This window comes from Podarcis vaucheri, assembly GCF_965113315.1.
Source record: "Podarcis vaucheri genome assembly, chromosome: 12".
Classification (NCBI taxonomy): Eukaryota; Metazoa; Chordata; class Lepidosauria; order Squamata; family Lacertidae; genus Podarcis; species Podarcis vaucheri.
The window spans coordinates 32,015,465-32,140,110 of NC_138750.1; the positions used below are offsets into that span (position 1 = coordinate 32,015,465).

Genomic DNA, 124,646 nt, shown 5'->3' on the forward strand with positions numbered 1-124,646 from the left:
CATGTACTTCTCAATCATCACCACAAGCCTCAAAGTCGATTCTGTGGACAGCCTGTTTCCCTTAAATGCTATGTTAGGCTTGATTTCATGTGTCTTTCATAGCTCGTGCCATTTGTGCAGTGGAGCCAACTGCTTGACAGCAGCTCTTCTGAAGAAATTAATATGATAATATGCCTGGGGGTAATGATGCAAGAGGCATGACTTTTCTGGTTCCATATAATGGTTCATTTTCTAGATGTTTACCTACCCTGAAGTCAAAGGAAGCACAACGCTCATGTGCCTAATGATCTCTTCAATTCTTGACATTGCTCTCATAACTACTCCAACTAGTGCTTTGAAAAAGTGTTCTGGGAAGATTTTGGTTCATAACAAGGGCTGCATCATACATTACTGACCCTGCTAGAAGTGTTTCTATGTGCCTAGTGTTCCTTGGGTGACCAGACTATGGTTCTGGCAATGGCAGGGAACATCTTTATGCCAGCACTAGTTACTGCTACCAGGGATCTGCAGGCCTGTTACAGAGAAGCCATGTAACTTGGGCTGCCTCACATACTAAGCCCAGCACAGATGTTTTGTCCTGCCGTGTGAAGTGCTGTCATTCAGAAAAAACTACTTGGCTGATTCCATATGAGTGCCGCCATAACATACAAATTGTCACCAAGGGCGTTTCCCCAACATCTGCTCCGTTGACTAGATTCCAAATTCCATGTCTTCAGAATACCAGCTAGAAGTTGCTGAAAACAGATTCTCACTGGATTAGCACTTACACTGGTATGATTTAGTTGTCTTCAGTGCAATTCCTGGGTATCCGTAAGAGGTAAATATGCACTCTATAGCATTTTGTTACACACAAACCCAATATATATATTGCATGTATATATTTCAGAATCAGGTATCGTATTTAGCTTTTCTTGGGTGCTACAGTCAAGGTTGTGTTGCCAGTGTGAATCCACACAAACACAAATTTATGGACAAAGTCCATGCAAGATGACAACTTCTGACACATTAGAAACAACTCATTTTTGTTTATCTTTTTGCCTGAGAGTGATCAAAATGAACTCTATATTGTTTCGTTGCCAATAAACATGAAAGAGCGAAATAATATACAGGAAGGACATCTTGAGAAGCAGGACCTTTTCCAAAATAGAGATATTTTCATTGGTGGTGGCATTCCAAACCATCAGGGCAGTTAGTGTTCCAGGGAGGAGGTTGAGGTGGCAGCTGAGGATACGAATTTGCATTTAAATATGCATATGCAAATTTATTTGCATAGCTGCAACTTTATAAGTAATTAATATAATTTAAACAGAAGTGCGGCATTTCTCACACTAGTGGGAAAAACTGTAACATTTTGGTCTGTTGGCTCAGTCTGTTGTCGTCATGTGCTAAGTCAACTTTGGATGGGCAACATCAAAGCTTGCTTTTCCTTCTTAAGGTTCTGCATCTTTAAACTGGACAGCCCTGCATACAGAGGACTCCTTCAGATGGAGAACTGGCTTCTGTAAAGTTGGACACATGGCCCCCAACTGAGGTATTTTTAAGTAATTCCTGACTTTCCAAGAGAGTGGTGCAAGGATACCCTATATATTTTTTTTTAATTCCGTAAACAGAAAGTGGGATGGTGTCCTGAAACTGGGAAGAAGCATAAGAACTAATTATTTTCTTGGGGTGAAACACTAGCAATCACATTTTGTTATGCCTGGAAAAGGCAGACAGATAGTGTCCATGTCTTATGAGGTGTCTCTGCAGTCTTACGAAAGGTCACTTTCCCAGCATCCCTGTTTCTCACTGGCTGAGAAATGTTTTCTCTATTTAAAAATACAGTCCTTCATCTGCTCAGTTGTTTATTTCTGCTTCCTTGCAACCAATAATTAATAGATTATTAGGAAAGAAGTAGTTTCCACTCTCAGTCTCTTTAGTTCAGTTTGAAATATTCTGGCATGCTAAGTGAATCCTAGTGATCTGGCAATGGGTCTGGGTTCTCCTTACTTCCTCTAATAAGATTGGTGAGCCAGGAAAATATGATGCATTTTCTTTCCTCCTGCTGGTCTTCAGAGATTTCTCTCTCTTCCACTACAGTCATTCAAATATTGCATTTGTGTGCATTTTTAAGAATGATCTGTACTTCTTAACTTCCTGCCTGACTAAAGGGTCCATCACCTCCTCCCCACTTTATGTGGCCAGAAGGTCATGAAGAGGTTGTTGACTAACACACTTTATTCCATTAATCCTTTTTATTTCCATTTGAAACCATCTAAGTCCATACTGGATTTCTTTTATTTTCAGTTGACTAGCTTTATTTTGGACATATCTGTTTCCATTTCCTTCTCTGCTTTTTTTTTTTTTTTGAATATGCAAAAACAGATGCCCCAATATTTTTATTGAAACTAGATCAGTAGCATGAAGACATTACACAAAAGGCAACTTTTTACAAAATAGTAAAACAGGGTGTGTATGTTTAATTAAAGGGGGAAAGGCAATTTCCCAAAGTTACATAGTATACCTAAAAAAAACCAAGGCCAATATGGCGTAGTGGTAAGAATGTTGGCAAGACCATCTCTACCATTAGGCAGCTGATTTTGGGTGTCACCAAAGTTAAGCAAACGGTCAGTTATTTAATTCATTACCATTGCATTTTTACTGCCAAGGATAGGCGGAGGAGCTGGAGAGACTTGCTATTGTGCCTCAGGCAGCAAAATATCTTGGGTTAGCCCTGAATGTTGGATCAGAGAAACATGGGTTGAAATTCCCACTCAACCATGAATCTTATATAGTGTTCCAAGCCCAGTTACAACCTTTCAGCAAATACCACATAACAGAGAGAGAGAGACTGGGAAAGAATAAAATTGGATAACCACGTGAATGCTATGGTGAGCTCCTTGTATGGAGGGTGGAATAATAATATGATTATCCTTGAAAATACACTGCAATATGTTACAGTGTCCCATTAAACAAATGCTTCTGTTCAATGCTCCAGCCAGCCTGAAACAGGAATCCTGTATTCAAACCTCTCAGGGTGGAGGAGACAAGAAGAAGGTAAGAAAGAAGATTTCCTCCATCCCTCCCTCCCCCGGTACCTTCCTCTAATGCAATAGAGGCCTTGGGCATGAGTTTGGCTGCCAGGCTGCCAAAATCTTAGCAGTTTATTACTATGGAAGGTTGGTGGTGGTGGTTCTACATAAATGGAAAGGGGAAAGGGGTGATTTTTCCTTTCCTTCCTCCTGAATGGTGCAGGAAAAGGAGTTTGTTAACCTCACAACATGAATTCATCCTCCCACCCCTAATGAGCCCCCTCCAGGATGCTTATTATGGGCTGCTAGTGACTTTAGTAAGCCAATTTGCTCTCTTGGCCTGCCTTTCATTTTTGCCCCCTTTCTCTTTCTCAGCTGGTACCCTAATACATACCCTCCAACATTCCTGGGACCAAAGTCAGGATGCTCCTATTTTGGTCCTGAGCTCTTGCACTTGTGTAAGAGCACAAGACCCAAAGACCAAAAACTCTTGCAAGACCAAAAACTGAGCAGCTTTTGTTCTGGTGTGACCCAGATGACTTATGCCAGAGTGAGCATCTTTTGGGCCGGCGTCTCCTGCCAGAACACAGAACCATTCTGGGATCCAATCAGAAGCCAGGATTGCCATCTCTGATTCCAGGATGCCCTGCTTAAAACAGAACAGTTGAGGAGTATGCTAACATTCTCTGTTTCAACTGCTGTCAACCATAGACTTATATGCTGGTCTCACAGAATCAGCCCAATTTCTGGTTCCCTTAGATTGGTCCCCCCCCTTCCAGGACAGAAATTAAAACCATCCATGTGAAATAATATCAGAATCTGGGGTTTTAAAACAGCTGTGATTGGGCAGCAGCAGTCCCATCAACAAAGCAAGAAGCAAGAACAGGAGTTGTTTTTTTCAGTGGTCAGAGTGAACCAGGACATTCTATCTCCAGACAATGGTGTGAGTTACTCTAACATTTCCTGAACATGTTATAGACTCAACAGCCATGAACGTTCTGTAAAAACCTGAAGCTCATAGATCCTTAAAAAAATAATCTATAGTTTTATTATAGATACATGTAAAGATGAACATTTAATGCTATGGAGGGGAGGGGAATTGGACCAAATGCACAATGAAATCAAACAAAACAACAAACCAAGATACCCCATCATCCCTGATCATTGGTCATGTGTGGACTGATGGGAGTTGTAGTCCTACAATATCTGGAAAGTGCCTCATTGACTACTCCTGACCAAGGGTGTAGGGGTATAGTTGAAAAGGGGGTGGGGGTCGGTAGTGGGAAACTCTCAAATCAGCAAGATATAATGTACCAGCATTTCAATAAAGCATGAATCGCTCAACAACACCTTTTGTCTCCCAGGCTTTTCAACTTATGAAGCTGATTATATAAATTTGACTAACTCTAGAGCTGGGCTGAAGGAGGCTTCCTTTCCCATGTACACATGTGTGTGACTATTTGTGCCGTATGAAAGTGAGGGGATTATTGGTGACATGTGGAAGAGTAAATTCTAATAATTTTGGTGGAGGGGGCTTACCATTAAGGATGAAGTGGCTGAAGGCTCCCCCCTCAAAACAAAGCTATTGTAATAAACAAACAAACAAACAAATATTGGTCAATGTGGGCAGCCACTTTTCTCTTGACGATTGCTCCTGGGAACAATACTCCATCATGAAGTATTTCTGGCATCAGTATGTAACAGTAGTGATTCAATCTGCTTGTAAAGAGCTGTGGTATAGCTGGACTTTTCTTTGCCATTCCCAATATATGTAAATGTCACTCTTTATTTATAGTGAGTTTAAAAAAAAGAAAACACCAACACAGTTATAGAAATGTAGTTATTCAAATGCATGCTTTTATTTTTTAAAAAAAAGTTCTTAAGGGTTTGGACTGAATACATGAAACCAAGACAATGAAAAATGTTCTTGGCCATGAAGTTTATGAGGATATTGACATTGGACGAGGGAGACACCTGGACAGAGATGTATTGTACCACATGGTTTACTCACTGAAGTTATGAGGTGTTAGGGACTATGTGGAGCACATCGATGACACTGTACTCTGGGCTTCCTCTTCGGACCTTGTGATCTAATTTCTTTGCTTTTCACTACCTTCCAACACGGTTGTCTCTGGCAGGCTACAAATATATAGCTACTGCAGGGGCCCTGAGCTGGGATTTGGGACAGTCTTGTGTGATGGAAAATAGGAAGGAGAGAGCACTGTTCTGAGTATGTTCAAGTCACACGAGAGGTGCGAGAGAAATTTGGTTTATTTAGGGTTTTAAAGTGATCCTCCCTAATTCACAGTTGCTGAAACAAGATGTGAAGCAAAGCACTTCAATGAATTTTGCAATGCATAAAAGCACAAATATTAGTGAAACTAACATAAAAATGTGTTGTGTTAAGGGAAATTGTTTGCGTAAATGTGACTGCCAGGAAAATTGCAAACAAATTATATTTTAGAAGAAATTTGCACTAAATTCATGATGAATTTTCATTCAGACTATATATACAAGAAACAAGGAATTGAGGGAAAACTGGAATTGACAGATTTGTCCCAGCCTAATTGATGTCTCAACTGAGAGTCAAAGCCTCTCACACAATGGTGTGATGTCAGATAGCAGCAATGATAACCAGTTTCTGCCATTTCACCATGTTTCTCATTATTAGGGATTTTCTTAAAATTACCATTGCGGAAGTCATGAGAACCTCACCTTTATTTGGCTCTCTCTTCTGTAAACAAACAAACAAACAAACAAACAAACAAACCCTTGCTTCTTACCGTTGCAGGAATGTTGTGTATGTGTGAAGCGGGAGCTCCTTTTTAAAATGCAACCACAACACTTTGCAAATTCTTATGTATAAAGAGGCATATCACAAACTGGCATATTATTATTTTTTCCAGTTCATAAATCAAGGCTATGCTTTTACCTGGCCGGACTTAAAACCTTCTTCATATTTTTGCCTCTAAACAGGCTAGTTTATTTTAATTTTGTGATATACTTGAATTTAGACCTTGTTGTCATTGGGGAAGGTTTATGAACAATGCAGGTACTCTTGTAAACCAAGAAAATCTTTAATAATGAAAAAAGAAGAAGAACAGAACTTAAAATGGCCCTCTTGACTCCATATAAGACACCATCTCTCCCCACCCCTGCCTCTGTGATATGAAGTTTATGTTCCAGAGAATGTGGGTTTGGATGGTTTGCAACAGCTAAACATCTTGACCTTTTATGTTTTTTTATGGCACTTAAAGCCACAAAGCCATTTCACTTGTTGGCTGCCATTTTGTTTTAAATAAACATTGATATTCATTTAGATTGGCATTTAATGGTTTTGCTAATTCCCCCCCCCCAAAAAAAAAGACAATACTGGTGTGCACAGAGCAATCGAGCCCATCACATATTTGTGGCATATAAGTGGAGGTTCTCAAAGTAATTATTCTGTGTACATACATGTAAGGTACAGGATCACATGTATGTCTGTGTGGACACATGAATAGATCTGGCGGCATGTGACTGTTATCATCTTGTAGCTTATTCACATCCCAAATGAGTCAAACCTTGCTGCTCCTATGAGGGCCTGGGAACTTTATTAAGTTCCATTTCCTTTTTCTCTTTTCCGTGGGGCCTTCTATTAAGGTCCATGACTTTGTTGGGCATACTCAAAGTAGGGAGTGTCATTTTAAACTGCATTGGATGACGACGGTTGGGTAACTTGGGACTGTAGCTCAATTCTTTCAATAGTCCCACGGGTTGAGAAACCTTCCAGAATGGCATAGATTGTAGATGACTGCAACATGAAAGGGGAATTTGGCTAAAACTGAGGGCCCTTGCCACCCTCTGTGCATGTCAACACCTTTGACTTTCTGTACGGCGTCTATTTTTCTTTTACCCTAAAGTGGAATTGCAATGTCAATATTACACCACCCACGGAAACGACATATTCCACCATGTCGTGTCAGCTCTCCAAAGCAGTAATGCTTGTGGTCATCAGATGTGTTATCCTAACAGGCTTTAATTCCCAAACTCAGCTTCTGGAAGCTGCTGCCTGAGATTTATGATGCCCTCTCCCCTGATTTCAACAAAGATAATTGGAAAGGCACATGTACCAACTTCCAGTGTGTTTTTGAAATCCCCTGAGCGCCTCCAATTAGAAAACAACTTTTTGACTTAATATCCTTCAATTGTTAAAAACTTGCGTCACTGAGAGATTGCACTGAAATGTGGAGGTCCCAGCACATTGGCGTTTGATTGTGAGGGGATGTGATTGTTCCACATTTAGACTAGAAAGGGTTAGGAACTCCACTTCCCAATGTGCTTAATGAATAAAAAGAAAATTGGACCCTGGAGTCAGAGTCAATGATCTAACTGAGTGAAAAATGTTTGCAGGTTAACAAGGGCAACGGTTCCTTGCTGTAATTCCCACTGGGGATGAATGACAAAAAAGGCCAATAAACCTCAGACAATATTATTTATTAACCTGTTTTCTTCCTAGAAAATAGATGTTACATTAGATCTTGGAAGACTTTCTTTTTTCTTTTCTTTTTTTCAAAATAAGATCTCTGGCAAAGGGAAGAGCCATTAACACATAAACTCACCCTGTTTGTGAAGCTGCCCAAATTAACCCTTTGCTAGGATTACTTAAGCATCAGACAGCAGTTGCTACCTGTCCGTGTCACAGAGGTGGATGGAGCCCATTGGGAATGGTAGGGTGGAAGACCAGAAGACCAGCAGTAAATAAAGCTGGGCAAATAACTCCCGTTTTATCTGTAGCCTTCACCCTCCTGAGCTCTTTACGGACCACAGTGAGACTTAGGAAGAGAAAGCAGATAGCCAGTGACACACCTGGACTAGTAGTAAGTAAGAAGACAAGCTGGTGGGGAGCTAGCTGAGTGGAGACTGAGCTTGGTGAGGCAGTGCCCCATTTGTCCTAGAAGAAGAGTTTGGATTTGATATCCCACTTTATCACTACCCTAAGGAGTCTCAAAGCGGCTAACATTCTCCTTTCCCTTCCTCCCCCACAACAAACACTCTGTGAGGTGAGTGGGGCTGAGAGACTTCAGAGAAGTGTGACTAGCCCAAGGTCACCCAGCAGCTGCATGTGGAGGAGCGGAGACGCGAACCCGGTTCCCCAGATTACGAGTCTATCGCTCTTAACCACTACACCACACTGGTCACCCAGCAGCCTCCATTTGGATTTCATCCACATCTGGAAACTTTGTTTTATCGTATTATATTTAGACCTTTGTGTGCCCCCTTTCCACAACCTGGTTCACAAGTCGCATTAAGTCAAACCATGGTTTAGCATGAATGCAACAGTGTGCAGGCTCTTTGAAAGTTTTGCTTTTCCCAGTTGTACTGCTGCCATGCTCTGCTGAACGAAGCTGTTGTTGGGCTTATTGTGTCATCTGTCATTATGGTTTGGCTCTTCCCAACAAACCATGAGTTTTAAACCATAGGACAAACCTTAGATACAACTCATAGAAATTTAGTCTTTTTATTTCTTATTGGAATGATAAAGTCTAAGCTGCAATAAATCCATACACCTTACACAGTGAAAAAGAAGTTTCAACACCAACTTTCAATTCTATGGCATTAATAATAGCATTTTCACATAAACGGAATGTACATTCACTGTACATGTACAATATAAAGTGCAACTATTATGTTTAAGGTAATATTTGAACATTTTGAACAGTATCAAGCTATCCCTTTCTCTGTATGCTACTATGTTAACGATCTGAAAATTTATTTCAGAGGATTTACTTTGTGTTTTCTTAATTTATTACTGTGCTTAAAAATATTTTTAAAAAACAAATACATTTTTATATCCATGTTTATAAGCAAAGTATGTGATCTCCCACTTTAGTTAGAGTCTTCCCCAGAACTGCCCTCCCCCACCCCCACATGATTAAACGGCATCCCATAAATAGAGCTCAAAGGAGATATAAATCACTAGTAACAAAGTATAAGAGTTGATTTACTGGAAAACAGCAAACTCACCACATTTCATATTTGAATCAGCTCTTAATCAGAAAACTGAATTCAACAACAACAATATCCCACCCCCCTGCCCCCAGCCATAGAATAGACATGAATCTCACACAAGAGGTTCTTTGTGCTGAATGTCTCTTTGATCTCTATATTTCACATTGTGCAAGTTTGAATATTGAACTGTAACATAAAACATATTTGTTAACTAGTCCTAGCTTTCTTTACAAATCTGTGCCAGAATTCCTATCACCATGGGTTGTGATCTTGTATCATAAATTAAAGGCAGGGCTGGACCTTGTCAAGTTTTGGGTAGAACTCCAAGGAAAATACAGATGCTGTATAAATTAAGCACAAAGACCACCTACTGAGATTTCTGGTTTTGACTTAAGATGCATGCTGTTAAGACAAGTGCCAATCGAATTTGGGTTTTAAAATCAGCATCCTGATCACAACTGGCTGTTAATAAACGTAGGTAGCTTTTGGCAAACCAACAAAAGTAAGCCAAGATTATTTCACAGAACGTGCCTTTAAGGCAGTTACATCCCACACACCCTAAACCTGTCTTAATTCATGGGAGAAAGTGAGCAAATATTGTGCTTTTCAGCTGTTTTTATCTGACTATGCTTCATGTCCACTTGTAGTACACAAATCTGTGATCAGATGCTGTCTGGATTGAAGTGCTTTGAAATGGATCTGAAATTTTGCTTGTTGTTTGTTTGTTTGTTTGTTTGTTTGTTTGTGTATTGCTTTTTTAAATTGATGTTTGTGTTGTTAATTGCTTCAGGATGTTTCATGGGATGGGAAGCCATTAGACAAACAAGCAAATAAATAATACTATTTATTCAAGAGATTTGTGTATCCCGCTTTTTGATGGGGGTTACCAAAGAGACTCAAAACACTTCCATAAAAAAGAAAAATACACCTTACACCAGGCATAGGCAAACTCGGCCCTCCAGATGTTTTGGAACTATCATTCACATCATCCCTGACCACTGGTCCTGTTAGCTAGGGATGATGGGAGTTGTAGTCCCAAAACGTCTAGAGAGCCGAGTTTGCCTATGCCTGCCTTACACCATATGACAATTCAGGTGGTGGGTAGAAAAGAGATGCAAACGTGTTTTCCTTTTTAAGTAATTTAAAATTCTGAAGTCATGAGGATGTTAAGTTCAGGGATGGAGAACCTTTCTGCAGGCCAGGGACCTGTTATTTCATGGGCAAAAATAGCTGTATTCTTTTATTATAAAATTTCATTTCTTATTAGGATTACATGAGGTTTCATGGGCTATATCTATGTTCACTCTGCTTAATTCTTCCTCTGCTAAGCTGTTTGTGTTTACATCTATAAGAGCATAATATTATGGACTAATCACGCAAAAGGAAATTAGGCCACATATATGTGCCAAATTCAGTGTGCACTATATAGCGGTTCTACTTTGCTGCTTAGCTGGATAAGTTTTATTTTTAGTGTGAGGAGTATCACCATGCATTGACAAAAAAATAAATTTATACGTACAGAAGAATGGAACAATCAGACTAATTGGTGCATAACCGTCTGTAGGTTTTTAGGAAACCCCCCAAATTGTTGAGCTTTTTGTTACAAAAATTGCCCAAATAACCATGATTTTTCAATTGATTTGCCTAAGATCCAAAGTGCTGCCTTACCCTATAAGGTACAGGTAAAGGTCCTCTGGACAGTTAAGTCCAGTCAAAGGCAACTATGAAGTGCTCATCTCGCTTTCAGGCCGAGGGAGCTGGCGTTTGTCCACAGTCAGCTTTCCAGGTTGTGTCGCCAGCATGACTAAACCGCTTCTGGCCAAACGGAACACCTTGATGGAAACCAGAGTGCACGGAAACCTTGTTTACCTTCCCGCCACAGTGCTACCTATTTATCTACTTGCACTGGTGTGCTTTCAAACTGCTAGGTTGGCAGAAGCTGGGACAGAGCAACAGGAGCTCACTCTGTTGCAGGGATTCAAACCACTGACCTTCTGATTGGCAAGCCCAAGAGGATCAGTGGTTTAGACCACAGCGCTACCTACCCTGCATGTTCACTGCATGGAACATGATCGGATCTGATTTTCATCCTCATAGTTTGGGCCTTTCTGTGATAGTGTTTTGGATATTGCAAGAAAATAAGGGTCAGATTACAAGTGAATCCCTGTGGATTTAAAACTCCTGTAATTTTATCTTTATTTTATTTATTTTTAGTTGTAGCATCAGGAAGCAGGTCGGGCAACACAGATCAGGTCTGTAGGGAAGTGAAGTTTAACCCTTCCTCACTCTGCCACCTTTCAGCTGAATGTGTCCCAAAGTTGGTATTTGCCCTCAAAGCTACTGATGGCTTCAAGGTTACCCATCTCCCCCCTCCCATCTCCTGATTCGAATCCCTCACAGACCCCTTTTAAAGGGGGGGGGCATCAAAGGTTGGAATTCAAATAGGTTTTACTGTTGCATTTCATTTGACCCTTATTATTGTGGAAATTCCGAAGTCTGTAAGAATAGTAAAATATTGCATAATTGTTTTAGATTTCTTGGCCATCCCAGATATTATACCTATTGTTGTCATTCAACCGGTCCAGGCTGGGGAGACATTTGCAACATTTTGCAGAAAAAAATCTGACTATTAAGCAGTATATACATATCTGATATAAATAAATAGTTTCCTGTTGCTGAGGAGGCAGTGACAAGATTGTATTTGAATTATCTTTTGTAAAAAACCTTTTTAAAACCCATTCTATAAAATTTCACAGGTAGTTGTATATTTTATCAATATATTTGCATGTATTTATGTATTTACTATGTTTCGTGTAGTTGGTATTGTACAACTTTCATTAGGTGCAAGGAGCCTATGGGACAGGAAAGGTTAGAAGCAAAATAAAATATTAACAGCGCAGTAGTCCAGGAAATGTAATGTGACAACAAGCAATTGCTGCTTTTTTCCAAGTCCCTACAAAGGATAAATGTATGCATTTGGTTATAAAACAAAGGTGGGAGGATAAGGTCTCAAGACCCTGCCATTATAATGGCAAATAAAGTACTACTTTTTGTTGCACATCAGGGTAGAGATTAAAAAGAACTTTATAAAGTATTTATGAGGTTTTGATTTACCACAATTCTTTTCTCTGGCTCTTTGAATCTCTGCATAGCATCGTAATGCTAGATCATATATTTTAACAATAGAACACCAGATAGACTGTAATGATTTGGCATTCTGCCTTTTGGAATAAAAGCTAAAGCTAGTCAAATAAATCATTCCCCAACAGCAAGGAGCTATGATTGCACTGTAAACTTTGGATAAATCCATTATATTACAGAAAGCAAATAGAAAGAAAGAAAGAAAGAAAGAAAGAAAGAAAGAAAGAAAGAAAGAAAGAAAGAAAGAAAGGTTGAAATTACCAGCACAGCATTATGATGTAAGAGAGCCATCATAATGACTCGTACACTTTGATCAGAAAATTTATTTCCTCTTTTTTCTTATTCTAAGGGCCAAACTATATGAGACATCATCCAGGCATCCAGGCATTTAGCTATTGCATTTTAATAAGTAAATGGTGGGTGCGAGGGTATCAACCTGGTTTGGGATCTTGTGCTTTTAACTGTCCCCCCCCCACCATCAACAGAAGCTATTCTTCAAATGCAAGTAACAGGGGCCTAATCTACATCAGGGCGACAGGAGGCAGAAGGTTGAAATCCTCCTGCCCAATACCTCCGAGGGTCGAAATCCAGATTGGGGGCCATATATATAAATATATCAGCTACACAATTACTCATTGCGCAAATATGAGATCCTAAGCTGACATACTGATAATTAAACCTGAAAGTTCTTGCGCCAGGAAGGTTTCAGGCAACTGCTTTTCCTTGCACTGACCTCTGATGAATGGAGCATAGGGAAAACCTGAGAGTGTATTGATCAGAATGGGAGGGGAGCAGGCGGTTGGCATTAAGAACTTCAATGAAAACATATGCATCTCGGAAACATAGACCTGTGTGTCAGAATCCCCACTGGTAGAGCAGACAGCAAGGACGCCAGTGATAGGTGGAGCCAGACCCAATAACAGAGTCAACCAATTCAACTCCTACCTCCTGAGTTCTACAAGAAGAAAACAGAGACTAAGGAGGAGGGAGGAGACAGCCAGGACCACTCTGCTGAGCGGTTATGATTAAGTGGCGGATTGGTTTGAAGGTATCAAGACTGTGGTTACTGGGACAGTGCCTCATTTGCCATAATGGACTAACCACCACTGCCTAATAGGAGGAGGTCATTTGCAAGATGGTGTTGATCCTCAGGCTTTCTTCTCTCCAAAGTTTCTTCTCCTAGGTTGTTCTCATTTTTAAAATAATATTCCTTAATGGCCCCAACTTATAACTGGGGTTTTTATTATAAGCAACAATAACAACACACCAACAAATGGGTGAAAGAGCAATAACACAAACCTAGATAAAATAAAATATAACACGAGGAATAAATAGAATAAATCTAACACCAGGAATAGACTAAAAAAGAAGAAAGGCAAACAGATAACGAAGTAGTTAACAGTGTTGGCTCTTCACTGTATTTATGCTTTGTAAATGACAAGGCCTCTATGATGAATGGGGGTATTAATTTCTCTTGAAGCTATTGTTTTAGCTGATAGTATGCCGACCCCTCAAGATGAATGGACTTTGTTTACATTATGAAGGCTATCTTCGCCAGCCAGCAAGCTAGAGGTTTCCTTTATTTGTGAAGAGAGAAGTGTATAGATGGAGAAACAGAAGTAAAGTCCTGGACCAATGTGAATATAGGGCAGAAGAAGTTCTCTACTGGATCATACTGATTTTCCTTTTTTTTAAAAAAAAAAAATATTTATATTTTTCATTTTACAACAAAAAAAGCAAAAAATCTCTTAAAAATCAAGTTATTACATATATCATATTTTGACTTTTTTATTATTTTGACTTTTTTATTTCGAAACTGACATTCCTTCTTGTCCTTTGAATATACTTATTTAAACATTGTGTTTCCAGCATTGGCCAACTTAATGGGAAATCTATATCATCCTTCACCCAATTCATATTGATGGGTATCTGCCACTGAAGATGGAGGTTCTCTTTAGCTCTCATGGCTGGTAATCATTGATGGATCTCACCACCAAAAATTTGTTAACCATTTTTAAAGCTATCTAAGCCACTGGTATTCCATAGGTTAACAACTTAGTGTACAGAATGGTACTTTCTTTGGTTTTGAAATAGCTGCCAATCAACTTCATCCGTTGCCCGGTGGGTGGAGGGAAAATGTTAATAATCATATTATATAATAAATACCAACATCTGAATACTCCACAGAACTTTGTAAAAGTGTGTAGGCTACAATCACCACAATCTTAACAAACACCAAATGATACATAATAACCTCCATTGCTTGGACTATTATCCACAACTAAAAAGATATATTGTATCAGCAGCAATGCTTATATGCAGGGTTTATTATACAAAGGTGGGACGGAAGGAGAAAATAGTAATAAATAAAATATCTAAAATATGTGCTGATTGTATGTATTTGTTTTATCTTTGTTTTAAATAAAATTTTAAAGAAGAACAAAAAGGTGTCTCATTGATTTGCGCAGTCCTTTGGAGATTATCAAGCAGATAACCTCTATCAGCATTGAGCCTAATGTAGAATGACTGCCATCTGCTTCAACAAAAGTTGATAAAAACAAACAAATATCAACCTCCACTGCCCTTAGTCATAGTTTTAAAGTTAAAAAGCCTCAAATGCTTTGACCCACAGGACTCCAACACCCATCAGCCCCAGCCAGCATGGTCAGCAATCACAAATGATGGGATTTGCAGTCCAGAAACCCTTTGAAGGCCACAGGTTCCGCCCAGCCCTGCTTTTGCCTTTTCTGCTGTAAAACCCATGATAATTTTAGAGAGGGCTCCTATGCGTGTTTACTCTGGAAGTGAGCCTTTGCAAGTATGTGTGCTGCCACACTAGACATTATGGTGGCTCTGGGAATGGCATTTCCTCACCTGCCGAACCCCTTTTTGTATTACAGTTCCCCCCAAAATGCAGTTACAATAGGCTGTCACCACACCGTGAAACTCCTGACATGCTCATCTTTCTTGGGGAATTGCTAAGGCCAGCTCTAAGTCCGGGGGCGGGGCGGGGATAAAACAAAGAGCGACAAATTGAATTTACCGTATTTTTCGCTCTATAACACGCACCCGACCATAACACGCACATAGTTTTTAGAGGAGGAAAATCCGTAGGCATGCCACCCATAGGCATTTCCTCCATAGCACGCACAGACATTTCCCCTTACTTTCTAGGAGGAAAAAAGTGAGTGTTATGGTGCAAAAAATACGGTATTTCCCCAAACCCCAGGGGACACAAACTTGACGAAACATGATGGGATATCCTTAGAATACAAGATATAACTTAACACTTAAGCCAAATGCCAAAGTCTAAAGGATTTTATTTGGAAGGGATGGCAGGAAGGAACATACAGACTAGAAAATAAAATAAAGTCAATCTAACTTAGCTAACTTAACTGCTTGAGTGTTGGGTTTCAGAGGAGAGTCTTGAGTTTCAGGGCATATTCTTGCAAAAGGGAGGTTCTGACCATCTTGGTCACCTGGCTAGATGGTTCCAAGATAAAAGGGATGAAGCTCCAAATTTTGATGGGAATGCGAGACCAGTAAAAGCTGGCCTCTTTATGGAAGAAGATGTTTTGCTCTGTCTCTGATGTTGGCACTCTATGCGACCAGTCAAAAATGTATTTAGAAGTTGTTATCACCTCCCTTATCATCTCTTCATGTACGTTATACAAGTGCTAGCACCTGAAATGGCCACCTGTTTGTGGCAAGCAGGTCTGAAAGAGAACAGGCATGCCCAATGTAGACATCCTTGAAGCTAATGGGTCAGAACAGAAGAACAGCCTTATAGGTTCCACCACCGTCCTCTTTGGTGGTCCATGATTTGAACTTTTTGCTTGGGTTGTCATAGTCTAAAACTTTCACAAAAATGGCAAGCACATTCAGAGCCACTGAAAAATAAAACACTTTGTGGGGACTTCATCCTGAAACCAATGTGTAAAAATGTGGAATCTACATATGTCTACTGCTCAGGTTATTATTCATTTTAAGGGGATTCGTTATATTTTGATGAATAGTGTACAGTTTCAATAAATAAGAACTAATAAACAGTCACTTCAAAATTCCACATTGCATTACTTAGCATTATGCCGAAGAGAGAAAAAGTCTTATTGTGGCCCATTCTGCAAATCCCACAAGGTGTTTGCCTATAAATGATTTACAATTTACAGAATAAGGTGGCGGGGAAGAGAAAAAACGTTGGACTTTTAAAATTATATTAACACTCACTACTTGCAAAAAGTACTTGTACAGTTATCCAAGTCTCTTGTGGGCATTTCAGCTAAAGTCTGATGTAGAAATACACCGGAAAAGAACAGCTAGTTGATTGGGCTACATGCCAGCCTTTGCTGCAACTGCGTGGTCTCATAAAACACCTTGGCCTCTTCCGCTAGTCAAAGTGATACTCTATTACATATAAATGCACTTTTTCCAGATAATTCATATTTTTAAGTATTAATTTTCCTTAGTCTTACATGTTATATCAATGTAAAGGCAAACTCCTTGTAAACTAATTTTAAACAGCAATTACTGTGTCAAATGAAAAAGCAGCAATGCTATACTTTCAGTAGGGAGAGTAGAACTCTCACAGCCTCAATTTGTAGTCATCTCAATATTTATGGGATTTCTTGGCAAGCATTCAGAAGAAGCTCATCTGTTTTCTGATAGTCCTTTTCCAGTTTAAAATATTGGTTCGTGTGCACTGATGGTATCACACACAGACACCCCATAGGCTCTCCACCCCATGGACTCCCAGAGTGATATCCAAAGAAGCCGTACTTAAGTTAGTTGATTTCAGTGGGTCTACTCTGAGTATGAATAAAGTTGGAGACCACTCGGTTTGGTTTCACCTGCTTTACTCTGCTGCAGCAGTAGCTGACATGCTTCTCAGAAATTTAATTGGTCCCTCCCTCAAACATATTTCTCCAGGGATAAGACGCGGATGGCACTGTGGGTTAAACCACAGAGCGTAGGACTTGCTGATCAGAGGGTCGGCGGTTCAAATCCCCACGACGGGGTGAGCTCCCATTGCTTGGTCCCTGCTCCTGCCAACCTAGCAGTTCGAAAGCACATCAAAGTGCAAGTAGATAAATAGGTACCACTCCGGCAGGAAGGTAAACGGCGTTTCCGTGTGCTGCTCTGGTTCTCCAGAAGTGGCTTAATCATGCTGGCCACATGACCTGGAAGCTGTACACTGGCTCCCTCGGCCAATAAATCAGAGTTGTCCGCGACTGGAACTAATGGGCAGGGGTCCCTTTACCTTTACCTTTACATTTAAGAGAAAGGTTGAGATGTGGAGGGGGGAGAACAGCCATTAAATATTGGCCTGAAATAATCAAGAGATTGATTGAAATACAGAAGACAGCTACTAAGCAAAAAAGCTGCTCCATGTGGTGGTCTTGTGACATATATTTCATTAATGACATTTAATGGATTCAGAGGAAATTTAACCCTTTCCTCTCTTTCTATAGTCCTGCTGGAGGGACTCTTCTGAAGCTGGTAGCTGCTTTGGTTTGGGTAGAAATGCACATCAGTGTTGATGGGGGAACTCCTCCTAATGACGGGGCCCTCAGGGTCTCTTCCAACTCTACAACTCTGATTCTATGAAAATAGCACGTTCAGAGATTTTCATCAGGACTGCAGCAAGGGAGAAGAGAGTTAGATTTTTTCTCAAAACAAATTGCAAACTTCCCCTCTGTTGTTTTTCCCCCCTCTGGAGTGAAGGTATACTGTATATTGTTTCCTAGTTTTGAAAAAGCGAATGAAACTTGGAGCCTTACCATTTTGCTAGATATCTACAACTCTCTTGTCAACCATCCCACCCCCGGAAGGAGACCAATCCCACACCAGAGCCATCTTCAGTAACCATGGCCAGCCCCACTTTTCCGCCAACATTCAAAGTTCCGCTCTGCCCTTCCTCTCCAAAAGTGGAAATTCAAAAACAGCCAAGCAGTACTGATATCCCTGCACACTTTTCTCGTTTGAGTCAGTCTTTCATTTTTATTTTTTTATTTGTTTGCTTATTAGTCTGCCATTCTTGCAAGGAAAAGTGTTAAGGACATTAAAAAACACACCAAAGTCTTACATTCCTTGTGGACTCTTTTGGTATCCACCCTCATCCAATCTACTCTCCTGCCCCCATGACCTTATACTTGTTGGATGCACGGTGGAAAAGCCATTACCTGCATGTGGAGGGAAAAACATTTAATGAAGCACAAAACCCACACAGTTTTAGTTAGGCTGTGTGTCCATATGTCAGTTTCCCCCCACTGGCCATTTAGCATTAAAGCAAAAAAGGAAAAGTGTCACTTGAAAGAATGTGGACTATACTGCCTGTATTGATTTTTCCTAGTCTCTTCCATCGACCAGCAGGAATTGTCACATTCTCCAGGCAGACTGCCCATGGAAAAAAATCCCCTGAAAGCTATTCTGATTCTTCCCCTTATCCTATTAATTGTGGATATGAGCAGCAGAACTCTTTTTCATCTAAGGAGGACAACAGAGCCTTCAGAGAAGTTTAGGGAGCCAATAGTGAAGTTTGAAGTAGTTGAGAGCTACTGAAATTTGTTTATTTATTTGCCTGTAGGGTTTTGCTGTCAAGCAGGGACAATTAAAATGATCAATAAATACAGTTCTCACTGTGGTTTTGCAAATTAAGAGCTTAGAGTTGCATCTGACCGAGTTAAACTTAAATGCACTGAAGTTAATAGACCTAAGTTAGTGCACTGAAGTTAATAGACCTAAGTTAGTCATGTGCACAGATTTCAGTGGGTCTAATTGGATACAAAATTTAGTCTATGGTGCAGGGGAAGCATGAGAGCAATAGCTGAATGTGTTTAATGGAACGGGGATGAATTAAATCAGTAAAGACTCTCCCTATCATTTTGGAAATAACTTCCTCCTTTTTGGTGTCTTAGACACACGGTTATTTCAAAAGGCTGTTCCCCAAAGGCAGAGCCAGAGTGGGGCAGAGTAAACCCCACCCCAACAACTAGTTCCTCTCTTCTAATTCTCCTATGCTGAATCTCTGACAGCTTAAAATACAGTCATTTTTCACGTGCCCCTTTCCCAAATTAACTTTGCCTCTTCTGTGTACCCATAATATTTTTTCTGGTTCTGTTTTTTTTCTGACTTCAGAAGGTTAGTGCCCCAAATCAGGGTGCTGCATACGTTGATTAAAGGAAAGGAAGAGTGGCGAGTCTTCCAGACCACATCCTGTTCTATGTCCTTTTTTATACTACAAATAAGGCTCTTCCAACCTTCTCCAGGGATGCTATTGGAGTTCACCCTGAGTATGGATATGGAATCTAAGGTCAAGTATATCCATTTTTCATACTGCTGGCTCCCCTGAGATCAGTTTTAGACACAGTTGGCCTAAGGAAGTCATCATGATAGCCAAATTCAATGGCTGGTGCACATTTCTTGAAGCATTATAAGACAGGTTGGTAAAATCCAAGGCTATTCTCACTTACTGTGTGGCTCCAGCATTGGGAGCCAATTACAATTTACCAGAATTGGACTGTTTAAAGTGGAGTGATACTGCTTTAAATGTCTAGTGCAGATGGGGCCTATGACACCTAGAACTATTGAGGGTGATCTCAAATGTATATCCTCAATTATCCTTCAGAGTGGAAACAGGAATGTTACCCATGGTGCTTGGAATGTTTCCTCATCTTTTCAATTATTGGATTAAAATTAAATCGGAGGAGATTACCCAAAGGTTGTTTGCAGGGGATGAGTTCCATAGGCCCTTTAGAAGGGATACATGGCTTCAGAAAACTGAATGATTGATTTGATCTTACAGCTTTTCTCAAGCTTATCTCTCTCAGAACAGTGGCAGCTAAAGTGGCCTTTAAAAATAGACTAAAAGGCATTTTGGCACAGGCTGACTTATCCTTGATCTCTGAGGTTAAAGCAACCTCATGATATTGTATGATTCAATTCAATCTCGATTACGGAAGCCATTAAAAAAGAACTCATGAAGTTCCCTATTAGGAAGGTTGTCTCTTCTAAAAAAAAAATCTGCAGTTTTGGAAGACCATTTCAAGTATATTTCATTCAGTTTAAGGCTTTATATATGTGGGGAGGGTGTAGCTGATGATTTACCTCAGTATTTGGCATTTTGCCTAACATTTGAGGTAAAAAGATACCTGCAGCAGACTTTCTTCAGCTATCTTCTTTAATCCTTTTTGTTTCATTTTTATTACCCTCTTTTTCCACCTTATTTCCTCTTCTTATCATTAACAGTCCTTCATTTAGTTTTGATTTTATTTGCTGTTGTTATAACTGTGCTTGGTCTGTTTCGTGGTATGCAGTGTTATTCCAGTTCTAGGCCTAACGGCGTTGCTTCTGTGTGACTCTGTGTAGTCTGTTTTAATCACTCTGAGTTATTTTATTTATGTATCACAGAGCCTTTTTTATTCTTTATTTTTATTGCTTTGTGTGTGAGCCAAGTATTTTTTTATTCATCAGTTATTATCATTATTATTAATTATTGCTTTCTGTCTCTGCGTGCTTGCCACAATTAGTGTCGCTGTCTGTGTGTCCAAATGAATATCTATTTATCTTCATCATTATTATTGGGGTCTTTAGGGTGGCTGTTTTCCACATGCGCAGAAATTGCCTGTTACTAGACTGCACTGTTCAAGCAGCAAAGAACACACACAGCTCAGTTGGTTAGAGCATGGCGCTGATAGCGCCAAGGTTGCAGGTTTGATCCCCGTATGGGACAGTTGCAGAGTCCTGCAATGCAGGGGGTTGGATTTGATGAGCCTCAGGGTCCCTTCCAATTCTAGGATTCTATGATTTAACACAATTACACCCCAGTTCAGGGACGCAGGTGGCGCTGTGGTCTAAACCACGGAGCATAGGGCCTGCCGATCAGAAGGTTGGCGGTTCGAATCCCCGTGACAGGGTGAGCTCCCGTTGCTCAGTCCCTGCTCCTGCCAACCTAGCAGCTCGAAAGCACGTCAAAGAGAAAGTAGATAAATAGGTACCGCTCCGGCAGGAAGGTAAACGGTGTTTCCATGCACTGCTCTGCTTCGCCAGAAGTGGCTTAGTCATGCTGGCCACATGACCCAGAAGCTCTCTGTGGGCAAATGTCGGCTCCCTCGGCCAGTAAAGCGCCGCAACTCCAGAGTCGTCTGCGACTGGACTCAGGGGTCCCTTTACCTTTTACACCCCGGTTCATCTCACATTGTTTCTGACAACGGGGAATATTTTCACTTCTGGCAGCAAACCAGAAGCAACTGCTTGGGAGGGCTGGCTCCCAGGAGTGGCGTCATTGCCAGTTACTGGGAAGGATGGAGTGGCAGGAAATGGATGCTATGAGGTTGCACTGGTGGACCCAATATAGTGTTATCACTGCCGCAGTTGCAAGGTGCTGACCTCCCTTCTTCCTCACCCCTCACTCCCTCCAACATACAGCATTGATGGCACTGTTGGTGTTGCCTCCCCACTCCAATGGACAAGTCATAAGCTGGGGCCATGAAATAGGTGGCAGCAGGTTTTTATAATTTGGCAGGTTTCTTACTGAGAGGCAACTCTCTCTGCTCTTCTTTGGGAGAAATTGCCCACAAAGCCCTGTGGAACATCAATTTTTACCACCAAGGAGCCAAACTTTAAAGGTTTACCTTATGGGGAGCTACTTGTCAGGGACTGGACTGAGCAGGAGGAATGGGAATTGAGCCCTCAGTCTGATCAGCTCCTCTCAGAAGAGAGGAGGAGTCAGTGGCAGAGCATATGTCCACCCTGCCCACGGCGGGCATGCTCCCAAGGGGGGCGTGGTGTGGAGGGTGCCCTCCCAGGTGCGGGATAGCCGCTCGGGTGTCCGGAACAGCACACACACCCTGCAGCCATGGGCGGAGTGAGCTGCCCATGGTGGATATTTGGTGCACTGCCGCCTGCAACTCCCAAGCCTCCCCCAAGCTGTCAAAACGAAGGGGGAAGGGGGGAATGCTGCTGGCAAAGCGGTGCAGCTCCCCTTCCTCACCCCGAGGGCTTGAGGTAGGTTTGGGAGTCATGGGCGTGTGGCGCGCCGAATGTCACCCCCCTCAGTGAGGGCACTCGGGGCGGTCCGCCTCCACCACGCTCCCCTGCCTATGCCCCTGGGAGGAGTGGGAAGTTTCACCCTCCCCGTCTCCAGCAGTTTCAGGAGGAGAAGGAAATGGAGGTGATGTACAGCTGAATGAGGAAATCCCTCATTATGAGATAGTGCAGGATGAGGAGAGGGAAGTTGGAGAGCAGACAGCAGAGACCTCCCTGCAGAGTATGGGAGACCCTCCTACTCCAAGGGCTAGAAGGTCCCTCCGCATTCAGGAACAGAGAATGAAGAGGGATGTGACTCCTGTGCCTTCCCATAGGTTTCCAGGATGTTGTGGGAGACGGAAGAGGAGGGACTCAGAATAGCCAACGTCTCCCATGCGTGGAGACATGGCTCTTCTGTCTTGCAACCAGATGCCTGAATAAAAAGCCATAAAAAACGAACTGTTTGTTCTTCTTGACTCTGAGGCTACCGGGGAAGAGAGGATACTGCACGCCTGACACTACTATAGCTATACATCTGAAATTTGGCAGGATTCATCCCCTCAGAAAGGGAAAGCATTCCTGCAAATTTCACGCACTTCTGCCAATGAAAAACTTTAAAAATGCAGAACTGCCCAGCATGAACACCCTGGACCTATTTCTTTGTAATTTGGCAGCCTTTATTCACTCTGGAGGGACTGCTGTGTGTACAAATTTTACCTACTGTCAAAAGGGAGGGAAATTATAGCTGGCTTTGTTTTCCCAATAGTGAATGGGGTGGAAATGAAGCCTCATTTTTTCCAAAGCATACTTGGCTCCTGAGCTGAGTTGGGCAGCCTCCAATGCATTTTGGACTGGGGTGGGCTGTTTTTTGAAGTGCTGAAACCAGGTCCAAACCTAATCTTGTGGTTGGTGCACATTCTGAACAAAAAGCATAAATCTGTAATTACTAGGATAGAGTGAAGCCCAATTATTTGGGGTTTTTTGATCCAGCAACCAACCTGTATTAATAAGATAAAACAGGGAACAGGAATAAAAGTTAGCACAACGTAGAGCAGGACAGATTTGAAAAGTAGCCAGCGAAAAGTGAGCTTTTAAGTATCAGAGTAAAAACAAAATCCTTATGTTTGTAAGTCTCACCTCTGTCATATAAATCAAGAAAAGGGATCTGGCAGTCCTGCAAACATTATTTTGATAAATTACATTAAGTCTGCAATATTCTCCCTAACGAAAGCTAAATGGTCCTTATACTGCAAGATTACACTGGCGTGGGGGCACAGGAGATAAGAAAGTTAAAATAAAAGATCATTGAAGAAAGAAAGGATAACGGTTAATATGTTCTCCTAAGAAATTGATTTAGAAACCTGGGAACACTCCAATATTTTAGTTGTTTTCAAAAAGGCATAATTTGATAACTCTGGTTGTTAATGAGTACATGTACAATAAGTGCATGTAAAATGTTTGTTTGCTTATTTATTTATTTTCATTTTGCTACACCGTCATCTCATCCTTCCTCCAAGGAAATTAAAACAGCCTTTTAAATATCAGAGCAATCCAGGCAGGTAGATTGAACTGAGAGATAATGGCATGCATGACACATGGCCGAAGACACTCAGTAGGCTGAAAAGAAGATTTGAAACAATTTCCACAAATTCATATCACATCTACAGCCCCATGTCATACCACAAACTGTTCTGTTTCTTAATTATCAATTGCTTTTTCTGCGTTCTATTAACAGGATATTATCACAATCTCTTCTACAAAACCTCAGCTATTCATAAACTGAAATAATCCCATACAACAATCGCATCTGGTTGTGACCAGGGAGGGCCTACACAATAGCTGCACAAAGGCTCCGGAACTCCATCTCAAGGAAAGCCTGCCTTGCCTGTCATTAATGGTGTTTTTTTTGTTTTGTTTTTTTGCCACATGTTAAAAAACTGTTGTTATTGTAATTTTAAAGAAAGGTTTTTGAACATTAGTACCTCAGCTCTGCAGGAAGCTGTTTTAACTGGGCACTCTAGGCTCTGTTAGTTTACTCTGGGGTTTTTAATTTTTGTAATATGATTTAACGTGGTACTTAAAGATGGGGCACAATTTAATTCAAACTCCCATTAAAAGGTAAATCTATGAAGTTCACACTTTCTGGAACAATATGAGAACTGAAACACAGCCCTCTGTCAATTTTGATTGCAACTCCTTGGGGCAGGGACCTGTTTTTCAGAGGTTCAGGCCTCTCTCTCATAAGAGTATCCTACATATGGACAATCAGATGAACCCTGGTGAGAACAGGATAGTGTTTCTGCATCCCTAGGGTGCCATAAAAGTTTGAGTGGTTTAATAAATAAATAAATAAATAAACTTCCACCCATAGTCTCTAGTCTTCACGTTGCCATGGAATCATGGCAGCAGAGACTTGCATGCTGGTTAAAAGCTCCCTGTCACTGGGTAGTTGCTGGGCTGAAGGATAACATACCTACTTTCAGCCTAAAGGACTGAGCAAATATAAATCTTCAAGTAAGGGCCGGGCTGTCCATGAGACAGACTGAGACAGCTGCCTCAGGCAGTGGAATCCATAGGCATGCCTCCCTGCCACCACTAGAGAAGCAAGGAGTGGAGGCTTCCGAGTTCAGGTGAGATCACGCAAGATTCCACAGGGCTCTTGTCTCACCAGAATTTGGAAGCCACAGCCATGTGACCCCAGTAAACAACTCGGGTGGAGGCAGCAGGGGAGTGAGGTGGGAATGCGGGGCAGCACCTCTCCATTTCACTTCAGGTGGCAAAACAGGCTGAACTGTCTCTACCTCAAGCACTTGTTTCCCCAGGTTGAAGTGTATCATCCATAGATCTCCTAAACTGCAATGAGGACTCCCCCTAGTGGCTTAAGGGATTGCAGGAAGAGGTGGAAGTGATCGATTCACCCCTAAGCCAATCCCCAGCAAACTAACCCTGAAAAGATGTCAGTAATTTTCATGGATATAAAACCCAATGGTTTCTTTCAACAGCCGTGGAGGAGAACAGAAGACAAGCTCAAGGGGTTAATGAGGGAAGGAAGGGAGATTAAAGCATGTAGCCTGCCTGTGTTCTGTGGCTCACAACAAAGAACACCAAATACTTATTTTAATTTATTTATTTTTACAAAAACAAGCTAAAAGCGTCAACACAACAGCAAATACACCAACAGCATGATGCCTAATACAGCAGGTCAAAGGGGTCCAAATTGTCAGAAAGCTACCAGAAAGCTAGAATGCCCCTCAACTGGAAGAGTGGTCAAGGTGTCTGAAGTGGGTGTCTGCAGCAGATATTAATATATTGGAAGGTTTATATGGCCTGGTCCAAAACCCTGTAGGATATTAAAGGTCAAACTCTGAGTTGTGCCTGGAAACTAAAGGAATGGTGTGGCTCTGGAAATGGTTCTTATCCTGGCTGAATTATGTTGTAATATATTTTATGTTATACATGGAAGGATTTTGAGACCATAATAGTCAGGGTACCTATGATTCAGATGAGGATACTGAAAGAACAGTTAAAAGTGTGGAAAAACTGCACCAGGGAAGCAGCAAAACTTCAAGAGCGACGACAACAGTCCTGAAACACCACCACTATCTAGAAAGCTAGAAAAGTCCAGTCGAGGCAAAGAAGACTTTTACAAACAGCCTACACTGCAGAAAGACAAGTATACTGGAAATTCAGTAAACTGGGCCATTTCAGGCAAGACCGTGCACTTGTTTAAATCAATTTTACAAGCATGACAAAAACTACATTGAAAAGTCATATGGTCTGTAAAACCTGCCAGGATAGCATCTTCTGCATTACAACCAGGGTGGAATTAAACTGCCTAAATGAGAACTCCCTAATATTATCCAGCAGCCTGTTTGGCAAATACGAAAGAGTGGTTGAAAAAAAATCTGCTTTATGTAAAATTCAGTAAGGTGACATTACTTTGTCTTTTAAAAACACACTATAAGATTTGATTAGAATAAGAATGTAAAGCTGTTCATGTAAAATGTAAGTGTGCCATTTTCTTGGTTTGAGAATACAAACAGATTATTAAGACCAAACTTTTCAACCTTAACCTTGATGGGAAAACAGAAAACTGGTTAGACTGAGGGCCTAGTTGAGGAATGGAATAATGTTATCACATGATCAGTTTCAACAGCAAACTGGACGGCTAGGATCCATGACATTTCAGTATTTTCAAATTAGACATGCTGTAAGAGGCACGGGTGGCACTGTGGGTTAAACCACAGAGCCTAGGACTTGCCGATCAGAAGGTCAGCGGTTCGAATCCCCAAACGGGATGAGCTCCCGTTTCTCGGTCCCAGCTTCTGCCCACCTAGCAATTCGAAAGCACGTCAAAGTGCAAGTAGATAAATAGGTACCGCTCCGGTGGGAAGGTAAACGGTGTTTCTGTGTGCTGCTCTGGTTCACCAGAAGTGGCTTAGTCATGCTGGCCACATGACCCGGCTCCCTTGTACACCGGCTCCCTTGGCCAGTAAAGCGAGATGAGCACCGCAACCCCAGAGTCAGCCACGACTGGACCTAATGGTCAGGGGTCCCTTTACCCTTTACCTTTAAGAGCATTATTAAGAGCTGATTCCCATTAATGGAGTCATCCCCTTTTGAAAAGATTTTGATTCAGGAGGGCACTAAATGCCCTTGAGGGCAAATGTATTGTCTATTGACTGTATTGTATCCTATGTGCAGCTGGCTTTTATCCTTCAGTGGCAAACCAAAGTGAAGACTTGTTCACTCTTGTCCACTACATAAGCTTCGGCCTCCACTAGGACCCTGATTGGCTAAAAAAATTCAAAAAATTGGTGGGCCACAAAATTCAAAATTCTGGTGGGCAATCCCAGCATCCTCTGCAGTCATTCAGAATCTTCTGAAGGAAGAATCTGCCCAGCGAAGCTGCTGAAGAAGCCCACAAGGTTACACAATTATACTTATCCCAACCACTTCTGAAGTCTCAGGTTCAGATAATGGTATCGTTAAAATGTTCACTCTTGATTTGAAGCCTCCACATTTTTACTGACACTTAGCACAAGGAGGGAATAATGTTTTCACCTGTGGAATTCATCAATACCCGGGTAGTAAACGTCGGAAATATTCAAAATATTTTAAATGCAATTAAATTGAGGCTTCGACGCAGTCTTCTTAGACTGAAGATGTTTTGGAGCTGGCCAAATAAGAATCATTAGCTGGCTAAGTAACCATCCAGGGAATCAGGAAGCTGTGATCGCTTTACCCTTCCCTTCCTTCCCTTCCCACCCATGACCTCAGAGCAAGATTTTCCCCACAAATTTGCTTGGCATAATAGGTCTCGACTCTGGCATTCCAGCCTCCCTCTGTATGTGAACTTAGCTTGTGCTAATGCTAGTGGGATACAAGCTGCATTGTGCTATGTTAACAGATACTTAGAAATCTGCTAGACTGAATTCTTGAGGGCAGCAGAATTCTTTGCAATGCACAAAGCGGATCTGAGAAGGCGCAGTTTGTCCTGAGAAAGGATAGGTTTTCAAGGCATGTGGTGCAGAAAAGAAGGCAGTGAAGAATTTTCAATTCCAGTCCACACATTCCGGATAAGAGAGTCTGAGCTAATACCCTTGTGTATTATGGTGTACGCATGTAGCTGCGGAAGTAGTGTTAGGATGGAATTTATGGACACTAAATTGTTTGCCAGGAAATGTTTACTAGCTATACCCAATAAATGCCTGGAAGCATGTCCCTGGATTTTAATGTGATACAGTTTTATTTTCTTATATTTGGAATGAAGTGTTGCAAGAATCGATAGAGGAAACTTTTACTTTAATGTAAAACAAACAAGCTATGCCTGCTTGTGTTTATGAGAACTAGCTGGAAATGCTTGGTTAACTATAAATGTTTTGCCCACATCTCTGGACCCATGCCATTTCTGACATATCAGCGGTGAAATGTATGTCCTATTTTTAGAGCCAAATATTCTCATCATCAAGTCAAGGTATATTTTAAACAAAGAATCTGGTTACCACAGCTGCAGTATGATGTTTAATGAAAGAACTGGGCATGCATTTGAAAATGCTAAATATAAAAAGCATCTGAAATGGTCAAGACCTATGTGAAGTAATATATATATATGCTTCTTATGATAAGTTGGGATATTGTACCCAAATATATCTACAATTTTTCATTTCACAGAGATCTGTGACTATGATAGCATAAGATTCAATGTTGCATTTGATTGCTGTTGTACCATCACAAATAGACAAATTGTGTGCTTCCAATACAATTTTTTGGAGTCAGTGAATTACTTGATTCGCCTGGATAACAAATCTGTTATTTTACCATATACTGTAACTTTTGCAAATGCCATACACTGTTCATCTTTTCCCCTTCATACAACAAAGCTATAAGATCAGAATTCAGCAGAGTTTACTTAAATGTTTAGGGACTGTGCACGAGATGAAATTATATGTGTGTGAGAAATCATACCAATAATATATGTCTTCCATTACTAAAAACATGATCACAACACAATATGTTTATATGCAAATATTTGTTTTTACCTGCAGTATATTTTTCCTGTGAGATGTTCCATAGTTTGATACACAACCCACTTAACATGTTAGGATTTAACAGCAGGATAAATATGTCTCACATCTTATAGTCCTAATCTTGTTTTTCTAGCATTTTTAAAAGTGAGATATTAGCAGTGATCCTTCAGATATAGTGTAATGAAACATAATTAGTATACTTTAAATTTACCTATTCATTGTTGAATATTATTTCCAAACAGTTCTTGCAGTTAGTAGAGCACTAAATATGTTTTGCTGGTTTAAAAAACAGACACGTCTAGCATTTCTACATAGGTTATACAGGAAAACTAAATTACAAGTATATTAAAATGTGATTTCTTAACAAGGTCTCCAGGGGGGGAATATAATTTTCCTTTAAATTATAGTCTAATTTTTAAAGCTGTGTATGGTGACATATTTAGCTAAACAATGTCACAGCAAATAGCACAATACAATGGAATTCTTTGTGACTGAAGTATAAATCAGTTTTCAATAACAGATTATAAATTTAATAAAGCCGTTTCTATTGGAAATACTTGGGGAGGGGCGTTTCATAGACATATTATATTGCTTATGAAGAGTAAGAATATTCAAATGTCTTCTCTCTTTAAAAAACATCCATCAACAGCTTATTCCATTATACGTTTGGCAGAAATATTGGTGTTTGGTGACTGGAGCAACGTTAAAGACCTAAGGCCACACACACTATTGCATCATCACAATTGTTCCCTTTTGGTTTGATGTGTGCCATTTGCCACCAGTTTGCTTAAAGGACCTGCAAAATCTGTGTTGCTAGCTCAAGAATGGCACATGTTGCAACTTATTTCCATTTGGTGTGTGCTTTCCCAAAAATGCCATTTTGAAGCAGTTATAGAGGAATGGAAAGATTTTTCGCTTGCTTTGTTTTTGTTTCTCATATGGAAGTATTTCGCTATCTATGACATGAAATATAAAAATCTACAGATGTATAGACACAACAGCAAGTAAACACCCAAGAACACTCAGAACAGTAACGCCCAACAGCACTACCCTCCAGCAACCCAAGCAATGCTTTGAAGGACTGCATATCGTGTTTGTATATCATGTTTGTAAAGTTTTTTTGGTGACAGCAGTCACGAAATTAAAAGACGCCTGCTCCTTGGGAGAAAGGTAATGGCAAACCTAGACAGCATCTTAAAAAGCAGAGACATCACCTTGCCAACAAAGGTCCGTATAGTTAAAGCCATGGTTTTCCCAGTAGTGATGTATGGAAGTGAGAGCTGGACCATAAAGAAGGCTGATCACCAAAGAATTGATGCTTTTGAATTATGGTGCTGGAGGAGACTCTTGAGAGTCCCATGGACTGCAAGAAGATCAAACCTATCCATTCTGAAGGAAATCAGCCCTGAGTGCTCACTGGAAGGACAGATCCTGAAGCTGAGGCTCCAATACTTTGGCCACCTCATGAGAAGAGAAGACTCCCTGGATAAGACCCTGATGTTGGGAAAGATGGAGGGCACAAGGAGAAGGGGACGAGAGAGGACGAGATGGTTGGACAGTGTTCTCGAAGCTACAAACATGAGTCTGACCAAACTGCGGGAGGCAGTGGAGGACAGAAGTGCCTGGTGTGTTCTGGTCCATGGGGTCACGAAGATTCGGACACGACTAAACGACTAAACAAAAGTTTTTCTCTTTTTTAACATGCCTAGAAGCCCAGTCAAGACCAGAACTCAAGGTACACAAAGGGAAGAGGTTTCTGTTGCCCTGTATATGGGTAACAAAGCCATCCACTTCACTAACAGTTATGAATAATACTGGTATTCTGCTTACTGTATATGCAACAGAAAAGTTTTAAAATGCCCTTACTTTCACTTAACCTGTTTGGAAATGAAGAAAAGGTTTCTATGTCTTAAAGTTTTTGCATTAAACCCTTATATAAGGAGGGCCAGCTGTGGATGTTATCATGGACACAAACTGGCCAGATGTCCACTCCTTCCCCCAAACCAGAGTGTGTGGCAGGTGAGGCCATTGTTGCAGTTGCATTCAAACTTGGCAAGGGTGGAGCATGAAGATATTGGCATGTAGACATAAACATGCACATGCTATCCAATGTGACATGAGTCCAGGAAAGGTGTGCCCATCCCTCGCCAATACATTTGCAATTGTCTCAGTGCCTGCCCACCAAGCATCTGCTTGCTTAGGAGATGTGTGTGCATATTGACAAAGGAAAACAAGTTGCTGTTCTTAAAAAGTCTACTCCTCACTGCTTTCTTTTGGAAACTGGGTGTTAATTTAGGGTGTGTTGCCATAAACAGTATCAAAAGGCTGATCACAACAGAAAAGGTAGAGCTGGAAAGGAATAGTTAAAAGCAGTCACTAGACTAGAGTGTATACACAGCCATCAAGATGGCAAAAAAGAATTTTAACAGGGTTTTGGGAGCTGGAAGCAAGGGAGAATTTTCTTTAGGGATTGCCTAGATCACACAACTAAAATCTTGGAACTTGAAAAGGTCTAGCTGGAAAGGTGTGGCTATCAGGAGCTTGTTGCAGCTCAGGAAAAGATTGTGTTCTCCCTTATCTAGGCAGCAAGAAATTGTCATAAGGTGTCCCTTGCCTTACTGTCCTCACTCAGCTTACAGCTGCAGATCTCCTCGTTTCGGGCAGACATCTTAGTGACAATATGCCAAGGGGCATCTACAGGCAGGACTGGGGGCAGGGGAACTCTGTCTGAAATGCTGACCAGCTGCCTGACAGTGTAGATAATTCTAAACTAGATGAATCAATACTCTGGTCCAGTATAAGGCAGCTTCCCATGTCCCTAACATGGTCCTAGTTAATCCGCTGACAAGTATCTTGCCTCTATATTCCCAAGCTTGGGCACAATCTATCTTCCTGCCAGCACTCTGAAGGCCAGACTATATATGAACCTCCGACTTCTTGTGTTGTTTCCTTGCAAGGTGTGCACCCCTGGAACAAACACTGGAACAGCCATGGCGGACATTTCTGGGAACTAAAAATCCAACTGCTCATTCCATGGCCAAAACTGATTATTCCTCATGCCAGATACTGTGCCCAGGACTTCCTTGGCAGTCTTCATACTTCCTTCCTCCCTGCTGCCTTCCAGACCTTGAATGTGACCTGTGAAATACAACCCTCAGTAAGGGGTTAGGAATGCTGTACCCAGATAGTATCACCCTCACCCTCCCTTAAACATACAAACACACCAATTGTGGAAGGCAAGAGTGCAAAAGCTTTATGATAACTCGTGTAACTGGGGCTTTTAAATCATCTTCTAGTAGCTCCCTCTGTGCCACACACTTCAGAATTGTCCCCCAACATAGTGCAAGGAGCTGTGGTAATATGCCTGTCTAGAGGGACTCTTTGTACCATACAGCATTCAATGCTGTGAATGAAATGAAATACTGAAAGCTCCTATCAAATATGGAACAAATTCAACTTCAGGATGATAAAAAAATAAATCCAGCCAATTAACACAATAAAGAAAGTACAACTGAATTATTCTTACCAAAGTTAAATATAAATTGGCTCAAATATCAGTTTTAGGATTGAACATTGATTTGAGGAGATGGGATGAGATCCTAGAATCAATGTATAGTTTTCTAAAAATGAAGAGGATCTTAAATATTCTGCTTTAGGGCCTGCTGCAGCAGATTGCAATATGTATTTTGAAGGAAGACTCGTTTTGGCATTGCTGAAGTTGCTAGGAATTTTTCTTTTGATTTTAATGAAAGCTGGAATGGGATAAAAGTATTCATACAAAAAAAAATCCAAGCCTAATAACCCAGAAATATACCCTTTTATTTATAATACCCACTTAGTACTGTTTTACTGATTCACTTCATGCAAAGAAATGTACTAAAGAGAAGTGTCCAAAAACTTTACAGTCCAAACCTAGGTAGGTATCAGATAATATCAAGTTGGAAAATAAAACACATCTGCTTTAGGCTGTGTTCTCAAGCATGCTTATGTGAAAGTTTTGAACTAAATGGGTATTTGTAAATGTGCTTAGAAGAGACTCAAGTTGGATCTGCAACAAAATGTTGCAGTGTATTCCCCACTTCTAAAAGGAGTGTTCTTATTCAGAATACTAGTCCATAATTCCCCCCAAAGGAGGGCATTCTAATCCACCCCCACCGTTGTTCTGTTTTCCCCCTCAGCCATAACTTTACTTTCTGTGGCCACAAAGTATGCTCAGTCTTTATTTGAGCGTCTGTCTCATTAGGATTTGTGTGTGTGTGTGTGTGTGTGTGTGTGTGTACTACTGGAAATTTCAGAGTTCCCCCAAGCACACTGATACTTCCCTCTTGTTCCTCCATTCATGCTACAAGCCTGAAACCTTGACATTTATATAATCATACACAATTTAATTATTTTTCATAACTTGCATTCCAAAAGTACTGTATAAATCCCATCCATTACTATAGGTCTTGTATCAATTTATAGCTGTGGGGATCAGGTGGTGCCTGTTGAAATCATGGTTGCAACCCACAATGCACCGCCGCCTCAATATATATCCATTAATTTCACAAAAGTTGCAAGTGTATGGTACATTGTTGCTTCCTGTGAGAATTAAAACAAAACCAATGGACAGCGTGACAGATTTTTCATTACAGCCAGTGTTTCAAGATATTTGTCAGTAGGTTTTTTTTCTTTCTTCCAGAGGAATATTTCTAAATAATAAGCCATCTTCAAACTGGAATGTGTGAAATTAGATGACTAGCCTATTTCAGAAATAAAGTGTATGAACAAGATGTTTAAAAGAATAATAAATGAGAATTGGATGTATCATTCTGGCCCATAATATTTCAATTGCATGTGATGATTCCTGGGTTTTGGTGGGAACTGGGAATAAGAAACTTGTAGCCACATCCTATGAATGCTTGTAAAAGGTTATGGCTGCACAAACATTGGCACTAGCTAGTTGCATCCTATGCAAAGAATATGCCAAATAAGTCAAGTCTGTGTTCTTTAGGGTTTGGCTATGGGCCTTCATATGTAAGACTCATGCATATGGATCAATATGCATATATGGTGTGGGTTTTTTCAGTATGAGGGAGTCCATTGCCCTGTCAGTGTGGACAAGATAGTGCTGTTTCAGCTTATCCAACTTCTCCCTTTAAATACCGTGACACTTTCTTGTCCACACCTCACTCATGTAAGAGCTTTAACATTTCCACTGCAGTGCCCTCTGATTTTTTTTCCAATAGCACAATATATTGTGTGTTGGTCATACATCACCACACTGACACTGTTGTCCTGGCACATTATGGCAGCTAGTCTCACACTTGATATTATCCTCCTTTTGCCTTCCACAGTAGATCATAAGATCAGGGTGAAAGTCAGTGAAACTAAGCATGCTTATCTAAATTGAGCTCTAATGAATCAACAGAACTTACTCCTGTGTACATGTGTTTAGCATCAGGAGGTTATACGGAAACAAATATGTCCAGGTAATTTTTTGGAGTCAGTGAATGTAGACAGAAGACCAAAAAAGTACATGTTTCACAATTCAACATAATAAAGGTTTAATTAATGAATGAAGGCAAATAGCTTTGTGGTACTGAGTACATTTCATGAAACCTACTAGCAGCATTATTTTTTTAAAGTCACACTTTTGGATTTAAAGTTTAAAATGGCAGCCACTAACTAGCCATTGCAAATTAAACACATTCATAGTTAAACATGGAGACCACAATAAATTACCATATTTTTTGCTCTATAACACGCACCCGACCATAACACGCACATAGTTTTTAGAGGAGGAAAATCCGTAGGCATGCCACCCGTAGGCATTCCCTCCATAACACGCACAGACATTTCCCCTTACTTTTTAGGAGGAAAAAAGTGAGTGTTATGGTGCAAAAAAAACGGTAATGCTATTTCGGATGCTAATCTTTTGTGACAATAAAGCAAACAGCTATATTAAACAGAACCAAGTCCTGCAACTTAATATAAGAAGCTATGAATATAAGAAGCAATGTATGAATTTCCATACATTTTGGGAAATATTGCTTTTTGAAATCAGTTTACTTATTAGATAATTTTTTATTAATCTCAGGTTTAGAAAATTTAGCAGACTGTTTTTTCTTATAGTTTGCATGATGCATGATTATGTATTTGGAGTAATAATAAAAAAGCTGACACTAGTTTATTTTCTTGCTGAGCCAGATCAAATAAGCATTCCAGAAAGGCAAACCATGACTTGCTGTAATCAGTAATGTTGGAAGTCTAGAATTTTTTTAAAAACAATCAATATTTTAAAAATCTAACATTTAATTAACCTAATTTGAAAAGCTGTACAAGTAACCATATTATTCAGATAACAATCCCTTGATATATGCATATATCCACTTTTGTTTAATGAAACATTTACACTGTAAATTATTGCTTGTGTCTGCATGGCTTGCTTGATGCACTAGCAAATACGTTCCATTTAAACAATAATGTTTTGATTGTAAGAAAAAATGAAGAGGTGGCAGAAGAGGGGCAGGGCAGTTGATGCGATGTCTAGGAAAACAAAATAAAGAAAGCAGCTTCTGATTATGTGCATTATGTTTAAATCTGTGCAGTATTCAACTGTTGGTCTTTTTATTATGTCCTTCCCTGATATCTACTGACTTTTACACACACAAACCACACACATAGAAAAATGTGGTCCAGTCTATTGCTTTTTCTCTTGACATACAATTTGCGAAAACCTTTTTAGGTTTGCCTTAAGAATGAATTAGGAAGAAAGCATGACAGGCGTCCTTCCGAACGATAGAATTAAGGAGCCATATTTCATATTGCCTTTGATCTGGAACATTAACTGTTCCAGCCGCTTGGAGCATTTTATGGCTCAAACTGAGCAGTCACCCTTTCGATTCTTCTTGTCCCACATCCACAGCGACTGATTGACAGCGACAGGTTGGGAAGAAATTTCAGGGCACATTAAGATCTGACACTTGAGGGGAGAGAACTTAGTCCCATCAGTGGCCACATTAAGGGAAGTCGCACCTATTAGAGATGAAAGCTAGGACCATGTTTATAGCTCACCTGAAATACCAAGGGACTTTAGATCCCCCTGTTATTTGTTTTCCTAAATAATGGAAGCTTAACATGACTCTGGTCAAGTGACTTCAGTATTTCAGGTTAACTTGGTTTCATCCTACTACATAATTTGATTCATCTGGTACCACATTATACCTATATATTCATCTATTTTAGATTAAATAGATGGTTGGTAAATGTTCCATGATGGGGCCGGGGCCCAGAAACAGCAGCTCCAAGTACGAAAAAAGGGGCTGGCGGCTGGCGGAGAGTCCAGCCATTGTGTTTCCTTTGCCTTGGTCTATATTAGAGCACATATTGAAACGATAAACACAAGGCACAACATATTTCATCAAGATTGTTGAGTACATAGATTTTCCTCTTTTCCCCCCCTTCCTGAAGGAAGGGGTGGGGAAGGGCAGCTCTGGCCTTGCCCAGCCACTTGTGGCCACCGCTGGCCCTTCCAGGAGGACTTCTGAGAAATGCCACTTGACTTAAAAAAACGCTTCAAGATAGTTATAAATATAAGAAGAAAACAGATCTCAAAAAAAGTGGGGAAGACTCTTACCGGCCACAGAGCGCTGCAGGTTTCCAGCTCAGTCTAAAACTGTGAGGCAAACTGCAGCAGCTGCTGAACAAAACTTCTAGTTGTTGGTGGTGGCTTTTTTTTTTTTAAAAAAAGAGAAAGTCTGCAAAACTAATTTCCCACAAATAGGACTCAATTTCCGTTTAAGCAACTACCTCTTGCAAATCTCATACAACCCTTTTCCCCCCCCACTGGCAGATGAAAATGACTTGTGTGAGAGAAAGAGGGAGAAAGGGAAAGAGAGAGCGCGCGCCTTTTCACACGCCCGAGAATTTACCGAGGGGGACTAAATGTTTGGGATTTCACAAGCGCAAACACAGAAGGGGAAAAGGCGGGAAACCCTTTTTTTTAAAAAAAAAAAAATCGTTTGCTTATCAGCGGTCAGCTCAACTGTCTCTGCCGTTTGCTGTTTCGAAGCGCCCTCGGAGGCTCTCCTGACACCTGAGACAATACAAACACCCTCGCCAAAGGGAGCAAACTGTCTCGTGCGTTTGTGTGTAAAATGGGGAAGGGCGGGATGCCTTGTTTTGAAAGCACGAGAACCTGCGACCTCTTTTGCGCGCCCTGCGTATATCTTTGTTTACTCCTCAGATGAGAAATCAGCTCTGTGGAGCGGGAGGAGGGGAGAGACTCGGCGCTTTGTCACAAGCTTTGACATAAGGGGTCGTGAGGGGTCTGCCTCCTAAAGCCATGATTTGTTTCCCAGTCGAACTCGAGCGCCGAAATGACCATCAGTTCCTCACGTCGAGTTAACTCAGCTTCCATGGCACCTTATCATGAAAAAGAGGTTTCCCCGCCCCACTCGCACCTCTAGGTGAGATTCTGGCTATTGATATTGCTGTTATTATTAACAAGCAACGTCGGGCACGACGGCTCGAATTCTGTCAGGTAGGGGGAAAGCAAGGGAAGCGGCCAATCAGATCGCGCCTCAGGGACGCCGGAGAGGCGCGCGACAACTGCACGCCCCCCTAGCTGGGCAGGCGAGGGAATCCCGTCAGGCGCTTGAGGCGGGAAGGCGCTCGAGCGCCTTTTGCGCCTCGTCGCTCCCGCGCTCTGCCTCACGCGACGCAGCGCCTCGGACTCCAAACGCGCCTCCGCCTCGAAGGCGGCCCCTCCCGCATGCACACGAAAGCTCATACCAAGAACTAACTTAGTTGGTCTTTAAGGTGCTACTGGAAGGAATTTTTTTATTTTGACTATGGCAGACCAACACGGCTACGGGCTACCTATCTGTAACTTCAAGCAAGCACTCTTTTCTGCTTACTCCACCCGCGTTTATTTATTCCTCCACATATTTATTTCTAGCCCTTCGAAGCAGCCCCAAATCAAGCTGAAGTATTTAAGTGCTCAGATCCTGAAACTTCCCTTCTGCTTAAGGCTCATCTGCCAAAAGTTTCTTCCTTCTTCCTTTCTTTGTAAAGAGCTCTAGGGAAAGGCAGTTCCACCTTTGTGAGGTGATCACCATACTGTTTGGACCTATCTGATGTCAATAGATCTTACCTGGATCCCGTGGGTGGGTTAGCTATTTGAGAGACCGACCTAAATTTACAAGGGGAAAGCGGGGTGTTGTCAGGTATCTGAAGGATTCATCTCTTGTCATTGGTCCCTAGCCGACACAGTTTGACAGCCAGCGAACTGATTCAGGTGGTCGCAGTTATCTCTTAGGATCACGCAAATCTAAGCATACTTTCGCGGGCGGAGAATTTGCCTCAGAGAAACCTGCTCACAGCTTCGTGCCACTAAATTCGTAATCTCCGTTACAGAGCTGACGCCCATCAAGATGGTGATCAAGTAATGGGCAGGTGTGGGTAACCGTAGCGTAAAATGAATTCTCCACACCTGCAATTGCTCAATAAAGCAAGTGATCACCAGCTGTTTGCCATATTGAAATGTATTCACTTTGTTGAAATAGGCCTGAGGCTTGGTCCCCACATTGGCCCAAACAGAGAGTCTTTTCGCTTTGTTGAAAATGCCCCAACTGAAGAAGTGAAAGAGGGAGATGACGCAAAACCTTTTTTTTTAAAAAAAAAGCTACATTGGGCTCTCCTGTAAACATTGATAAGTTTTCCTTTCACTCAGTCAAAGCATTTCTTGAGAGACATGCAAGTGCAAAAAGCATGCTGAATTGGAGGAAAGTATTGTTCTCAAGAATCTACTTTTTCAGAATAAGCCCAAGTTATCCACGTCCTGGAGAAACAATTAAAAGCTCCAGAATGATAGTGGGATGATGCCTCTTCTCAGCGGTAGTTAGATACAACCGGCTTTATTGATATATACACATTCAGGCTCATAGGGGCTGACGAAAGAATGAAACTTCATTCACTTCCAAACAGAGTGCCCCTATTTAATATTGTCATCACTTCAGATCAGGCTTACATTTCGTGCATCCTTTGTGACAAATGCTGTTTGGGCAAAAGAGTGGGGCAAACAGCACAACCTTACTTCATATAAATCCATCCTTGGTACATGTTCCACAGCCATTGTGTGTGCCACCCATCTATCGGAGGGGAGGGAGAAGTCTAATATTTAGCCAGGAGGGAGAACCTCAACGTTTGTTTAGCACAGATCACATACCTTATTTCAGTATTCCTTATAACCCCCGGGTTACGTTGCTTTCCCCATATTGCAAATTAACTAGTGTGGAGATGGGGAACTAGCCAACATACTGCACCAGAGAGATAAATTTTGAAATTCTGTTGAGAGGATGACAGAGACAGAATTTTATTAGCCAACGAAGCATATAATGGTAGATGTTAACATTATATATTCATGTGGCATCCCCCTTCTTGGTTGTTGTTTTTTAGACACTGGATATATATGTGAGGTTGTGTAGCACAAAACTTCCATCCAAGCTCATCATTATAAGAATTTTGTAACATTAAGAATTTGGTGCCTGAGTTTGCTTGTTTGCATCTTCCCTCCTCACCCCCTTTTCCTTTCGCCATGTTTTCTTAGATTCTAAACCCAAAGGCAGATATTGTGTTATTTCTATGGATTTGTATGCCATTGTTTATTAGATTTATATACCGCCCTTTATCCAAAGATCTCAGCTTGGTTCAAAAGATAAGAAAAGCACAAATAAAACCCTTGACAAGGTGAAATGGGTACTCTGTAGCGGATAATGCTGCCTGTTGCAGATTTCCAAGTGTCCTCTCAGCAGGGCTAGAATCAGGACCATAGGCCAGCTGCTCAGGCCCCAGCACTGGTCTGCTGAAGTGCCACCAGCTACAGAGTCCCCCGTGGGGAACTTTGGGGCGCCTGGTGTGGGTGTGAAAGTGGGCGCACATGAGATTGAGGGCGCACTCCTCGTGGGAAGCGCCCCTGCAATCTCCTCCACCGAATCCCGCCTTCTACTGTTCAAAGGGAGAGCGCAGGCAAATGAGCCAAGGGGGACACCGGCTGCTCTCGGCAGCCTCTTCACACGGCCACTTTATTTCTGGGTTGGCCTGGCAAGGAAGGCTGGCTTGATGGGGAAGTGCAGGTGAGCGGCTGAGAACGGGCAAGCCAGTGGGGAAAAAGAGGCCGCGCGTCCTGGTCTCCTGTTAAGAGGGAGCAGGCCCAGGAAGGCTGCCCCCAGAGACGTCTTGCTGCCCGCCAACCCCACTCGCAGCAAGCCAGAGAGAAGATGTGGACCAAAAGAGTCATGGCAGGCGGCTGCTTGCCCAAAGGCCCAATCCCATTTTGCACTGGGCGGCTGTCCGGAGGGAGATCCTGGCTCTCTCCCCTTGGCTTCCGCACCCTGGCCTGCCAGACTGGGTCCATGGGTGTAGCCAGGATTTATGTTAGCGGGGAGCAATATTTTATTACTTGATCTAGGGGTGGAGGCAGTTGGTCCCCTCCTTGCCTACGCCAGGGGCTGGGTCCCACCCTCCCTTCGATGGCTGTGCCCCCGAGATATAGGGAGAAGTAACCTCCTCCTCGTGGCACCTGCTCATCTGCGCTCTCCCTCCCGTCCAAAGGGGCGGAAGGAGGGACCCTGGCCGGAGCAGCTGCCCCATTGGCCCCCTCTGCCTCGGAGGAGCGGCGACGGTGGGCGGAAGCGGGTCCCCCCTGTCCCTGCCCGGGGCTCCCTCTCAGCCGCAGCTCGCCCTGCCTCCCGATCGCGCCTCGGAGGCTGAGCCGGGGTCAAGGCGAGGGGAGCCGCGGGCGGGCGGCCGCTGGGCTGGCTGGCGCGCGGAGGCAGCTCGCATGTGGTCAGTGCCGCCGCGCCGCCGCTAAGCCAGCCCCCGGCTCACGTTACACACTCCTGTATTTATAACCTCGGCGAGCCGCTTCCCCCTCGGAGCACTTGCGCGGGACCACCTCCTTTCTGCCGCCGGCGGACAGCGCGCCGATCGGGAGCATCCGATCGAGGCGCACAAGCCCTGGATTATTGGCGAGCGCGCAGCGGCGGCGGCGGCGGCATCTGGTGGCTTGGGGGGTGGCTGGCTGGGAGGAGAGCGCAGCGCCCCGGCGCCTCTTGAACCGCGGGCTTCCCTTGGCAGCGGGGCCGCCTTGCGCGCCGCCATGGATCACACGCTCTTCGGCTGCCTGCGCAGCCCGCACCATGCCCCGGGCCAGGGCTTGCACCCTTTCTCGCAGTCGGCGCTCGCCCTGCACGGCCGCTCCGACCACATGTCCTACCCGGAGCTCTCGCCCTCGGCCTCCTCTTGCATCATCGCGGGATACCCCAGCGAGGAGGGCATGTTCGGCAGCCAGCATCACCGCGGGCACCACCATCACCACCACCACCACCACCATCACCAGGCGCAGCAGCAGCAGCAGCAGCAGCAGCAACACCAGCCATTGCAGACGAACTGGCACATTCCGCAGATGGCTTCGCCGCCGCCTCCCCCTCCGCCGCCGTCCGCCTCGGCCAGGCACAGCCTGTGCCTGCAGCCCGACTCGGGTGGACCCCCGGAGCTGGGCAGTAGCCCCCCGGGACTGTGCTCGAACTCATCCAGCCTGGGGACCAGCACCCCGACGGGGGCGGCGTGCGCTCCGGGAGATTATGGCAGGCAGGCGCTGTCCCCGGTGGAAACCGAGAAGCGCACGGGCAAGCGGAAAAGCGACAGCTCAGGTAAACGCGCCCCTCGTGTCATTTCTTGGGTGGGTGGGTGCGGGGGTCGAAAAGGGGAAACCCACCCCCGGGTGGATCGGGCTGTTGGCGGAGAAAGTGGCTTCATCTTTGGTGCGCTTCTTTGGTGAGGTTAAGTCACCTTTGGGGAGACGCGGAGAGCGCATCGCATCGCCTTCTAGACCTTTCATCGCGGGCAGAGATGCAAGGACCATCAGGTGGTGGACCATAAAATCGTTGGCCGGCGGGGCGGGGTGGAGAGACTTGCTTCGGAATCTGGCATCTCTGACACCAGGGTTTCCATTCAGTCCTCTTTTCCCCAGATTTTTGTTTCCCTCCTGTTCAGGGTCGCAGGCTGCTGCGCGCTTTTGGAAGAAGCGCCACGAGCAGTCATGGACCCGTTTCTCTTTAGGGCTGCCTAATATATAACCGAACCATTGCACAATTGGAGGCAAGTTCTATCCCTGGAAGAAGTTTGTAGTTATTCTTTTGGTTGGTTTTATGGATTAAGAGGGTTACACACAAATATGTAAACAGTTTTATGTTTAAAATGAGATTCCTGCCTCTGAAAAGCACATAAACTGATAAATTAGACGTACATGTTTCAGATGTGTACTACTTGTGTAATAGATACAATGTAAATTATATCATACACATAGTGCAACTTCTTCAGGTACAGACTACAAACCGAATAGTATGTATACTATTTAAATACCCACAATAAATGCCACTTTTTATACCACACAGTCTTGTATAAAGAGCATAAAGCATTATTTAGGAAGAAATAGAAGTGAATTTCAATTTTGATCAATAACAATGTATAGCAAAAAGTGTAGAATTTCTGCAATTACATTTCAGTTCTTAAGACATTTACTTGAAAGTAAATTCAATATATTTAAATTTAGTGGTATTCTGAGATCAGATGCATTTACATGGCAGTTTTATTCACTTCAGAGTTTATTTTATATGTCCTATAGTTTTAAAGCTAAATTTGACATGTGCATTTATCTGGATTGCATATCTTCTACAACAAATTCTGTGATTCTGTAAAATGATTTAAATATGCTATAAAATTCCAAGTGGGAAGCTAGAAATGAAAGATGTCATTCACATAGTAAAACTGCTAAAGGTAAGATGTGCTTGTGCACGAACACACACAGGCACACAGGCACACACAACACACACACACACACACAGAGAGAGAGAGAGAGAGAGAGAGAGAGAGAGAGAGAGAGAGGAAGATAAATGAAGCAATGCTTAGAAAGAGAAAGTAATAGGCGTGTTCAGACAGTATGAAAAGTTCACAAGGAAAGCCTTGACCTTGTCTTGTGTCTTTTATAATTGCTAGAATAAGTAGTAGAAACCTCATATTTGAAATTGCCTACATTTTGTAGTTTTCTATCCTTTTTGAGCAATTTTCTGTGCCAATTATTTTACAGTGTTGTAGTTTCTTATTATTTCTATCTTGCAATTTATGGGGGAAAAGGTCTTGTTGATCTGAGAACACTGAATTATCTGCAAACAGAAATTGTATATTTATATAAAGAGTGAGTAATTACATTTTTTCACATGTGTAAGTTGGTAATTTATTATTATTATTTCAAGGAGATATAATTTTTAATTGGCAGAAGAATAAGAAGAAAAACTTCTTACAATGCAAAATGTTAAGAAAACAGCTCATCACAATTCAAGGAAAATATTAATATTTAGCTTTTATTGAAATCCAAAAACTCATATATTTAAAGTTGAGTTGCAGTGAGTAATATTCTGTAATACAAGTAACCCAAAGTAAAACACAATCCTAAATGTATTCATAGGAACAGGAATACTGTTTAGGATTACAGCCTTAGATCCATGTCATATCAAACATTACCTAGAAAAAGCAATTTAGCGAAGCTGACTTCCCAGTAATCTGTATAAGATTGCTGGCATAAATTTGTCTAAATTATTGAAATTCTTCACTATTATAGATTTCATTATGCAAATGTTGCCTACGGATGGCTTCTGTATATTTCAGAACAGTATATGTAACAAAACATGCTTAACAATGGATGGCAAATACCAATTTTAAATTAGTCCAGTTACATAGTTTTGAACATTTCAAAAGGTTTTTTGGCAGAATTTTATTCAGTATATGTAAATTATATATTTTTGTTTTCTGCTTCAAATCGGTGCATCTTTCTGACATAATTGAAATAATGATTTTTGTGGGGGGGTCACTTTCCCATACGAATCGAGATTAGATTTCAAATTGCTATTTCATTTTCCTTGAAACTTGAACGCCTATGGATTAATACCTATACATATGTCTATCACGCTTGTATGTTAGAAAAAATTTATGTACAAATAACTAGGGCAATGCCTAAGGCGTAGATTCTAAATAGGCATGAATTAGACCATTGCATTTGTTAGAACTGCTATATCCCAAAGAACTCCATAGAGTCTTTCCCAAAATGTATCTGCGTGTATTTACAGTGGTGCTGACAATGAACAATTGTAAGTAATTTTTTTCATCTGGCATCACTGTTGTACAAATTTTTATTCCATTAGAAATCCTAGCAGTAGCAAAAGCAACACATTTTTGTTTTGGTACACTGGTAGTTATAACTTGCAACAGTAGGTACCTTTGCAGAGCAATGAATAGACTTAATTTTTGCCCTTGTCTTGTATTGACTTTCAACAGGTTTAACGGACCTCTGTATTTGACTGATTGCAGTAGTAGCATCACAGGAAACTGTCATCTGTTTCCAACATGATCTGAACATGATATCATGATGGGAAATTCAGTCATCAAAACTACCAGACAACTGCTGACAGTTCCTCCATGTGTCCGCAGTAGCTCCCTTTTGATAGTATCTTTTGCTGATGTAATATAACCTAGCATGAGAAAAACAACAATCTTTAATCAGTTTAACTTCTTCCCTTTTAAATGATCTGTGTCGTCCATCACTGCACCTCTTTCATATCAAAACCTCTGAATTCAACACTGTAGTGCTGAGCATTTGTGTAATAATTGTGGATATATGTTGCAAACAAATTTAAATTTAAATGCAGGAGTTAATTCACCTATGTTAATGAGGATAACAATGGCCAAATAGAAGCCTTTATTCATTTTATTTAACATTTATTTATCTGATCTGTCATGCAAAATGAATCCTTATTAAGCCTCAGTGTATCAAACAATTTTCATCTCTAGCTTTCTGTCTACACTTATCTTTATTTCACTGTTGGTTAAAATGTAGTTTATAGTTAGAGATGAATACAAGCAATTCACTATTACAAAGGACTTGCGCTTTATAATCAAGCCGGGCCTGTTTAATTCAGTGGTTCTTGCCTTACAAGTAATAAGATGGAGTTTGAAATGTAAATCATTTTATTATTTATTTTGGACTGCTTCTTGACCCACCTGATAAGCTGCCCTTAGAGCTTCTTAAATATCAGATATTATCAGGGAGACTTGAATGGAAAAATGTAATAAGAAAGCAATTTTATAAGAATATGGAAATACTTTTTAAAAAAGGAAATATTATTTGATAGCATTTTGAATAATAACAGTTACATATTTAAGAAAGTGCATGTTGAAAAAAACATTTTAAAAATAAATAAATAAAAGTCTCCAAGTCTGTTCTTATAATTCATTTAATACAGGCAACAAAATTAGGCATTTGCAAACTGTTGAATGCTGTGCCAACTAAGAATTTGAGGAAGGGTGGGCAATATGGAAACAGAAATTATTCTTCAGTAATATTAAATATATTAATCCAAAAAGTAAACAAATGATAACAAGGAAGGCTTATAAAATATCCTCTGCATATTGTAAGTTTTGCTGATCACTTCCATATACCTTGATGCTAGACTTCCCTACATTATTAACTGATGAATAAACACATTTCCTTACTTATTTTCCATTGGCATCAGTAGGATTTGTTCCCCATTATACCTATTTGGGAAAGCTTCTTAATTACAGTATTTAAAATAATGATGAAACTATTTTTTTCCATGTTCACGAACTGTTTTGCAACCCTGAGATCCAAACTTAAACTACCACATGCTATCCTAACACCACACAGAATTAGGTATCCTTAAATCCATTGGAATCAATGACTGGTAATTCTGTAATAATCTGTTTAGAACCTGGTACATACTACTGTTGCACAATTTCAATTAAGTGACCTGGAGTCTTGCATAAACTCCAAACATTGTGCATTTGATGGATTACTTCCAAAATATTTGCAATAATTTCCAAGAAATGCCTTTAAAAATACATGCACCAGCGTACTTATTAAAAATATCACTTATGAGAAAATGATTCGATAAATTCCTGCTAATAGTGTGAATTTTTTGTTGCTTTTAATGATTACTCACCAAAGCATTTTGGTGTATATACACACGCATGCATACACATAGCATAACGGATTCATCCGAGTTCTCAAACTTTTCAGCAGGCTTCTACAGTACAAGCACAATATATTTACTATGTGTGTTTTTCTTTCAGACAGAGGTAATCTGTTCATTATGCTTGGGTTTTTTAATTATTATCAACATATCATTCATCTTGAACAAAACCACCGAATCCTACAGGCCAGGATCCAAAGATACGATATAGGCGCATCTTAAGAGCTAGAATCCAAAGAATAGCACAATTCGTTCTGCATTCTCATGGGGGACATTGGGCTTGTGTTTCTCAAACATCACCTCCCCATGCCAAATGGCAAACCACTTTTGAAATTAAGGGGACTTTTAAAAGCACATTTTATATGGCACAATGGGTGGTCTGGTGCTCAAAGAAGAAGAAGAAATTAAAATCCCCACATGTCCCAGCCTTTGGCATACCTAAATTAGTTCTTTTAACCCCAGCCAAGGCCATATGTGTGCCCAGTGGTATTTCCCCCCACCCCCAGCCCCTTTGAGCAGCAGACTACAACGCCATATTATTACAAGCTGCTTTTGAAAGTTTCCCTGAATTCAAAAGTAGCTTTTCCTGTAGTCTTCGGGGTTGCTTTCCAATGTACATGAGCCCAAAGTAAACTAGTTATCACAAAGAAAGAGAGAGGAAGCGATGCTTTACTGTGTTTTGCTGTAGGATTCTAAACAGATGTGACTGTATTGCAGATACATCTTGATTCGGGTCAAAACTTTGGCTTAATTAAATTAATCAAATATTTCGCTGATAACATAGTAACTTTAAAACAATTCCTACAAATACAGGGCCAAATACAAATCCTACCATTAGGCAGCCTCTTCAGACAACTGATGTTGGGTATCATGAAATGGTAGCAAATTGACTATTATGTGATTTATTGTGTTGTTATTGCCGGGGAGGCTGAAAGGGTGCTTATGGGAGTTTCTGCCTCAAGTACCAAAATAACTTGGTCAACCTTGATGGGGATGGAGAACTTGCTTTCCCACCTGAGGCATCTAAATGCATTGGGCCAGCCCTGCTAACCCAAATCCAAAATGTGGGATATGGAAATAAAGCCCATTGATTACAGTAGCATTTATTTCTAGTAGCACATTGTATGTGTGGGTATTCTGCTGGGCGTATGGAACTCTGAAACATACAAGGAAGGGATTTCCCATTTAGAATAGTATGAAACACCTATCAGAGTGTGCGCCTCTGTGATAAGTTCGGAGCTCCTGAAAGTGGAAACTGCATGTTTCCTTGAACTTTATATGTATATTGAATGGAGCTCTAGATTAGGATGGACACATTTAGGGTTAGAGTTTCTTTTTGTGAGTCAAAACACAAATAACACAAGTACCTGCTTTTAGAGGCAAAGAATATTACTTTGAATATGCTTAGAATTATAGTGCAAGGCTAATAATTATTCTTAATATGAAAATATGAAATGCTATACAGTGGTACCTTGGGTTAAGAACTTAATTCATTCTGGACGTCCATTCTTAACTTGAAGCTGCTCTTAGCCTGAGTTACCACTTTAGCTAATGGGGCCTCCTGCTGCTGCCGTGCCGCCACCAGAGCACGATTTCTGTTCTCATCCTGAAGCAAAATTCTGAACCTGAGGTACTATTTCTGGGTTAGCGGAGTCTGTAACTTGAAGTGTCTGTAACCTGAAGCGTCTGTAACCTGAGGTACCACTGTATTAGTTTAAATTTCTAAGCAAGGTATTTTTATTTATAATATATTTTTCTAATGCTTTTCACGAACATTATAATTACGCATTAGAAGATAAAATCATTTTAGTATGAAGTGGTTTTTGAATCAATGTGCAATTCTGTGCTCACTTATTTTGGAGTAACCTCCATTGAACACAATGCGATCACACTTGGAACTATGCTGTGTGAATGATAAAACCCACTACTTTCCAAAGAACAACTTGAGACATACTCTAGAGCAGTCTTCCTCAACCTGATACCCTCCAGATTTTGTTAGATGACAACTCCCATCAGCTCCAAGTAGCACAGCCCAGTGATCAGGGATGATGGGAATTGTGGAACCTCGGGTTGAATTAGGCTGTTTGCATGTATACATAGGATTTTTGTTATGTTTAGTTTCAACATCTAACCACCATGTCCCTTGTCTTATAATGTGGTGTAAGAAACTATGATTTTTAAAAAAGCACAGTTCAAAAGCGTATGTGGGTACTAAAAACAAGTTGTGTGCTTTTCTGACTTTTCCCTATGATACATCAAAACAGCTTTAAATTATTGAAGTGCATTAAAATACTTTTGGAATTTTAATTTTAAAAATTTGGAGGTTGTGTTCTGAACGCACTTCCTAGAGAATAGCCCTCACTGCATTCCATTGGACTACACCGCTTCCAGATGACTTGTTTATTCAGTATTCTTTGTGATTTATTTACTAGGAGGTTAGATGATGTTGCACCAAAACAAGTGTTATCCCACACTCTCCAATGCATTTCCCCAACACTCCTTATCTCAGAAGGTCTGATCTTTCAGGGGAAAGGATATGTTGTGGAAGACTTCCCGATCCACTATAATTGGGTAAGCTAAATTTGCCAGTATGAAACTGAATCTCATCTGCAAAGAATGACAGTCTGGAAGGATCCTTACTTCTCAGTAAACTTGTGTAAAGATTGTGCTGTATAATCTCATTTGCTTGGAAGAATAGTACATGGATTTCAACTGAACTTAATTTTACAAATCAGGGTAGGAGATAATACACAGCCTTGGCAAACAGTATGAGATTACTTAGTTCAGGATGAGACCATATAAGACAAAGGCAAGTTTTGCTTATGTGTTGACACTTCAAATTACCTTCTGTTTTTATGCATTATAGAATTCGAATGTCTAGTTTGGGTTTGTCTTGTAGTAAAATGCCTGTAACTGCCAATAAGTCCCCATCTTTAATCTGAACTGGCTACTAACACACCCAAGCAAAGTTGCATTGAGACAATTGCACATTTAAGACATAATTAAAGAAAAATGTGTACCTTTACAGTGGTACAGTATAATTTTATATATACTGCTGGCCCAGAATAATTTTGCGTCTATCATTTACAAATTAAATTCCTTTTGTTTTATCTTTACTTCTGTTTATCCGTTGTCATGTTGGCAAGCGAAAACAGAACCATAGCAAATTGAGCATTCTTTAATATTTTTAGGGTCAGGACAAATTGCAGAGTTTTTTTAAAAAATAGAAAATTCGGGGGGCGGGGGTGGAATCTGCTATATAGGCCAATTTCTAAACATTACAAATAGTTTCCACTGTATTTTAAACATAATGAAAACAATGGATTTTATTTTACCCTGTACTCTTTCCCTCCAACCGTCATATAAGAGCCAGGTTGAACAGTCAACCATAGTCAGCAGCAGCTGCTTAAATGCAACTCTATCCATTTGCTTTGTGCTCAGAAGAAAATCTTATGCGGATTGCTGCAAATAATGTTAACAACTGCAAATAGGTTGATTGTTTTGAGCAAAATTACTGGCATATGTGAGGTTTGCGCAGAGATCAGGAATTATCCTCAATAGCAGTTGGTGATATAAGGGGAAGAAGAGGGGCAACAGCCACTTCTCCCCACTGACAAGGGCCAGTTTTCTGTACTAGATGAAATACCATATTTGGGATTTATTATTAATATGGTTCCAAAAAATAAGTCTGATGAAGCTCTTCATTTTTAATATATTTTAATGCAGTAAACTGACTTAGCCATTCGAAAGCGAGTAAAGTAGGAAAGAGTTTATCTGACTTTCAGTACTGAACCTGGTTGTAGGACTTAGGGGTCCTGTTTGGGTGCAGAAAAGGCAGGATGGTCCTTTCCTTCTGCTATTAAACCCAATATTAATAAACAAGTTTATTTTAGATGGACATCCTGTTGGGATTTCAGCTTTAGTGAACCTGGGATATGCCTTCAGTTTCAGCAACAGGTGGAGAATAGCGGTAGGAGGTGAGGTGAGCCAGGAGAATAAGGGTGGAGAGTTTATTTATTTTCTTTACTGCAGAATATTATTTTAAAACGTGCTAGTATTTATGCAGAGGCAGTAGTACAAAGGCTTTAACTCCAAAGCTTAATGTTTGTATATTCCTAATGAGCGTGTAACCCATGGTTGTTTACAGTAGAAGGGGCCTGTGCCTCCTATCATTCAGTCTGCCAGCATTAAAGCAGCTTTTACAGCAGTTGCAGAACCCCTTTAAAACAGTAGAAGAACAGCAAGGAAACCAAGATATTTGAATTAGTTTCAGTAGCTATCCTTTCCCATTTGGATCTACTCCACTGCAGCTCATGCTGTTTTTTGAGAGACAAAATTAATAATTTGCAAGATTTTTTTTTAATGGCCTCATTGAAATAACTAAAAATTGGTTGGCATCCATCTATCTCTCTTGGGAGACAATGGAGGAGTGCACCTTTGGGGGTGAAGTCAAACTGTTGGAAGGTTACAGTGCCTGCTGTGGCTGTAGAGACCAGTACAGGAGAAACGTGTTTTATTGTAGCTGGGGCAGATGAAGGTGCCCAGTTGTGCTACTGCAGATGTACCTGGGTGCAGTGGCGTAGCGTGGGTTGTCAGCACCCGGGGCAAGGCAAGTAATTTGCGCCCCCTAACCCTAACCCCCCAGATGTTGCACCCGGTGTGGCCGGCCCCCCTGCACCCCCCACGCTACGCCACAGCCTTGGTGCTTCTTCTCTTTGCGCTGCTCCCAGCAGACATTCCTCCTCTGGTCCTTACTATGGAGGCATGACCCAACTGACTTGTCTCTAGGCGCCGCCGTTGTCTGCAAGAGATTCTCACATGGCAGGGCTGCCGGCCCTCATGTCACGTTTGCAGACATCTTCGTAACATGTCTGCCAGCAGGCCTGGTGCTTGAAGCCAGCTTCCGAAGAACATCCTTGGATTCAACTAATACCACCCAGGGAAACTACCCTGGAAGCCAAATAAGCATTAAAAGGAAAAGATTTTGCTAATAAGAAACTTCTTTCTGGTATGACAGGAGGAAAAACTAATGAATACACATGCAAGGTTGTACCCAAGTAAGTCATAATCAGAGTAGAATCAAGAGGCACGACTAACTTAAGTACACTGAAAATGAATATGAATGAAAATACTATGCACCACCAGATGTTGGTGCTGTTCTTTGCGAGTTATCCACATATTTGTACAGTCCTTTTCTTGACCCTTCAAGAGGTTGTACATCCAGCCACTAATAATCCCTCCTCCCCAGGTAGATAGTAAATCAGTGGGTCTATAATAATTTTCAGCATTGACAAGAGAACTACAATTTGCACCAGAAATTGAGCCTACCACATCACTCCCTTAAAAGGAGAAAAATTGTGCTGTGTAGCTCATCGTCAACAATGTATTTAAAAATCTCCTCAGTTTGTCATGATATTGAAATCTAGTAGCTTTCTCTGTGTGTAGACAGGTGGAAACAATGTAGTTATACATCAAGACTTCCATAAAGAAACTTCTTGTTATTCCCAGTATGAGTGAGTATTACAGCAATGTGCATGTGTTAAATAAATGGATGTGCACAATACAGTGGATGTTTCTTCCTCTAAGAAAGACTTTCAAAATAGGCTAAAGTGGTCATGGCATAGAAAGGAATATATGGATAGTTTTTAAAACATCTCTGCTGGAAGCAGGGAGTGAGACCATTCTTTTCATGTTCTGTTCTCAAAAATACAGGAGATTTTGCCAGGCTCCTCACCTGGTTATGGGCCAGCTTTTGAACCAGTGGATCTACTGCCAGCTCTTTCTTGACCCCATAATGACCTGTTTTGTTGAGTGGGTTGGTGGTTTCTACTGACTTTGCAGATGGTAGCTTCCTGACTGCCTGTGCTTTCAGCAAGTGCAGCAAGGACTTATATGGCAACAGAACCCTCCTGCAGTAGTGTGGTTTGGGGATTGTTCCCTAAGGCTGCAATCCTGAGTCCAGTTACCTGGGAGAATGGAATAGGAATTACTTCTCAGCAGACATGGTTACCATTGTGCTGTAATTATGTTCTCTGCTTGTCTTCAGTTTGAAATTATCAAAGCTGTCCTTCATGGTTTCCATGCTGTGCTTTCTGGAAAAAAGACACTGGAGGATTTTGATTTATAATTGCTCTTTGCTATTGATCTCCTGTAACCAGGGAAACCATAAACACTTTCCTATGTCATGTAAGCAACATATTAAATTAGAAACAACGTTTTTTTAATGTCCTTGATTTCGGCTTTGTGTATCTTAAATAATAAACATAACCTCTCAGTTAAATAGACCTTTGTGTTCTGATATCAAAGGAGTTCTGATATCACAAATGCCTTTGTCTTTTCAATGGACAGAGCAATCCAAAAGAATAGGGAACCAACACATTCCAAACTCCATTCAGGAGCAGGGCAACTGGCTGTTGAGCCAACCTGAGCCTGGAGAGGGGAAACAAGAAGAAGAAGAAGAAGAGTTTGGATTTGATATCCCGCCTTTCACTCCCTTTAAGGAGTCTCAAAGCGGCTAACATTCTCCTTTCCCTTCCTCCCCCACAACAAACACTCTGTGAGGTGAGTGGGGCTGAGAGACTTCAAAGAAGTGTGACTGGCCCAAGGTCACCCAGCAGCTGCATGTGGAGGAGCGGAGACACGAACCTGGTTCCCCAGATTACGAGTCTATCGCTCTTAACCACTACACCACACAAGCCTTTAAACTAATTTAACTTATGCCATCCTTTTTGCAGTGCAGCTTCCACTGGATTGCTAGGTCATGTGACCAAGCTGAATAGTGTTTGGGATGGGAGTAAGTCTCCCCCTGTTCTATCCTATATGAGACCCCTTTTTGGAGACTTAGCTCAGCTTACCTGGTTGAGCCCCAGCTAAGCTGACACTTAACAAGATGAAGAGGGCCGGCTCAAGACATTTTGCTGCCTGAGGCAAAGGACAAGATGGCGTCCTCCCCCAAGGCCTATACAGAAGACAGTTGGACTGGCAACTTAATCTTAATCCAATACTGGTGAAAGGAAAATATAGCCCACTGCACTTGAGAGCAGCAGGATAGTGAAGGGGGTACAGGCCACATGGCTGTCACAACTTTTCCCCACATGGCAGCTGCCTCACTCTGCCTCATCATAGGGCCAGCCCTGTGGATGAAAGAATTCGGCCTGTATGGCTTTGGCTGAGCCCAGGCTAATCCCAGCTCAGCCAGAAATCTCTCTACAGTGGTACCTCGGGTTACATGCGCTTCAGGTTACAGATGCTTCAGGTTACAGACTCCACTAACCCAGAAATAGTACGTCAGGTTAATAACTTTGCTTCAGGATGAGAACAGAAATCGTGCTCTGGCAGCGCGGTGGCACCATTAACTAAAGTGGAGCTTCAGGTTAAGTACAGTTTCAGGTTAAGAACGGACCTCCAGAATGAATTAAGTACTTAACCCAAGGTACCACTGTATTCCAAACTCCACGCACCCCAGAGGATATTGAGTTTGAATGGCTTCCTAAAATACTAAGAAAAATACAGGAACCCTTTGAAGAGATGGATGATTAAAGATTAGAAGATAGTGGAATTAAGCATAGTAACTCAGCCAAACTGTATTTTTCATAGGTATTAAGAGTCCTGCTGCTCATTGTTTCAGTTGGCAATTCTGAGTGTGTACTAAGGTGGATTTAGTCACAGCAATAAAGCTGGTTTTCCTAGACCATCATTGAATCAAGCTGATAATGGAACCTGTTAAATTTTATTCTGCATATTCTCTATGGTCAGTCACTGCAGCACAGCATGATCGCCACAACAATACTAGCAGTTTGGATACCAAATGCTAAGATTGCACCGTATAGGATTTCTGTATAAACCAGGGGTCTGCAACCTTTAAGACAAAAAGAGCCACTTGGACCCGTTTCCAAAGAAAAAACAACAACTGGGAGCCGCAAAACCATTGCGACATTTAAAACAAATATATCTCCGGAGCCACGATCTGACAGCGGGCGGGAAGGTGACGTCGGGACGGTGCGTGACTAACGCACGCACTGCCCCCATGCGACGTCACAGCCAGTACAGTGCCCGCCACAGTGAGGAGTGTCGGGGCGCACAATGCGCCTCCTCCCCTCGCTAGTATCCACCCCGGAGCCGCAGCAAAGATGTAAAAGAGCCGCATGCGGCTCCGGAGCCACGGGTTGCAGACCCCTGGTATAAACATACAACAGAAAGCTGGGTGGGGGATATATATGAAAGAAACATGTTCATGTTAATTGAAGCATTTTACGTCTATTAATACGATGCTTCGAACTTTTTAAAAAAGACTGCCGTGTGTGCAAATGAAGAACACTGAAAATTCTGGGATCATAGCAATAATATGACAAAATTTAAATAATAGGATGATTGATCAATGTATTATAATTGTATATTTTTCTTGGGCAAGCAAATGTTTGGCTCTGTAGTTAAGAGTCTTTGCTTTCAGACATTGGGCTGGCTTTGAAGTCAAAATATCCAGGACTAGAGAAATTAGAGTCTTTTGTGTGCATTTTCTGGAAAAGATTACTATGTTCCTGCGAGAAATTGTAAGGCTGCTATACTAAAGGCAGTGGAACTTACTTCTGAGTAAAAAGATGCAAAGGTCCAGTTAGATTCATTGATAAAAGAGCATACTTTCATAAATGGGCTGCCAGATCATGTAAGTGTCCCATTTGCACAAACAAAAGGAAATAAATTTGCTGGTGCATTATATTTTAAAATAAATGCCAGGTCAACAAATGCTGAACACAACTCATCTGTTTGAAAACTAATCTATTTCCCTAAACATATTTACTTGTGAGTAAGTTCTACTGAGATCAATAAATGGCTACAGCATGACATTCCCTTTATCTGTCAGGTGAATGGTGAATCCTGGGTTCCTACATTGTCACAACTTCAGATGTTGTTTGGGGGAAAACACTAAGATAATGTGGAAGTTGTCGTTGTGAGTGTGCTGTGTAAAATATAAATATTTTCTCCTTTCATATCTTATTATTTTTGAATTTATTAATACTCTATTAAAACTTAAATAGAAGCTGCGGGGTTTACGTAGCCCTAAGTAAATTGGTTTTAATTTGGAGTATTTGAACAGGTGGACTAATTAGCAAGTGGATGCAAATTGCAATGATCCCATATAACACCATATTTTCATGTATTTTAATCTTATTTTAATTATGATTCACACCCCCACCACTAGTCAAGCACAGCATTTGCTAACAAAAAACAAAAATATTTTCTCAGTTAATGAACTACTGCAATAAAAACAAAGAGTGCTTTGTCAGTGAACACTCTCTTCGTGCTGCCAGTTGAAATTCCTGAAACTGCCTTCAAAGGCAAACCCGGGTAGAGGCATTGCAGTAATTTAACTAGAAAAAAGGGGAGTGATGAGATCTCAAGGGTGCACAAAAATAAAGATTTTATTGGTCCAACATGGTTTGAAATATGTACCACTGTTCTCTAGTGAGTTCTGTAATCAAATCATTTGGTACTGAGCACCCCAAAGGGGGGGGGGAACGCCACCTGCTTTTTAAGTCCTCCTGAAAAAAGTGTATATCAAAACATGTTGGGCCAACAAAAACCTTTGTTTTTGTGTACCGTTGAGATCTCCTCTCCTTCCCCCTGTTCCTCTTTTCCTATTTTTGGTGCCTTCCTTCTTCTGGTTTCCCTTTACAGTAATATTACCTGGAAGAGACTAGGACATGAATAATCAGACACTGCCTCGGTCACTCACAGTTAAATTACTGTAATGCGTTCTACCTTGGGCTACCTTAGAAGACAATCCAGAAATTTCAGTTGGTTCAAAGTTTGAACACCAGGATATTTACTGGAGGCAGCAGAGTGCATCATATTTATTATCTACACTTGGTTTCTGTATTCAGATCAATTTTCCTTTTTTAACTATTAAGGCCCTAAATGGCATAGTACCTTAAAAACGGCCCTCCTCATATGATCCAGTTTGTGTACTTTAATCTGCCTCTAGCTAGGGAAGGGGGAGGAATTCAATTCAGTTCTCATTTAAAGGTAAACCTATTGAACCTGCACTCCTAGAAATAACCAAATCAAAACACAGTCAACCTTCAAAATTTGAACTTCTATGAATTTTGCGATGCAGATCTGCAGCCAAGTAATGTGTACATATACACTTACATGCTTACGTAAAGTGTGCGCATAAAATGCATATGCAGTATTAGTGAAGATAGCATTCAAATATGTGTTAGGGGAACTTTCTTGGCCAAATGTGTACATTAGGCAAAGTTACATGCAAAAAAAATATATCTGTTTATTAGGAGAAATTCACACCAGAATGCTGATGAATTTTTAAAAGAAAAATAGCAAATTTCTGTGGAAATGTGTGTAACCGAATTTAATACTGGAAAATTGGAGAACTGAAATTGACAGATCCAATAATCCCTAGCACTAGTGAATGTCTTAGGTGGGGTGCCCCTGTTTGGTCATACCACTGCAGCTTACCCAGAGGCAGAGGTGAAGCAAGGTCATGGAGGTCCAAAGGCACTACTAGTTAAGCTAATCCTCTGCTCCTGACCATGTGTTTCCAGTATACCAACCTTCCTACTGCCGTGACCTTATCTCCTGGTAAGCAGCAGCAATGTAACTGACTGGAGATGAGGTGAACAGTGGCATCCCATCAAACCATTCGCTGCTGCCTCTGGGGCCCTTCTCCCGGCACCCTTGCTGTTTGATACCAGTGGCGTAGCGTGGGTTGTCAGCACCCGGGGCAGAGCAAGTAATTTGCCCCCCCCAACCCGTGGATTTGTGCCCCCTAACCCGTGGATTTGCGCCCCCTAACCCTAACCCCCAGATGTTGCGCCCGGTGCGGCCGGCCCCCCCTGCACCCCCCACGCTACGCCACTGTTTGATACATGGTGAGTAGGTATAAGAGAGAACCCTTTTTATTGTGGTGCCCAGAATGTAGAACAGCCTTCCCAAAATGATTTCTCGGATTTTATGGTTGAAGGGCCATGAAAACAATTCCCAGCAAGTCCCCCCCCCAGCTATTTGATAGCTGTTGCTATCATTGCAGTTATTTTTATTCTTATTTTACAAGTTTATTGGATTCTTAGCCACCTTGATTAGCATAGCATTTTGGAAGGGGGCAGTAAATTCAGGCATTTCTGTTCTGTTTCCCCACTCTCTCTCTCTCACTCTCTCTCCTGTGTTGGCATGGCTTTTCTGAAAGATTCTTCACTTTTGGCTGGTCTATAGAAGAAGCATACAAGCCATAGAAGTTTGACTTGACACTATATAAACCTATTTAAGATTCGGTTTGTTCTCCTTAGTTTAACATAAGTAATTATGGGGTTATCCCAACAGTAAATTTTATTAACGTAACTTATAAGATGGTCTGACTCTGTTTCTCATGAGAGCTAGTGCAGTAGTCCAATGGGACAAAGTCATAAGAGGACAATGGACTTGCTTGGTAGCCACAGGCCAGTTGTTGACTCAGCCTCAATCCTTCATCTGTAAAGAAGAAATGACAATCTCAGTTAACTGGGGGAATTGCATGCAGGTTCCCATGCACAAGGCTGCACAGAGTTGTTGAAACACACAAACTGAAGCCCACTACAAAATGAGACATTATGTTATGCTCCACTGCCTAATTTCTCCCCCATATGAACCTGTTTGGGCCCAAAGGTCAGCTATAGAAGCCGTGCTTGATATTACTGTAAGATCAGTCACATTAGAAACATGGGAAGAAGCTGCTTCATACAGAGTCAGATCATTGGACCATCTAGCTCAGTATTGTCTATGTTGACTGGCAGCAGTTATAGAGGATTTCAGACTGGGACCTGGTCCCTGCCCTCCTATCTGTAGTTTCCTGGAATTAAACCAGAGATCTTTTGCATGCAAAGGAAGGACATGCACTCTGACTGACAACCTCCTCTTCTATTTGATCTGGAAGTCACTGTCTTCCTTTTTGCTTTATTGCTTAATTGTGACTATCCACTCACTCACAGTTTGAGAATTGCTTTCTTAGAAAGCATGCTGGAAATAAACTCAGAAAGGTCAGCATAGTTTTTCATTAAAATAGCCATAATTAAAATAGGACTGCAAGGAACTGCCTGCCAACCTGAGTATAGTTAGACTGCTCAAACCCCACTGGTATAAATGGCATCCTCTAAAGCTGATTATAGTTTTAGCTTGATGATGCCTCATTAATTTTCATTGCGTTGCACAATACAGAGGAAAAAATCAGCGTGTCTCCCAAGCTTTAGCAGACTACCGTAGACTTCAGGTGATGTCCACTCAGAATGTAGCCTGGGAATAATTTCTTTATTAGAAATAGAAGGACAAGAATGTTCTGCATAAAATAAAGCTTCAATATAAATAGAGATAAAATCTCCTCCTGTGTTAGAAGCATTCCCCCCCCTGTATTATTCCCCCCCCCCGTACTATTTAACTGTCTGGCCCTATTAAAGAAGTAGGGCACTGATTTGGATATCCCTTCAGCTTTATATATCAACATTGCAAGCCATTTTGTTGCAGTACACTGTTTCAAAATCTGTTTAAATGAACTGCATTATATGGCTAGGAATTAACAATTGCTCAACGTGCTTACTGAGAAAAAATATTTAGAATTGTACACTCATATGTAGTGATGGGAAAACTGACACATTTCAGCTCAGAATAGGCTCAGCATAGCTAAGCTAACACATTTAACAAAGTAATAATAAGAAAATAAATTATTTTATTTCCAAGCCTCCTCATGCTATCATGAACATTGGTGCATAGGTAGCTCCTCCCAGAATCCCCCATGGCCCTTTGCAGATCTTCCCTTCCTCCAAAGCTTTCCCAATAGCAGCGGTTGGACCAGTGGTGTAGTGTGGGTTGTCAGCACCCGGGGCAAGGCAAGTAATTTGTGCCCCCTAACCCGCAGATTTGCGCCCCCTAACCCGTGGATTTGCACCCCCTAACCCCAATCCCCAGGTGTTGCGCCCGGTGCGGCCGGCCCCCCCTGCACCCCCACGCTACGCCACTAGGTTGGACATAGAAGTGAAGAGCTCTGGATGAATGCAGCATCCCCCCCCCCGAAAGGGCTGCATTTGCAGTCTTGAGGTGGTAAAAAAGGAATCACTTATTCCCAACTATTGAAAATAGTGTGCATCATAGAGGTACCACTAGATAAGATTCCTGCCAGGGTTTGTGCATGCATGTGCATACGTGCTAAGTACCTTTAAAGTTGGGGTGTGTGTGTGTGAGAGAGAGAGAGAGAGAGAGAGAGAGAGAGAGAGATGAAAAGGATTTCATTTCCTCCCTGTGGTTTTGTGAATGGATTTGAATGAGCAGACTGGTGTTCTGCACAGTTGACACCATAAGACACAGAAACTACTGTATATATCGCTCTATAAGATGCACCAGACCACAAGACGCACCTAGTTTTTGGAGGAGGAAAACAAGAAAAAAAATATTCTGAATTTCAGAAGCCAGAAAAGTAAGAGGGATCGCTGCACAGTGAAAGCAGCAATCCCTCTTGCTGTTTTGGCTTCTGGGATAGCTGCGCAGCCTGCATTTGCTCCATAAGATGCACACACATTTTCCCTTACTTTTTAGGAGGGAAAAAGTGAGTCTTATAGAACAAAAAACATGGTAAATACAAAGCTGACTTGACCGGAGTGGATGTGAGGGTATGTGACACAAAGACAGAAGGCTTTGCTTGTCTAGAATTTCCAAGCAAGTTCCACTAGTAGTACTATGAATGAGCACAGAACATGGAAGAACAAGGCCAACACTGCTTCAGCATTCCTTCCTGAAAGCATTGCGATTGGGGAATCCTGGTAAAAAAAAACATTCACTCTGATTAGAAACTACACCTACCACTCAAAATTCCCTTCTCTCCACTCTGGTGTTTTTCTTGCATGGCATGTTTCGGGAGATGTTTCAGTTTTGCAGCTGCACTGTAGCCACTGTTTTCATAAATGCCACAATTTCTGAAATTCCCTCAATCACTAAATCAGAGGTCCCCGCTTCAGTTCAGGGCGCTGCTTCATCTCAGACAGACCCTGAATCTGTCCAAAGCTGCCCGCTGTAGTTTGGGATTCATCTGAATCATATGCACAGCCCTATTGTCTGCTGCGAGGCAGAGGTGTATTTGTGGTGTCTGGCCACCCCTGGGAAGAAGAGATCTGTGTCCCTACAAAGAGAAACTATTTAAATAGATGAGACTCAATCCTGCAGACCCTGAATCATAGTTCCGCATCTTCCCACTAGGTGGGGCGGGTTGGGACAACCCCATACATATCATAATCCCTCACACACTCAACACCATTCAGGACAGTCTCTCCCTCCCTACACTTTTGTTTTAACTGCTTCTTCTATCCCACCCTCCCAAAATGGGGAGGGAAGAAGCAGAAGCAGCAAAGTTCCCATCTAGATCCCAGGAAATGCCTCCTCTTCCACTAATAGCTTTTCTGAATAAGGATGATCTGGGCTGACTTCTCCCTGTGTACAGCCATTCACGGAAAGACATGTGCGGCCTTTGGAGGAGTTCCTGCACCCTTAGCCCACAGCAGTGGTATCACTCATTGTTGGGGATTTAGAGCAGCCCAGTTAGTCTAGCTCATTTCAAAGAAATTTGTGGCTATCGGGGCTCATATTTAGCCTAATAACATTTCCCCAACATCACTTTTTGGGACGCGGGTGGCACTGTGGTCTAAACCACTGAGCCTAGGGCTTGCTGATCAGAAGGTCGGTGGTTCAAATCCCCGTGATGGGGTGAGCTCCCGTTGCTCGGTCCCAGCTCCTGCCAACCTAGCAGTTCAAAAGCACATCAAAGTGCAAGTAGATAAATAGGTACCGCTCCAGCAGGAAGGTAAACGACATTTCCGTGCACTGCTCTGGTTTCACCAGAAGCAGCTTAGTTATGCTGGCCACATGACCTGGAAAAACTGCCTGTGGACAAACGTCAGCTCCCTTGGCCTATAGAGCGAGATGAGCGCCGCAACCCCAGAGTTGTTCACAACTGGACTTTACTGTCAGAGGTCCTTTACCTTTTTTTACATCACTTTTTTGTTATAAAACCAAAAAGCTTAAGAGTCCAGTCCCCCTGCTGCTATTGCAAATGCCACCCATCAACTTTGCCATCCCTGGGCAATTGCCCCATTAATACATTTCAGCTGCAGGAGTGGCTAAAATGATTCAGCCTGAGGGCCAACCCATCTACCCATGGCCAACCCCCTGGGGCTGCATGATATGAGTGGTAGATGTGACTAAAATGGTGTGTGTGGCTATACCACATCCTTGCATACATGTGCACACACAGGACAACCCCCTTCCTTCTCAGCTAATATTTTTCTAAACCACTTTGAGGGTTTTTTTAAATAATCAAGTGGTTTATAAATGGTATGAAATAAATGAATAAAATAAATAATCTGTACAGATCAGCTGAGGAGGCGAGTTAGTGCTCCTCTCTGCTCATCAAACGATCAATATGATGATTAAGGAGATGGTGATTTGCATCCCGATAAGATTCCTGGGGTTTGCCTACCTCTGCACTGTGTCTACTTCATTATTGTTTTCTTTTTGCCACCACTGCCGAAATTGGTAGTGTCTAGGATATTTGCAGATAAGACCTATGTGCCTAATAACCAGATCCTGTACATTTTTATATTCAGAAGTAAATCCTGTAGTTTAATGGTTTTGATTGGGCTAGAAATCCATTAATTTCAATATAATTTAGGCACGCCTAATTTTATCTGGATTGCCCAGAAGTCAGTCCAGAGTTACACATGATTGTACTTCAATGATTTCAATGGGACTTAACTGGCCAATTTGTTTAGGATCAGGGTATTAAGAGTCTCAGCTCTGAAGACTGTAGCTGAAATGAGAATTAGATCATATGAGTTATACATTGGCTAGTCTATTGCTAGTCCCTAGAGGACTTTTTTCCATCTCACAAAAACCCGCCACACTGTTTGGCACAAACTAAAGACTCAGCTCAAGAGGCTTCTGTTCCAGGACAGAAATAGCAGGCAGAAATGAGTGTCAGAATTGAGATGCATTTCCACAGTTCTTTGGAGACATTTTTACAACTTTTTGTCTGAGCTACACCTGGCTCTAGCCAGGAATAAATCACCTAATTTTTATGAATGCTAAATTAATCTTACTTATAAAAAGCCAAACTTTTGTGAAGTAAAATAATAATCTTACGGGGATCAGCCTACGATAGTAAATCAAGGCATTATCCAAAGACAATAAAAGGATTTCACAGATGTTTAAGGTCTGCACTGATTTCTTGTAGGCACCTTGTCCATATGAAAGGGACTTAAGCAAGGGAGGCACTCAAGTATAGCTTTATTCAGACCAGACATGTATTGGGTGATAGTTGATTTACTGCCAGGTCACTTATGAATCTTATCAACCATCTCATCTCTTGCCTGTTATCTTAATTCTGTATGCTATAAAAAGATTGCTTCCAGTGGAGATGATTTCACTCAAGGGCTGTTCTACCCTGACTAAGCAAGGGCAGCTGCTGCTAAGGATAGAAAAAGACAATTGCATTAAAACATAACCCGTAGTTGTTGCTGCTGCTGCTGCTGCTGTTGAGGATGGGTTTGAAGGCAGCTCATCCTCCTTTCTCTTCTTTAGAATTAGGAAGCAAGGGCAAGGTAAATTTTCTTTGTCCCCCTGCCGTTTGTTCAAGGGAGCTAATTCCTTTCCTTGGGATTACGAAAAGAAAAGAAAAAAACAGGATTGGTGGACTCGCAACATCAACACAAATGTATGCTTCATTGTTAAGAAGAAGGAATAAGAGGCGATGGGAGAGAGGCACAGAAAACATCAGACTCTGTTCTAGACAGACTGTCCCCTAGGCTGTCTATTTCAGACTCAGTCCACTCCTATGATTGGCCTGGTCAATCTGAAAGCCCTGACTTAGATAGAGGAGTTTAATAAGCAAAGCCAAAAGTATATCTCTAGATTGACTCACTAACTGGATCTCCTCTGCTTTTCATATCCAGCTAAAGTTCTCACTTCTGTCTCTAACATTTGTATGTGGGGGGGAGGGGGGTACAGCATTCCTTCAAAAAAGCAAAAAACAAATGAAAACCCCACCCTGTTTTCATTGATGAAATATTTGGTATTGAGTGTGTGACTTCCTCTATGGTTTTCTAGCCAATTTCCTAACATTTTTCTTCCAAGTGCACACTAAAAAGACCTTGCCTTAAATTTGAGGATAACTTGATATGTAATAGCAATAGCTTATAGTATGTTTGAAGTTCTCAAACTTAATGGCAATGAACTGTACAAATAAACATGAGATCAATGAACCGCACGACACATGACAAACTGCTCTGCCGTGTATATTGTGTAGCATGTTGCTCAGGAGATACTTCTAAATGCATGATTACTTTCAGATCACATAATAAGCTGCATATGATTTTCTCACAGTGTTTTATTTTTTTAAAAGTCACATTGTACTTTTTTTTTGAGACAGTCAAACACCCCCCCCTCCCAAGAGCTTCATATGCTCCCCTGGTTGGAAAACACTGCTTTCAAATCTGTACCCTGCTAAAAAATAGGACTTTGGGGCTTTATTGTAGTCTTCTGTGCCACAGTCATACTGAAATTAGCCATTCCTCATCCACTCTGCCACCACTGTTCAAAAATAATCAGGCAACTAAGCAGACAACAGCAACAACAAAGCCCTGCCATATACTCACAGCTTTAAAGCAAATGAGCAAATAAGTAAAGGCACATCATGAAAAATCTAATGCATAATTCACTAGGAAGTTTGTCAGATATTGTCATGAATGACATTTGTTCAAGCCCACTGATTTTAACAGGTTACCAAATCCCTCTCATAAATAATGCTCTCAGGCTCCTTCTACTTTTCAAACATGGTAGACAGAAACACCATTTTAAAAGGGCTCATGGGGACAGAAGTTTGTTTATAAAGAGGAACTGCACTGTGATTTTTACAGGTGCGGTTCAGTGTTGCTCAGGTATGTAACTTTTGTTACTGTTACTTTGCCTTCATGCTAATATTTGTTGTCAGAATAGTTAGCTTCTCGAACCCAGGATGTTATCTTTAAACACATATAGATGACAAAAACAATCTTCCAGTCCCTTGTCTTGTCATCAGTGTATAGAAGTTTATAATATTTATTTATGCAGTTATTTATTTTAATAACTTTCTAGCCTGGAGAGTGAATTCCAAAGTTCTTAAGCCACCACTGAAACTTTCTTACTGGTGCACCTGAGGTTAGGGCCTCAGACACTGGCCTTAAAGTTTTGGAGGGCTTATATGGGTAGATGGTGCTTCAGATAACTTGGTCTGAAATCCTGTCAAAAGTCAAAACCAGTCCCTTAAATTGAGCCTGGAAATGAAGAAGGAGCCAGTCCCTTCACATTCATGTGACAATCTGCTACTAATGACTCCTGCATACTTAACATTATGGTATCTTTTCATTTTCATATATTTTATAGCTTCCCATTTCCCCATATTTTAAAAGATCATCACATGTACTTCCAAAGTATCAGAGCTCCAGATGACCCTTATTTTAAATGCTGCAACTATATTATCCCTTATTTTTCACATTTTGATCTTAGCAGACTTTTCCCTGGCCTCGTAGCTATGGCATTTTTCTTGTGTGTTGATTTTCAGTCTACCCGGCCTCCTACTTTCTTATCCTGTTATTTGCCAAGTAAGGTGGGTTTAGACTTTTTATACCAGTCTATACACCTCTTAAATACTTATTTTGGAAGGCTTGTAATTGTCTGTGCCTATGTACTTATTGAACTTGCTGTCTACTAATAGGCAAGAACTAGTAAATGTAAAGAAATATCTGAAAGGACACGCTGTTGAACTAATATTTTTATTCACCTCGGCATATTAAATAATTGAGAAGCTAGAAGGAGCTGGCAGAAAAAAATGAAGGCACATTGGAAAATGAGCAAGTAGCCTAAATATTCGGGTTCTTATGGATGGAAAAGATCTCTGCCAGGTTTACAAACATTTCAGTTCCGCCATTTGCGCAGTTCCTCATTTTAAGATCCAGAAACCAGTTAAGCAGAAGTATTAGAATTGCAATTCACTAGTTATGCTTTTGCTCCATTCTGCAACTGTAGTAGTAGTTAGAATTGATAACTAGGGTCACAGAACAAACATATGAGTTGGACTTTGCCTTGCACTAGTGCATTAGCCACTGTTGGGAAACTTGCTAGTATAGGCTGCTAGCAGTCTCTGGCACTCTATCCTAAGGGCTGCCAATGTTGTCACGACACTGCTACATTGAATTTTCATAGTAAGGGAATAAGATAGAAATGGAGGGTTTTAATATGAAAGTATAGTCAAGCTAAGTATGCTGCAAATAGAAGATATTTGTTGTGACACGAAAGCTTGCCAAGTGGGGTGGAGCCATGCAGCTCAAAGCTAAACAGAGCATTTTTCATAAGCATTCTTTCCAGGTTAGTCTTCTGCAACTCAAAATGTAATGACAGAATCACTCCAAAACCCTGCTGGGAAGCCCCATCCCATCCCCTTTCTTAGCAAAAGTGCTGAAAATGGAAGTGTTGTCCTGGCCACATCCTGACCTAGCTCAGTTAAGAAGTGGTTCTAATGGAGCATGAGTAATTTCTGAAAGTCTACCCAATAAGAAATACATGAAAAATGTTTTGTCTGTCTTGGAGTGTTCCTAATCCATGTGCTTGGATAGTTGGTAGGAATTGTTCTAATTTAGTTAACCCTATCTATAGATGTGATGCAGGATTTCCAGCAGACCTAGCGTAGGCGACCAGTTTTGCAGTTGTTTGGTTGAGAAGGCATACATCAAAACAAAATTAATCTAAATCAAAGATTATTTCACTCTGTATTTCTTCTAGGGGGGAAGAGCTGCCGGTACTACGTGCCCTTGAGTACGCCCCAGGGGAAAAACACTTATTTCACTTATTGGTTTTCATTGCCTGGTCCAAACAGCATCTTCATATTTAGTGAAAACTAGCAGTTTTGGGCCAGGTGCAGTGAAGCCTTGGATAGTGTGGCCAAGCCAGGGGAAGCTACAATAAACACAGTACAACCATTTTGGGATTAAGCAGGTTTATTGGCGCAGGCATTAGGTGTGTATCTTGTATCAATCAGCCTGTCTGCTGCTTGATTATTTAGCATCATTACCTAGAGTTAAGGATCGTCCTATGACGTACATCAGATTGGGGTGACCCTTCCAAAATAATCATTTTGGAAGGGTCATGGCCCATCAGTCGGCATCTGGACAGAAGCACCTTGCCCTGGATCCCTTTAACAGGATACCCTGATTCTTTGGATTCTTTGGCTCCCAACACATACATCCCCCATCCACCCTTGACTAAGGATCCATCTCAGTGCCTTAACTGCCATCAAGTTGTGATAGCTATGAAGTAGGCAAAGCCCCCATATAGGCCTACTTTGTCTGGAGGCAAATTCCTCTCTGGGCCCGAATACAGCAACCAAATACTTCCAGAGCAAAGTCTTACGCGAGGCCTGTCTGTGTACCCACGGGCAGCCCCTACAACATAACCTGTAGCGTAGGTGCCAGCTGTGGCTGAGTCCTGGGCATGGCTGACTTTTACAGCTTGGGAGCAGAACAGAGGGAAGACGTTTCCTTTGGTCCACTCCTTAAACTACTCCCCCTAGCTCGCCTACGATTGGCTGCAGCCAATGAAATGGAAGAGGAATCGATAGCCTCCCCTGTGCCGAACCGCAGCCACTGCTCCCCTTCAGCTGGTAGTAAGTGGTCCTTGCCAAATAGAGGAGATCTGGCAGTTGCTTCTGTAACTTCTTTGGCTTTTTCCAAGTGATAGAACTATTGGAATATTCATGCTGTTCTCCTTGGAGTGCTGTAATAATAAGGTCCTAAATAAAACATTCTTTAAAGTGTAGATTTTCTTCACTCTGCCATTTGTACGCATAGAATGTGCTGTCCCTTTTTAATAGGCCTTTGCCCATTTAACGCCTCAAAACTGCTGACAGCTCTGGTCTTTGCTTTCTGCGGTCTAAATTTGATCAGCTATGTTGTACAATTTATCTTGGCTCTCAAAGAGGTTTCATATTAATTTTCACGCTTTATTGCTCCTATGTAATATTCTCCACTGTCTGGTTCTCTAGCTATAGGAACTACTGATACACATGCCATATTCGAAAGGGTCTATAGCCAACAATTAAGGATCTGTGTGTGTGCCTTAAGAAAAATCTGAGCATCTAGTTGTTTCCCTTATCGCCTGAAATGATCCCAATATGTTTGCTTTTTTTGCCAGATCACATAATGTTTGCTATTTAGTTAATTATTATTATTATTAATAGTAATAATAATAATTCCATACACCTCTCAAGCAATTCACAAAATGCAATAAAAACAGCCTTTAAAAAGTTGAAAAGACCGCAGAAAATAGCAGATTACAAAAATAATAGTGAAGAGATGCCCGTGGCAGAGACCTAGTCATCCAGCTGGGAAGAGGGTTTTTTGCTTCAAATGCACAGGTTCTGAAATGCTAGCTTGATTTTTCAGCATATGGGATACTGCATTTTTATATAGTTCTGAAAAACTGAAAAATTTACTATATGAATGAGAAGAGAGGGAAAGGCTGAATTTCAGAGATATAGAGCACCAACTTTTACTGCGAGTTGCTATTAGTGTGGTTAGAATCCAGACTGTGCAGGATGGTGTGTTTGTGTGTGTGATGTCCGCATAACCAATAAATCTGTCATCACCTACTGGCCTCCATTTCCTTTGAAATAAACAAATCACTACGAGACTCTTTGAAGCAGCAGACTTCCAGGAAACACAAAAGTCACTTTTGCTTCTTCCATTGAGATAAAATAGTCAGTAAGTGGAAATGAGCTGCAGCTGAAGGAGTCCGAGGGTTCCTCGCACCTGCTGGAAAGTACAGTAGGTTTCCACACAGCAGGAATTCAAACAAACCTCAGATCATTGCATTTGGCGAAAGTGAACTTGCCTAGCCAAAGGAATGAATTGTAGAGCTTTCAAAACGACTAAAATAAAGCCAATTCCATAGGACCATAGGAAATGTGAAAATGGAAAGGAATCCAAAAGGAAACCCAGCTAGGTCTGTCACTTCCATTGAGCTGGCTGCTCTTTTCTTTACACTCCTATTAGAGCCTTCGCATTTATTTCAGTATCAGACTTATTGGAACAGTCCACAATTTTCTCTGCATAATGATAATAATGTGTTGGCAGTTCTCTAGGTACCTTCACATGCCCATTGGTGCTCTGCATGTTTGGGAAATTATTTTGACGGTTTGTTTTGGGTTCTCCCTTTCTATATGCTTTGTGAAGTTAAATACCTAATTTAGCCACTTTTTCACTGGTTAATATCGCATTACGCAAATGTTTCCAGTAGAGCCAGTTTTGGTTACTTTGTGCTATTTTCATTACAGAATGAAAATGGATTGCAAGTGATACAGTTTCCAAAATTAGTGTTCTGAATGAAAAGCAATCACCTGTTTAGTAATATGCAACCCTTATTTGCAGTCGATTTACCATTGAAGTATGGAACATGGTGCTGAATACAGAATTTAGCATCCTGGGAAACTACAAATACATGGGGGAAAGTCAGGTTGCAGTGTTTAACTGTTTGATCAGGTGGATTAATTGGTTAAAAACTTTCATGAGTACCCTGATGAATCATTTTTTTTTTAAAAAAAGTTAAATTTTATTTTTAAAAAGTTATTATTTTTTAATATATGTGCTTATAAAAATGGGAGATGGTAAGCTGTGGCTTACCGACTCACTCAGAAGGGAGCACCTCTCCTAAGAAGACAACTATGCCTATAACACACATGTAGCACACTACCACTGACTTTTGTAAAGTCAGCAATAGGCAAGAGAAGATTTCCTTTTTAAAAAGGAAAAAGAATACTTTATACATAACTGAGGCATACTTGGGTTTAAAAATATAACGCTGTCACATCTAGCTTGGAATAATTTTTCTAATTAATGTTATAATGGTGTTTTTGCCTTCTTTCTTTCTTTGTTTAACTTTATACATTTTACATTTTTAAGTAAGGCACCTAAAGCATTTGATACTGTGAAGCTAAACACTTCATAAACTTCACCTGGTGTTATAACGTAGGTAAATGCAGAATATGTTCATTAACTTTTTTGGTAGCTATCAGTGCAATGCAATCATCTGTGAAAGATGTTGAGGAATGCTTCATGTACATGATTTCAATGCTCTGGCATTTGCTCAATATGTAGCATGTCCATTTGCAAGCTTCTTTGTTCTTTTCTGTTTATTTTTATTTCCACCGAGCATTGCCGTGTTTGCTATAGGCATTTTGAAATACAAATCAAATGATTTAAACATATATTTCCAGACCTCTTTAAAATGGCTTGAAAATAAATGTAGAAAAAAAGGAACAAAGAAATCTAAATAAGCACAGGTGCACTTCTCAGGAAGTATGAAAGAGATCCTTTAAAGATTTTGAATCATGTCCTGGGTGATTTATTTGTGTAACTGCTAAACCACCTTACTGCAGGAAGGAAGAAAAAAAATTAAGGACTATTAAACACTTAACATCATATTTTATGAACTGCATGGGGCATTGGACACACAACCACAACAAAGGGTCAGTCACAATTTCAACCAAATGTATAAATGGTGTCTTTTTACGGTTGATGTGCTTAGACAAGCATCTTTTAAGCTGTAAACTGGGCAGCTGTGAAAAATGTCTTTCTTAATCAAACTTTTTATTTGCTTGTTGGGGTATTTTGTTTCTGAGTTAACATTGTATCTGGATTTTATTTTCAAAACCAGCATATTTAAAGATTTTTTCCCCTTAAAATTCAAAATATGCCCACCACCAAAGGAGTTGCTTAAAGCGGTTAACAAATAGAAATGCAAACATAAAAACAACACAATTAAACACACATTTTAAACACAAATGATCGGAAACAGCAGCAAAAAATAAAACAGAAAGAACAGCATGAGAATCGAAAGCTTGTTTTAAAAAAGGGAAGTTTTCTGTTTTCAGTAGAACGCAAATAAATAGCAAGGTGGTCTAACCTCTTGGGGCAGGGAGTTTCACAAATGGGGTGCCAACACAGGAAAGGCCCTCTCATGCATTACTCACAACCTGATCTCAGAAGGGAGCAGACGGGCCATAGAACATTTAGATGGTGGCCGGTGGGGGGGGGAGCCTAGCTTAGTTGACCCATGTCTTGAGGTGGCCCTTAACCGAGGCACGACCCTGAAAATCTCAAGCCAACGGTAGGAGTATCAATCAGGAAGCATACCCAATGGCTAAGCCAGAGATTTTCAACCCTTTTGAGCCCACGGCTCCCTTGACCAACTGCATTCTTCCTGCGGCACCTCTGCAGAGTTCAGGAGCACAGTTATGTCAGAGCTGGCAGCCTCTCACCCCTTTCTTCTCCTCTCCCCTCTCCTTAGGAATCCTCCAAGCAGCCACCGCTGCCACCTCTGGTCTCAGAGCTGCTCCCACCCTGTCCCAAAGAAAGGTGCCTGGAGCTGGCTGGCTGGCTGGCTGGCTGAGCTCCCTCATTCGCTTGCTTACTCTGAGGCTTCTCAGCTCCTGGCAATCAGCACCCCCTGGCCAGCCCCAGAGGCACTATATGCCTGGGGAGCTTGTAGCCAAGGCTGCTGTAACAAACAGCCACACAAACCTTTGGGAGGCAGAGATGTGAGAGGGCATCAGATGAGAGGGAGGGAAGGAAAGAGGGACAGAGGCCAGTGTTGCTCATGGCACACTGGTTGAAAACCACTGGCCTAAACCAAAGGTTACCTACATCTGTAATCAATAAAGTGGTGGCCATTTTCAACCCCAGAACATTTTCAACCCCAGAACATTGTTGTGTCATTTTGTTCACTGGTTATTGCCTTCCCCCTCCCCTACCACCTGGGCATCCTGTGTTTGGGTCTGCCAGCTTGTTTAAAAAGGAAAGTTTTCGATTTCCAGAAGGATTCAAATACAGTGGTACCTCGGGTTACAAGCGCTTCAGGTTATAGACTCCGCTAACCCAGAAATAGTACCTCGGGTTAAGAACTTTGCTTCAGGATGAGAACAGAAATCGTGCTCCAGCAGCACAGTGGCAGCGGGAGGCCCCATTAGCTAAACTGGTACTACAGGTTGAGAACAGTTTCAGGTTAAGAACAGACCTCCAGAACAAATTAAGTTCTTAACCTGAGGTACCACTGTAAGTAAAAACACTCCTGTCTACAGTTCACACCTGGACAAGTGTGGTGTTTTAAATTGAGTGCAATCCCAATCAGAACAGGCTGGACTGGTAGCCTCCTGACCAACAATCCTGTCTTAATTTAATTTTTGTTAAAAATTAAGCCCTCATCACAAAATGGTCCATCTCTCAACCTCATGTCAGCAAGGTGGTCCAGAAGGATACCATGGTTGATGGTAATTTACTGAATGGTCCCGTAGAACCATTAGAGGCACACTCCCACACCTAGCTCCTGGATAGGAGGCTATGGTTATGTGGATAAGAATGAAAGATTGCACAGCTATGTAATTCATTCCTGAGTATATGTTGCTAGAAGTGTGGATGTGCTTGTAAAAGTCACCTCTTTCTGATCTAGAAGCCAAACTATCTCTAATCCCAGACACGCAAAGGCCAATTGTGATTATTCATAGGCAAAAGAAACACGCTTCTTTGTTATTGCACCTTCATACAACCTGAGGCCAAGTCTTGGTTCTAGAACTAAATGGAAAAAATTGTCCATTTTTCAATGAATACAGAGAGCAGATCTGAGAGTTGGCGATATTGCTTGGCAGACCTCTGTTGTTCTTATTATCAGCAGGAACTTTCTCAGCATTTGTGACTTCATTTCCAGATGTGTGTTTAAGTAATGAAGCCAACCCATAGTAAATCCTAATTACAGGTGCTGGGCATATGTGCAGAGAGACATGGCATTCAATAACTTAGAAAAACGAGACTTCTTTTGTGTCATGGATATAAAGTAGACTGTAGTTGCCACAGAACTTCAGAAAACTTCAAGAGTAGGCATCCAGCGTCAAGAATCAAGGCCTTTCCTTCTATGTTTACCTCTTGCTTTTTCCTCTTGATTTCTGCTAGTGGAAGAATCTGAGAGCATGTTTGGTTTCGAAATAAAAGCCACAAAGAAACAAGAAGCTGAATTATCTCCAGCACTTCAGCAGTTGGATAACTTGGAGAAAGGAGTATGTAGAGATTCAGTTATCAGGATTTCATAATGAATAGATTTGAGAGGAAGGACTTGTCATTTCCATAGATGTCTGTTCATCCTTCAGCTCATTGGAATGATGAGATCAATATGTGCCTACTAAAAAGTTAGGATAAGTAGAAATACAGATGGCCTTCATACACCAGAGCTACAAAGTCTCTTCCTTTCTGATCAGGATTCTGCCAAGGAGTAATTGGATCTTGGCCATGAAATATGACAATCAGTAAAGATATTTTTAAATCTTAATTAGGAAACAGATTTGAATGACGTTTCCAAATTCAGCCTTATTTCTATATCCTTTAATTAAAGGAAAGGAAAAGGGTTACGTTAGAAACATATTCCTGCACTATTTCAGAGTACCTTGTCTGTAGCTGAAAACTGTTTCTCTATGGATGTGTTGACACAAGCATGTTTATCACTCAAGGGCCTGAACACACTAAACCATAGCAGAACATGTTCACAAATCTAGGGCTCATGTGCTCCTGTCTTTCACCATGGCCATGAGATTGGAAGTTTCTACTTCCATTTTCAACAAACCATGGTTTCTTGTTATTCCTTTTCTCCAAACCATTATGCCTTGCTATCTCTAAACCAGTAATTATTGGAAAGACTAAATATAATCAATTGAAATTGGCTATGATTGTTAACCACAGTTTGAAGTTGTTCTATTTCAGGAAACCATAGTTGACACTAACCACAGTTTATCTGTGTTCAGGCATAATGAGGAACCATGACCAATTGAAACAGAAGCAAAAGCTTCCTCATGATCATGTCAGAGAAGGAAAGCATGCATGAGCTGGTCTCATGAACCATGAGCTATTGACAAGATTTTTTCCTGCTTTACTACTTGTGGTTTGTCCAGAGAGACAAACCAGAATCCTGGGTTTCAATATAATGCTAATCCAAACCTTGGCTTGGCTACAGGCATACCACACCAGCAGAGGAAGAACAAAGCAGCTGGGCACTCACCAATTCATGGTTAGCCATAGCTTAGTTAAGCGGTAAATGCAAACTGGGCCACTGTTTTTTGCATTTTGTTGTGATTCCTTGCAAGTTTTAAAAACCAGCAACACAGTAACTTATAATGTTCTTTAATCCACAGAGAAGCACAAAGATGTTTGTAACTATCTTAAATCAAATCGTATTTGGTAGAGAGTAAGGGTAGGGAACCTGTCATTCTGCACATGTACTCCATTTCCTATCACCTTGACCAGCACTGGCCAGTGATTAAGGATGATGGGAGTTGTAGCCCACCAACATCTGAACAGCCACAGGTTCTGCTTCTCTTCCATAGAGAATTCAAAGATTTTATCTCACTCACACTTGAAAGTTAGGTAATGAGGCTTAATAGATTAAGATTTCGTTTTTTTTACCAGAAGCCTTTAACTTTTTCTATTTATTATGAGTCATTCAAACGCTATCGGTCTAGTTCCCAGATTCCCATTACATCAGTTTGCTGTGAGAACATCTCTGAACTGCATCACCATCCATTTTCCCCCTGGATTTCATAAAGGTTTTGGGCAATGGGTTGCATTAGGAAGCCAGGTGTCCAATTTTACAGGAGATAGTCCTGGATGTACGTCTTGCACAACATGCTTGCATTAAGTTTATGTTTCTAGTTCTGGATCTGACAATGTAACACACAGAAAAGCACTGAAGTCAGGTGGAGTGAAGTAAAAGTTTTGTTTGTGGTGTTTATCTGTGATAACATATTCACACATGCCAATCACCAATTGTCAGATGTAGAACATATGTGTACAATCCCAGAACGTTGAGTGAACTTCAGGACTTCAGGTGGTGTGTGTGTGTGTGTGCACGCGCGCACGCGCGCATGTGTGGCTGGCCCTAAGTGAAGGCAAAACTATTAACTTTTAACTCCAATCCCTTACCAGGGATTTTCTGTTTTAATGTTTCCCAATCTTAATATTTCCTTTTTCAACAGTTCTGAATGATCAAAAATCTAGGGTTATTTTTCTTCCACAAATGACAATTTTCAGATGGGGGTGGGAGTGGGGAATGTAACATTTCTTTAAAAAAACGATTAGGAAGGGCCAAGGGGATGTTTTGCTTTACCATTCCACTCATAAATGGTGGAATACTAGGAATATAAGTAATCTGTTTATCCATAGCCTTGTTTACATCTGCAAAAGGAGTCGTTGCTACATTTCTTCGTTTCTCCAGAGGCCTATAAATAATGTCCAAAGCCAAGGACAATCACTCAGCATTGTGGAAGTAGTATTAAAATTCAAACAATCTTTAAACAAACTTTAGAGTTAGTTGGGTGACAGCAGGGTGTGTGAGCGAGAGAAGGAAAAGGAATTCTCCATAGGTCTTGCTAATTTATGCACAACACCATGCATTCCAAAGAAAAATCAGGCTTTCGAACTTAGGCGGCTGAATAAAAAAAAGAAGACTTGCACTGAAAGTTCACTATTGCCTAAAAATATCATTTAGGTTTGAGCTCCATGTTGGGAGAAAGACTCCTGCATTGCAGAGGGTTGCACTAAATGACCCTCGTGGTCCCTTCCAACTCTGTGATTCCATAGAGTTGCCTAACATAGCACAGTGGTAGAACACGTTGCTTTGCATGTTAAGTAGGGGTGGCAAACCTCAGAGCCAGGATCCAAAGGTGGTCCTCCAGGCTTTTCTATCCTACCTTCATGACCATGCCCCCTTCTCAGGCCACACCCTCTTTCCCAAGGGCCTACTGGCCCAAGGAGAGGATACAATGCCATATGATGCAGCAACCTTGCTGAAGCAAAGCAGGTTCTATCATAGAATCATAGACTTGGAAAGGACTCCAAGGTTCATCTCCTCCAACTCCCTGAAATGCAGGAATCACAGCTAAAGAATCGTTGACAGTTGCGTGGCCCCCAAGGTGGAAATAATGACGCATGACACAATTATGAAGGTTAAAGGGCTAAAAAAAGGCAAAATCTTTATTAGTTACAGGTGATGAGCGGTATTGGCTTAGGCATTGGTCCTAACCGACTATATCCAACTTCAGCCTGTCCGCTTGAAGTCCGGGAAGGGTTAACCACCACTAGAGGGAGTCCTGCTGATGCACATCAACTAGGAACTCCCCTGGGGTCACCGATAGGAGGCGTGCCTTAGGCCCTCACCTCCTTAGGCTTCGGACAGGGCCATGCCCCCCGGAATCCTTTATTGGACTACCCTTCAATATGCGGGACGGCAAAGAGGGAGATCCCCAGCCGCGTCCTGCCTTAAATAGGGCAGGCCACACCCCCACAGCCAGCTGATTGGCTGGCCAGGTGGTGACGCAGCCAGGAATCCCCCTAATTGCGCGGGGGCTGCGCTGAAGGGAGGAAGTGGCTATGGCCATCCAACCCAAGAATATTTCTCAGTCTCTTCCATGCAGAGGAACTTATTACTACCTTGTTCTTCCTCTTGCTTCAAAACATAGCCGAGGAAAAAGGTGGGCTATAGATATAATAAACACACAGAAACACAAATAATATTTACACCTACATTTATCTATAGAGAGATAATCTTTTTAATTTGTGAGCTTGGGGTGGGGTTTGATGCTTCATTCCAAAGCTCCCTTTATGCCTTTGCATTGCTTTTCATGGTCTTTAGAAGGCTGTGTATATGAGTAGGGGTGTGTTTTGGTCACTTTGGAACAGGCCAGCTACCCAGTGGAGGGGGACATAATGGGGCAGAATTAGTGGGACAGAGCAGAGAAAATATAGTGGAAGTGCTTTGGATCTGAGATTGCCAGATGGATCATTCAGAGTGAAGGTGCACAGTTGAGGACAGCCTTGTTGTGAATAATAATAGTAATAATAATACCTTGCCCATCTGGCTGGGTTTCCCCAGCCACTCTGGATGGCTTACAGCATATCTAAAAACATAAAAACATCAAGCATCAAAACCCCCGATATAGGGCTGCCTTCAGGTGTCTTCTAAAAGTTGTGTCATTCTTTTTACGGAATCTCTGCTAAGCTCAGAAGACATAGGCACATGAGACAAAGCCATGTAAAAAAAATGAGCGGAGGAATTTCTGCTGTTCAGTGGAAATCTGAGTTAGCTGATCTCCTGTGAATCTTAGATCCACAGGTGACAGCAGCTGGACACAAATCCGCATCAAGTTGTTCCTATTATTTTGTCAGCCTAAATTTTGGGGTTGCAAATCACAATTTCCATTGTACAGCTCACTGATCTTGCAATTCGTAAATTTATTACATATTTGTGTAATGTTGGGTATTGCTCCCATCAACTAAAATTCTACCCAGCGTCCCAAGAAAAATGAAGTAGAGCAGTGGTTAGGCTTGCTGCTTCTGGCCATTTGCATTGTGGGCAGAGATTATAGCCTGCAGACCAGAGCCCTAAAGTATTAGGCAGGACTGAAGAACAGCCTTTCTCAGGAAAATGTCTTCTTGGGGCCATGTAATGTGGCTGGGCCTTGAACACTCTGGACAGATTTGCTGTAGGCTCCAGGCATGTGAATCTGTGAGGCAGGCTAAGCAAACCTCTTGGCGAATATAATGAACTGGTCAGCAGCTCTGATGACTTATTTACATGATAAGTCATCCTGGAATAACCCTTTTTAACTTACTCAGCTCTAATTTGTTGACATATTTTACTAGCTAATCAAAAGCTGGAGTGAGTTTAAAGAGAGTAAGATGTGGGTTGAATGACCCTAATGTGGGTTGATTGGTGCTGTGCCAAATCATGATTTATGGTTCTGATGAGTGATTCAGATGAGCTATTTGCCACATGAAAGGTACAATCTAGGCTGAAAGAGAAAGCAACTCATCAAGTGGAGAAGCAGTTGTGTAAATCTGTTCTGAAACAGTACCAGCCCTGGATGGCCCTCAGATTAACATGACAAAACTTTCAATTAACCAAACAGCCAACTGCACAATTGAAATTCACAGTGTCTCCATAGGATTCCTGCACTGTGGCAGCTAAGTTAACCCCGAGTTGCTTGTGTTAACCAGAATGCATGAGATACACCTGTACTGTAGTTCACATGGGTCTTTACAGGTACTGTACAGACATTAAATGTGAATCAAGTTACTTGGGAGATAAGTCTTCATATTTTTAAAAAGTCTGTACATGGTTTGTCAGAAGGACAGTCCCATAGCTAATTCATATTAAAATTTGAGATTCATGACTGTTTGTTTGATTATGATTCACTGTTGCCACATTGGCAGGAGTACCCAGAGGTAGTTCAAATCTGCCCAATGGGGTGAGCTCCTGTTGCTCTGTTCCAGCTGCTGCCAACCTAGCAGTTTGAAAGCATGCCAGTGCAAGTAGATAAATAGGTACCGCTGCAGTGGGAAGGTAAACGGCATTTCCATGCGCTCTGGTTTCCGTCACGGTGTTCCATTGCACCAGAAGCGGTTTAGTCATGCTGGCCACATGACCCGGAAAGCTGTCTGTGGACAAACGCCAGCTCCCTTGGCCTGAAAGCGAGATGAGCGCCGCAACCCCAGAGTCGCCTTTGACTAGACTTAACCGTCCAGGAGTCTTTTACCTTTACCAGAGGAATGTGCAATGCTGAACTCTTTATGGAAAAACAAGTTAAGAAATCTTCCAATAAGAGCCAAATGGACAAATCTGTAGTATGATTGATCTGGTACAAATTTGCAATTAAGAAAAATTGATGCCAATTACAACTTTTGGAGTATATATTTTGTAAATTATACTTGATTTAGCATTTATGTATTAGTATATTGCTTTCTGTTAAATTTCAGAGCATCTTAACAGTAGATGAGTGTGTTTGTTTGCTTTTTTAACTTTACTGTACTTGACAGAGAAGGATTTGTTTTTAATGCCTTTGCAGTATAGATTACAATTGACTATACTAGGAAAAGAAAGGATGCAAATGATATAAAAACAAATGCAAATCTGGATTTAATAACTACCAAAAAGTTTTTCCTATGGGAAAGCTGTAAATGAGAATGTCAACAGAATGAACTTTCTCTTCTGATTAAGATAGGGGTACATCATTGGCTGCTAATGATCAGCTACTAATATTTTCAGGATTTCTCTATTGTGCCCCAAAATGGATGTATATCTCCTTCTCTGCCTCATGGTACATGATGGGATGAGGGAAAGGGAAAAGAGAAGCACCACATACTGAACAGGGTAGAGTTTTATTCCTGTGCCAATTTTCTTTCAAATTTTATTCTCTTGCTCATTATGCTGCTTTAAATGAGCATTTTATATTTGACTTCCTTTAGTAATGTTTTATTTTGAAATGTTTAAGATAATATTTTAATTTCCTTTTAATTATGTTGCTTTGGATGTAAACGTTATATTTGGCTTTCTTCGTTATTGTTTTATTCTGGATTGTTTTATTTGATGTTCTAATATCAGTTGTATACTGCTTTGAGTTTTTCTTAAACATATAGAAATTAAAAGAATAACAACAACAACAATAGTTTGGCTTCTATCCAAAACATCCCCAATTCTCAGGGCAGTTCTGATCATTATTCTTTTTTTTCCTTCTTCCATACAATCTTTCTGTTTTTAATGAGATTCCACTTACAATTTGGGAAATGACTGCATGATTCGAGGCGTGCATTTTACAAACATACATGTTCTTCAAACATGCTACCTACATATGGACATTTGGGGCTCTTGGTGGGGTACAGGCATGTCTGGAAGGCGTTCATGGGTGTATGCTATCTTGTTCCTCCACTGAGCCTAGAAACAAGTTTGTGAGGTTATCATTCAGTCTGAGCCAAATAAGAGGTAATTTGCTGTAAGGAAGGTATAAAGACATTACTTTTTGTGTTGACATGTATAGGACTGCACTGCTGAAATTCCAGTTTATTCATTAGATTTATCTGTCTCATATTTGCAGGTAGTCTTTTTTTGTGTGGGCGGAGACCCCCCCCCCAAAAAAATGTGTGACTCTTTGACATGAACATGGGCAATAAAATCTTTTTTTCAGATGTTTTAACTCTTAATATTTTACAACCCCTTTTTATTTTGCCTTCTCCTAAAAGACAGGTAATTCCATTTAATTGCAGGTGGGAAAGCACTTTCCACTGTTCCTTTTCTTTTATGGTGAGTGTTGCACTTTGGGATGATGCTGTAAAAGTAAACTGTGAATGAAATAGTAGAATAAACATACACTGGCAGCCCTGTGGAGTCTGAAAAAAGGAAGAAAAACAGATAACGTCTGGTTATTTACTAACCTGCATTTATGAGCACAGCTGGCCCTTTTAGGTTTCGCTTTAATGCTTTCTGAGGGGTAGTAAGATATATAAAATATGTGGCTAGAACACATGTAGCGGACATAGGTGCACATATATGATAAACCAGAGAAGACAGACTCTTTTCTACAGTAATTCTTCCTAGCACTATTACAGAGGTTAGCTTGGATTCAACAGACAAAATCAGAAAGAAAGAATGAAAGAACGAAAGAACGAAAGAAAGAAAGGACTTAGAAAGCTAACAGACAACTTGAGTCTAGACCATGAAATGGGAAATGATTTGTGACTGCATGGTTAAGCTAGATACTCTGTATGCTACTAATGTGTAATATGAGCTTTTGAAAACACACACCAGGCAAAACTGCTTACAATAGAGACGGAGAAAGCAATGCGATGCGGAAATGTTGGCTAATAGTCAGACCATTCATGCTTAATTGCTGCTACAATAGTCTCCTCTGCGTTGTTGCTTCTTTCAGACTTTGGGCTTCCATAAGAAGAGCCCTGTAGCCGCCCTTCCTAGCTGGAGCAGCCATATTTCTTGGTGAAGCATTTGTGCGCGCGTGTTCATAGTACCAGCCCATCTCCTTCACTTTCCTGGTGGAGAGGATGTGAGGGCCATGCCAAGGGAAGGAAAAAAGAGTGACCTTCCCTCTCACTCCTACATGCAAATAGGTTGCTATATAAAGGGCTTTATAAAGGTCATGTTAACAGAAATTTTAGTACAAACACCAGGAATTAAATGACTGGCATAATTTTGTGTTTCATAAGAAAAAGGATGTTAAGAATACAGTGAACAAGAGAATATCAAGAGGTTCTTTTTCATGCCATATAGACATTGTTGAAATATAGACCATGGGTGTAGCATGTTTGTGAAAGCCACTTGGTTTTTCAAGTGCTTTTCACAGATTTGGTTGGAAATTTCAACAAACATTGCAGAAAGCTACATCAGCTGATGCAGAATACCCTAACCATTCATGTTTCTGAAAGCATTATTGTTGGAAAGTCCTGTTCCCTCACTGTTCTCTGTGAGTGAAGTCTAATGTAATGTATTGGCTCCTACTTCCCAGAGATCCCCAGAAATATCAGGCTCAAAAGCTTGAGTTTGCCTATAGCTCCAGTCCTTTCTTGCCTGCAGTCTGCCCTTATCTATGTACTGAACCTCTTTGCTGGATTAGGTTTTTCAGTTTTACATTCCACCAGGAAAACAAACATGTCTATACTACAAGTTTAAGGAAGGAGTAGGAGTAGCACGAGGCATAACTGCTGAAGAGTAAAACCCCTTCTCCAAAACTACTAGTTGCACTGGGAAGAAATGGTGTCAATGGTGAAATTTCCTCCCAATGCAAATAACAGTCTGAAAGGAAGGATTTTCCTTAGGACTTTGGAAAGAGAGGAAAGTGTTACATCCCCTGCTCCGTGCCTGTGGCGATCCTGTTAATTATCACCCACCCCCCAAAACAGGTGTCATGTGCTTTTTTATTTTCCAGTGTGCAGGTTAAATGCAAAGTGGCATTTTACGTCATGTTTACTTTGGCCCTGAGAGGCAATTTTAAAAGGTGTGCATCCTGAAAGCTCCTTACTGCTTTCAGTGGTAGACCCAGTTTCTTTCTTCTTAACTCTCCTTTTCCTCTCTTTTTTCATTTTGTGAACCTACTCAAAGCCCATATCTGTCAAAGATCAGATGGAATAAAGGGTCCTGGTTTTAAGGGCATTTTAATAAAAAGGCAGACAGATGTACCCTAAGTGCTATCTAAACCAATAGAACCACAGAGTGGCACAGCAAAGAAGTGATCTGTGAGATTGTATTCCTCGTAAACCAGAGCAGAGAATTGCAGGTGCAGAGGAACTCAGCAGCAAGGCAGATTTAGCTGCCAGCTAGTCTTAAGGGACATGGGTGGCACTGTATGTTAAACCACAGATCCTAGAACTAGCCTATCAGAAGGTCAGCGGTTCAAATCCCCATGACGGGGTGAGCTCCCATTGCTCGGTCCCTGCTCCCGCCAACCTAGCAGTTCAAAAGCACGTCAACGTGCAAGTAGATAAATAGGTACCACTCTGACGGGAAGGTAAACGGCATTTCCATGTGCTGCTCTGGTTCGCCAGAAGCGGCTTAGTCGTGCTGGCCACATGACCCGGAAGCTGTACACCGGCTCCCTCAGCCAGTAAAGCAAGATGAGCGCCGCAACCCCAGAGTCGGTCATGACTGGATCTAATGGTCAGGGGTCCTTTACCTTTACTATTCTTAAGCAGAAGCAAGTATATAAACAAAAGGAAGTGCTTCTTCACATAGCACCATGGCTATACTATGGAATCTGCTACCATAGGATGGTGTGATGGCTGCCACCTTGGATGCTTTTAAAAAGGAGATTAGATAGTCATTGAGGATATGTCTCTCAATGGCCACTAATAATGAATGCTCTGTATTACTTTAGTAACCAGAGGCAGCATGCCTTCAAATGCCTCTTGCTGTGGAGCTCAAGTGGGGAGTGTCTTTGAGTTCATGTTCTGCTTGATTTAAGAGACTGCTTTTCAACATTAGTAGTAACTGATTTTTATCTTTCATATTTTGATATGCTTTTAATCACTGCTGAAATATTTTATGTTAAGTGGTTTATAAATTATTAAAACAAAATAAAGCGAACCCACAGATTGGGGGGGATAGTATTGGCAATGAAGCTTGTGACACCCTCTTTCATAGCTTCCTTTCCTTGCTGTTACCACTGGGATTGGCGCTTTCTGTGTGGAATGATGTGGATAGAAACCATTAGATTTATGGATACTTCCTTAGAGATGATGCAATTTTTTTCCCTTATGAGCCAGTTTGATTGCTCTCCCTGTAACCTTTCCATGAGCTGCACAATTCCAAGCAAGGACTCCAGTTCAAATGGATGAGTTCTGAATAAATTAACAGGTCACAAATGGAAATTTCATTTGGAAATCAGTCATATGCATTCCCATTTGTTTTCACAACTAAATCAAAAGGGTTTAATTCATTCATAGCCTCCTTCCATTTATTTACTGCTTAACATGCTGTTGGTCATAAGCAAGTTTAAGAGGAGCAGAATACTATATGATTTTGAGAAAACCCACCAGCCTAGATTGTGAATGTTGCTGCTGCCATTCCTGGTGACTCCAAGAATCATCATGCTGACCACTGGAGCCTTAGAGCTCACAATGAAGCCACTTTATGTCTCCTTTCTTGGGTGTTTCATCTTGCAAAGAATTAGGACTGAGCTGTGTAATATTCAGTCCCATCTTTGCTGTCGTATAGCATTGATGCTTTTGAGCACAACTGATTTGCCGATACAAAACTGCCATTGTCCTTTGCAAAATGCAATCTCAAGAGCTGCCTTTCTACAGAACAAAAAGGAAAAAGTGAAAAAGTAATAAAGCCATAAAGAAACTCAACCTGCCTTAAACTTTGTGAGCTTTTCAATTTTATTGCTAAGTATGGAAAACTTAAAGCCTACATTCCTTGGCTTACATGCAAGCTATTTATTATTTTTGGTCAGATGGGAGCTTGTGCATTTGTGGATGGGGAAGAAATGGAAACTTGAAAGCCAGCAAAGTCTGAGTTAACATGCACACTCGTATTTGTGGAGAGGAGGGCTCTTCATAACAGTCTAAGAAAGTTAATTTTAAGAAAATAAAAGACCTTTCTTATGAATGTAGACAAAGAAAGTTTAGAACAACTCTGAAAAGGGTGGGTGCATTCTCACTCCATATCCAAATAAATACTGACAAATCAGTGGTTGTAGTGGACACCACCTGGCACGTTCCGACAGATTATTCTAACGTGGGTTTAGTGTTGGTGAACCAAATTAGAATGAGTGTGTGTGACAAATGATTCAGAGGCTACTTTATCACCAATTGAAATGTGAGGAAGCAAGGACGGTACAGAGCAATCAACTGGTCCTCCAACCAACAGGCACAGTTTTGTGAACAGAGAAGTACAACCTATTGAACTGATAGGTCTGATGCCTTCGTTACGTAACTTTTCTCCCGGGCATATGGCTTATTAAACAAACTATGGCCTTTTAAACAGGGAGGGGGGTATTGTTTTTATTTGTCACTGTGCTATGTATTTTTGACTCTGGAAGTTTTGCTGTTGATATCTGCATCGAAATGGCAGAAGGGTTATTGTGAATGGTGGAGACCAAGTACAGTGGTACCTTGGGTTAAGAACTTAATTAGTTCTGGAGGTCCATTCTTAACCTGAAACTGTTCTTAAATTGAGGTACCGCTTTAGCTAATGGGGCCTCCCGCTGCCGCCATGCCACTGGAGAACGATTTCTGTTCTCATCCTAAAGCAAAGTTCTTAACCCGAGGTACTATTTCTGGGTTAATGGAGTCTGTAACCTGAAGCGTCTGTAAGCTGAAGCATCCGTAACGTGAGGTACCACTGTACTCTGGTTTAATCTTCTCACAATCATTACCATAATCTATTCTCCATATACTTTACTTTTTCATATATATTTAAAAGGTTGAATATTACCCTAGCAATTGAAGGACATGGTGCTCCTTATATTAAAAGAAGCTGTATGTCCCTCTGCAAATAATTGCAACCTTTCTCCCTTACTATACTAGTTAAATTTAAGATCCTCTCTGGGTGTTGAAAGAGAAAACAATGCTTGGAAGCAAGTGTGCATGTTTTTCCATACTTCCTGTTTGTCTTCTTGAGTTAGCTTAATCACAAAAATCCCCCAAAGTTTTACAGAACTAAAAGCTATCAAACTAGGCATCACCTGATCACTCATCTGCATTTTATGAAATATATAGCAGCGAGTGTGGAGAACAATACAAGCTTTACATAATGCTTTCCTTTAACCTCAGGTGTTATATACCATATGTTAATACTTAAAGTATTATGTGGGAAAAGGGAGTGCATTATGGGGCCCTTTTAGATTCCCCCCCCTTTTTCAGCTACACCTACCATTTGGCATAGGATACAGGCAGCAGAGGAAAACTCGAGGGGGGGGGGTTGCCTCAGTTGCAGCAGCTGCAAAACAGATGGGAAGCTGACGTGAAATCTGCCAGAAATCTCCTCTAGGTTTTCCACCCATTTTCCACCAAAGAGAAAACAAATCTAGGTGATATTATGAATATAGATCCCAAGCTCAAGATGGGATGGAATCTCTTAATCCTGGCTGTTAGAAAAGTGGAAAATAAATTCCTGCAAAAAATAAAACAAAATACTGCTTTGGGAATCAAAACAATCAAACTTCACAGAGACAACATACCTAAAGAGTATCCAGAGCAAGTTGATTTTAATAGAAAACAACAGGGAAAGAGTTGCACATAACATAACACGAGGCCATGAAATGAAGGACAGGAACCAGTCAAATGTATGCAGGAGTTTAAAAATCATACATCTGCTAAATGCACATTTCCCCCATAGCTTGTAATTGCATAGCATTCTTTGCTGTTCATTCAGTACAAAAAATTATTTATCCAAGTGAAATTCTGCCATTATTATTATTGCTGTCAGGTATGTGAACCATATTTATGGGGCTTGTGAGTCTCTCTGGGTTTAGCCAGAGGTAGCTTATGCTGCTCATATAGCAGAGATGGGGAAGGAACCTGTGGCCCTCTGGATGTTGCTGAACTCAGATCACCCCCCCCAGCTCCATCCCCCAGGATACCTGGCCATGCAGAAATTGCATAGCCGGTGTAATGATATTGCTAAACACCACATTAGCATTAAGATTTTATTTTATTATGTCACAAAGCCAGCTGGAGCATTGTCCTAACTCAGGAACGGTGCTGGATTGCTGAACACATCTCTTCCTCTTTGCAAATCTTCCTGAAAATTAGAGTGCTTTTCACAGCAGCCAAAGATGTTTGTGAAAAGTGACCCCCTTTGCAGTTTAGACCTGTTTCAAAGGATGAAACCAAAGGGTCGTGGGAAAGATGGCATTTTGGGAAGTTAATTGAAGAAATAGAGATGGTGGGGTCATGTAGGTATAAGGGATGCAAAGGTGGAAGCTGCTTAGAAGTTTTGCACTGTGAGGGTGGGGAAGCAAAGAGTCTTGGATATATCATGTTTTGAAGTCCACTCTTTTTAGAGCGTTCTCTCGGAGAATCTCAAGCAGACGTCTTGCACATCCCTGTAAGTACTGTAGGTCTGTGAAGTTCTGCGTAACGCAATAGAAGTAGTTAAGTGGGACTGCAACTTGAGAGTAAGCCAGATAATTGTGGAAACGCAGTCACTAAAAGTTTTATAATTCTGTTACATAAGCCTTGTTACCAGGACTTTGTGGTTAATGTCTAACATTTCTATGTACCTTTCCAATTTTAGAATTTATTTTGTTTGTATTAGCCTTATATATACCCTTCTTCTCTTGCCGTATTGAATTTTACAACGTGTTAAAGTAGGCAGAAAATTTTAAATTAAAGTAAATATAGTTAAAAAATTTAACAGCCCCAAACATTCACAAGAATAACTCATTTCAATAAGGTCATAGATTAGTCAGTGTTTAATACACTGGGCATAGAAAATAACGTTTTCGGTATGGTCAGCAGTTGTTAGAGATAACCAGTTTTATTCAGGAATTTACTGGCTGGTCTTTGGCAAATTATAATCTCACCCTAATCAGTGCGGCCAATGTAACAATAGTGGTATATCTCAGAGGATAATGCAGTAGCTTCCACATTTAAAGTGAATGATAATTTGTTCTACAGTGATAATCTTTCTTCACCACAGAACTTTGTGAGAGCAACTAGCAGCAAGAAAATATGTGTTAATATATTTTACGTGTGCTAGATATTGCGGAAGAATTTCCTCTTCTTGTTTTATCGAGACTAGATAGTGATAGATAAATTTAAAAGATGTAGCTGTAACTGTGTGGCGATGCGATGATTATTTGTTTTTTCATGAAACAGAGACCAGTTTGGATTCTACCATTAGTCAGTGTTTAGCAATAATTTATGCAAGATATTTTACTCTACTCCAGACATTTCATTGTATCCCAACATAGCCCCATAAAGCAAATGAGAGACTAGGAAGCCAACAAACGATGAGGCTGGGCAAAACAACCTCACCACAGTTCAGCCGGGAGGCCTTTGCCAAGAGCAGATGCCGTATGACACACGTACATTCAGTGATATGCAATAAAACTGCAACCCAGACTTTACCCATATGCCAGTCTGCCAAGGAAAGCTACTGCTGCTGATAGAAGCACTGCTGCCAAAAAGGTTTTATGGCATAGTTTCTATCCAGTAATGGCAAGAATGTCTGAATAGCAAATCTTCCCCTGTTGCTTAGGTCTCGTGCAAGATCTTTCTGGCTAACAAAACGTGACCAGCTAGCTATGCAACTCAGTTTAATAGTCTTGCTTGCAATATGCAAAGTGTTTTTCAGTGACAACCAAACCACTCAAACTGTAGTAAGTGCCCAACCAGCAGTTTATTTATCCTTGAGAAAATGCTTCAGACTTGCAAAGCTATCACCAGCCAGGTAGCCTTCCCGAACAAGCAGTTCGTACAAGATGCTGAAATGTGTGCAATGCTGTGCGGGTTCTGGGGGTTTTTTTGGGGGGGGTAGTAGGTGGCAGAGCTGGCCAGGATGGATTTGATTTAAATCAAATTGATTTAAATCACGATTTAAATCACGAGTCAGACTTGATTTAAAACATTTTACAGAAAGACTCATTCTTGCTCGTGTAATCTTGATATTTACAACCAGAGGAAGGTTTCATTTTTGGAATAATAAATTTTCAGAGTAGTTTTTACAGTTATCTCAAAAATTACTGATTTGGTTATACTATTAGAAATACATAGACAGATAATTATGAAATAATTGTGAGGTTTAGTAAGTTAACTGTTTATATTTTCTGCTGTACTTTGTTGGTAGAAGAAAAACAATCATTTCCTTAATAACAATTTAAGCAATTTATTTAACTAAAGCAATAACATTATAGCACATGTATCCATGTTTGTTAACTGATGTGGTTAAACATATATTTTTTAATAAACTTAGACTGAGTTTTAGCACACATGAAAAACTTAAAACAAATCCTTATTTCCCGATGAATAGCCTTTGGACTATCATGTAACTTAAATAGAAAACTATCTTTAGAAAGATTTTTCTGCCCAAAGCATTTTATTTTAAAAATCCAATTTAAATTTAAAAAAAATCCGATGTAAATAAAACAATCCATTTTTGTTTTAAAAAAACCCATTGATTTTTATCCACACTGGAGCGGGCAGACTGAACACAGTCCAGGCAAGTGTAACTGAGTGGACCATCCTTTGGGCAGGGCAGGGCAAGTACAGCCTCGGCAAGCAGATAAAATGGCAGGCTGCATGAACTAAAGAGTCAGAGCAGAATCTAGGAATGTGACATACTGTGAGAGCATGGGTGGGGAACATGAGTCCCTCCAGCTGCTGTTGGACTCCAGTTCCCATAAACCCCAGCCAACATAGCCAGAGACTGGAGGTCCAGCAATACCAGGAGAGCCACAGATTTTCCCACTCCTGCGCTAGAGCATAAGGAGCAGAACCGCTGACCCATCCAGTCCAGCCTCCTGGTTACCCAGCTATTTCTAGCACATGAGCCTTTTACCATTGATGCTCACCTGTAACTGTGTTTCAGAGATGTGCTACCTCTGAACTTGCGAGGTTCCATAAACTCCTGCAATGATTAGTATCCATTGGGGACTGCATCCTCCATTCATTTTTTCTAATCCCCTTTCAAAATGATCAAGCCTTGTGGCTATCATTGCATCTCGTGGGAGCCAATGCCAGAAATCAATTGCATGTCATGTGGTGGTATGAATAAGTGCTTATTCTTGTCTGTCCTGACAATTAAGTTTCACTGGATGACATCAAGATTTAGTCGCCCCCCCCCCCCACAACAAACCCCAAATATTATAGTCTTTCCTTGTAGGGAAGGGGTTCCAGCTCCAGATAATTTTGGTTCCCTTTTCTGCATGCTTTCCAGCTCTACAATATCCTTTTTGAGATAGAGACAATCTGAACCAGTAAGTTCAGGTCAGACAGAAGACTATAGCCCATCGCATTCCCTAGCTGACCGTACCAGGAGGTTGAATTTACCAGTAGGTCTCTCATCTGGTATAACAGTCACAAGGCTTGGAAATGCATCACTCATACGTAGACCCATTTATGGCATCAGACACTGGGTTACAGTTCCTATTGCCCTTACCACTAGCCATCTTGGCTGGGGCACCATGTTGCCTATACCAACACACACACACAAATAAAAATAAAATAAAGTAAAATCTGGTGGCACCTGTTCTTAAGTAAATAAGTGTGCCATTTCAAATAGTAAGATTCTGGATGGCAATGGTGTTTGTCAAGCTTTGCCTGAGATTTGGAAAAAATACGACAGGACAATTAATCAAATGCCTGCTTCCCTGATTAAAACAAAACAAAACAAAACAAAAAACACCCATAAATAATTCTCAAACCAGAAATGCAACCCAGGATAAAGTGCAGATTGCAATAGCTGTTCCTGAGAGATGTCCTCAAATAATGGCTGGTGCAGGCTTACCTGTTTCCTAACTTCAACAGGCTTTGTTGCATCCTGCAACAAAGAATTGCCTAATGGAGCGCAACGGACTGCCTTTACAAAGACACTAGAACACAAGGAACTTTTAGGAATGAAGAGGAAGATGGGGCTGTGATTGTTCCTGTCATTCTTCCCTCAGGCCAACAGAGTTGTCTGTCAGCTCCTAAGCACATCTTTGCGCTGGTATTTAGAGGCAGGCAGGGTGGAGCTGTCCAACTCTGCCTTCCTTGGTTCCCATAGGATCTCATAGCAGTTGTTGCAGCTACAGGACAGATAAGGATCATGATGCCCAAAGGAAACCTGCATACTCAGGGCTTGTAGGCAGCCATTCGAGGAGGCTGATCTGCACTGTTGGAACTGCCTTGCCTTGGTGCACTGCCAAAGCCTACTGGCATTTCCTGGAAGTATATGGTAAGCTTTCTATTTGTACATGCCATTAGGGAGGAGGGCGGGGTGCAGAGTTCCTTTGAATTTCATTCTTTGGCCTTCATAATAAGCATTTTACATGCCGTATTGGTAGAGTTTGTTATATTTGTCTTTTTTATATCCTGTTTGCCTTTCAACATTTCTTTTAATTTTAAGATGTATATCAGCAGACAGGCCTATGAATTTTCTTTCATAGAAGTTTCCAGTGACTTTGGCAGTAGGGACAATGATTACTGGAAGTTCTCAATGAAAACTAAACCCTTTTCACTCTACCCTCCATTGGAGCTGGTTATAATCCAAACCATTCTTGTCTGCTTATAAGATCTGTTGTAGTTATGGTGTTCTTTGGCCAACAAGGCCATCTCAGGCATGCCAGTGACTCATCCTGCAGCGAAAGTCATAAAGAGACTGCTTATGAGCTTGTCTGCTTGGAAGTTGATGCAGGTTTCTATTTAAATCAACAGCTGAAGTGTGAATTTATCTGTGACATTTTTAAGATGGTTGATGAAGCCAAAAGTTGACTAGTGATTCTCATGCTGAACGCTAGCTAATTTTGGATTTACAGCACACAGCATGCCAAGATTAGAAACAAATGGATATAAAATTGGGGTGGGCATGGTAATCCGATACATGGGTCATAGTTTGCTTTAGGGCCACTTTGCACATGATTCTTATGTGTAGGGACATATATGTGGAAAAATAAATGTGCATGTATTTTTCGCATGTCATAGGGGACATGGTTTTTCCTACAAGGCAGTGATGTCCATGTAGGAAAATCCCAATTCATTCAAGCAGCGGCAGTCAGCTAATAATAGTCAAATAGCAATGAGCTAGCTTTTAAATGTTAATATGGGAAAGGCCTTCAGGGAGGTGCCGTTCTTATGACATTGCTTCATTGAGAAAGTTATTTTATAGTAGAAGATATCTTGCCTGGTGTAAAAAGAGAATATAAAATGGCCAGACAACTCATTGATCCAAAGTGATCCCAATCCCAATGTATTTTAGGTTATAGAGCCCTTCTTTGGAGGAATGCTTAGGAAAAACTATTAGAACAATCTTATATTTAAATGTTGCAAGTTTAAACTTCTTTCAAACATATCCCAAATGACCTTTACATAAAACAGCAGGATGCTAATCATTGCATCCAGTCGTATTGCATATGGCAAAGAACGCGAACAACAAAAAAACCTCTTCCCCATTTTAAACAGGGTGTGTTTGAATGGTGGTTGCATGATGGTTATTTGAGATATATTTGTAAAGACATCTGTGTAGGTGATTCAAGGTATTTGCCTCTAGCAGCCAGAGCTGTACCTGCAGTACATAAGAAGGACATGGGGAGTCAACCATGCACCACTTGTGCCTTCAGTAGGCTGTAGCATTGCAAGCACCCATGAATTTGACAGAATACCGCCGGCATGACATTTCCTGCCTATACCAATACTTTCTGAATCCTATCTGTACAATACCATCTCGAATGATATTTTCACCTTGATGTTTGCTTCCTAATAAAGCATAAACGTATCATGGCTCCTGATTTGATCTTTCATTTATTTCAGATTCTCAAGAGGGAAATTACAAATCAGAAGTCAACAGTAAGCCAAGGAAGGAAAGAACTGCTTTCACCAAAGAGCAAATCAGAGAGTTAGAAGCAGAGTTTGCTCACCACAACTACCTCACCAGGCTGCGGAGATATGAGATAGCAGTAAACCTGGATCTTACTGAAAGACAGGTATGAATGGAAAATAAATTAATGGCGTTCTAAGTGCAGGCAATTACCTCAGACCAGATCTATCTCATTTAGAAGTAGACATGATGATGTGTGGAATAGAATAAAATCCTAACATGACATTTATGTTATGCATATACATACTGGATAACATCAATGTTATCTTTGAAACAGATACTTATAAAATCAGTTAGCACATTGTAACAGCCATGGAAAATTAATGAGCTCAGTTCCGTGTCTGCCAGAATAGAACAAATGCATTTTCAGATTGTCCTTTTAACATTCATCCTGTCTTCTGTGGGTTGTTGGTTTTTTTAAAGTTTTATAAGCATTTACAACACAAATGCATTTATCTTCTTCTCCAGTCCCGTTTTTTTTAATAAATCCCTATCCCTCCATACGCACACTCTATTAATTCTAGCAATTCAAACAAAACTGGTGATAATGTTGACCTGTGACACAGGGTAGGGTGCTGTCAGGCATGTTCAGGACATGCAGTTCTATACATGTCTGAAACCTGCTTCTGAAATGTGAATGACTGCTGGGCAGGATTATGCAACTGCTAGGAAAATCTTTACTCTCTCCTTTAAGTGACCCTGATTCTATACTGGCTGCTGCCAGTCCGGTACGTCTACCACAGAAATAGCCACATTCATCAAAGTACACAGGAAGTTATTATTGAGAAAGTAAAATAACAGGCAAATTTACTCAAGGCTTGTCCCAGAAAGGATGAAGGAAGTGAGAGAGATGGCGAGGGGGTGGGGAAGAGAGGAGATGCTAACCAGCCAAGAGTGGCTACATGGTTATGCTTCAGTGTTCAGAACAAAAGGAATCTGAAGTGGTAGAAGCTGGAAATCTGGAGACATGGGGAAAGAAGGAAGAAATTGTGGGGGATGGGTGGTGCTTAAGTGAAATAGTACCCCCGTTTGTCCTTATGCTCTGTCCAAAGCGTGTCAAAGGGAGGGAGAAGGGGAGATGTAAGGGAATGCTTGACTTTAGGTTGAGTGTAGTTTTTGACATGAATGGGAAGGTTACAAAAAAGTGCAGTGCTGTGAGTAACTAATTCATAGATGGCAAGGTGGTGCCTTTATTGAGTCAAGACGTGGAGGTGATTTGGCTGCAGCATGTCCAAATGTTTTCAGGCCAGCATCTAGAGGACAGGTCCACTTTCTGTTGTGTGCTCACAGGCTCTGCAAATGCACACTGTTCTGGTGTGTCAGTTCACATTCAGCTAACAGCTAACATTCCTGACAAATGAAGGTGAGAGAAAACATTAGAGTGGACACCGAAATGGGATGATCTGGTGCTGTAATAGGGAGAACAGTTTAAGAAAACAGGAAAGTTCCCCAAATATACATTAAAAATAGGTGTCAACTGCTACTGGTGGATAATGCTCACCTGCTCCATTCCTTAATCCTGTGTTTAATGTTCACCTCTCTCTCTCTCTCTTAAAAACCACCCACCTTCTCCTGATAATATATAAGGTAAAGGTAAATGACCCCTGAACGGTTAAGTCCATTCAAAGGTGACTATGGGGTGTGGCGCTCATCTCTCTTTTCAGGCCTAGGGAGCCAGTGTTTGTCCACAGACACTTTCTGGGTCATGTGGCCAGCATGACTAAATCGCTTCTGGCGCATGGAGGACCATGGCGAGTGTCAGAGCGCACAGAAACGCCGTTTACCATCCTGCCTCAGTGGTACCTGTTAATCTACTTGCACTGGTGTGCTTTTGAACTGGTGGAGTCTCCTACTTTGGAGGTCTTTAAGCAGAGGCTTGACAACCATATGTCAGGAGTGCTCTGATGGTGTTTCCTGCTTGGCAGGGGGTTGGACTCGATGGCCCTTGTGGTCTCTTCCAACTCTATGATTCTATGATTCTATGATTCTATGATTCTATGATTCTATGCTAGGTTGGCAGAAGCTGGGACAGAGCAATGGGAGCTCACCTCATGGCGCGGAACTGCCAACTTTCTGATCGGCAAGCCCAAGAGGCTCGGTAGTTTAGACCACAGTGCCACCTACGTCCCACACCAAACAACACTGATGCAGCTTGAGGAAATTAAGTTGCATGTGTACGAAGCCTTTGCTTTTGTAATGGCACTTAATACAGCACATTCTTGGTGTTTTTTTTAAAACAGCAGAGCATGATGAGATGATTTCTGTTTCCCAGAGGCAATTCTTCAAAGGTTTCAATTCAATATGCTGCAGAGGAGTAATTGATCATATTTTTGCTGCATAGCTTGAGATATGACAGAACCAAAAGAGGGGTGGGGGGAAGCCTCCAGAACTGCCAAGACAAAGATGCTTCTTAAATTGTCTTTGCTATATAGCTGTGGCAGCCTCCAGGGAAATCTAGAATGCAAAGAGCTGGGCTTCTTCTGCTGCTTCATTTGCTTTTTGAAGGTGGATGGCAGTTGTACTAAATTAGTTGTTGCAAATTTGTCTTTCTTTTTCTTTTTCTATAAACTCCCTTCAAAACCACTTACTTGCGTGGTAGTCCGGGGAAGGACTGTTGCTCGGTAGGCAGAGCACATGCTCTGCACATTGATCCCAGCAGGATCAAACCTTGGCGTCTCCAGGGCCTGAAACCCCAGAGTGCTGCTACAAGTCAATGTAGATTAACACTCTTCAAACTTCCCTAGATGTTGTTGGACTACAATTACCATTATCCACAACCTTTGGCTAAATTGGCCAGGGATGATGGGACTTGTAGTCTAACCATATATGGGAGCACACAGTTCACAGAATCAGAGAGTTGGGAGGGACTCGAAGGATCATCTCTTGCAACCTCTGCAATGCAGGAATCCTACCCACAGCCAATCCCTGTGTGGGTTTGAACCACCAACCTTCTGGTTAGCAGCCAGACACACTGACTCATTGCGCCACAGAGAAGAAACCAATATAGGCCATACAGAGCTAGGTGGACCAATTTTGTGTCAATATAATAAGGCAGTTTCCAATGCTATACATGAGCTACTAAGAGCTAAAGAGAAGAGATGGGTCTTCACAGTATGAAAAGGGTGGCAAATGTCCCAAACTCACAAAGCCTTTTATGAAAGAAGTTTAATAAAAAAATTGCAAGGTTCTAGGCCTTCATGGTAGCTAATATTATTTACTTATTTGTTTTAATATATATACACATAAATACACCATTTTATTGTAATAAAACCTCTAAATATTGAGATGATCAATATAAAAGTTAAAATGAGGAAACAGGTTTAAAAGGTAATTGAAATTAACAGTAGACCAAAAAGAGATCAAAGCACATCAACATCCACATGTCTGGATAAACAAATGTTTTAAGCAGGTGCTGAAAAGGATACAGTGAAAGGGCCTGCCTGGTGTCAATAGACATATAGAGTGTTCCAATGAGGTGTCAGCGATCTTTATATAATACAGTACCAAGAAGTAACATATTGAATTAGACTGTGCAACAAATTGGCAGCCAGTGCAGAACTCTTAGCAGGCTGACATGGTCTCACTCCTGATAGCAACCATGCTGCAGCATTCTGCATTAATTGCAATTCTGGTGCAAGAGAAGCTCCACCTAAGAGTGTTTTGCAGAAATCCAATATTTACTTATTTAATTTGCCTACAGAAAATCCTACCTTCTCAGATTATATTGTTGTGGTGGTTTATTTATGTATTAACTGTGATTATCACTTGGCTTTAAAGCAAAGGGATTTTAGGGCCCAATCAGGAGTGATGCAGGACATCTGAAAACACAGATTCTTGCTTTTGGGGTTTATTTAAAGACCAAAACTTCCTAGAGGGCAATTCAAATAATAGCCATAGTGCTGAACGAGGGGGAAATGAAGAAGGAGAAAGGTGACAAAAAGAGGCATACATTTCTGCATGACTACTTTTTAACATAGTCTGCCAAAGAATAAAGAGTTATCAGATTTCCATGAGACAAGTCATGTACTTATCTATCAGAAAATGTCCTAGAATAAGCACTAAGACTTAATAAAACAAATCACATTCTTTTAAAACTCTTTATGTAAAAAAAAAAGATTAAAAATAGTAATATCACTTTCCAAGAATGAATAGGAACCCTTCCCATTATGCTATTTCCCCAATCAAAACTTGGGCTAATGCTAGCTGGGTGAGGGGGAAGCATTTTAACCAAAAGCTGCATGGGGGAAAAACACAACCCACCCCCATGCAGAGGTCTGAATCCAAATCATTACCCCCCTTGCCCCCTGAAGCTTTCTGATATTTTTTTTAAGCTGTAGATCCTTTTCATAGATCTTCTGTGTCACCTCTGCTTTGCCCTTGACAGAATATTAAGAATCAATGTTCCATTGGAGTTAATGAGAAAAAAAGAAAATGGACTTTACACTTCCCTGTTTAATAAATAGATTCTTCAGCTTGTGGGTGGGCGATCCACTTTCTACTGACAACAATGTCCCAGTTTTCAAGTTACATAGTTCTCTCTTTTTTCTTTCGATAGGCAGGTTTTACCTGTTCTGATAAATTGCGTGACCGTCCATTGGTAAATGAGCGGAGACTCCACCTGCTTCTTCAATACAGGAGGTTTTTTATAATGTGTTGCTGGGAGGGTCAGGAAACTACCACATTTGAAGGAAAGATCACAAGAATTATGGGGTATGGGTTTTTATGTTTTATTTGGTTTCTGAAACGGTGTCCGTTTCCTGCAGCTCTGGCCTTGGAATGTGAGATCTGGTCCCAGTGGAAATGTCTGCTAGTGCTGCCTGTAAGAGAGGCTGTCAAATACAGTTTAAGCTACATATTCACATACACAAACACATTATTTCTCTGGATTTAAAAGAAAGTCATTATTCCAAGGAAAAGAAAACGTGTGTGTGTGTGTGTGTGTGTGTGTGTGTAAATATACATATATGTCAGACTTGATTTTAAAGCAGTGAGGCGAATTCTCCACTGACTGACATGCTGTGCAACTTTATTTATTTTTAGGGGAGCCACCTGCATTGAAGCGAGCTTAGGTTTTGACTCTTGAGTAGAAAAAAGCTTTGATTCAAACTGTTACCTTTTTACTGTTGTCCTGTATACATTGAAACAATGCCTCTTGTTTCTAGCACCCATATCATATTCTTCCCCCACTCCTCCAAGTTCAGTAGCCCCCTCTCTCCTCCAAATAAAACAGATAAAGCTAAGAGATTTTTCCTCCGGTGCCTGCTCCCAAAGAGATGTTCAATATGCGGTCATATATTCCTCAACCTATTTAAGCAACTGCTAAATCATCAGTCTGGGAGACCTAAATACTAACCAAGTTGTTGACTAAGGGGAAGGAAGCTGTGCTTTCACACCACGCCAGTGAGCAGATGTGCCTAGCAGATCAGTCCATAACTGGTGATTTAGAAATAGTTCCTCGTGCTGCAATAGCTCCTCTCTAGATTAGCCACCTTTTCCACTGTGCATGGTAGAGTATATGTGTGCTTGAAAGAAACAATAAGAACCTGCTCATTAAAATAAAATAAAACGGTTGAAAGAGGAGACTTCATTTCATCAGTTGTTTAGGTTTATCCAGGTCCAACTCATCCTTTTCTATCAAATGCACAAACCTCTTATGTAGAAATATGATGATTTTAAAGTCACTTTCTTGTCCTTCTATGGCAATGCATTTAGTCCAGTACACTATTATTAATTAAATTTATGTACTGCCCTTCACCCACACAAGGCGGTTTACAATATAAAAACACAAAAGTGCAGAACATAATACCAAACAAAAACAATACCCCCCATATTGTTTAATTAGCCAAAGACCTGGGAGAAGAGGAATGTTTTTCCTGGTTCAATCAGGCGCCAGTTCAATCAGATCCATCGGTCATACATCTCTCTTGACAAAACAGTGTCTGTCAGTTGGAAGTCCAGTTGTGAAGATTGCCGTGTGCCTTGCTTGTTTCGTACCATTACAAAGTGGTGCTCTGAATCATTTGTTGCACAGACTGATTCTACGTTGGTTCACCACCGCTAAACCCAGGTTAGAATAGTCTGTTGGAACATGCCAGATGGTGACCGATGTGACCTGCCTGGGGTTTGATGCTTTGGAGGTATGAAGCAGCCAAGCCTGCTAAAACAGCATTAATATGTTAAGAAAATGCACTTAGTTCCATTAAAAACAACTGGATTGATTTCCAAGAAGGTGTGTTAGGCTTGGAACACTTTCAGTCAACGTTTCATCTGTATGCCGCCGTTCCATAGTTCAAACCTTGCTCAAGGCAGCGTACAATATATTAAAAAAATTACATAATGACAAACATAACTAGAGTGGTCATAAACAATAAATGAAGCATCAAAAAGCTGAACAGTTTCCACGTAAATCACAATAGTATCTAAAATAAAGATAAAATAATTAATATCAATAAGAGCAACAACCCACCACAAATCGCTAAACAATACCCCAGCACCATTACAGGAAGCTGAACTGGAAGTAAAGTATCTAGACAGATGAATGGTCTTAATTAAGAAGTATCTCAAGCAAGTGCTAGCATTAGGGCGTGGTCCTACTGCAGGATTGTTTTTTTGGCACAGCCATCATCCATGTTAATCCTGCAGTCCCATTTGGAATAACAACAGATAACATGAAGTTTAAAGATGTAAGATCTGCAGATTCAGGGCACAGCACTTTGGTCTGGAAATGTTTGGGAAGTGTCAATCAGTTTAACTTCATGACTTAAACTAAGACATACTTGCAATAGACCCATTGAGATCAATGGGCTTAATTAAGTCCATTGGTTGCAGTGGGCCTGTTCTATGACTAATACTGGATACCACCCAGAACCTTTTGCATGTTTAAATTGCAGGGTTTATTATTATTATTTAAAAATGTGAAATTGCCTTAAGCAAAAACGTTCTTAGAAATACCATTTTTAAAAAATAAATATTTGGGAGTTAAGTTTGTATTAGAAAAGATCCCAATTTCAAATTAATAAGCAGCTATTTGCCCCAAACAATTTACAAAAATCAAATACAAAACTTTATATAAAAATAAAGTCTGTTTAATTTTTCAGAAACTGTTAGTATTTCTTATATTCTGACTTTTACTTCTGCTATTAGTATTACTACTACTACTACTTCTCCTCAATATATATTTTGACTTTCAAGCAAGCTGCTTAACTGTTTCAGATATGCAGGAACTTTTAGCAATAGGAGAAAGTGTGGGCTTCTAAGAATTTAAGAGAATTGATTTTCAGAATTCACACATCCTTCCTATTGCTAAAATGTAACAGGATCATGTATCAGTTCCATTATTGACTTGTCACGAAATCCAAGGGAAGTTCAGATTTCACCTCTCTGAATTTGATCTGTGGAGGAAATAACACATGAAACATCCTTTACAGGTTGTTATATTTAGCACATGTGATATATGCAGTTCAATACTATTTCTGTTTCAGAGTATAATGGTGTAAGTTGTTCTTTATTCTAAAGTAAAAGACAAGAACTTGACAGTCTAATGGTGCTAAATGAAATACATAGGAGACTGGGATTTTAAACGAGTGATTTAAGCCATCTGTAACAAAGACTGCATTTTAAAAGCTGTTAAACTAGAATTTTGAAAGTGATACATTAAAACCCAAAGGAAAAGATGGATTTTCCATCATTTATAAAGTTTGATTCTCTTCATCTGATCATTATACATTTTTTTAAAAAATACAGAATGCATTTATCTACTTGCACTTTGACGTGCTTTCAAACTGCTAGGTTGGCAGGAGCTGGGACCGAGCAACGGGAGCTCACCCCATCGCGGGGATTCGAACCGCCAACCTTCTGATCAGCAAGTCCTAGGCTCTGTGGTTTCACCCACAGTGCCACCCGCTAGAATTATGCAAATTGTCTGTTCCGGTTGGGGTTGTAGGTGTCTGAGGGCACTTCTGAATCCATCACTGCCACTGGAGGGCTTTAGGAGTGTCCAGCTCCAGATAGTATTGCTGCAGTGATTCATGTGTTAGTTACCTCAATACTGCAATGTGCTCTACGTGGGGCTATCCTTAAGGTTGGTGTGGATGTTGCAACTTGTGGAAAATGCAGTGGTTCATTTGCTAACTTGAGTAGTTTACAGCAAATGTATGAAACCACTGCTCAAAGTGCAGCACTGGTTACCAATTTGCTACCAAGACCAAGTTACCTAACATATAAACAACCTGGGACCTGGTTGCCCAGTTCTTATGAGATGTGCTAGAACCTGTAAGTGTCAATCTAGTGACAACCAAGAAAGCCTTTTCTATTGCAGACTAACTTGCAGAATTATCTCCCTAACCAGAAATAAGGCAAGCAACAATTCTGCTGAGTTTTTGGTGCCTCCAAAAATATATATATTTTCACTCATCCCTCTGCTGAGTATAGCTATCAATTCACAGTCCAGTTGCTATTGCTATTACTTTATCTGTTTGCTTTTATTGCACTGGCATATGTTGTCATCTGTTCTTGTTTGTTTGTTTGTTTGTTTGTTTTAAAAAAGGAAGAACAGTATAAAATGTTAAGTAAAATTACCAGAGCCAACTTTTCATAACCCTGGGTGGAGGGGACATCCTTAAAGTTTTCTGGCAAACATACTGCTGGACAGCTTCCTAAATATAAGAGAACCTCCCCTTTTGTACTCCTTCATATCTCTTTGTGGGGTAACAGTTTGGCTCTGGATAATTTAAATGATGACTTTGCTTTAGACCTCTTTTCTATTGACCCCCAACACAACCGGCATTAAACCCACTAGAGTTGTTTATTGCCTATTCTTCTTCTTTCCTTTCCTTCCACCTGTGGTATGGTCAGGGTGTCAGTAAAGAAACAGAGTGTTTTACTGTTGCTTGGATATATTCACCAAAGGGATAGTGTTATATACATTTTTTGCCATCCAGTAGTTATTGCCTTCAACCTATTGATGCTAGTGAAAGTCACCCTAAAAGGGAAAAAAGACTAATTGACATATCTTATTCACAGCTTAAAGCTAATGGAAATAAAAGTGAAGAGAGGAGCTTGGGGAGAAAGGGCTTGTCTCATCTTACACAGACCACTTCTTAATTTTGCCAGAAGGCATCTAAATTTAGAGGAAGGCTCAGATGGTTTAACTTATGTTTTCTTCCAAGCCTTACATGTATGTGCTAGCCAATGTAGATTCCCTTAGATTGACTTAGACTCCCTCAGGCTTACTCACTTCCTCAGACTCACAGGCACTTGCCAATTTACACCTCTTTTTACATATGACCTTTGCAATTTGGGCCTATTATGTTTCAAGCAGTTTTATCTATTTTTCCATTCTCGTTGCCATTCCTCTGCAATCTAAAATAGAAATACAATTACTCAAACACACTTGTACACTTATAGGCAGAAACAAAGATTGCTAATAAGTATGACCTGCAAAGTCCCCACCCCCAGTAGAATAATGCCATACAGTTTCTTTCCTATGAATTTGTCTAGACTTCTATCCTATTTCCATATTCTCAGTGTACCTTTGTTACATTTTATCCCCCACCCTGCAAGAGTACATTTAACTTTCCTATCTTTAGGCACCCTTTGGTTGCCAGACACTACAAATCAGACTAGATATAGCAGTGTCACAAATTGCAGCCAAGAGTGAAAGGCATTTAACATATTAAGATAATCTTTTCTTATTTTCCCCCGAGGTTCATTGCATTATTCTTAGTTTCCTTGTGCTAGTTCTATTTTCACATGCTAGACTATATTATTTTCCCCCCTTGAACTTGAATTTTATGTGTGACCCCCCACCCCACTGAACTGAGCACATTTGCCTTCATCGGCCTTCATAAACTATTCCTTTCCAACTACTGCTGGACATATTTAAGGCTGAAATTCACAAACCAGCTAACCCGATGGGCTTGAGTTAAATAGGCGTTAGCTCAAGTGCCCTGTCTATGTACACTTGCTCTGGTTTCACTACACAAAATATGGTTGATTGCCTACTAAATTTTACTAAAATGGTCTTTGAATTTGTGGTACTTTCCCCATAGATTAGATATTTTCCCCAAACTCCGCAGAATAAAATATGCAAGATCTAATTTTAGACACAGATGAATGCGGTTTTTTTGAGATGCAATGCATCCTGGTCCAGCTTCTCCTTTGCTTTCAGTTATGGTTCAGTGTTGAACTGACCAACTAATATTTAAAAGGGATGGGGAATCTGTAGCGCTCTGGGTGTTATTGGACTACAGTTCCCATCTGCCTCAGCCATTATGACTAATGGTCAGGGATGATGGGAGTTAAGAGTCCACCACAGGTTCCCCATCCTGGCTGTATATTATTCTATCACCCCCATCCATAGATAAATTTAATCTTTCTCTCTCTCTCTCTCTTTTTATACATTCTGTGCATGCATGTTTAAGCATAAATAATATTTATGAGGAAAAGCTGTTGATATTTTACAGAAAATAAGAACTCATCGGATTTATAGCAGAATGATAGTCCCAAGCATAGTATAGCTTAATACAGTGTTTGGCATTAGCAATACATTGCTATTTTACTAGAGGAAATTCATTGCGAAAAGTGTCATATATAATTTTCCACAAAGGACTGCATGAAGAGTACAAACATTATGAGCCCTTTGACATTGTTTTTGTGAAAGCTTTTGACAGATGGCGTAACAATATTTCCTAACATCAGAGCAACTAGCAATAAATACTTTCCTCCTTATATTAGGTTTATTTTACTAGCCTGCTTCTTTGGCTCTGATGTGCTGTCTAGAAGAAAGGATGTGCTGCTCAAGGTTGAGAAGCTTCTAACTAATTCAAAACCGCCTTCTCCTAATTCCAGACACTTACATTTCATTTAAATAGCAACATGAAAACAACACAAGCCATCAGTTTGAATTTAGCATAAAATTACATAGGGGAAAAAAGGTTTATAAACAATATCTGCAGTAGAATTTGACTTGATTTTCTTTTTTTATTATTTGTGAAATAGTACAACTATAACTATATGAAAAATGAAAAATATGCCATGGCTCCATTTACTGGTGTCGTATAACGATTCATGCTGTGGCTAATCCTTGGTGTTTCTTTTTAAAACAAAAAATCTGAACCATAGCCAAGGAGACAGGAACCTCCCCAAAACTTTCCACACTAGACTTTTCCATCCAGCAGTCCTTGTAGAAAATAATCATTTTTTGATATTCCAAGATTGCAGTAAGCAAAATGTGTATTAAATAAGATGAAGAATGGTCTATTTCAGCTGTGCAAATGAATGTCTGTGCACCAGTTATATCAACGGTAAGCCAACATATCACTTACTGAATGCAGCTGTGGCACAAAGGAATTTCAGCCGCCCTCTTAGATATTATAAGCATGCCATTATCAGTCCTGTGACTATTTTATTGATGTCCTACATTGCCGTTTTCTTTTGTTTTTGATTCAAAGGTAAAAGTTTGGTTCCAGAACAGGCGGATGAAATGGAAGCGGGTAAAAGGAGGGCAGCAGGGAGCCGCTGCCCGAGAGAAGGAACTGGTGAACGTCAAAAAGGGCACACTCCTTCCCTCAGAGCTTTCTGGCATTGGCGCAGCCAGCCTCCAGCACACAGGGGACTCACTAGCAAACGACGACAGCCACGACAGCGACCACAGCTCTGAGCATGCGCACTTATGATAAGACACGAAGGAGTTGCAGCTCTGTTCTCAGGAAAGACACGCTAACGCAGAAAGCCTTACACGGACGTAATTGACGGATGCAAGCGACTCTCTCGCAATTAACAGAACCTTGAACTTACGGTGTCTGCTACTCTTGAATTAATTTTTTTTTTTTACATGAATTCAGTAAGTGCCACACCTTAAAGTTGCCTTGTGAACAGAAGCAGAAAGACAAGCTTGCTTTTGAACATTCCAAATTGGACTGTCATTCTAATGACAATGGGCAGGTATTTTTTGCTTTAGCTTGCACTGAAAAAAAATGCCATTGCTCTCAACAAAATAAATATTCTAATAAATAAATAACACAGTGCCAACAGAAACATGGTCTAGTGGGTAAGAAATGTATTTTAACTCTGTATATATCTACTTTACGGCATTTTTACTTTTCACTCATTTTTAGCAACGCATTCATATTAGCTGATGGCAATAGTCACTCATGAGAATTAAATGGCTTCTTTTTGTCTCTATTTTGTTTTGTGTCCCAGAGATAGCTACATGCAGACCACTGTGTTCAGAAAAGAGTCTGCTATGGAATGTCCTTATACCACAGACAAAACAAATCTTATGTTGCATTTACTATCAACTGCTGCTAATAGGAAATTATTAAACCTTGCTCTTCAAATTTTCTTATACCAGCAAAAGTTTTTTTTTTTTTAAAGGATCATGCCTGTCCGGAAAAAGAACCATTGATTCATATTTTTTATAGAATTCATTACCACAAATGTTTTACATGCATTGACATCTTGGCTCATTTCAGCTGCTGGCCACAGTTCATCTACTCCTGAGCAGCACCTGATAAAGTCAGTAGAACTGTGGATAGTAGCTTGTGCTATAAATTGGAATGTTTTTTACATTTACAGTAATGTAATAATATTCAGGTATTATAAAGACAGAGTTAATGGTCACAATTTATTAGATAGCTCTGTGTAGAAAATGCAAAGGTCAAGGCATTCCCTCCCCCTCCCAGGCTTTTGTGTACATACAGTGGAATAATACAATCAAATTTTACACAAAACAGTGATTGTACTTGTAAAGGAAATGTTTAATAAATGATCCTTTTGGAAATAATTCTTGCTCTCCTTTGGAGTTTTCATAGGTAACTCAAAATGTCAGAACTGTAAAATGCTCTAAAAATGTACCCTATGTTTGCTTTAGATAGTGCAAACCAGGTTTTCCATATTGGATGAGGCTTCTACCTTGATACATTGGGGAAATCCTTTCCTGTAGCAGGAAAAAGCAACCCTTAGCTACAGAAGTCTCCAGCCAAGAACAACAAGAAACATGCTAAACCGTTTTCCCAGATCTAAGGCAAATATTAAATGGATATTTTTTGTGGCAACTTGTGGAAAAGAAGAAGAAATTATGGCTAGTGTTCAAAAATGTGATGTAGGCCAAGCAAACATATATTGCAATTTAAAATATTTAAGATACATAAGTACCTAAGGCATATAAGAAAAGGTGATGATATTAACAGGCAAATACATTATGCAAAATAACATGCTAAAAATAAAAGCAATTTATCACAATACTCCTCACTCTTTTGCCAATTGTCATGCTTTTGCTGCCACTGAACAGTCATTGTCGCCACACCCAAATAAAGACTCAATATACAGGGTGAACATTGTTAATAAAACTTGACTGCTACTGAAATAAACTCCTTACAGTGACAATAGTCTAGCAACCCTACCATGCTTCCAAGCTTGAAATTGGCCACTGTCTGGTCCCTGCTCATCAAAGCTAACTGCTTCAAGGAGGCAACAGGGATCACCTGAGGTACTATTTCTGGGTTAGCGGAGTCTGTAACCTGAAGCGTATGTAACCTGAAGCATATGTAATCCAAGGTACCACTGTACACTGTACATATATATATATATATATATATATATATATATATATATATATATATTAGCAGCAAGGGGAAAGAGCTGATCCATATCAGGGCCATGGCATGGTGAGGAGGTGGGCTTTAAAAATTTGCCCTTGACATGATACCTGGTCCCCTGGTCCCCTGGGCACCAGCTGAAGATGCCATCCTGATGCAAATAGCAGTTGAAGCATGCAGGACAGGGGAGGGTCCAGACTGGAACCACAGCAGCGGCAACCCATCTCACCACATCAGGGTCCACCCCCCCCCCCGCCCCTGAATTCTCATGAACTGTCACTTTTTAAAATCACACACCCCACAATCGCACAGTGCTGTGTGAATAGCACCACATCTGTTTTTGCCAAAAAAAACTATCAGGTTTCTAATTTTGGTTTGGAGCAGATCAGGTCCTTACCACAGAACCTGATGTTTGCCACATTGGTAATTTAAGGGAGAGATAGATCTCATGGTGAGTGTGCAAGTGGGAGCAGGCAGCCACATATATCCCATTATAAAGCGGTCTGCACCCAGTTGTACTGGGATCCGGTGAAGTGGGCATGCCTGAAACTCCAGATATCTCAAAGCAGGATTTCACCACATCACTAAGTTGAAGTGAAACCAGCATGGTTTTTCAAATCTTGAACTCATGCAGTGTTTCTTGGGAAGGCGGACGACACAAGCTAAGAACCAAGCATTAGTCCCAGCATTCATGTTGAATTTCCTGGCTTTCGTCCGGCAATCTCTCTTGGGTCAATACATATTTTGGTCTACGCAAACAATGCACATATACAATTTAGGATCACCATGCAATATTGGCAGTAAAGCTTAACCACTTCTCTGCTGTAACCGAATGTATTACTTAAGGAAATATACTGGATGGATTCTGCACATAATTAGTAAATGTACTAAGTTTATTTTATACACACACCCCGACGAACATTTCAAGGCATTGCTGAGCATAGAGGTACAATGAAGTCCCTAATGCAGCTACTAATTTCAGAAGCCCTAACAGGGCTATTTCCAACGGAGAGCGAGAAAGGAGGCAGGGGAAGTGTGAGCCAAGACACAGTCACTACACAAAGGCACAAGCCTTCCATCTGGATGACCTTTCCCCTTTGTTGTTCCTTCAATCCTCTTGCACCTCCCAAGGGAACCACTAAGTTTATAGGCAGGCAAATTCCACGTGCTCCATGGAAATCTCTGGGAGAACCACAAAAAGAAATCTATCCCCTTGAGTGAGAAGTCTCCTTATTTACAGGAAGTTTTCCATCTGGAGACAGAATTACTGTCAAATAAGTATTTACAAAACTGCTTTGCTCTCAATCCCTCCCTCTCCCTCCCCTCCCCACCCCAACCCCTTCCAGTACAGCTATCAAAGCCTGGAACATTTACAAGTGTTTCTAATCTGCTTTGCTGGCTGATTTACAGAGATGTGAGATAGACATACTTTATGTAAATAAAACTAATAAACATTAAAGCTTGTTTAAAATGACTGAATACAAGATAACGGCGCATTTGGAATACGGCGTCGTGTCTAAGGTTAAGAACGAGGCTTGGCCTGCAGCTTGTGGCATGGAGGAAGACTGCAGTAGAAGGTGCGGAATGGTGAAAATTGGACAAGCCAGCTTGTGTGAGAGTTGCACCCCAGGCCTTTCCTTTCCTTAATGGTCCCCTGAGTGCAATGGCGGACAGAAGGTTTCACTCTTTAGTAGATCCTATCCACTGTATTGCCCTTTCTAATATTTTCCAGAACTGTAATTAGATTTTACTGGTCATGGAAATGAGAGACCCCGACTAGGAATAGATGTTACTCCAAATGATATGTTGATCTGCTAATATAGGACTTTTTTTTTTAGGAATTCTAGTGTCGGTTCTTTGATTGTCACTTTCATTTACATTAGAGTTAAGCCACTCTCAGCCAGGTGTCTGTTCATGCACAAATGGAGCAATACCACAGAGCAGGCTGAACAAACAGCATAGGGGGCTGTGATCTCTCCAATCAAGACAGCATGTTCCCTTCTCCAGCTATAGGAATTACTGAATTTGCTGCAGTTCAAGCTGGCCCTACACCAGGCAGAGGATGTGCAGGGTGTGGTGGGGGACAGTCCCCCTGGCACTCCTCTTGAGCCTCCTCAAGAGCACAGAGTTGTGTGTGCCAGTTCAGTTGGCTTTTCTATGTGGAATGGAAGAGAGGGTGCCATTGCCCAAGCAACACATCTTAGGCAAGCTCTGTTCTCATGCCCATTCTAATTACTTACTTACTTACTTCTTTCTTACTTACTGATTAAGTTTGTCCCAGTCACTGCTGGAGAGTGTTCAGGCAGAGGTTAAGCTAACTGTGTGAAGCATCACTCTAGTTGTTCAGTAAGTTTGTTACCCAGTAAATTTTCCATTGTGTCAAACTGTTTTGTAACCATTTGGTATGAAGACTCTGTAACAATGACGTAGGCACTTCATGTGTTGTGCCTTCTGCATGTTCCCCACTAATGCAGATTTGTGGAATTGGTGGTTGAGGGGGTGCACAGAAAATGCACAGAAATCCAATACGCAAACAATATACCAAAGCCACACCATCAAGCAACCTTTAGTTTTTGGACTGGTGGACACCAGAATCTACTTCCCTTGTGCTCTCCTAGTCTCAGCACAACTGAAATTTAGAAGAGAATGTTATTTGGGGGGGAAGGAAAGCAAACTCCCTACAACTGCTCCTTTTCTGGCCCATGAATGAGGTGAGTTTGGCCTCCTCCTTGCATTGATATTCTTCCTGGGAAGCAGGAATGGTTCATGGTTCCCCGACCAATAGTTCTTGCCCTTAGTCTCAGAGCAACTACGGTTTGAGACGGGTGTTCTTTTAGCAATACAAGCAGTCACTATATTTCCCTGTTTAGAGAAGGACCAAAACTCAGTGCTAGAGGATCTGCTTTGAATGCAGAAGATTCCAGATTCAATTCACAGCATCTCCATATAGGAGGCGCCTGTTCTGAAACTCTGGAGACCCACTGCTAGCTGGTGTAGATAATACAGTGGTACCTCTGGTTACATACGCTTCAGGTTACATTCACTTCAGGTCACAGACTCCACTAACCCAGGAATAGTACCTCTGGTTAAGAACTTTGCTTCAGAATGAGAACAGAAATCGTGCTCCAGCAGTGCAGTGGCAGCAGGAGGCCCCATTAGCTAAAGTGGTGCTTCAGGTTAAGTACAGTTTCAGGTTAAGAACGGACCTCCAGAACGAATTAAGTTCTTAACCCGAGGTACCACTGTACTGCAATTGATAGACAAATGATCTGACTTCCTCTGCTCCAATATAGAGGGAGGGGAATCCTTAAATGTCCTACCAGAAATATTGTAATGGACTCCTTTGGAGGGCTGGTGTATAATATATATGAAGTTATTTGAACAGAATTTGGAACTTTTATCCTTATTAAGTGCACTAGTAAGTTTTACCTGCCATCTGGAGGCCGGTACTCAACATTTCATTTTTGACCAGTACTAACATGGACCAGCCGAGAAATAATTTGTTATAAACATTGTTTCCTTCAATATCTACAAACATGTAACCTTCACTGGGCATTTTACCACAACTGTATTACTATAGAAAACATTTTTCTATAGTAATACAGTATCGCCAATTTGTGTTGTAGATTATTCTTTTTTAAAAAAATAATCTTCCGAACGTTTATGACTTTATTTGCATGTGCAGCTGACAAAACAGTTGAAATATGTAGTTGCCAAAATACATTTTATCTTTCAAATTACCTTCATAAAAACTTTCACAGGAGTATATACATTCCAGTGAGGAAAGGAGCCAAACCTAAATATGACCCAACAGGAACAGAATACGATATTTCTGTGATTCTTATGAATGCTTACACATAAGCAATTTAGAGAGGAAATGTTTGCATGACCTTTTAATTCATAAAGCATTCCAGCTGGAAGTCAAAACATTACACTACTCCTATTGCTCTATGCTAAAATAGTTGCCTAAGTATTTGGTTGTACCATGCACACAAGACTCCCAGAAGCAATTTCTACAATAATTTTGCCATTCAGAAAATTGACGTCCATGTGCTTGGAATCTAGTACAAATGGGACATACAAATTTATGCTGATTTGCTCTGATCTGGCAATTCCTTTGGAGAACAGCAGCAACAACACAGACATACAGGCTGTGCACACATGGCATTTTAATGTGCTTTCAATGCATTCTCTGTGCTGGTCAAAAATGCATTGACCACAATGCATTCTTCAAATCGTGAAAAGATCTCAATTTTTTAAAAAAGTGTTAATGTGCTTCTTCACTTTGCCACTTTAATGCAGAAATAAAATTTAAAGCTGCAAAAATTTGCATGGCACTCGTGTGAACTTTTGCAAGCGCTTTTGAAAAGCACCTTTCCAGGGATGGGGTGAGGAGTGTTACACCTGCTAGTGACATTCATGGAGACATTGCTGCTGAATATAGACTGCAGGCACACCCTACCACTTTGCTCCCCAACCCTGCAGAGTCCGGCATCCACTTTCTTTCAGGTAGCCTCAGGGGACAGTTGTGTGTTTCATGTCTGAACTTTTACTTCTATGCATATTTATTCAGAAATAAGTTCATTCAGTTCAGAGTTCAGTGGGATCTACAAAGGAATTGCAGCTCTGAATATACCGTATTTTCCTGGAAATAAGTTCTAGTGATTTCAAATGGTCATACTTCCAAGTAAGGCTGTTACCCGCGCAATTAAAACCATTGTTCTAAGCAAACACTGTTCTACATTTTACTCAAATGTAAGACACACTGTGTTCAATGAAACCAGTGCTCTAATTAAGGGGGGGCACAGGGGGCCTGTCTCCTAAACTTTGGCTAAGAATCCTTAGGCCAGGGGTCAGCAAACTTTCAGCAGACCTCACTGTCCCTCAGACCTTGTGGGGGGCCAGACTATATTTTGAAAAAAATAATGAATGAATTCCTATGCCCCACAAATAACCCAGAGATGCATATTAAATTAAAAGCGCACATTCTACTCATGCAAAAACACGCTGATTCCTGGACAACCCACGGACCAGATTTAGAAGGCGATTGGGCTGGATTTTGCCCCCGGGCCTTAATTTGCCTACCCATGCCTTAGGCAATAGCCTGTTTTTCAAAGACTAAAGTGTGTGTGCAATTTGTACTGTGCCATTCCATAATTTGAGCACTGAAAGGAGTGTACTCTCAGTTTAGCTTTAGGCAGTCACCTGGCTGGCATAGAATCATCATAAGGGAGATAGTTACCGTAATGCCTAAAAGAACATTAGTCAACAAACCTGCTATCTTATTATTTCCATTGTATTGCATTAGGTAAGAAAGAGTAAATCATTTCACATTAGGATAATATTAGGTTAGGTTTTAACATATGTTCCCATATAGTTAGGAAGCGGGGGGGGGGGGGAGTCAAACTCTCTTTCCACCCTGATGTCTGTCTTGAATTTCTCTCAGTTTTTGCAGACAGTTTGGCTGGTTTCCAACATACAGCGTTGGCTGTCTGGTATGAAAAATGCCATCTGTAGTATATGGAAGTCCTGTTATTAAACAAAAAAAGTGGGCTGCTAATTATTCTCTGGGCAGGTGCTGTTAAAGTGAAGTCATGTGTCAGGCATGGTATAACCTTGGAATTGCCTAAAATTGCCATATTCAGTTGGGAAAGTACAGCAGAACATAAAATGGAATTAAAGAGAGGGTAGAATGGGGAGCTTTTTAAAAGGGCTGCAATGACAGGCTGCTGTACAGAATGGAGAGGAGTAGTATGCATTTAAAAAATGTTAATAAACTTTGAGGATGTGGGTTGGCTCATAAGTGTAAGCTTCTCAACACAGAAGGAAGCTTTTCTGGTTCATTTTTACATCCTTGATTTCGGTTCCTTTAACTTCCAGCTGGAGCTTTCCAAGGAATCTCAAAAACCTTAAAATAAAATTCCTGCATCCCAGAGCCCTGCCCCTCCAGGTGGAAGGTGAACCTAGAATAGTTGTTCTTGAATGATGATGAGAAGCATGGAGAAAGCATGGCACAAGTTCCTTTCCATAGTCTAAAACCCACCTTTCTGTTGTCTAAAACTGCCATTAATAAAAAATAAATAAATCCAAAATACCACATACATCAAAGGCAATAATAAATAAGAATTAACTGCTAAAAACTTTCAAATAGCCTTCGGGTCCTGCTTGCAAGTTTCTGAAGTTGGCCACTGTGAGAATAAGAGGCTGGGCTAGATAGGCCACATCACAAACTGCTTTTGACAATCTCCTCCACTTATTGACAATGGCTTATTAACTGTAATTCTGTGCTGCTATTCAGCTCCTTTTGTTTGATGCACTTAAGAAAATTTTGACTATTATCTTTGGACAGGGGACGCAGGTGGCGCTGTGGGTTAAACCACAGAGCCTAGGACTTGCCGATCAGAAGGTCGGCGGTTCAAATCCCCGTGACGGGGTGAGCTCCCGTTGCTCGGTCCCTGCTCCTGTCAACCTAGCAGTTCGAAAGCACGTCAAAGTGCAAGCAGATAAATAGGTACCGCTCTGGCGGGAAGGTAAACGCTGTTTCTGTGCGCTGCTCTGGTTTGCCAGAAGTGGCTTAGTCATGCTGGCCACATGACCCGGAAGCTGTCTGCGGACAAACGTTGGCTCCCTCGGCCAATAAAGCGAGATGAGCGCTGCAACCCCAGAGTCGTCCACGACTGGACCTAATGGTCAGGGGTCCCTTTACCTTTACCTTTATCTTTGGACAAGATGTGGGTTTAATATGGCTGGTTTTATTAATGTTGTGATTTTTGTATTGCATTCTGTTTTATTATTATTGGAAAATGCAATTTCATTCATTTTTGTGCAAGCAGCCTTAAGTGGGTCTTACTCCTAAACGTGGCCTATAAACACTTAAAATAATAAATAACAAAATACTAAACCCACCTCATGAAGGTGCTGTTATGCTAAAAGGCCCAAGCAAGCAAGCTGAAGGAAGGGCAGGGTTAACATATATTAACTAAAATAAATAAGCCTACTCGACAGGAGTGTTGTGGGAAGAAACCTGGAAGAAAGGCGGAACATAAGTCTAACAAAGAAATACATTTGAACCAGAGTTTAGCAGGCTGGAACTCATTTACTGTTCATTGTGCTTTTATTCCACCGTTCCTTCGAGAAGCACAGTGGCAAACATGGTTCCCTCTATCCCGAGTTTTATTCTCAAAACCATCAATCATGTGAGGTAGGTAGGCTGGAAGTCAGTGGGTTTCACAAGCTAACCACTAACTTATTTTGAATCTCAGTGCTCAGCTGTGGAACACAGAAAGGGCAGGGTACTAACCTCTGAACATGTGCAGGGTGCGTATGTTTTCCACACACTTATTGTATTATCTTTTCGCAAATTTAACTCAGCCTACTGTGTACAGTATAAGGCACAGTTCAGGGTTCTGGTTTGTTTTGTTGCCTAGCCCTACCTTCCCACATCTGGTTAATTTCAAATTGCTACCATCCCTCAGTGAATTTTTATTTTTTATTTTTATGCGATGCCGGATGGGCCCTGGTGTTCTTAATATACTCAGCATCTGAATGTTTCAGTGACTTGTGATAATGAGATGTACACAAAAGGACTGGGCATGCAGCACAACTGAGATTGTTTCCTTTTTGGCAATGCCAGATTCCTGTTCAAAGTTACTATGGAATTTTTTTCAAAGATGAGCAAAACATGAATAAAAAAGGCCAACATGTGTGGTGAGACAACCTGGCTAAAGCGGGAGCCAAGATCTCACTAAAATTAAATGCAGACGGCATGAGGATAAACTTAGCAAATTACCTCAATGGTATTGAATCAAACAAACCAAGAATAGTCTAGAGAAATGCTGGGACCAGGATTTACATATATCTGTGGAATGAGTCCTGCAAACTCACTTTTCTGAGGCCACCCACAAGGGCACAACTATTAGTAATTCTACTTATGTGTACTTTTTAGTGCAACTAAGGATGCATCAGATTATTTTCTCCTAGTTGTATAACAATTAAAATGTGGGCAACCCCCTTGCCCCAGCATCCGTCAACAGATGACCCCTTTCCACGTTACGACTTACAGGCATATACCATCAATAAATGTCACTTGAAGTGGATTGCTGAGTACAAGTGAAGTCTCTACTCAGCTATACAGCCCACTGGGTTACCTCAGGCAGTCTAGTCTACCTCACAGGGTTGTTGTGAGCATAAAGAGAGGCAAACCATATAGGCTGCCATGAGGTCTTTGAAAGAATGGCTGAATGAGAAAAAATATATGTCGTTCACAGCATATACTGTTTACTAAACAAAACACAAAAAGGGTGGGGGGGGAGAGGAAACCAGAACCAAGTTCTGTGCTGTATTAACTGTGCTACAGGACTTAGGGAAAAACTGAATTCTGTCAACTAAATGAATGATGTAAATCACTTGGCTTTATTTAAATTTACTGATTTTGCATAATCTTTTCTGCTACTGCAGCTTTGGAAAATAGCCAGGAGGACTGAAATGATGCCTCCAGGAAATCTGTCTGTTTTTTTCATAGCTACAAGAACTAGAAACTTGGCTTTTAAAAAAGAGAAAGTGGCTGTTCTGAGGCAGAGATTTCACATGAACCTGCAAAAATGTGTTTCCTAAGTATGTGTTCCCCAGTAAACACAAACTGGTAGTATCCACTTGCGTAATCAGGGACGCGGACTTATAAAAAATATTGGGGGGGCCGGGAAAGCTCGTGAAATGTAAATAAGCTCATGAATATGCAAATAAGCTAATGAATATGCAAATAAAGTGGCGCCGCCCCCTCGTGAGCGTATAGGGGAGAGCGTGCTGCGCCTATCAATCAGCTCCGGAACAGCTGATAGGCGGGAAACCTGGGGCTAGAGGCAGGAGCCCCCGCCCCCGGGGATTCCCTAATCTCGCGGGGGACGGCCGGGGCTCTCCGGCTAGGGCGCGCGGCTGGCTGGCTGGCTGGCGAGGGAGCAGGTGGGGACGGCGGCGGCGCTCTGCTGAAGGGCGCCCGAGATTATTGGGGGGGCTGAGCCCCCCAAAAAAATTTTTTGAGGGGGCTCGAGCCCCCTCAAGCGAGTCGGCGCCTATGTGCGTAATCCTTCCCATGTCCACAGATTCTCCCCTGTAAGCACCTTTTATTAGCATTATGGATCACAAAAAAGAGGCTCAAAAAGGATGCAGGCTGCATACAATTTGTTTCTGTTAAAGATGCAAATTTATAAATATAATTTAAGAAATTTCAACAGCAATACAGCTTACCGTAGTGAAGACCGTGACCAGGTGACCTGTGTGCCTCTGCAGGTGCTAACTGTTGATGGGCAATTTCAAGGCCCTTGTTTACTCTCCCTTCTTGTGGTTCTTTAAGTTGCACTTGGACCAGACCTTCAAACAAGAGGATGTCTTCAAATATAGGGCTTTCCTCTGCAAAGTGGGACCCATGGCCACCCTAGCAAGTTGCTTTTCTGCAAGCAGTTTATTTTTAATTTTATTTTTTTAATTAAAGATTTTCTTGATTTACAAAAGTGTGTACAATGTCTCTCTCTCATATATTCCCCCCCCCCCATGTAACATTTTTACAAATCGGCTTCATTTGTTGAGACATTAGGAAGAAAAGGGGGAAAGAGGTGGAGGGGGGAAAGATGGGTGGGGGTGGGGTCGGGTGGCGATGTTTCTATTTTACTTACTATATGTAGGGTTTGGTGTCAGCATTGCTTGTGCAGGTTCTTTGCTGTTCACTCATGTTCCTTTGGTGGTGAGAGAGGTTGGGGTTGGCCTAGGGCAGGGGTCTGCAACCTGCGGCTCCGGAGCCGCATGTGGCTCTTTTACACCTTTGTCGCGGCTCCGGGGCGGATACTAGCGAGGGGAGGAGGCACATTGTGCGCCCCGACACTCCCCACTGTGGCGGGCACTGTACTGGCTGTGACGTCGCATGGGGGCGGTGCGTGCGTTAGTCACGCACTGTCCCAACGTTACCTTCCCGCCCGCTGTCAGATTGCGGCTCCGGAGATATATTTGTTTTAAATGTCACAATGGTTTTGCGGCTCCCAGTTTTCTTCTTCTTCGGAAACGGGTCTAAGTGGCTCTTTTTGTCTTAAAGGTTGCAGACCCCTGGCCTAGGGTATGGTTATTCATTTGTGGTTGGCTGTGGTCATCTTTGTTTTCATGTATGAGTGGGGTGGGTGGGTGTTTTGGATCAGGTTAGCCATATTGATTTGTATGCTGTTGGTGGATTTTTGTCGTTGTCTTGTTGGGCTGTCTATGTGATACCGGGGTGAAGCAGTTTACATGGGAAGGATCAGTCAGATTGGGATCAGACTGGATTGGGATCAGACTGGATTGGGAAAAACTTCAAAGAGAGGATTAGCCTCTGGGCTCATGAACACCCTGAGGGAGACACATTCTGAGGAGTCAATCATGTTCCTTGTAAAGTGTAGATGGGTATTGAATGTTGTGTCCATTATCAGATTAACATTTGTACAGAGTGATTGTGAAAGTGCAGCATAGACCCACTTCCAAGTGTGGCTGGTTTATCAAGTATTCCCAGGGGAGAAAACCTTAGATGTGGATGCTACCGCTGCCTCCTGACTGAGATTCAGGGTAGCATTTTGTATCCACCGGGCCATGGACTTGTGCCAACCTGATTTATTTCTGTCTACCCTTAGCAAAGGAGTTGGCTTAGCTTCTTCCGCTGGTAGGAACTGTCTAATCTTTGCTTCCTCTGAGAGCAATGGGAACCCTCCAGATGCAAGACTCCTAGGGCCTCTTCAGACATTATCTTTTCCATGTGTACACCTAAGTAAGTGCAGTGTGAGCCCAGAATTGGCTGCAACTTTTTGTTGTGTGGCAGAGTTTATGGACATGTACTGTGTGAAACTATTGCTCACCAAACACTTGACTAGGTGGGAGGGCCTCTGCAAATAAATGTGCAAAAGCATAGCTATTCATATTTCCAGACTTCCTCCCTGCAATCCCTTGAAGTATGTGAATTTGCTGCTTGTGATACATGCATGAAAAGAACAGGCTCTACGGCTGACCAACACCCATAAAACAGAGCAGACTCTAAAGTAAGTATTTTACAATTTATACACTGCTTCTCGAGATAAATATATTCAAGGCAGCGCACAGGATAAATTTCATCAAAACAAAACCACCTCACTACTCCTGGAATCTTGGATCTAATTGACATGTTTTTAGGGGGCTGCTTCTTTAATTTACAGGACCCTCTCATTGCCACTTTGTGCTCCTTTGCTGGAAAGGGTGAAAGAGAAATTGAGGAAATAAGTCAAAGAACCATAGAATGATAGAATTTTACAGTTAGAAGGGACTAGGGTCATCTAGTCCAACCCCCTGCAATGCAAGAATCTCAACTAAGCATCCACAAATGATGACCATCCAACCCCTGATTTAAAGCCTCTAATGTCTACCAAGGTCTACCAACAATGCGGGATTGCGCGCCCGCATTGTTCAGGGGGTGGAGGTTTTCCCAGCATTATACCGTATTTTTTGCTCCATAAGACGCACTTTTCCCCTCCTAAAAAGTAAGGGGAAAGGTATGTGCATCTTATGGAGTGAATGCAGGCTGTGCAGCTATTGCTGAAGCCAGAAGAGCAAGAGGGATCAGTGCGCACCGATCCCTCTTGCTCTTCTGGCTTCAGGGATAGCCACGCAAAGCCTCTTGAGTGCAGCCAGAGTGCTCCTGCCTCTTTGCTTAAGAGGCTTTGCATTGCTTTCTTGTTTCTTGTTTTCCTCCTCTAAAAACTAGGTGCGTCTTATGGTCGGGTGCGTCTTATAGAGTGAATATATGGTAACTTCTGGTAGATGTAATGTCTAGTGTCCACCACCATCCAAGGAAGTCTGTTGCACTGTCAAACAGCTCCTACTTGTCAGAAAGCTATTCCTGATGTTTAGTCGGAATCTCCTTTCTTGTAAATTGAAACCATTGTTTGGGTCCTACCCTCCAGAGCAGGAGAAAATGAGCCCAGGACACCCCTATGGCATCCCACTTGTCACTTTTTTCCAGGATTATGAGGAAGCATTAATGAGAACACTTTGGATTCAGTTAATCAACCAGCTACAAAGCTACCTAACAGTTACCTCATCCCCTTGGCATTTTACCACTTTCTCCACAATATCATGGGGGACTTTGTCAAAAGCCTTGCTGAAATAAAGATACACTACTTCCACAGGATTCCCCTGATTCACCAAGCTTCATACGCTATCAAAAAAAGACATGAAAGTCATCTGGCATAACTTGTTTTTGAGAAACCCATGCTGGGTATTAGTAATCACAGCATCCTTTTCTAAGTCCTCACTGACCAATCTTTTAATTATCTGTTCTGCGACCTTTCTTGGTATCGATATCAAGCTGACTGCTCAGTAATTACCTGGGACTTTTCTTCCCCTACCTTTTTGAAGATTGGGACAACATTTGCCTGCCTCCAGTATGCAGCGACCTCACCTGTTTTCCAAAAAGTCTCAAAGATTATAGACAGATGTGATTACATCTGCAAGCTCCTTTAGTACCCTTGGATGCAGCTCATCAGGCCCTGGAGCTAGGCTTTCCATTACCACGTCTTTTCCTATCTTGGGCTGCAGGGAGTGAGCTCCTTCCAATGTTTATTCTGTTATTACCAGGTTGGGCACTGCTATGCTTTTGGGTGAAGACACAGGAAAGTAGGTGTTGAGCAGTAAACTAATCAAAATGGCGAGACTATTTTCTTTGCAATTCTCAGCTGCAGCATCTTCTGTGTACCTTGAAGTTGCTGCACTTGAGGTTTATGGGCTCACACTATATTGCTCATCCAACTAAACAATGTATGTGGGTGGAATAAGAGCTATGTGAACTAGCTTATGGAAGTGTACCAATTCAACTGTGTTTGTTAAGGACTCCAGACATTATATGATCAGTGTGTTCTTAACAGTCCTGCCTTGCCAGGTCTTAAGTTTTACATCTCCTTTGTGAGATGCTCTGTTGCTCCAGGATATTAGATCAATATTGACTCAGGGGAAGACGTGTCAGCTTTTGAATCCCCAAACCAACATGCACTAATACTACGAGCTTTTCCTCCTGGCCTCATGCCAGTTTATTTCTGACACTTCCTGACCTTCCTCTCCCTGTGGGATTACACAATATTGTTGATGCTCAAAAGATTAAGACACAGAAGTCCAAATACAGACATGCACTGACAACTTGGCCAATCTTGATTAACTGAGCAGTAACTTCCCGTAACTTATTTGGTACAATAGGTTTGCTCATGAATAAAAAATATTAATCTCAATAGCTTGGTGCACAAACCACTCACTATTGTGCTGTTCCCATGAGGTTTGCCAGAAAGTTTCCAAATGAGTTGTGTCTTTGGGGAAAGGTGTGCTATAGATCTCTATACCAATGATCAATCTCTTAAGCTCTCTCTTAAGGAATCACTTTGTTTCAGGAGTGATTTAAAACTGTTAATCAAGAAAACTACTTTATGAATCTATTTTATGGTAAAGCCACTGCATCTTTGTGAGATTAAGGAGGGGCACCAGTCATTAAACCCACAGTGTGGTGATGGGAAAGGAGCTAGATCACCTCTAGCATGTATGAGTTTTCATCCACTCCAGCATACTCACTTTCTTCTTGTGATGAAGAAAAAACGGGTTTCAAAACTATACGGAATTCCTCCAATTTTGAGCTGAAATTAGCAGGACATGTCGCATTTGTAATGTGCTTTGGACCAGTTTACAGAAACAGCACCATTCTGCATCTGAATGTATTCACCTCTTGGGGGAAAAGTGCTTTTGATGAGTGCATGGAAAAAGAGAAGGGCTTTTGGCTTACTTTTCAAAGTTGACAACAGGCTACTAACAGCTTACATGTCTGTGGAGCACCTGGAAAAATGATTTATGGCAACTGGGGTGCATGGTCCCTCAAGTGGCCTCAATTAGACTTCAAAGTTACTGTGAAATCTTACCGGTTGTACTGAGCAACAATTCTGCCCTCTGGTAGAGAGCCTAGCTAATGCTAAAGTCTGACTCCAGTTTCTTGATTCACAGGCCAAGGCTACTTTCCAATGTGCGTACAAAAAGAGACAATATGAGATCAACTTATTTGTATATAAACCACACAAATTTTTAAGCTTAATTCTGTGCAGTGTTTGGCCTAATTTTATTCACGTGTGGGGGAGGGGAGGAAAGGCAAGTGGAAGAACTAAAATGGTGGTGGATTGGGAAGGGATGAAACAGATAGGATTGGTGGAAGGAGAAGGGGGAAGCTCTCTGCAAGCAAGTAATTTAGACCTCTGGCAAGAGCAATCTGTCCTTCCCTTGGTAGCCCACTGAACAGGAAGAGGGAAAGTAAAAGAAAAGGTACTGGGCCCTGCTCACACTGAAATATCCAGTCCTGCCCACCAAAGGCATGCAACCCCTGAGCAAATGCAACCCTTAAGAAAGAAAAAGTTCTGCTCCCCTGCAGGGCAGGATGTCCCAATGTGAGCAAATGGGGGAATCAGGGTAAACATGGAATTCTAAGCATGGAACTATATATTATCCAGTACAGGCAAAAACAGCTTGGTGGTGACAGTGAATGAACAATCCAGGGGAAAAGGGTAACAAAGCATTTGTTGCCTCACACTAATCTCTTTAAAGTGTAATTTCAGAAGCTGCACTTTAAAAAAAGAAAAGCCATTCATTTTTTTTAAAAATCACAATTCAGTGTATTGCAACCCATAAATTTACCAGAAGGTGCTCCAGATATGATCACATCAACACGAAAGGACAAACTCCCATAGAACCTTCTCCCAGCCATTTGAGGGAATGTGATTATGATTGCTGTTTCTATGTTACATTTTTAGGAGGGGTACTGCTGTTTTATTGTTAAACTTGATGGACTGGACTTTTTTTTTTACTGTGTATGTATATTGCCTAGAGATGTTTTCTATCAAGCAACAAATCAAATCAAATTAATAATAATAAAAAAATAGATGGCACCAACTATTTCCTTCAGGATTTTTACATGCTTCCTGTGCTAAAGAAGATGAACAGACCAACAGCCTTTATTCATAATGCGAAGAATAATACAAATGGCTTGCCATAAAGCTGATTTTCTATCAGAGGCACAGAATAGATTCTATCTCTGTGTATCATTACCCTTTAATATAAAGCAAAATATTACATTTATATTAAAGCCCGCCATTGTCATCAATGAGCCTTGGATAAAATCCTAAATCTCCAGACTTTCCGGAACTGATAAATAAAAGCATACACAGAAAAATCCATCCACATCTTGATCCCAGCTGCTGTCAAAACAGTTGGCTGCTCTGGAAGGGTTCCTCCGAACACAATTGAGTAAATTCCACAGTTATTATATTATTTTCTCAAAGTATAACACTCTCCCTCAATGGATTGGAAACATTCATGAGAGTATGTGGAATCCTGTTAATTACTTCTGGAATGACCATAGAGGAGATAATTAGGACTTTCCACAACAGCTAGGGCTCCAATCCAGAACATTCTTACTAGGAAATAACTATAACTGGACTATGGTTTGAGCTTACACTTTCCTACAATCCCTTTCCCCTCCAGATATTACAACGCTGTATTCAGTACAGTAGTACCTCGGGTTACAGACGCTTCAGGTTGCTCGATTTTGGGTTACGCACTGTGCCAAACCCGGAAGTACCGGAAAGGGTTACTTCCAAGTTTCAGCGCTTGTGCATGCGCAGAAGCGCTGAATCATGCTTTGTGCATGCACAGAAGTGCGGAATCACAACCTGTGCATGTGCAGGCGTGGCGCTGCAGGTTGCAAACATGATTCCCACACAGATCACATTCGCAACCCGAGTGTCCACTGTATTCCCACTTATCGCTTGTTTACAATTCAGTTGTGATAAAAAGAAGGAAAGAGGAGAAAAGTGGGGGGAAGGAGAAAGAGAAAGAGAAAGGGGAAATGAAAGTGAAGAGGAGAAATGATATACAGCAGTTTGCTTATTCCATGTGTAGCTCAAGGGAGCTGTGACAAATTGTCTGAAATGTGACCCCTTTTTGAATCTTAGTGCAGAATATAGCTGCTAATACTAGGTCATGGATCCAGTTTTGCAATATTATCTATTTGATTCCTTACCCCACCATAATGTTCCAGGGTGGATTACAATGATACAATCTTACAATGAAAAGGAAGTAAAACAGGTAAAGCAGTTTATACAATTATAAAAACGAGCAGAGGAAATACAAGCAAAAGCAGTACAGCATAGCTTAAACAAAATAGTATTTGTCTTGTCATTGTGATTCTGGTGAACTATTCCCTGTGTTCATCTATTAAGTCCCGGTACTTCTGAGTCTGTGTGCAGCCCACCAGGGTATGCACATCCACCATTGCCACCTGATTTCTTGCTGGATTTATTATTATTTATTAAATTTATTGGTCTTTAAAAAAAAAATCAAGGTAACTCAAAGTGACTTACAATATATAAGGAAACATGCAAATAGAAAAAAAATAAAAGAAACATAAAAGAAAAAACAAAGAAAATTTAAAAGACAATACCGTTTTTTAAATGCAGGGTTGAAACATTCCACCCACTTGAAATCACAGATAAATAAGAGCCAAAGGCCTGGCAAAAAGGGGAATGTTTTTGCCTGGCACCTAAAGCTAATGTAATTATGATGCGAGGCAAGTCTACCAAGGGACATCATTCCACAAGTGGGGAGTCACCACTGAAAAGGCCCCTTCTTGTGTTGCCCCCCTCTGGACCTCCCAAAGAGGGGTACATGAAGAAGGGCCTCAAATGGTGACTAAAAGGTCCAGGTTGGTTCATATGGAGAGAGGCGGTCCCTGAGATACTGGCATCCTGAGCTGTACTTTAAACTGGGAAAGCCAATCAAAGCATAGAATTGTAGAGTTGAAAGGGATCCCAAGGATCATCTACTCCAACTGCCTGCAAAGCAGGAATATCAGCCAAAGCACACATGACAGATGGCATCCAATCTGTGCTTAAAAACCACCGAGGAAGGTCCACCACCTCCAGGGGGAGACCATTCCACTGTCAAACAGCTCCAGACTAAACATACCCAGTTCCCTCCACCATTCCTCATGAGGCTTGGTTTCCAGACCCTTGATCATCTTGGTCACCCTCCTTTGCACATCTTCTAGCTTGTCAATATAGATCAAATCCAATACATTCTGCAGGCAAAGCAGATGCTTGCTTTACCACTGAGCATCTTTCCCCCCACAAAATGTATGATTTAGCCATACAAACTGTGGAGGCCTAACCATGGACGCGGGTGGCGCTGTGGTCTAATCCACTGAGCCTCTTGGGCTTGCCCATCAGAAGGTCGGCGGTTTCAATCCCCGCGATGGGGTGAGCTCCCAATGCTCGGTCCCTGCTCCTGCCAACCTAGCAGTTTGAAAGCATGTCAAGGTGCAAGTAGATAAATAGGTACCACTCTGGTGGGAAGGTAAACGGCGTTTCTGTGCGTTGCTCTGGTTCGCCAGAAGCGTCTTAGTCATGATGGCCACATGACCCAGAAGCTGTACGCTGGCTCCCTCGGCCAGTAAAGCGAGATGAGCGCCGCAACCCCAGAGTCGTTCGCGACTGGACCTAACGGTCAGGGGTCCCTTTACCTTTACCTTTAACCACGGAAGGTTCTCGCAAGGCTCCCCGTCATTCCTTCTCTCTCACCCCCCACCCAGCCTTACCACTGGAGGTTCAGGTGGCCTCAGTGCCTAGAAGGGTCTTTTACCAGCTATGCCCATTATGCAAACTATTAGTATTCTAGGCCATGGTGATTCAAGCCCTAGTAACCTCAGTTATTTCAATGTCCTTACACTCCAAATGTCCTAATTTACCAGCGTTGATCCCTATTTTCTCATACTGTGGTAAAATACTCTATTTTGCCTGTGGTAATATTAGAAATGTCTTTTTTAAAAAAAAAAACAGCAGTAACAATAAACATTGGTGTACACTAGAATTTTTTCAGGCCTCACACCTTCCTTTAGCTCCTTAAAGCTCTGAGGGGAGATGAATGCATTGTGTGTCTAGAGTGTTTGAGTATATGCACCTGGACAGAAACTGCCAGTGCATTATCTTCTCTTCAGTGGTATCACATCAGTACAGGAGTTTGGGGAAGGTGTCCAGGGCGCCGAGTGCAGCAGGCCTGGCTTACCACATTTGGGAGGCAGTGAAATAATACACGTTACCATCTAAAGAGGCCTCCCCTAAGACTGTTAAGTCCAGAATCTAAAAATTACCGAAGTACACCACTGTTTCCCTTCAGTTCCCTCACAACCATCTATCTAAACAATAATGCATTACCAAATGTGTTTGAGCTGCACCCATTGTGAAATTAAACATTTTTAAAAGCATTTAGCAGTTTCCTAACAAGTCCTGCTTCTGTAGCCAGGGTTCTTGACTACTCCAGAGCTCCCTACGTATATACAGTAATTCATTCTGGAGCTCTCTATAGAGTTGTTGTTAATGCCTAGATACATTTTTATTTTGTTTAAAGCATTTCTACCTTACTCTTTAACTCAAAAGTAGCAACAGCCCTTGTTCTCAAGCTAACCATCTAAAAGACATGCCATGCAAGTATATAAGGTTAGTTCCAGAGTTTCCTCCAATATCTATTATTTAAACACATGCCTTGGTTCTCAGCAAGATAATCCATCAGTTTCTGTTTATGAAATACTCTTCATAAATATTTGTCTATAGTACATAGCACTAGCTCATTACAAAAAAAGAAATATTGGGAGCCACAGCCGCAAATTAAAGAGATGGTTTGTGGCTGATAAGTACTAAAAACACATGACAAAATAATGCTTATCTAATAAAGAACTTCGACTCTTTTGCAATCACAGGTACCACCAATTAAATGAATCAAAATAAGCTGTTGCACAATTACCCTCATCAGGCTAGGAATATAGTTTAATAAATAGCACTACAGTGGTACCTTGGGTTAAGTACTTAATTTGTTCCAGAGGTCTGTTCTTAACCTGAAAAAATGTTCTTAACCTGAAGCACCACTTTAGCTAATGGGGGCCTCCCACTGCCACTGCACTGCCGGAGCATGATTTCTGTTCTCATCCTGAAGCAAAGTTCTTAACCCGAGGTACTATTTCTGGGTTAGCGGAGTCTGTAACCTGAAGCGTATGTAACCTGAAGTGTATGTAACCTGAGGTACCACTGTATTGCCACATTTTAGACTACTTTAATAAATAGCAATGCATCAAAAGACTTTTAAAAATATGGTTATTATTTATTATTTTAAGCTATTTCCCATATTCATGTATAATTTCAAATCATTCAAACAAACTATCCGCAGCTCACGTCTGGATACAATTTCACTTTGCAGTGAATTGCTGCCAAGGCAAACGGTATTGCCCAACCCATTCTAAACCTACCCTAACTCCCTTTATGAGTTTATTATTTAATGCTGCTGCAGAGCTCCAAAGAGACCCAAACAGGAAGCGTCTGGGTGTTTTCTGCTCATAGAGTGGGTGGGACAGAGTTCTTCAGAGAAAATAAGAATATGAGCTGCCTGCAGATCACATTGGGCCAGTTCCTCAATTTCCTCCAAGAGTTTAGTTTCCTTGGATACTGAAATGATTAGTCAACACTAGAATACTATCCCTTTAGACCTGTGTTCCTTTAATTGTATTGGAGAGACCTTGGGTTCTACAAACACAAAGACATGGGGCAGAGGAACACGTACACATCCATGCTCACAAAGGTCCTGTTTCTGGAGCCTTGTGCCAAATGCTAACAAGTCGCAGTTCAGTATTCAGCTCAGTAAATATATGCTGCATTTGCTCTTTCAACTCTCCATCTTCAGGACACAAACAGGCCTCTGATAGTCCTTTGAGAGTATGCCAGAGAAGAGACCATACTCACATAAACTGAATGTCCTATCACATTGCAAACTGGGGGATGCTGGGGTCCTATTAGTAGAATGTTCCTTCTAAGAGAAAACACTGATGCATTTGTTTCTGAAGTGGTCTGCTTTGTGTGACTTTTCCCACCTAATTTTCATGGGAGACATTTATGGGAAGTAATCTCCACATGAAAAAAACTCAAAGCTTGTATCATGCCAAAGAATTATGAATGTTCTCATTTTTAACTGACAGGACGACTCAAAACTTTTTCTATATTTTCCACGGGTTGAATCCAGAGATATGCACACCTAAGGGAACTAATGGAACCTGGCTTTTCCCGTTCCTCCAGACCCTTATGCCATAAGTCACTCCATTCAACAATGTCCCCTGGATCTCATGAAAGGCTTTTTGGGATGGTTGCTGGCGGGAGGAAAGTTTGTTCTCAGCAGTCCCCTTCAGTGCACTTATCTTTGGATCCAACCCCATGT

General features: G+C 41.2%; 1 protein-coding gene across 1 annotated transcript; it reads left to right on the forward strand.

Moving 5' to 3' along the window:
* Positions 1-40,544: 40,544 nt before the first annotated feature.
* Positions 40,545-103,516, forward strand: MEOX2 (mesenchyme homeobox 2). Its single transcript, XM_082193995.1, has 3 exons — positions 40,545-41,391; positions 90,666-90,838; positions 102,183-103,516. Exons 1-3 carry the CDS (start codon positions 40,839-40,841, stop codon positions 102,405-102,407), a joined length of 951 nt encoding a protein of 316 aa, XP_082050121.1. The 5' UTR covers positions 40,545-40,838; the 3' UTR covers positions 102,408-103,516.
* Positions 103,517-124,646: the final 21,130 nt, after the last annotated feature.

Coding starts and splice junctions, on each gene's coding strand:
- MEOX2 (XM_082193995.1), top strand. CDS start 40,839: ATGGATCACACGCTCTTCGGCTGCCTGCGCAGCCCGCACCATGCCCCG. Junction 41,392..90,665: donor GCGGAAAAGCGACAGCTCAG/GTAAACGCGCCC, acceptor CATTTATTTCAG/ATTCTCAAGAGGGAAATTAC. Junction 90,839..102,182: donor TGGATCTTACTGAAAGACAG/GTATGAATGGAA, acceptor TTTGATTCAAAG/GTAAAAGTTTGGTTCCAGAA.